This window comes from Pongo abelii, chromosome 2 (genome assembly GCF_028885655.2).
Source record: "Pongo abelii isolate AG06213 chromosome 2, NHGRI_mPonAbe1-v2.0_pri, whole genome shotgun sequence".
Lineage (NCBI taxonomy): Eukaryota > Metazoa > Chordata > Mammalia > Primates > Hominidae > Pongo > Pongo abelii.
This window is the reverse complement of record NC_085928.1, coordinates 155,479,776-155,617,765: the sequence shown is the minus strand read 5'-3', so window position 1 is coordinate 155,617,765 and position 137,990 is coordinate 155,479,776. Positions and strand designations below refer to the sequence as shown.

At 36.3% G+C, this 137,990-nt stretch overlaps 1 long non-coding RNA gene across 1 annotated transcript; it reads left to right on the top strand.

Moving 5' to 3' along the window:
* The first annotated feature begins 24,010 nt into the window (after positions 1-24,010).
* On the top strand, positions 24,011-80,851 carry LOC134761036 (uncharacterized). The gene is made up of 4 exons (XR_010139259.1): positions 24,011-24,166; positions 67,732-67,836; positions 72,468-72,563; positions 80,741-80,851. It is a non-coding gene; the product is annotated as an uncharacterized LOC134761036 (long non-coding RNA).
* The last annotated feature ends 57,139 nt before the right edge of the window (positions 80,852-137,990 follow it).

Below are 137,990 nucleotides of genomic sequence, written 5' to 3'. Positions count from 1 at the left end.
TTCTCATAGCTGTTACCATAAGACTGAAGTCCTATTAGGGATTAAAGGTCAGTTTTTGCTTTATGAAGATTTCCATTAGCCTTTGACACACACAAGATTACATAACAAACCACCTCCAAACACAGTGCTTTAACATGCTGATAATTAATCTTACTGATCTGTGGGTTAGTTAGGTTTAGTTTAGCAGGATTTTCTGCACTACACATCTCTCATCTCCCTCCCAGGGCAAGTGGGCTAACCCCAGCAATGTTTTCCTCATGGCAACCTCAGAGGTAAAAGAGGGCAAATAGAAACATACAAGGCCTCTTAAGGTCTAGGCTTGAAACTGGCACATGATCACTTCTACTTTATTCTTTTGCTAAAACAAGTTATATAGCTGAACCCAAATTGCGTGATGGAGAAATACTCTTGGAACTTTTATTAGGAGAAACTGTAAAGTCATATGGCAGAAAATATTGAACCTGGGAATGTTTTTGGAGGATATAAAGTGTTATTTAAGTACATTAAAATTTGTGATTTCAATTTAAAAATTAATGTGTTGGCCGGGTATGGTGGCTCACGCCTGTAATCCCAACATTTTGGGAGGCCGAGTGGGCGGATCATGAGGTCAAGAGATCAAGACCATTCTGGCCAACATGGTGAAACCCTGTCTCTACTAAAAATACAAAAATTAGCTGGGCATGGCAGTGCACGCCTGTAGTCCCAGCTACTCAGGAAGTTGAGGCAGGAGATTTGCTTGAACCCAGGAGGCAGAGATTGCAGTGAGCCGAGATGGTACCACTGTACTCCAGCCTGGTGACAGAGCAAGACTCCATTCCAAAAAAATAAAAAAATAATAAAGATAAATGTGTTAATGTATTACCAAATTACCATTGTGACATCTACCAGTAAAATGCTTTTTCCTTTATCAATTCATTTCTTTCAAGAAATGCTTGAGGGCCCAGTCAGAAGACTATTTACTTTTCTTCTGACATAAATCTCACATAATCTTGGGCAATTCAATTAAGATTTTTTTCTCAACAAAACTTTTCTCTTTTTTTTGGTGTACAGTTTTAACATAATTTTAACATAAAGGTAGATTTGTGTAACAATCACTATAATCAGAATATAAACAGCCAAATCACACCAAACAATTTTTTTTGTTGCCCCTTTGTAGTTAAAACTTCCCCTTCCTCATAACACCAACTAAACTGATCTTCTATATAGTTTTACCTTTTCTAGGTTGGCATATAAATGGAATCATACAGTATGTAACCTTTTGAAAATGCTTCTTTCACTCAGTATAATACCTTTGGTAATCAACAGTGCTATTGCATGGATAAATTTTTCCTTTTTATTGCAGAGTAGTAATCCATTACATAGATAAATTACAGATTTAACCCATTTACCTACTAAAGGACATTTGAGTTGTTTCCAGTTTTGAGTAACTACAAACAAAACTTTTAGAAACATTCATGTACATGTTTATTGTGACTATAGATTTTCATTACTCTAAAATAGATAGCTAAGAATGATATAGTATCCTATGGTAAGTAGCTTCTGTTTTTAATTCCACTGTTTGTGCCTTTTTGGATTATTCAAATGTTTTAAGAATTCCATTTTATCTATTAGATTTTTGAATATCTTTTTGTACATCTTCCCAGTGGCTACTCTAGAGATTACTCTCTCTCTCTCTCTCTCTCTCTCTATATATATATATATATACTTAACTTTTCACAGTTTACTTAGAATTAATATTCCCCTTCATGTTTTAATTGTAATACGTATTAACTCTGTATATTAAACAATCATCCAAAATGTTATAATTTTTGCTTTTAACAATTATACATCTTTTTAAAACTTGGGCATAAAACAGTCTATAATATTCATGTGGATGTTACCATTTGTGTTGCTCTTCTTTCAAGTTTCCCTCTGGTACCTTTTCCCATCCACCTGAAAAAATTATGCATTTCTTTCATAGTAGATTTGCTGGTGATGAATTCTATTAGTTTTCATTCATCCAAAACCATCTTTATTTCATCTTTGTTTTTTATTGTTGCTATTGTTTTAATTTTTGTGGGTACATAGTAGATGTATATATTTATGAGGTATGTGAGATTTTTTGATACAGACATACAATGCATAATAATCACATCAGGATAAATGGAGTGTCTATCACCTCAAACATTTATCCTTTATTTGTGTTACAAACAATCCAATTATACTCTTAGTTATTTTAAAGTGCACAAATTTGTGTAAAGTCTTGTTGACTATAGTCATGCTGTTGTGCTATAAAACACTGGATCTTATTTATTGTATCTATCTATATTTTTGTTCCCATTGACTAATCTCCCTGAGCCCCCATAAACCTTCCCAGCTTCTGGTAACCATGATTCTACTCCCTATGTCTATGAATTCAATTGTTTTAATGTTTAGCCCCTACAAAATAAATGAGAATATGTGAAGTTTGTTTTTTTGTGTCTGGCTTATTTCAGTTAACATAATCACCTACACTTCCATCTATATCGTGACTAATGACAGGATCTCATTCTTTTTTATGGCTGAATAGTATTTAATTGTGTATATGTACCACAGTTTCTTTATCCATTCATCTGCTGATGGACACTTACGTTACTTCCAAATCTTGGCTATTGTGAATAGTGCTGCAATAAATGTGGAACTGCAGATATTGCTTCAATATACTAATTTCCTTTCTTTCGGGTATATTTCTAGTAGTGAGATGGCTAGATCATATGGTTAGCTTTATTTTTAGTTTTTTGAGGAACCTCCAAACTGTTCTCCATAGTGGTTGTACTAATTTACATTTCTACCAATGGTGTACAAATGTTTCCTTTTCTCCACATACTCACCAGCATTTTGTTATTGCCTGCCTTTTGGATAAAAGCCATTTTAACTGTGGTTAGATGATAGCTCATTGTAGATTTGATTTGCATTTTTCTGATGACCAGTGATGTTGAACACTTTTTCATATTACTTTTTGCTATTTGTATGTCTTCTTTTAAGAAATGTCTATTTAGATCCTTTGCCCATTTTAAAATCAGATTATTAGATTATTTCTATTGATTTGTTTGAGCTCTTTATATATTCTGGTTATTAATCCCTTTTCAGGTATATAGCTGGCAAATATTTTCTCCCATTCTGTGTGCTGTTTCTTCACTTTGTTGGTTGTTCTCTTCACTGTGTAGAAGTGTTTTAACTTTATGTGATCCCATTTGTCCATTTTTGCTTTGGTTACCTGTGTTTGTGAAATATTACTCAAGAAATCTTTGTCCAGGCCAGTGTCCTGGAGAGTTTCCCCAATGTTTCCTTGTAGTAGTTTCATAGTACAAGATCTTAGGTTAAAGTATTTCATTCATTTTGATTTGATTGTCATGTATAGCAAGACATAAGGGTCTATTTTCATTCTTCTGCATATGGATATCCAGTTTTCCCAGTACCATTTATAGAAGATATTGTTCTTCCTCAACTGATGTTCTTGGCACCTTTGTTGGAACTGAGCTCACTGTAGATGTATGTATTTATTTCTGGGTTCTCTATTCTGTTCTATTGGTCTGTGTACCTGTTTACATGCCATGAACTTGCTGTTTTGGTTACTATAGCTCTGTACAATAACTTGAAGACAAGTGATGTGGTTCCTCCAGTTTTATACTTTTTGCTAAGGATAGCTTTGGCTGTTCTGGATCTTTTGTGGTTCCATATAAATTTTAAGATTCTTTTTTTTTTTTCTGTGAAGAATGTTATTGGTATTTTGTCAGGGATTACGTTGAATCTGTAGATTAAGTAGTACAAAAATGTTAACAATATTGATTGTTCCAATCCATGAACATGAAAATACTTTCCGTTTTTGGTGTCCTCTTTAATTTCTTTCAATATTTTATAGTTTTCATTGTAAGGATCATTTACTTCTTTAATTAATTTCTTTATCTTATCTTTAGCTATTGTAAATTGGATTACTTTTTTATTTCTTTTTCAGATTGTTTAATGTTGAGATATAGAAATGCTGCTGATTTTTGTATGTTGATTATGTATCCTGCAACTTTACTGAATTTTGTTTATCAGTTCTAACAGTTTTTGGTAGAGTTTTTAGGTTTTTCCAAAAGTAAGATCATATCATCAACAAACAAGGATAATTTAACTTCCTCCTTTCTAATTTGAGTACCCTTTATTTTTTATCTTCATTTGTAAATGAAGGTTATTTTTACTGAATAATAATTCTAGGCTGACAACTCCTTTCTTTCAATAGAGTAAAATTTTCACTCCACTGTGTTCTTTCTGATGAGAAATGTACAATAATTTGTATAGTTATCCTCCTATATGGAATGTATTATTTTGCTTTGGCTCCTTTAAACATTTTTTCTTTATTTTTGGTTTCCATCAGTTTGATTACAATGTGTATGGGCATGTATTTCTTTCAGTTCATTCTCTTTTGGGTTTGATGAACTTTAATTTGTAGGTTTATGTCTTTACACAAATTTGGGAAGTTTTCCAGCATTATTTCTTCAAAATTTTTTTCCGTACCACAATCTTCCTCTTATCTTTCTGCAATTCTGATGATACAAATGTTAGACTTTTTGATATTGTCCTCAAGTTCCCAAGACTGTTCTTTTTTTCAATATTTTTATTCCATTATTCAAATTAAATACTTTCTATTGATTTATCTACAAAATTGCTTTCCTCTATTGTCTTCCTTCTGCTATTGAACCCATCTACTGATTTTTTTTAAATTAACAGATTTAAAAGAACATTAGTGGTTTTATTTTTCAGTTGTAAAATTTCCATTTGGTTCTCCTTTATAAGTTCATCTCTCTGATGAGACATTTTTTTCTTTCCATTTCTTAAAGAATGTTTGTTGTGACTTATTTGAGCATGCTAAAAAAGCTTTTTAAACTGATAATTATACATCTGTTTCGTATTGGGTTGGTGTCTGTTGGTTTTAATTTCTCTTGGTAATTTGTCAGACTTTTCTAGTTCTTTTATATGTTGAGTAATTTTGGATTGGGTGCTGGACATTTTGAGTGTGAAATTATGAGGGTCTGGATCTACATTAAATCATATGGATAACATTTCATTGTTGTTAGGTTTGTTTTAGTAGAGAATTGATTCAGTTGGGTGCTGGCTGCAATTTCTTACATGTTTTATGTGTACTGTAGTTCAAATATAAGTATATTTTCAAAGCCTTTTCAATGTTGTTCAGCTCTTCTGCATGTGTGCCACCCATGGAGCAGGTCTCAGATGTGTGTGGTAGTCTCCCTCACATTTTTTGTTCTCAAAGCAGGTTAGGCATGCCGTTTAGGATCAGATCCACCATTCAACTCAGAGGTGAGAGCAAGGGTTCATATAAAACTTTTGGGATTCCTTTCTGGAATCCCCTTATCTCCACAGTCTCCCCCAGACTGCCTCACTTCCAGAGTCCTTCCTTCTTGGTTGCCTGGCTAAGTCTCCTCACCCTGCTTTGTACATTATTTGACTCATTCTGCCTCCAGATCCAAGTGGCAGGAAGAAGAGGTGAAAAGGGAGGGTTTTCTTTTCCATAGGTTTTTTTTTTTTTTTTTTGGTTAGAGAGATGAACTCTCCTCTCTCAGAGTTTTTGGTACCTGCCTGGTTGCCATGACTACCACCACAAAGTTGGAGATTCAGGAGTGAGGGTTGCTGTAGGTGAAGTTGAGGAAACAAGAGAAGGTCAGGCAATTCCCCCAACTTTTTCTGCTTCATAGAGACTCTACTTCCCAGGCACAAAACCAAAATAAATAAAATCATAATTTAAAAAAAGTATATCTTGGAGCTCTTCCTGTCTATGCCTGATACATTATCTATTCTGAGATATTATCCTCTAAGGCAAGGAGATATGGGTGGAAAAAGAGGAAAACAAGAAAACTCCCCACTGGATTGCTTGTACTTTGGGTTCTGGATTTCTTGCTCAATCCCCCTGCTATCATTTACTTTTCAGAGTTCTCAAGTAGCTGCTTCATGCGTTCTGTGAAGGGCTCTTGATTCCACTCAGTTGAGACAGAATTCACTTACTTTATCTCCGTTGGATCTGAAACTGTCACTTAAGTTGAAGTTACTTCATCTTCAAAATGAATGCGATTAATACTTGCCCTTTCTAACTCACAACATATTTATGGAAGTAAAATAAAATGGCATATTTGGAAGTATCTCATAAATTGATTGTGTGATAGTGGTAATACATTGACCTTTTAATATATATACACATAGTTTGAATATATTTTTTACATTTCAACTTTATCATTCTTGGCAATTTCCCAAGTAGAAACTGCCATGTTATGTAACTGCCATTATGTTGTCCGAAAAGTTGGGAAACCTGCGATAAACAAAGCTAAACAGATTTACTTACTGCAAGACTTCTTGAAGTCTCTGATAGGTTAATGTACATTTTGAATTCCCAAGATATAATTGAACAGATTTCAGAATTTATCTCTCAGCTGTTTTATTTTCTATTGGTCTCTTAAACAGAAATAAATGCAGAATGATTATTTTGTAAGCATTCTAGAAAATTCTTCATATTTAACATCAATAAGAGTGTTGTAAGCTTTGGCAGAACATTTACTCCCCCTTTAAGTCACCTTTCAAGTCTTGCTCATAGATAGAAATATGGCTAAAGAAAGAAAAGATATTTCGGGGGTAACAGGGTTTTAAAGAAACACACAGATGCAAAGCAAAATATTATATATCTGCATATCTTCCTGATGTTTTATTCAAATAAATCTGTTCTATGGCTTTATTTTTCAAACCATGGCTTATTAGTGTGATAGTAGTTAAGAGATATTCTTAAAATTTGGTACTACAGTAAAAATCCAGGCCACACACTTGTGCTACAGTATATTTCTTATACTAGAGATAAAACTTATGTCTCTAGAAAAGTTTTATCTAAATCCTGATATATTGTACTTCCTGCTTCTTTCAGTTAAAAATAATTTTTAGAATTTAGAAACATAACATAGTAAGTTTCACGAATGTAACCTCACTTTCTTTGTTGGACTTCTAATTATTTCCTGTCTTTAAGAGTTAAAATAGGAAACATTTAAAATGATTTATCTCTTCTAGACATTTGTGTAAAAAAGTTTGTACTAAGAAAAAGTGCAAGTAGAATCTACACTTCATAGACAAGAAAATGAAGACAATATAACTTTAGACAATGAATTTAACATCTTGAAAATTAAGTATTGACATTATCTCATAAATCAGTTTAAAATTTCAAATTCACCAAGTAAGACAAATAATTATGGAAAAGAGTCACTGAATTGTCAACATGTTGATCTATATGTATGCTTTAAAAAGTTGTAAGCAAAGAGAGGAATTTACATTCACAGAAGTCCTGGACTTTGACTAAGAATCAACTTAAAAATAATTATTATGAATTCAATCACATTATAATCCAATTCTAATTTTGACCCTTATTTGCAACTACTTCTTCCTGGAGAAACTTATCAGCACCTGAATGCTTGTGGTCTTATGCCACGCAGACAGTCCTAGGGTTTTCCATTCACACATTTTTGAGAGTACAGACTACCGTTTCTTGCAAATTTACACATTTTGGTTAAATAAAGCATAAAGAGTAGTAGTAATTAAAGCTTAACTACAGTAACATGTCACATTTGGGGTCAAGTCTGGATATATCTAGCATCTGACCAACATCTGTCCTGTGTTATTGAGAGATCAACTGTACTTTCTGAAGAACAACATTTTATGGACAGTATGTTAAGGCATTGCGCAAACACTCCAGTTTTTTTCCCTAAGTTAAACAGTTTACATAGTTCGTTTTTTTTCTTTTATTGTAAACAGGGGTTAAAACATTTATGAAAGGCTGCATTAGAAAAGGCTAATATTCTCCCTATTTGTAAAGAATATTTTTATTTCTAGATAATAAGTTGTGGTGTATTCTTTGTCTCCTCATCAAGTCATCTAAAATGTCAAAGTTTATGGGCAGATGTAGGCCTCTGGCTGCCTATAAGCCATTTAAATTTCTCACCTACTTTCGCTATTGAGGCTGAAAAGTGAAAATATTCGATTTCCAATCTTCCCTGGGCAAGACATCATATCAGCCCTGAATTTAAAGTCTATATTTTTGAAAAATGGAATTTTAAATGATTGTGGAGATGTCCTAGATTATGTGCTATGGAAAAAAAGAGAATATGATGTTTTTAATTCTCAAGATTAAAGCAATCAAGAAAAAGTTGTATTTTTAGATAAAAAACATAACAAAAATTTTTACTATAAAGCCACTTTTATCTGTTTTTAAAATCTAATTCAGTTTTAGTTTGCAACTGTTGTTCAAAGGTAATCATCTGTGATAAGAGATACAAGCTGTTTCAGAAAGTGGCTGCATCAGAAAGCAAGCTGTTAAGAGTTGCAGGTTGTTAAATTCACTCTGCAGGGCAGTAGATAAAAAGTGTTGTTGCACTTCAGCTTTAGTTTATTTCAGAAGCTTCCTAAGGAATCAGATCTGAGGCTATGGTAGCCTAGGCACTAAAAACAACAACAGCAACAACAACAACAACAACAAAAAACAAACAAACAAAAAACAAGAAATCAAACAAAAAAATACACAGCAAAACCTCAGGGAAATCTCCACCTGGGGGAAGTTTACTTTGTTGGCTTTTTATACAGAGGGCCACTGAGTGATCCTAATCTGTTCTGTCATTTTCTGCCAGTTGGGAAGAAAGGGTATGGGAGTTGAGAACTGGAAATACTAATGAAGAAGAATTTCTGATGTTTAGCAGAAGTATGTGATATCTCTTGCATCTTGGGGCTTCTTTGAAGCCTGGTATTGCTGGCTTATATGCCTGGACCTGTCAGAGTTTGATTTTCTCACACAGCTAAAATGTACAAAGTATAAGCTCATTAAAACAACATAATGGCTTAATGAAAATTTGCTGAGGTTTATTAAAATAAATTGCTAACCAAGACAAGATAAAAAGTGAAAAAAAAACTGCATTATTTTCTTTAAAAGTTTGCTAACTGGGATTCGTGTTTTATTTAGTGCATGGTAAAGGTAATTAATTGCATTTAGCAATTTTAATGGCATTTTTTGGCAATAAAAAAGAAATATTTTAATAGAGGAATAACTAATATGCAGTGAAATGCATACATTTTAAACGCAAAATTTGTAGAGTTTGAATATTTGCATACATCCAAATAATCCATAATCTATCAAGATATAAAACATTCTCAGCATCCTAGAAATTCTTCTTAGGTTAATCCTTGTCACTGCCTTTACCTCAAGTAACCACTCATGATTTATTTCTCCATTGCTTGGTTATCTTGCTCTAGAACTTTATATAAGTAAAATCATACAAGATATACTCCTTTGTGCCTGTTTTCTTTCGCAGCATAATATTTTTAAGATTCTTGCATGCTATTACTGTGTATGAGCAGGTTTTTTATTTGTCTGTTTACTAATAACACTATCTCATTGTATAAAACACAATTTATCCATTCATGGTTGATGAACATTTGATTAATTTTAGTTTTTGGCTACTATGAATAAAGTGACTATGAACATTCTTGCGTACTTTTTTGTTAACATCTATTTTTCATTTCTCTTTAGTAAATAACTAGGAATGAATTTTGTGGGTTATAAAGTCAGCACATCTTGAATTTTATAAAACATTTCAAAACCAATTTTCAAACTAACTTTACCAATTTATATTTCAGTAATGTGTGAGATTTCCAGTTGTTCCACATTCTTGCCAACATTTGGTGTTGTCAGTCTTTTTTATTTTTTAATTTTAGCCATGCTAGTGGGTATGTAATGGCATTTCATTGTGACTTTAATTGGCATTTACCAGGAAACAAATGGTATTGAACATCTTTATTGTGTTCTTTAGTCATTTGTATTTCTTCCTCAATGAAGTGCCTGTGTAAGTCTTTTGCCAGTTTTTAAATTAGGTGTTTTTTTCTTATTATTGAGTTGTTGAAATTGCTTATATATACAGTCGTCTCTGAGTATCCATGGACGAGTAGATCCAGGACTTCCCACAGAGACTAAAATCCACAAATGCTCAAGTCCTTCAAATAAAATGGCATAGTATTTGCATATAACCTATGTACATATTCATGTATACTTTAAATCATCTCAGGATTACTTACAATATCTAATAGAGAGTAAATGCTGTGAAATAGTTGTTATACTGTATTTTATAGGGAATAGTGATAAGAAAAAAATCTGTATGTGTTTAGTAAACATACAATTAAAAAATTATTTTGGCTTGTGGTTGGTTGATTCCATGAATGTAGAACCCATGAATAAAGAGGTCTGACTGTAGTGTAAATGTTTTCTTCTACTCTACGGTTTTCCCATTCAATTTCTCAGTAGTACCTTTTAATGAGCAGAAATGTGAACCTTGATGACATCAATTGTATCAATTATTTTAATGCTTAATAGTCAATAGTTAAAAATGTTAATTTTTAATAGTTTAGGATAATTAATTCTAGATCTTGTCTTAGAAATCTTTGCCTACCCAAAGTTTATGAAGACATTCTGTTATGCTTTCTACTAGCAACTCTATAGTTTTATTTTTTTTACATTTAAATCTATAATCTATCCCAAATTTATTTTTCTGTATGGTGTGAGGGATGGGTAGAGGCAAATTTTTTTCCGCATATAATACTGATTTTTTTTTAACTACTGAAGGAATTTCTTGGTTATCTGTAATCTTTGCCTAACATAATACTAATTAGATTACTTAACAGTGGTGGCAGGAGAGTGCACAGTTACCCTAAGGTCACAGTAGCACTTCAGTGTCAGCCAATTGGGGCCTTGCTTGAAGGCTGGTGCAGTGTTGCTTAATATTATATTTTTTAATTATTTTTTAAAGAAGCAGAAATTCAAATACAAGTAAAATTATTTCGTTATTTGCTGACAGTTACTTTTCTTTCTTCAGGCCAAACTGAAGAAACTCAGATTTATATTATGAGGGCAATTTTTAAATTTCTGCTTAGACTATTGACTCAAGACAATTGTCACTATTTCTTTATGGTTACAAAGAAGAAATGATTAGGGCATCCTAAGGTGGACTCTAGAAACAAAGTCTATTAAGTATGTCTTGGATATAAGGTTATAGACACCCACATCTTAGCTGGACACAAAATTTGTTTAACTAAACAGTTATCCAAATGGTTTTCCCAGTGGAAAATAATTGTTTTTGGTTTGTTGTTGTTTTAGAGATAACTTGGCCAGAGTCAACATTTCCTCATATTCCCTATTCGCATTGTTTTGTGTTTAAAAATTTAAATTATAGAGTCATTGGTGGTAATTCAGAAATCATCAGAAATACCCAAGGCCCTGTTCAAACCATGAAACTAGAAATTAATTTGTACATTCATTCAGCAACTGTCAATTATTGAATACCTTCTCTGTGTCAGGCACATGCTAGGCATAGACATTTAACAGTTAAGCAAAACCAAAACAAAAAACAGGATCTGTGATCACACAGATTGATTTTTAAGTTGTGATTAAGAGATGATATAGTTTGGCTCTATGTCCTCACCCAAATCTCATGTCAAATTGTAATTCCCATGTGTTGGAGGAGGGGTCTGATGAAAGGTGATTGAATCTTGGTGGTAGATTTCCCCCTTGCTGTACTTGTGATAGTGAGTGAGTTCTCATGAGATCTGCTTGTTTAAAAGTGTGTTGCATGCCAGACGTGATGGCTCACGCCTGTTATCCCAGCACTTTGGGAGGCCGAGGCTGGTGGATCACCTGAGGTTGGGAGTTGGAGACCAGCCTGACCAACATGGAGAAACCCCATCTCTACTAAAAATACAAAGTTAGCAGGGGATGGTGGGGCATGCCTGTAATCCAGCTACTCGGGAGGCTGACGCAGGAGAATCACTTGAACTCGGGAGGCAGAGGTTGTGGTGAGCTGAGATCGTGCCATTGCACTCCAGCCTGGGCAACAAGTGCGAAACTCCATCTCGAATAAATAAATGAATAAATAAATAAATAAATAAATAAATAAATAAATAAATAAAGTGTGTTGCATTTTCCCCTTTGCTCTTTCTCCTTCCCTGCCATGAGAAGACATGCTTGCTTCCCCTTCTCTTTTCATGTAAGTTTTCTGAGGCCTCCCAGTCATGCTTCTTGCACAGCCTGCAGAACTGTGAGTCAATTAAACCTCTTTTCTTTATAAACTACCCAGTCTCAGACAGTTCTTTTAGCAAGGGGAGTATGAACTATTACAGAAAATTTCTACCAAGAGTGGGGTATAAAGACACCTGTAGATGTAGAAGTGATGTTGGAACTGGATAATGCGGAAATGTTAGAACAGTTCAGAGGGATAAGAAAAAGAGAGGAAGATGAGGAAAAGTTTGGAACTTCCTGGAGACTTGTTGAATGGCTGTGACCGAAATGCTAATAGTGATAAGGACAGTGAAGTCTAGGCTGAGGTGGTCTTAGGTGGAGATGGGGAACTTATTGGGAACTTGAGTAAAGGTCACTTGCTATGCTTTAGCAAAGAGACTGGCAGCATTGTGCTTTAGGGATCTATGGAACTTTGAACTTAAAGAGATGATTTAGGGTATCTGGTAGAAGACATTTCTAAGCAGCAAAGTATTCAAGAGTTGACCTGGTTGATGCTGAAAGAATTCAGTTATGTGTTCTCACAAACAGATAGTTTGAAATTGGAAGTTATGTTTAAAGGGGAAGTAGAGGATAAAACCATGGAAAATTTGCAGCTTGACCATGTGGTAGAAAAGAAAATCCCATTTTCTGGGGCCAGGCCCAAGGCCCTGTTGCTCTGTACAGCCTTGGGACATGGCACCCTGTGTCCCAGCCACTCCAACTCCAGCCATGGCTAATAGGGACCAAGGTACAGCTTGGGTCATGACTTCAGAGGGTGCAAGTCCCAAGCCTTGGCAGCTTCCACATGGTATTGGGCCTGTGGGTGTGCAGAAGGCAAGAGTTGGAGTTTGGGAGCCTTTGCCTAGATTTCATAGGGTGTACAGAAACACTTGCATGTCCAGGTAGAAGTCTGCTGCAAGGGTGGAGACCTCATGAAGAACCTCTACTAGGGCAGTGCAGAGGGGAAATGTGAGGTTGGAGCCTCCATGTAGACTCCCCACTGGGGCAGTGCCTAGCAGAGCTGTGAGAAGAGGGCCACTGTCCTTCAGATTCCTGAATGATGGTTCAACCAACAGCTTGCACTATGTGTCTGGAAAAGCCATAGGCACTGAACACCATCCTGTGAAAGCAGCTGTGGTGGCTGTACCCTGAAGAGCCATAGGGGAAGAGCTGCCCAAGGCTGTTGGAGTCCACCCCTTACATAAGCATGCCCTGGATGTAAGACATAGAGTGAAAGGAGATCATTTTGGAGCTTTAAGATTTAATGAGTTTCCTGCTTGGCTTTGGACTTGTATGGGGCCTGTAGCTCCTTTGTTTTGGCCAATTTCTCCCTTTTGGAATGGGAGTATTTACCCAATGCCTGTACTCCCATTGTATCTTTGAAGTAACTAACTTGTTTTTTATTTTACAGGCTCATAGGCAGAAGAGACTTGCTTTGTCTCAGATGAGACTTTGGACTTGGATTTTGAGTTAATGCTGAAATGAGTTAAGACCTGGGGGACTATTGGGAAGGCATGATTCTGTTTTGAAATGTGAGAAAGACATGAGACTTGGGAGGAGCCATGGTGGAATGATATGGTTTGGTTCTGTGTCCCCGCACAATTCTCATGTCAAATTGTCATTCCCATGTTTTAGAGGAGGGGGTCTCATGGGAGGTGATTGAATCATGGGGGCAGATTTTCCTCTTGTTGTTCTCAAGATACTAAGTGAGTTTTCACAAGATCTTGTGGTTTAAAAGAGTGTAGCCTTTCCCTCTTTGTTCTCTCTCCTGCTTTGCCATTGTAGGACATACTTGCCTCTCCTTCTCCTTCTGCTGTAACTGTTAAGTTTCCTGAGGTTTCCCAGCCATGTCTCCTTTACAATCTGCAGAACTGTAAGTCAATTAAACCTCTTTTCTTTATAAACTACCCAGTCTCAGGTATTTCTTTATAGCCATTTGAGAATGGAGTAATGCAAGAGATTACACCTAGCTCAAATTTCAATTTATATACTCAATTGTTACTCCACATCTCCACTTAGATCTACAATGGGCATCTCAAACCTATCATATCCCCAATTGAATTCTTGATATTCTGCTTCTAAATCTGGCCTTTTGATAATCATCCTTGTCTCATAATACAGTAGTATCCCTTATCCATAGCCTCACTTTCAGTGAGTTCAGATACCTTCAGCAATCTGTGGTCTGAAAATATTAAATGGAAAATGCTAATAATACCACTTCATAAGTTTTAAATTGCACACAGTTCTGAATAGTGTGATAAAATCTCACACCATCCCGCTCTGTCCTAACTGGAATGTGAATCATTTCTTTGTTCAGCATATTCTTGCTGTGCACACCACTTGCCTATTAGTCACTTACTAGCCAGCTTCTTGAGTATCACTGTATCACTGTGCTCTGTTCAAGTAGCCCTTATTTTAATTAATAATGGCCTCAAAGCACAAGAGTAATGATGCTGACAACTTGGATACACTAAAGAGAAATTGTAATGTGCTTCCTTTAAGTAAAAAGGTGAAGTCTCTTGAATTAAGGAAAGCAAAAAAGGAAAAAAAAAAGTTGTATGCTGAGGTTGGTAAGATCTAAGGTAATTGACATGGTTTGGCTGTGTCCCCACCCAAATCTCATCTTGAATTGTAACTCCCACAATTCTCACATGTTGTGGGAGGAACCCGGTGGGAGATGATTGAATTATGGGAGTGGGTCTTTCCTGAGCTGTTCTCATGAAAGTGAATGAGTCTCATGAGATCTGATGGTTTTAAATACAGGAGTTTCCCTGCACAAGCTCTCTCTTTTTCTGCTGCCAACCACGTAAGATGCGACTTGCTCCTCCTTGCTTTCCCCCATGATTGTGTGGCCTCCTCAGCCATGTGGAACTCTAAGTCCATTAAAACTCTTTTTCTTCCCAGTCTTGGGAATGTCTTTATCAGCAGCGTGAGAACAGACTAATACTAATACTGTAAATTGGTACCGGTAGAGTAGAACATTGCTGTAAAGATACCAGAAAATGTGGAAGTGACTTTGGAACTGGGTAACAGGCAGAGGTTGGAAGAGTTTGGAGGGCTCAGAAGAAGACAGAAAAATATAGGAACGTTTGGAACCTCCTAGAGACTTGTTGAATGGCTTTGCCTAAAATGCTGACAGTGATATGGACAATAAAGTCCAGGCTAAAGTGGTCTCAGACAGAAATGAGGAACTTGTTGGAACTGGAACAAAGGTGATTCTCATTATGTTTTAGCAAAGAGACCGGCAGCATTTTGCCCCTACCCTAGAGATTTGTGGAACTTTGAGCTTGAGAAAGATGATTTAGGGTGTCTGGTGGAAGAAGTTTCTAAGCAGCAATGTATTCAAAATATTACTTGGGTGCTGTTAAAGGCATTCAGTTTTAAAAGGGAAACAGCATAAAAATTTGGAAAATTTGTAGCCTCATAGTGCAATAGAAGAGAAAATTCCATTTTCTGAAAAGAAATTCAAGCCAGCGGCAGAAATTTGCAGAAGTAACGAGATGAATGATAATCCCAAAGACAAAGGAGGAAATGTCTCCAGGGTATGTCAGAGGTCTTCACAGCAGCCCCTCCCATCACAGGCCCAGAAGCCTAGGAAGAAAAAGTGGTTTCGTGGGCCAGGCCCAGAGTCCCCATGCTGTGTGCAGCCTAGGAACTTTGTGTACTGCATCCCAGTCGCTCTGGCCATGGCTGAAAGGAGCCAATGTAGAGCTTTTGCCATGGCTTCAGAGGCTGCAAGTCTCAAGCCTTGGCAGCTTCCACATGGTGTTGAACCTCTGGGTGGACAGAGGTCAAGAATTGAGGTTTGGGAACCTCTGCCTAGATTTCAGAGAATATATAGAAATGCCTGAATATAAAGACAGAAGGTTGCTGCAGGGGCAGGGCTCTCCTGGAGAACCTCTGCTAGAGCAATGTGGAAGGAAAATATGTGGTTGGAGCCTCCACATAGAGTCCCTACTGGGGCACTGACTAGTGGAGCTGTGAGAGAAGGGCCACTATCCTCCAGACCCCAGAATGGTAGATCCACTGATAGCTTGCACTATGCGCCTGGAGAAGTCACACACACTCAACTCCAACCTGTGAAAGCAGCTGGGAGGGAGGCCGTATCCTGGAAAGCCACAGGGGCAGAGCTGCCCAAGACCATGAGAACTCACCTCTTGCATCAGCGTGACCTGGACATGAGACATGGAGTCAAAGGAGATCATTTTGGAGCTTTAATATTTGACTGTCCCACTGCATTTTTGGCTTGCATGGGGCCTGTAGCCCCTTTGTTTTGGCCAATTTCTTCCATTTGGAATGGCTCTATTTACCCAGTGCCTGTACCCACATTGTGACTAGGAAGTAAATAACTTGCTTTTGATTTTACAGGCTCATAGGTGGAAGGGACTTGCCTTGTCTCAGATGAGATGCTGGACTGTGAACTTTTGAGTTAATTCTGAAATGAGTTAAGATTTTGGGAGGCTGTTAGGAAGGCATGATTGGTTTTGAAGCATGGGTACACGAGATTTGGGAGGGCCTGTTGTGGAATGATATGGTTTGGCTGTGTTCCCATGCAAATCTCATCTTGAATTGTTACTCCCACAATTCCCATGTGTCATAGGAGGAATCTGGTGGGAGGTGATTGAATTATGGGAGCAGGTCTTTCTTGCACTGTTTTTGTGATAGTGAATGAGTCTCAAGAGATCTGATGGTTTTAAAAATGGGAGTTTCCCTGCGCAAGCTCTCTCTTTGCCTGCCACCATCCATGTAAGATGTGACTTGCTCCTTCTTGCTTTCTGCCATGATTGTGAGGCCTCCCTAGCCCGGTAGAACTGTAAGTCCATAAAACCTCTTTTACTTCCCAGTCTTGGGTATGTCTTTATCAGCAGCCTGAGAACTGACTAATACAGTAATAATAAATTTTCTATACATGAAATTGTGAAATTGAAAAAAGAAAATTGTGCTAGTTTTGCTCTTGCTACTCAAACTGAAAAATTTATGGGCACAGTGCACTATAAGTGCTTAGTTATGATGGAAAAGGCTTTACATTGTGGGTGGAAGTCGTGAGCAAAAAATAAAACATATACTGATTGAAGGCAACCTGTTGTACTTGGGCTCATTCAGCCTATATAAAGACTTCAGCAAGGGATTCTTTGAAATGAGTGACACCAAGCCATTTACTACAAGTAAGAGATAATTATACAGATTCAGGAATAGGTTTGAACCTGAAAATATAAAAATTACTGAAGAGGCTGTATCTGCAGATGAAGAAGCTGCACATTTCCAGCAGAGTTAAAGGAATTGATTAAGGTGAAAGAATGCCATCCAAAGCAAATCTTCAATTGTAATGAAACCTGGCTCTTCTGGAAGAAGATGACCAATAGCACCTACATTCATAAAAGTCCAAAAAAGGCATCAGGTGATAAAACATGGAAGGACAGATTAACTCTGGTACTGTGTGGCAATACTGCAAGGCTTGTGATAAAGCCAGGCATAGTGTACAGAGCAAAGATCCAAAACCAATGCCAAAACCAAAAATTATTTCCCATGTTATGGTAACATAATCAGAACGCATGAATGATAGCTATTTTGTTTATGGAATGGTTCCACCAGTGCTTCATCCTGGAAGTGAAAAATACTTGGAAGATAAAGGATTGGAATTTAAAGTCTTTTTAATAATAGGGAATGCACTGAACCATCCTGAATATTTGCTACAAAAATGGAAATGTTGAGGTTGCATTTTTACCTCCAAATACAACCTAATTGCTTTAGCCCCTTGACCAGGGTATCATCTAGTCTGTCAAGGCCACATAAACCTGCTCAGTATTTGATTGAATTCAATTAGCAATTGATGCAGACTCTAATCTGGACATTATGGAGTGCTGGAAATCACTCACTATTGCTGTCACAATAATATTAATCAAGTTGTAATTGCTGAATTAAAACCAAAAACTGCAAATGTCTGCTGAAAGAACATATGGAGTGAAATTGCGAATGATTTTAAAAGCTTCCTGAAGATTGATGGCGAAGTTAGGAAAATAATTCCTGCAGCAAAGGAGAAGGATTTGCCAACATACTTGCTCAAGTGGAAGAACATTTTGAAGGCCATCAAGAAGTATTAACAAATAAGGAATTGGAAGAACTTGTTGAATCATCTACAGAGGAAGAGGGAGATGAAGAAGAATAAAAAACAGAAGCAGAATCAGCAATGTGGACATTACCAAAATTTGCTGACATGTTTTCAGCTGCAAAGACATTAAAGGACAAAATTATGGAATACAATCCTTGGATCGAATGCAGCATTAAAGTCACTCATATGATTATGACTACCAAAGGATTACAACCTCGGCAGCAACACTTTGATGAGTTAAAAAGAAAGAGACAACAAATTTTTATTATGGTTATAATGTTCTTCCAAAAGATTTTGGCAAAAAACTTCAATTATAGAATCCTCTACCATCATATTGTCTGCTCCAGGCATCCAATCATGGCTCAATGATCCAAGATCACCAGAAGCAGATGATCTTCTTTCTGACTTATTAGAAGCTCGATAGCAGCCTAATGCTCCATCATAGTGCCTGTCATTCACCTCACTTCAGCTTATCACATACACAGGCATTGTATCATCTCACATCATCATCATCATCATCATCATCATCATCATCAGAAGGGTTAGGAAAGCAAAATAAGATATGTTGAGAGAGGGAGATAGCACATTAATACAACTTTCGTTATACTATATTATTATAATTGTTCTCTTTTATTATTAGTTATTGTTATTAATATCTTACTTTACCTAATTTATAAATTAAACTTTATCATACGTATATATGTACAGGAGAAAACATAGTATAGATTCTGGTACTATTCATTTTCAGATATTCACTGGGGGGTCTTGGAATATATCACCTGTGGATAAGGGAGGACTACTATAATGATCACTGTACTTTGCTACTTGCTCAGACAAAAAAAAGGTATGATCCTTGACTACTTTCTTTCTCTCATATGCTATATTCAATTCATCTGCACTTTGCTTTTAAAATATGTTCCAAAAACATCTACTTCCTACAGTATCTAATACTGCACAGTAGTCTCAGGCACTATCATCTCTTGCCAGAACTACTGACTGCTACAGTCTTCTAAATGGTCTCTTTCCCCACCTTATTTCTTACAGTCTTTTATCCACACAGCAGACAGAGTGATCCTTCTAAGTTGTTTCATATCACAGCTCTATTCACATCTCTCCATGGCTTCCATTCCAGGCAGAATTAAACCCCAAGTCTACATCAGAGCGTCCATGTCCCCCATGATTGTGCCACCGTGCCACTCACTTCACCACTTTGCCCTCATTCTATCAGCCTTTCTCTTGCTTGTCCTTTCCATGTCCGGGATTATGCCAAGATCATTTCCATCTTAGTGTGTTTGTGTGTATTCTACTGCCTGGAATCCTGTTCCTCAGAAACTCACATGACTTGTTTTCTCACTTTCATGTCTCAGCTCCCCTGTTGGCTTATCAGAGAAGCCTTCCCTCATTACTCTGAACTAAAGATTTCTTCTTGTCCCAGTCACACTCTATCACATTACCCTCTCCATACTTCATGACACTTACTCTCCAACATGTATTTCTTTCTTAATTCAATAGTGTTTGTTGAAATATAAGCCCATGAGAGTGAAAACTTGTCTGTTTTGTTCACTGCCATACTTCCAGCATCTAAAGCAACACTTGGCATATATAATAGACACTCAATAAATCCTTGTTGAATAAAGAAACATGTAATTGCATTATAGTGCTATAAGTGCCAAGACAGGGAAAATACATTATGCCAGTGAAGCACTTAGGAAATGTCAAAGACAGCTTTCAAGGGAAGTGATATCTAAGCTGAGTTCTGATGAATAAATTAGACAATTAAGGTTGGGAGAAGGGAATAAATGGAGTAAAATGAGGAGGTAGTCCATGGGAAGCCGAAGCTGAAGGCTCAGTAGAAACACTTAAACTGGGAAAACCATGTAGGGCTTAGACTTCACCTTAAGAGCAATGGGGAGTTATTGAAGTGCTTTACCAGATGAGTGTGGTCAGCATTACATTTTTTAAGGAACAGTCTCCCTAAGAAACAAATTCATTGTGTAGCGTTGAAAATGGCAAAGCTATCTCAGTTAAGAAGATATGACAATAATCCAGGAAACATATGGTGTCCTCCAATTTGAGTATGAAGAAAATCTGGTAAATTTTAGGCAAATGAGATTGCTGAATAAAACTGAAATGGCATGATTGATTGAATATAGAGAGAAGATGGAGAGGGAGAGAGATGAGCCAACACTTACTAGGTTTCTGTCTTGGGAAACTGGGTGCATAGTAGTTCTACTACTGTGATAAAAGCATGTTTGTGTTCAGGGGAAGATGATAGCTTATTTGGGTATGGTGAATTTGAGGTGCCTTAGAGGCAGTTAGATGTGTGAGGCTCAAGGTCAGGAGAGAGGTTGTACCTAAAAAGAGATAGATGTAGGAATTGTTAGTGTAAATGTGTTATTTACTACCATGGGCTTAGATAAGACCCCCTAGCTCAGGAAGACTTTTAGAGCCTGAAATGAAATGAAGCTGTCTCCATCTCCATGGGATCAGGGTTAATAACAGAAGCTGAGAAAATGTAGGATGGAGAAACAAGTTTCTCAATGATGGAACAGCTGAGGGGAGGGCCTCATGTGTATGAGTCATCTTAAGAAGTTCTGTGCTCCTACACAGGCTGAGGCTTAGGCTCTCTTACAGGAATGCAAGGCTAAAGGAAAGGACTAGCCGGGCACGATGGCTCATACCTGTAATCCCAGCAATTTGGGAGGCTGAGGCAGGCAGATCACTTGAGGTCAGGAGTTCGAGACCAGCCTAACCAACATGGTGAAACCCCATCTCTACTAAAAATACAAAAATTAGCCAGGCATGGTGGTGAGAACCTGTAATCCCAGCTACTTGGGAGGCTGAGGCAGAAGAATGGCTTGAATCTGGAAGGCAGAAGTTGTGGTGAGCTGAGATTGTGCCACTGCACTACAGCCTGGGCAACAGAGCAGGACTGTTGTCTCAAAAAAAAAAAAAAAAAAGAAAAAGAAAAAGAAAATGAAAAAAAAAAGGACTTCTCTAGAGAGGTATAAGATATTCTGCATTTTGAAATACAGTAATGTATTATTTCTTCTATGGTAATAACACTTCTAGAAGTGAATTTGATTATTGAAAAGCAGAATCTTCAAGAAATAACACTAGTAGAGAAAAATAATTCAACCCCATTTTCTTGTTACTTTGACCTTTCTTTTTACTTCTCAATTTCAGTTATAATTACTACACTTCCTGTTCCCAAAACTTTTGTGTCTTGTCCGCTAATGCTGTCAATAACATTAGACAACTATGAAGATTTGGCTTAAAAATACGAAACATATGAACCATACTTAATTAAATTCTGTTGGTTGAAAGCACATGAAAGAATTTTCCATGTATGCATAGCTCATTATTGCCTTTACCAAAACCTCTTAGCCTTCAGAGGAGACTGCTGATGACAATAATCACATCAGCCCCCGAGAGGAAACTAGGCCTCTGGGCTTCCAGGGATTACCAATTCTTTTCCAGTATTAACAAATATTTTCCAACTCTCTCTTGTATGTAAATAGTAAACATCTTTGGTATTAAAGCGACATAATTTCAATATTTATAGTTTATATTAGTAATGATTCACACAATAATCATGATTGTGTGAGATTTCTCTAGAAATTCATGAAGCCAATTTTAGGGTATAAAATAGACTTATATGGTGTTGGGTGATTATAAGTGAGCTTTGACATTGAAGAAGCTGCAAACTTATTTTACACAACTATTTTCAAATACTGTCTTAAAACTTCTTTTTTTAAATATGATTACATAACTACTTTTCAAATACGTTGCTAAAACTTCCTTTTCCTCTGTATGATTGAAGGTGTTTTGAGGGATCTCTTTACTACAAAATACCTTTTAAGCCATATTTACAGTACAGTCAGGTGTCTCATTGACAGTGATACCTTCTTAGAAATGTCTTGTTGGGTGACTCATTTTTGTGTGGACATCATACATAAACCTAGATGGTATATCCTACTACACACTCAGACTATGTTGTGTGGCCTATTACGTCTAGGCTGCAAACCTGTTCAGCATATTACTGTACTGAATACTATGGGGAAATGTATTACAGTGGTAAGTATTTGCATATCTAAACATAGAAAAGATACAGTAAAAGTATGGTATAAAAGATAAAAAAAGGTACACCTGCATAGGGTACCTTCCATGAATGAAGTTTTTGGTACTAGAAGTTGATTTGGGTGAGCCAGTGAGTGAGTGGTGAGTGAATGTGAAGGCCAAAACATTATTGTACACTGTTGTAGACTTTGTAAACACTGTGCACTTAGGCTACACTAAATTTAAAAGTTTTTTCTTCAATAATAAATTAAACTTAGGTTACTCTAATGTTTTTACTTTATAAACTTTTAATTTTAAAAAATCTTTTGACACTTTTGTAATCACACATAGCTTAAAACTCAAACACATTGTACAGCTGTACAAAAATACTTTTTCTTTATATCCTTAATCTATAAGCTGTTTTTTATTTTTAATTAATTATCTTAAATTTTACTTTTTGAATTTTTATTAAAAACTAAACTAAGACACAAACACACACATTAGTTTAGCCCTACACAGGGTCATAATCATGAATATCACTGTCTTCCACCTCCACATCTTGTCCCACTGGAAGGTCTTCAGGGTCAATAACATGCATGGGTCTGTCCTCTCGTATGATAACAATGACTTCTTCTGGAATATTTCTGAAGGACCTGCCCGAGGCTGTTTTACAGTTAATTTCTTTTACTAAGTAAAAGGAGTACACTCTAAAATAATGATAAAATATAGTATAGTAAATACACACGCCAGTAACAATCATTTATTATCATCATCAAGTATCATGTACTGTACCCATTTGTACGTGTTATACTTTAAATGACTGGCAGTGTAGTAGGTTTGTTTAGATCAGCATCATCACAAATACATGAGTAATGTGTTGCAATATGATATTACCATGGCTACTAAGTCACTAGGCAATAGAAGTTTTTCAGTTCCATTGTAATCTTTTTTTTTTTTTTTTCCAGATTTCAGATGGAGTCTCACTGTGTCTCCCAGGCTGGAGTGCAGTGGCATGATCTTGGCTCACTGCAACTGCCACCTCCTGAGTTCAAGCCATTCTTCTGCCTCAGCCTCCCGAGCAGCTGGGACTACAGGTGTGCCACCACAGCAGGCTAATTTTTGTATTTTTCGTAGAGAGGGGTGTCACCATATTGGCCAGGATGGTCTTGAACTCCTGACGTCGTGATCTGCCCGCCTCGGCCTCCCAAAGTGCTGGGATTACAGGCGCAGCCACCGTGCCCGGCTGCTCCATTGTAATCTTACTGGACCACCATGTATATGCAATCCTTGGTTGACTGAAATGTCCTTAAGGGGTGCATGATTGTGTAATAAAATAATGTGACTCCTTAATAGTGTGAATATCCTTCTTTATTCCTGGCATATGACTTTTTTCTTTCATGTTTAATAAACTTTCTGTCCCTTTTACCTCTTATAATCATTTTATGCAGCATCTTTATGCTACTGCTTATTTAGAAGTTTGCTACTTTCAGGGCATCTTTGATTCTAAATGTTACCTACACAAGTTAAGTCAGAGTACTTTTAAAAAAAAAGATATTTAATATATCTGTATTTTTAGAGCTGCTTTTATATTCAGCGCAGCACCAACACTTTGGAAATGTTTAAATGGAAAGAAAAGACAGATTTCAAAACATTAGGCCCAGGGCGCAGTAAAGATTTTAGCTGTGCTGACTCCAACTCTTAGAAACTCCATGAAACACCAATGTGTTTAACCTTCTTTTCCAACTTGCTTCCCAGATCGAGAAGATTTACTTGATGGACCAGAGCAACATTGGATTTGGATTTTTTTTTTTTTTTTGAGTTTATTGGAGACTTTTCAACCAAGCTGCTAAGGAGAGGGAAGCACACAAGCAAGGCCACTGCCAAACTCTGGAGAAAAGGAAGAAATCAGTGTGTCTGTGAGTACATCAGAATCTTCACAAGCCAGGCAGGCAACTGATCTGGGAATGAGGAAGCCTGCCTCCTAACATGTTCTTGGCTCTACCACTAACTAGCTGTGTGACCTTGGCCAAGCTCCTTTCATTTCCTGAGCCGAGCTTCTCACTTCTAAAATGTATGGAATCAGAGCTCTGGTAGCCCATAGATGTGATTTATTTGATTCACATAGCACTTGCCCTTCCTTCCTTTTTTCCTTCCGTCTTGCTTTGAATCAAATAATCTTGAACATTAAACCAGCCCCTCATGAGAAATTAGATCTGCTGATTCAGTGCCTGGGTACTCACATGGCAAAAGCAACTGAAACTCAGTGGTGCTGTCCCTTTTACATGGGGCAGAAACTCTCTTGATTGCCACAGTACCCACTGGGTCCCCTTCAGCATTCATGTCTCTGACCTTAGTAAGCACTTGGTTTTGTGACCTAAGGGATTTTAAGCTTTGTGATCATTATGATGCCATCCTTTCATCTCAATAAGCCTGTAATTCTCAATGGGCAAACCAATAATTACATCTTATTTACATTACCATTTCAGCAGCCAGGCAAATAAGCTGGAAAACCTTAGAACAAGACCAGACTAAATTAACATAACCAGAAATTATTTCTTCCCCAGATTTTCCTTGTAGGTGGCAGAATTTCTAAACCATCTATCTTTCTACACCCTTCTTTGGAAATGCTGGCTTTCCCTTTTAACTGTCATATCCTCGTAACCAGATGATGTACTTAAAAAAACTGGCCTCCTGCCCTCCTTTAAAACTGATTCTTCTTTTGAACTGCCAACATATGCAACTTTAAAACTCACAATGCCATTGCTTGAAAATTTAACCAACTCCAGCTCACATAAGTCCCAAAATGATCTCCTAATCCTTTGGGAAAAAAATAAAGAGATCAATAGTATTTTCTTTTATCCTCACTCCACTTCCCATGTATTACTGTACATCCTCCCCCAGTTTTCATCTCAATGTACTTGCTCTCCCTCCTTTTCCTTATTTTCCTTCCTTTTGCTCCTATACACCTCCCCTTCTCCATGACTGTGGCCTGTCTGCCTCTACTCAGTCCATTTTGCCTTCTCATCTCCCTTAATGACAGAGGACAGAAAGGAAACAAAAAAACATTTACATGGAACCTGCTTTCAAATAGTTTTTTTATGTTAAGTTCAGTGTCACAGGGATATTTAACTTGTTTTAAATTTGTGTGGGTGTGTGTGTGTGTTTTAACCAAACAATGCACTCTGCAACATTATAGATTTAAGTGAAATTGAAGTTACAAAAAGTGTTGTTGAAGGTAAGAAGTTTTCTGTTAACATTTTTCAAATACACCTATGGAAGGAATCTTGGAGACTATGATGAAAAGATTTTCTTAGTGTTTAGGGCTGATAATCTTATGGGAGCTCCTAGTTTGTTTAATTGCATTTATGCTCACATTCTCTAAATGACTGACATTCCTTTGTTTTTGAACAGTGATTCTTTGAAGCGTTGTAAAAGTCAACCATTTCCTGTTGTCAGATAAATTACTATTTTCTATGTTGCTCTTTATTTTAATGCATAGGACTTATGCATTAGGGAAAGAAGTCTATTTTCTGCAAAGGAAAAGAAGCCTATTTGGGTGTTATGAATAAAAAAGCAAGATGAATGCTGATCTTATTGTTTCTACTTTGATGTTAGCAGAGGTTAATTTTAAGGTGCAGACATTCTTTTCGTTGGAACAAGTGTTGATTTCTGTAGGTGCTGATGGTGGGTGCCCAATGCCATGGCTCAGTGGGAAAGGGTTATGTTTTCATATCTCAAAGGGATAACAAAGTAGATGTGGGTCTCCAGGCAGCATTTAATCTGGAATGATGTAAGGCTGTCTACAGCAATTCTGGTTTGCGATCAGAATCAGGACTTCCATTTTGCTCTCATGCAGATTCTACCCATCAGACCAAACAAATACAAAAACAAAACCGTTTTTACAAGCCTCTCTCCCCCAAGCAGAAGAAGATGTTATTTTTCATTGGCTCGTTTCCTGATAAGTTACAAGTCTAATTATGTTGACTTATAGCTTTACCTTATATATAGAGATAAGTTTAACAAACCTTACTAGGTCTCCCAACTAGTGCAAAGTGACAATTAATTTGTGGTGCGTCAAGAGAAAAAAAATGCTTGCATATTTTTTAAAATTTGGAAAGGCACTATCATGAAGTAGTAAGGGCCTAGGTTCTAGAGCCAGATGCCTTTGATTTGAATATTGGGATCATTTTTGGTTTTAATATGGTTCAGTCCCTTACAAAATGTGTAATCTTGAGTAAGGAACCTGTCCTCTGTGAGTTTCAGCTTTCTAACTTGTAAAATGTGGATAATACTACATTTATATTTCATAGGTTTGCTGTAATGATTAAATGTGCTAATTTCACCTCACTGACAATATAAGATAGATTATGAGACAAAAAATTAACAAAGATATTTAGGATCTGAACTCAGCTCTGGATAAAGCAGACCACCAAAAACAACAGAATATACATTCTTCTCATTAGTACATGGCCCTTACTCTGAAATTGATCACATAATTCGTAGCAAAATACTCCTCAGCAAATGCAAAATGCAAAACAACACAAATTAGAACTCAAGATTAAGAAACTCACTCAAAACCACACAACTACACGAAAACTTAACAACCTATGCTTGAATGAATTCTAGGTAAATAATGAAATTAAGGCAGAAATAAGGAAGATCTTTGAAACTAAGAGACAAAGAGACAATGTGCCAGAATCTCTGGGACACAGCTAAAGCAGTGTTAAGAGAGAAACAGTTAAACTAGAAAGATCTCAAATCAACAACGTAACGTCTCAACTAAAAGAACATCTCAACTAAAAGAACTAGAGAACCAAGAGCAAACAAACCACAAGGCTAGTAGAAGACAAGAAATAACTAAGATTAGAGTGGAACTGAAGGAGAGAGAGATATAAAAAACTGTTCAAAAGATGAATGAACTTAAGGGCTGTTTTATGGAAAAAAATTAATAAAAGAGACCACTAGCCAGACTAACAAAGAAGAAAAGAGAGAAGAATCAAATAGACATAATCAGAAATGATAAGGGGGACATCACTACTGACACCAGAGAAGTAAAAACAACCATCAGAGAATACTATAAACAACTCTATGCACAAAAACTAGAAAATCTAGAAGAAATCAATAAATTCCTGGACACATACACCCTCCCAAGATTGAACCAGGAAGAAACTGAATCCCTGAATAGACCAATAATGAGTTCTGAAATTGAGGCAGTAATAAATAGGCTACCAACTAAAAAAAGCTCAAGACCATGCAAATTTACAGCTGAAATCTACCAGAGGTAGGAAGAAGAGCTGGTACCATTTCCACTAAAACTATTCCAAACAAATACAAAGGAGGGATTCCTCCTTAACTCATTCTATGAGGCCAGCATCATCCTGATACCGGCAGAGATACAACAACAAAGAAAGAAAACTTCAGGCCAATATCCCTGATGAATATTGATGCAAAAATCTTCAATAAAATACTGGCAAACCAAGTCCAGCAGCACATCAAAAAGCTCATTCACTATGGTGAAGTTGGCTTCATCCCTGGGATGCAAGGTTAGCTGAGCACACACAAACCAATAAATGAAATTCATCACATTAACAGAGCTAAAGACAAAAAATACATGATCATCTCAGTATACACAGAAAAGGCACTCGATAAAACTCAACATTCCTTCGTGTTAAAAACTCTCAATAAACTAGGTATTGAAGGAACATACCTTAAAATAATAAGAACCATATATGACAAACCCACAGCAAATATCATACTGAATGGGGAAAATCTGGAAGCATTCCCCTTGAAAACTGGCACAAGACAAAGATGTCCTCTCTCACCACTCCTATTCAACATAATATTGGAAGTTCTGGCCAGAGCAATCAGGGAAGAGAAAGAAATAAAGCATATTCAAATAGGAAGAGAGGAAGCCAAATTATCTGTATTTGCAGATGGCATGATCTTATATCTAGAAAACCCCATCTTCTCGCACCAAAGCTTCTTAAGCTGAGAAGCAAATTCAGCAAAGTCTGAGGATACAAAAATCAGTGTGAAAAATCACTAGCATTCATACATACCAACAATAGGCAAGCAGAGAGCCAAATCATGAATAAACTCTTACTCACAATGGCTACAAATAAAATAAAATTCCTAGGAATACAGATTACATGGGAAGTGAAAGACATCTTCAAGGAGAACTACAAACCACTGCCCCCAAAATTAGAGAGGACTCAAACAAATGGGAAAACATTCCAAACTCATGGTTAGAATCAATATCATGAAAATAGCCATATTGTCCAAAGTAATTTATAGATTCAATGCTATTCCCAATAAACTACTATGGAGATTCTCCATAGAATTAGAAAAAACTATTTTAAAATTGATATGGAACCAAAAGAGAGCCTGTATAGTCAAGATAATCCTGAGCAAAAAGAACAAAGCTGGAGGCATCATGCTACCTAACTTCCAACTATACTGCAAAGCTACAGTAACCAAAACAGCATGGTAATGGTACCAAAACCAACACATGGACCAATGGAACAGAATAGAGAACTCAGAAATAAGACCACACACCTGCAACCACCTATTCTTCCACAAATCTGACAAAAACAAGCAATGAGAAAAGAATTTCCTATTTAATAAATGGTGCTGGGAAAACTGGCTAGTCATATGCAGAAAACTGAAAATTGACCCCTTCTTACACCTTATACAAGAATGAACTCAAGATGGATCAAGACTTAAATGTAAAACCCAATACTATAAAAACCCTAGAAGAAAATCTAGGCAATACCATTCAAAACATAGGCACAGGCAAAGATTTCATGAAGAAAATGCCAAAAGTAATCACAATATAAACAAAAATTGACAAACAAGATCTAATAACTAAAGGGCTTCTGCACAGCAAAAGAAACTGTCATCAGGGTGAACAGACAACCTACAGAATGGGGGAAAAATTTTGCAATCTATCCATCTGACAAAGGTGTAATATCCAGAGTCTACAAGGGACTTAAACAAATTTACAAGAATAAAACAATCAACGCCATTAAAAAGTGAGTAAAGGGCATGAACAGACACTTCTCAAAAGAAGACATTCATGTGGCCATAAACATATGAAAAAAAGCTCCGTATCACTGATCATTAGATAAATGCAAATCAAAACCACAATGAGATACCATCAGTCAGAATGGTGATTGTTAAAAAGTCAAGAAGGCAATGTTGAAAGTGTAAACTAGTTCACCCATTGTGGAAGACAGTGTGGCGATTCCTCAAAGACCTAGAGGCAGAAATATCATTTGACCTAGCAATCTCATTACTGGGTATATACCCAAAGGAATATGAATCATTCCATTATAAAGATACATGTACATGTATGTTCACTGAAGCACTATTCACAATAGCAGAGACATGGAATCAACTCAAATGGCCATCAATGATAGATTGGATAAAGAAAATGTGGTACATTTACACCATGAATATTATGCAGCCATAAAAACAAAAAAACAAAAAACAAGATTACGTCCTTTGCAGGGACATGGATTGAGCTGGAAGCCATTATCCTCAGCAAACAGGTGCAGGAACAGAAAACCAAACACTGCATGTTCTCAGTTATTAGTGGGAGCTGAATGATGAGAATACATGTACATATTGACGGGAGCAACAAACACTGGAGCCTGTCAGGGGCCCTGGGAAGGGAGAGCATCAGGAAGAGTAGCTAATGGATGCTGGCCTTAATACTTAGGTGATGGGTTGATCTGTGCAGCAAACCACCATGGCACACATTTACTTATGCAACAAACCTGCACATCCTACACATGTACCCTGGAACTTAAAAGTTGAACAAAACAAAACAAAACAAAAATAAATGTGTTAATTCATGTGAAGGACTTAGAATGGTGCCTTATGATTCATTAAATCAACTTTCATTATATCAAACCATCTCACAGTTTGGCTTACATTCTCTTTCTATTTTCTTGGATAGTGTCCATTAAGAAGGTTAATACTACCCATAACATTTTTAATTTATCTATGGTATATGCTGCAGGTAACATGCTGCATTCACTTCTGCCCCAGAAGACTTGCCTGTCTCCTTTCTGTGATTGGAACATAATTAAATAATTGAAATACTTTCCCCATCTTCACTTGAAGCTGGTGTTGGAATGGCCTAAACATGCTGTATCTTGAAGAGGATAGATATGACTTAAACAGTATATTTGGGGTCAAGGTGATTGAAACCTGGTAAGCCCAAAGAAAGTCTGGAGTTGCATATCCAAGCATACTAAGAATCCACAGGAGAAAGATTAAGATTTCTGGAAAACATTCCTAAGAACACTTTGACCTGTAATGAAGTTCTTAGAATCACTTCTCCAGCTTCTCCTATAAATGTCTATCTCAACCATTTTTAAGTGCAGATTTCTAAAATGGTGAGTAGAAGGAGCTAAACTGGGAGACAAGTGAAATTATCTTCAATTATGGATGTGGATTTTTATCAGAAAATCTTGGCGAAAGCTTCTGCTCTTGGAAGTTGGTCTTGAGATGTTTAATTTGTTTCCTACAATTATTAAGTTCCTTAAGATTTTCCAAGCTAGATTGGTTTCTTTCTTTTTTACTTTGATGACTCCAGGGATGCCATACTATGAAGAAGTAACCCCACTAATGGTACTATATTTTTAAAAATGAAATTAAGTAATGTATGTGAAAGGGCATGTCAGACTCTAAAATCTACACTGATAATTATGGCTTGTTTTTTAGTCATCCACCCTTTGTAGAGCCGCCACTCTCTTTCAAGATATGCTAAGTGAGGGACTTTGCCTGTGTTAGTTCTCATCCATATGTTCAAACTCGCAAAATAGGAATAATAATACTGTTTTTCAGATGAGGAAACTGAGACTCAGAGAGGTTAAAACAACTTATCCAAGACTTAATTGCAATTTATTTTATAATGATTAAGGGATATTCTTTTTATACACATTGTATGAAAATGACTGCTATTGGATCACTTATTTTTCACCACGTTTGCCAAAACACATTTTCTTAATATGGTCATTTCTAAAAGTACAGTGAAATTCTCAAATAGCTCAAAAATTAATTTCCCAACTCCTTTCCATTTTCTTTCTGCTTAATCTAGCTGGACAAGTAGAATCTTAAGACACACAAGTTATTCCTACTCTGTCCAACTGCTTGGCTATCATTTAACGCAAGCTCTGTCAGGAGCTCCAGCTGGATTCCTTACAGAATTTGGGGCTTATTTCTATCTGGCAGCCTCAACTATAAAACTGACAAACACTTTTATTCTTCTCTTAATGAATGGAAAATTTCCTTTATTTTTAAACTCAACATAACTCCCAGATATCTACCAGGCTTTGTAAATTTTTAACTTAGATAATACACAATGCCCAGTAAGTACCTTGAAATGTTAAGTATCGGCCAGACTTAATGAAATAACTACAGACACATCACTATGTTGCTCATTTTTCTGTAATGATTGTGCCTCACAAGACCAAAGGGTAGTCTGAAGTTGTGAACTGTCTTCAGGGCAGAACTGATCTACGGAAGGAGAAAATCAAATATGATATGGTCATATTAGGGATGCTGGGGACAGTTGTGAGTGCTATTCAGAATTCTGAGACCTAGTTACATCTTTTAAAACCTAATATAATTTTCCTATTTCTTTTATAAACATTGGAAATACCATATGATTGCTTTTAATCCATAGGAGGGCAATGTTGAGCTTCAGGAAAATCCTTCGATTTTTTTTTCAAAAGAACGTATAGAACTGATTAATTTAAAAATTAATGAATTGAAACAAATTAACTAATTTAAATATATTACAAGATGACAGTTATTTAATAATATCCCATGTCACATACTGACTGGCTTCATGTTTGTCATACTGATAGTTAATTTGTAAACTGATGTAAATTATCCTTGTCACTTGAAGCCAAACGACTGCTGTCTCATTTTAGAAGGCTGCATTCCCGTCTGTGCAGCTTTTCTTCATGTTGGATGTTGGATGAGCTTAAATTATTTACAAATAGACTAGTACTCTGATATTTTTATGCATGATTTGCTGATGATAGCTCTGCTTAAAAAGATAAGAATTCCTACAGTTCAGATTTCTCATCTTCTGTGACACCTCTCTTTGGATCAGAATTTGAGGTGGCCCTTAGCCAAATGCCATCATAAAGCTCTTAAAGAGTTAACTAAATGTTATGTTTGAAGTGAGTTATTTATTTATTTATTTTTATTTTTGCCCAGGCTGGAGTGCAATGGTGCAATCTCAGCTCATTGCAACCTCTGCCTCCCAGGTTCAAGCGGTTCTTCTGCCTCAGCCTCTTGAATAGCTGGGATTACAGGCGCACGCCACCACACCCGGCTAATTTTTGTATTTTTAGTAGAGACAGGGTTTCACCATGTTGGTCAGGCTGGTCTCGAACTCCTGACCTTGTGATCCACTTGCTTTGGCCTCCCAAAGTGCTGGAATTACAGGCGTGAGCCACCGTGCCCAGCCTTAAAGCGAGTTATTAACATTAAGAACAAGACAAAACTAAATTTCAGCCAAATTGTAAGATATCAAAGTGGTTCATATGTCAGAATTGTTTCTATAAAAGGAGTCATGGACCAATATAGCACACTGTCATTTTAACCTGTATCTGAAAGAAGTCTATTTTGAATAATTGAAGCAAGTATTATAAATATAATTTAAGTATAATTATGTGTTTTTGTGGGAAAGTAGCAAATTCTGTAGTGTTGTGAAGACATCAGAATTTCCTAGATTGAAAAAGTCATTTGTCCTTCCTCTGAACTTATATATCTCCATTTACCAGAACATAGTGATAAATGTTTGTTTGTTGCTGTGCTAAGGCACATTCTGGCCATAGGAGCATGATGTATCTCATCTCAGGGTTGTTCCTGAGTCTAAAGAAGCAGTTAATGACTGGGTCAATAACAACAATAACTAATGTTTGTTAGATGCTTACTATATGCCAAACACTACAATCTAAATATTGTTATTGGTTTATTTTAAACTTCACAACAATAGCATAAATTCTATTGTTAACATAATTTTCTATATGACGAAATGTGCTTCAGAGTGAGTTTAAGTTTAAATGATGTGTGGCGGGGCATGGTGGCTCATGCCTGTAATCCCAGCACTTTGGGAGGCCGAGGTGGGTGGATCACGAGGTCAGGAGATCAAGACCATCCTGGCTAACACAGTGAAACCCCGTCTCTACTACAAATACAAAAAATTAGATGGGCGTGGTGGTGGGCACCTGTAGTCCCAGCTACTCAGGAGGCTGAGGCAGGAGAATGGTGTGAACCCGGAAGGTGGAGCTTGCAGTGAGCAGAGATCGCCCACTGCACTCCAGCCTGGGCTACAGAGCAAGAGTCCGTCTCAAAAAAAAAAAAAAATAATAATAATAATAATGTGTTTGAGCTCACAAAACTTCCTAAGAGACAGAACCAGGTACACTCCAGGGGACTTGCTTCTCATCACCACTTTTAGGTTAAAAGTTGAGTGCATCAAAGACTAGGATAGCTGGTGCACAATGTTGAATATTTACTCAGTATCTTTTGTTTAATGTGATGCTTCTGGGTGGATGTAGGTGGATGGGAATTGTTTAGAGCACCAATGATGAACATCATTATAGAATTTACTATTTAAATCTACCTGCATGCCTTAACATTTGTGATGCCAAGTTTTTGTTTTTGAAATAAGACAATAGTGTAATAAATGATTTATAATCTCATGAAGGTTGGAAATTATATCTTACAATTCTCTGTATCTTCCATCATATACAATCCAATAGCATAAATATGTGACATATTTGGAAAATAATTGATGACTGAAACATTTATGTACGGCAAAGGGGTGGGTATCTGTAAAGTCAAATGCAGAAACTACTGACATACAATCTTTAGTCCATAGTTTAGGTCTGAGTAATATATATAGGGAATATATTCTGCTTATTTACAACCAAGAAGAATGGCTTGGGTCCGAACTTCTGATGAATCACTCCAACCTTATCAGAAAAAGTGGATGTTAGGTAAATGGTCAGCAGTTTTGTTTTTCTTTCTAGTTACTTTAAAGATCTAACTTTTCATTTGGAACTTTATAATGATAATGATAATTTAAATCCCATGTAATTTTCTAAATGGACATTGTTAGCATATCTGCAGAGAGCTCTATTTGACAAGGTGATTTTAATTTAAAAACTCTTATCTAGAAGCAAGTAGCACTTATATGATTTTTGTAAATTTTAGTCCAACACTGAATGCTCACCTTAGAAAGTATATATATTTAATAACCTTATGACATCTAGAACTCTGCATCAAACAACATTTTTAAAGAAATTTTATGCAGAGGTTAGTATATAGTAAAACAAAGAAGACTTTCACCGGAAAAAGAATATTAGTTGCAACTTAAAAGTGTGTGTGTGTATTTGTGTTTGTGTATTTATGCATGATATTGTAAAGGAAAATAAATGTAGAATCAAACACAAAGTAAGGGATATTGATTTTAAAGAAAGGGGAAATGTAAAGAATGAAAAAATTTCTGAGAGTAATCAGGAAAGAGAAAGGGAAGGAGGACTGGGTGGATTAAAAAAATTTGCACAGTAATTTCCCCATTTTCTTGTCCATTCTTGGTCCATTAATAAAGGATTCTAATTGAATATGTGCAGCAATAGAGCCTATGGATCATTTCAATGACTCTGCAGCTGTGTGAGTACACAGTGGAGTTAATGCCATCAATGAACTGGCCCTGCAATACATTAGGAGCTAGGGGTAGGTTTCATATCCCATCCCATTCCACTCAGCTATTGGCACCCTATTTCCTTGAGTACCTCCCATCTTCAGATTTCTTTCCAGGACATGGAGAAATATGAAAAAAGACCAACATTTGAGAAAAAGAGATAGGCAGAGGAAGAAGATAATCGGATGAAGAAGGAAAGATGGTGGGTCATCATTCAAAAGTTATTAGATTGAAATTTGAATTTGGTACATGAGGATGGCTGTGGAATTGCTTTTCAGCCTTTGGGATAACATCAAGTGGATAATGGCTGTGGATTCAAAAGTATATATAATACTAAGCCTGTAACATAATTTCCATTCATGGCCTCCACACTCTATATGTGTTTATACTAATTAATGCCTTTGAGTGGAGCCATTTTCATCATCCAATTGGTTCCCAGAGGCATAAACTGAAACTAACTTTTCCAGACAGAAATCAGATTTGATGAGATGCAGGACTACTCAGTTTCTCATTCAGATTTGATGAGATGCAGGACTACTCAAAGCTGAAGGGATAAGTCCAACTAAAGGGCTAAGAGTAACAAACATAATTTCATATGTTTACTTTTTACTGATTTTAGTCTTATTTCTTATCACTCAGAATCTCAGTGATTTTCAAATCTGAGCAAAAAAACCACCAATGTCAATATGATCACAAAAAAATTTCACCAGAGTGAAGGCTTCTGTCATGTCTTTATGAAGAAAGCTTCTTTAATTGACACACCTGCACTCTGAGGTCAGGAAAAGTTTCTAGGAGGTTATTCAGAAAGTGAAAGACTTGAATCTTGGCTTAGCTATGTCTCAATTAAGGAATAAGAACATTTTTAAAGTAGCTACAATATTTTTAAAATCAAAATAAAATGTTTATTTTAGAATAGTTTTATAATTACTGAAAACTTTCAAAGAAAGTACAGAGAATTCCCATACACACCACAATCAGTTTCCCTCATTAACATATTGCATTATTACTATAGCACATTGGTCACAACTCATGAACCAGTATTGCTATATTGCTTATTAACTGAACTTTGTTTAAATTGTATTAGCTTTTCTCTAATGGGCTTTTTCTGTTTCCAGATCCTGTATAGAACAGTAGATTATATTTAGCTGTTGTGTCTCCTTAGGCTCCTCTGGGCTATGCCCCCTTTTCAGACTTTCCTTGCTTATTCATGACCTTTACACTTTGGGGGGCTACTGGCCAGGTATTTTGTACAATGTTCCTCAATTCGGTTTTGTCTGATGTTTTCCTCAGGTAAGTGGGTATATTAGTCTATTTTCATGCTGCTGATAAAGACATCCCTGAGACTGGGAAGAAAAAGAGGTTTAATGGACTTACAATTCCACATGGCTGGGGAGGCCTCGCAATCATGACAGAAGGCAAGGAAGAGCAAGTCACATCTTTTGTGGATGGCTGCAGGCAAAGAGAGAGCTTGTGCAGGGAAACTCCTATTTTTAAAACCATCAGATCTCATGAGACTCATTCACTATCATGGGAACAGTGCAGGAAAGACCAGCTCCCATAATTCAATCACCTCCTATTTGGTTCCTCCCATGACACATGGGAATTGTGGGAGTTACAATTCAAGATGAGATTTGGGTGGGGACACAGCCAAACCATATCAGTGGGTTATGGTTTGGGGAGGAAAACCACAGAGATTTTGTGCCACTCTCAACATTATATATTAATGGTACATGTGATCTACATGACTTGTCACTAACGATTTTAAAATTGGTCACCTGAAAACATAGTGTTTCCTCGGCTTCTCCACTGTGAAGTTAACTGTTCCTACCACTTGCCTCTCCTTACTGTGCTATTTGGAAACGAATCACTAAGCCCACACTTAAGGGATGGGAAATTAAGTTTCACCTCCTCAGGTAGAGAGTAGTGTCTAAATAAATGATTTAAAATTTTTCTGTTGAGGAAATCTGTCTTTTATCTCCAATTTATTTATTTTTTCAATAATTTATTTTTATCAGTATAGGCCCATGGATATTTGTTTTATATTTAGAAATATAATGAAGTAATGTTATTTTATTTTATTCTATTTTTTGCTCCAATTATTCCAAATTGGCTATTCAGAGCTCTTTCAATTGGCTCCTGTGTCCTTTTGACACACTACCGTTGTTTTGTCTTCTGCACGTTTTCTTACTTTCTGGCACTACAAGATGATCTGCATCCTGCACCAGCCATGGAATCAGTCATTTCTTCAAAGATAAATTGGAGCATGATGTGGGAGACCATGATCTTGGCACAAGGTATACAATTATTTTAAAATAATTACTTTTTGCTTGTATGTGGCTGATTATTTTCTTTTGGACATTTTTGGAGAAACTTTCATTAAAATTTATAGCTGCTTCAAACTACATACCCACAATCCAGGTGGAAAGGCTCTAATCTTAGTCATTTGGCAGCCAGGAAGATGGAGGCCTCTTTGCAACATCTGTTCCTGTGGTAACAGCAGCCAGGAGTAAATAGCACATTGGCTTTTAAAGCCCTTTTATAGGGAAGTGACACTTTTCCTCCTGGTGGCCACATTTCACTTCAAAGTGAGTGAGGCTGTGCTGTCCTACCAGGTACCAAGGAAGATGAAAAGATACATGTATTTAACCAAAATCATGAATATCTACTGCAATAGTTCTTGTCACAATTTTTCCCAGTGGAAATATAATGAAATTTATATTTATGTTATTTCAAATTATCTGGTATCCACATTAGGGAAGCACAAAGAAGTAGGTTAAATTAATATTCATTATATATTTTATTTAACCCAATTATACCCAAAATATTATCATTTTAACATATAATCAGTGTAAATTATTAGTAAGATTTTTTCATTCTATGTCTTTGAAATTGGGTGTGTATTTTACACTTAAAGTACATCCTCATGTGAACCAGTCACATTTCAATTATTTCATAGATGCACGTGACTAGAGGTTGCCATTCTGAACAGCGCGTGTAAAGACAGTGTCTGCCACATAGTAGGCATTTGACAATATGTGTCAAATGTTAAATAATTGTAAACCATAAATGTTTTTAAAACAGTTGAACTCCTTTATCGTACTAATACTGCTTGGATCATGTTTTGTTTCTTCTCTAATTCTTTCCTTCTGTGTATTTCTCCCACTTCTTTAGATCTAACCTAAATTTCAGAGATATTTGTGAAAATTAGATTTCAAAACTTCCATCAGAAAACCATTACAAGTGTCTTATTTTGTCATATATTTATGTTTGCTGAAGGTGTCTAGTTTTATATCTACATCTAAAATTTCTTGCTGTATTCACTGTACAACATTTTTGTATATTTAGGGACCACAGGGCTTTTCAGCATTATGCCAAATTTAAGCTGAGTTTATGAAGCTTAAACATATGGCCTCCACCCAAATTGATGCTAAAATGTTAGGATTAAATTCAAAGGTAATATCCAGGAGAGTATAAAATGCTCAATTGTAGCTCTAAGGGCAGGAGTTATGTCTACAACTGCTCAATAAAGCTCTGTAATGTAAAATAGCTCTCTATTGCCATGACTTCCACACTTTTATCTAGCATTTCCCAAAATGTGAATAATATGCCTGTTTGGTATACCTGTTTATTTGAGAAAGTTGTATACATCATAAAGAAACACAAACATGCTAAATAACAAATCAAGTTTCTCAAATGCTATGGGCCACAAATAAGAGATACACTTGCCAAAAAAAAAAAAAAAAATTATCCATGCTCATTTACCATGTTCAGCATCATATTGTAACACCAGACTGGCAGTCTAGCAATTTGATAAATAAAAATCTTCTTTATGTGAAAAGCATTTAACTTAATATGATGCTGTCTTTGTTTCTGAGTTGTGATGAAAAAATAAAGGGCCAGTGGTTTGGCAAGTCATTTCTTATTTGTTATACTCTTTAAGTGTTATTTACATAAGAAGGTTTATTTTAATGTGGTGCTGACTTTATTCTGAGTTATGATATTAAACACCTGTAATCAGGGAAAAATAATATTAGTTTCGGACAGCCACAGGAATGTAGATGACACTCCTCCAACTACAGGGAGTGTAATTGCTGAGAGGCCTCGGCTGCTTCTTACTCTTTTGCAGTCACCCCATGCTTCCTACAAGCTGTTCATCCAATGATTGAGCATGGCAGGGATGGATACTGAAGTAGAAAGATTTGTGGGAGTCATAAGACACTTCTGGTAGCCTACTTTGGCTTGAGGGCCCCTGAACTCTTTCCGAAGCTTTTCTTCCACGCAACCTCTCTCATCTTCTTTTTTCCACTTGGAGTTAGATTTATTTGTACTTGGACAGTTCTCCCAGGCTTGTCTGGTCCCTTTTGTCTCACATGGATGTTTCCTTGAATAAAATCCTTATATATATATTTTATCCACTCTCAACACCTGCTTCTTGGAGGACCTGAGCTGATATAAGTGATTTGCAATCCCTTGGCTTTTTAAAATTATTTTTGAATGAGAGAGTTATAATGATCAGAGCAGGGTGTGGAGCAGTGTGAGGAGGGTGCACTGTGGGTGCTGGTGGCTCAGCCTGGTGCAGGGAGCTGGAGACAGAGCAGGGTGAGAAGAGCACTAGGAGAGGAGGGCAGTGGTGTTTGCAATGGTTCGGCATGGCAGAAGAGGGACATTGGGGAAGAGGGACAGTGGTGACAATGGTAGATTCATAGCATTTGGGAGGATTGAAACAAAAAATTAATTTAGGATAATGACAGCTGTAATTCTCACTCTCAGCGGTGGAACTTACAACTATGGAAAGGGAAAGTAGTGTATAAAACTTGAGGCCGAGCGTGGTGGCTCATGCCTGTAATCCCAGCACTTTGGGAGGCCACGGCCGGCGGATCACCTGACATCAGGAGTTTCATCATGGCCAACATGATGAAACCCTGTCTCTACTAAAATTACAAAAATTAGCCGGGCATGGTGGTGGGCGCCCGTAATTCCAGCTACTCAGGAGACTGAGGCAGAAGAATTGCTTGAACCCAGGAGGCGGAGTTTGCAGTGAGCAGAGATTGCACCACTGCACTCCAGCCTGGGCAGAAGAGCAAGACTCCATCTCAAAAAAAAAAAAAAAAAAAAACACAACAAAAAACCCTGTGGTATTGGATTTGAGTTGTATCTAAACTGGCAGTTTTCAATGTGGAAATGTGGTTAAAAATCTGCGTACATTTACAATACATATTCCCCAACACTGTCTGAGAATAACAATTCTTAAATAATAATGAGCATGCCTAACATGCAGATGCTGGTTTCTCTCCAACATTCTTCGTTAAAGGAGCTAGGGCTCCTTGAGGAAATAAATGGCTGCTTCCAGAACTGGAGAAGGGAAAGCAGCTTGGACCATTATTTTGCATCAGAAAGTATGGAGATATCAAAGAATGATAGGGTCATGTTGTAACGCCAAAGGTTCTTGCCTTAGCCACGCCAAAGATTTGATGTGGCGGCAGCCTGCGGTGAGAGAGAGACACGGATCAGACCGAGAGAAAAAAAGCTGTAGGCTTTATTGAGCATAGTGACCGTACAAAGCTTCCACAGAGTGGAAGGGGTCCTGAGCAGGTAGCCAGTGTTAGATTTTTCGATCACCTTTTATTTAAGGTGGGAAATATGTGCGGTGGGAAGATGCTACCAGAGTGAGAAACAAAGACAATTAACACGTCTCAGATCTTGAGGAAAACCGGAATTGTAACTCAAGTTTTATCTACTTTATGACCTTGCAGCGGCATGGCAAAGGAGACAGGATCTCACAGGATTTTACAAATTGTGTTTACAAAGAATTGGAATTGGGAGCATAGATAAGGTCTGCTGGTCACAGAAAAATGGGCTTTTAACAGTCCTTTTAGTTTCAGAGGAGGGGGAAGGGAGAGAGGGAGAGAGGACACAGGGAAGCTTACAGCAAAATTTTTCCTGTTTATAGCTTTCTTGCGGAAGAAAGCACATGCACAAATTCTGATGTTAGGAATATTTTAAGCATTTATCTTCAATACTATTCATCCAGGACCAAAGTAAGTCTTGATGCAGGAAATGAGTGAGTTTCACAGCTTTCTGAGCCCCTACTAGACCCAGGAAGCCTACTGGCACCTCCTCTCAATGTCAAAAGGACACAAAAGCCAGCTTGAAGAGATTCCCACTGACCAAATTTGGGACAATTTCACGAACGATTCATAATAATAAATTTTAACCAATGAAATAAAATAATCCATCTGTCTATACTAGCATAAAGAAAGAAACAAAGAAGAGATAGTGTTCCTTCATATAATGTCAACAAATGTGGAAGTATAATAGAAGCAGGACAATCACAATTGGATAGCAATTGTAACAATAATAAATTCAGCCAAGAAATATCAGGGGATGCTAAAACTGGGTGCAGATTTAAAGAGGAACAAAATATTTACACATCTCTAAGTATTTCCTCACAAAATATTTACTGATAAAGGACAAAAGAACAACCACTGAGTAAAACTTCCTGGCAGGAACCCTCTTGAATAAAATGATCAAAGTTAAGAACTCCAATAATGGGAAAATTCAAAGTCATAGATGTCTTAATAGAATTATGAGAACATAGTATCGTTACTGGGGGTCCTTGCTCACACAGCTTCCAAGATGGTGGCTGGCTGCTTCCAAGATGGTGACAAGCCTCGTGTTCTCTGACCTGGGGTTCTTGGCCTCACGGATTCCAAGGAATGGAATCTTGGGCCATGCGGTGAGTGTTATAGCTCTATTAGAAGCCGTGGGTCACGGAAGAGAACCGTGGAACCCAGTAACTAGTGTTCAGTTCGATTAGGACGAACCCAGGCACTTAGCCGTGCAGGAAAAATGCAAGCCTAATTTAGCCCAATTGGGAGTGGCAGAGGGCGCCTTGCTGGATCAGGGGCACAGCGGACACCCTGCTGGATGCAGAAGAATGGAAGTCAGTGGCGGGTCTGTGACAGCGGCAAAACAGCAGTGGTGGATGGCGAGCGAAAGCTCAGCTCCAGCGGTAACAAACATGGACCAGAAGAGTGCAGTTGCAAGATTTAATAGACTGAAAACAGAGCTCCCATACAAGGGAAGGGGACCCAAAGGAGGTTGCCGGTTGCCAGCTTGAATGCCTGGGTTTATATCCTGGTCCTTGTCCCTCCCGCTGTGTTCTCAGGCAATAGATGATTGGCTATTTCTTTACCTCCTGTTTTTGCCTAATTAACATTTTAGTGAGCTCTCCCATTGGTTGAGTGTGAGCTAAGTTGCAAGCCCCGTGTTTAAAGGTGGATGCGGTCACCTTCCCAGCTAGGCTTAGGGATTCTTAGTCGGCCTAGGAAATCCAGCTAGTCCTGCCTCTCAGTATCTTTTTGTGAAACTGCTCCCCAAGATGTCTAACCTTGCTCTCCTTATGAGTCAACATCAGAAAAATCCCAAACGGAGGTGCATGAAAAAATACATAGAATGGCTTAGATCCCAGTTGTAATTTTCTTCAGATGAAACAGCCTGAAAGAATACTGAAAATAGAAGATAGTTGTAATGGAAATTTACTCAAGAACCTGACTTTCGCATTTGCTATGAAAAAAAGAGCAAGTGCATATGTCAGATTAGATTCAATATGTCGGAGCTGATAGATTTTCCCCATGGTAGTGTTTGCATCTGTCCAGAGATTCTTGTTTCTTCCCCAGTGAAGAAGTTAATATCTGAGATTCTTGCATATTTATAGAAAATATTCAAACTCTATCTGAATAAGCCTTCTGGGTTTAAATTTAAATGATTAAAATTTATTTAGAATTGATTTATGTAACAGAAATATATTTTTCATTATTTTTACTTTTTTTTTTGTGCTATTTTTAATACTAAACACCATAGGTAACAGATTTAGGTTAACACCACAGGTAACAATCAGAAAAGACAGTCTTCAAAGTCTTATGAATAAGCCTCCCTACTACTTGTCATGGGCATGTATTTAAAAAGGGCCAGAAAATAAGAAAAGAGGGACCAGAAGCAGAAACAAGAGAAGAGCAAAGGGAAGCAAGATAAGAGGGAGAAGAACAGGAGGGGAAGAGGCAGAGGAGGAGGAAGAGGAAAAGGAGAAGATGGAGAGAGAGAGGAAGAAGCAAAGAGAGAGGAGGAGAGGGAGGAAAGAGGAAGTGAAGGAGGAGAGAGAAGGAGGGGGTGAAGGAGGAGAGAGAGAAGACATAGGAGGAGAGGGAGGAAAGAGAAGGAGACAGATGGAGAAAATAGATGAGGAGAGGGAGGAGGAGAGGGAGAAGAAATATAAGGAGGCGGGGAGAGAAAGGAAGAGGTGAAGGAACAGAGGGAGAAGAGAGGAGGGGAGAGAGGAGAGAGAGGAGGAGGGAAAGGAGGAGACAGAGGAGACAGGAAGAGGAGTAGAGTGAGGATAGGGAAAGGAGGGAGGTAGAGGGGATGAGGAATAGAGGGAGGAAGAAGAAAGGGAGGAGAGGAAGGAGGAGGAATAAAACACATTTATTCACCATTCTCCATGTGCAAGAATGAAACTGACATTTATTAGCTTCATATCATGTGCCAGGCACTATTCTGGATGCTTTTATTATTGTTTAGCAAGTGAGAAAACGGCTGAAGGTAATTTTATATTTTGTTCAACAGTTAGTTAGATGGTGTATCCAGATGAGAACCCAGACCTGTCCTCTCAAGCTCAAGCTTTGTCTTAAGTGATACTGGTAAATAGTTAAATAGCTATGTAACTGGTGAAATTCAGGATGGAAATGCCCACCAGATGGCAGGATCTAGGTGAGTCAATGCTCTTTTTTCAATATAGTTTTCTTACTTTTAAAATTTGACCAAACTTATCCAAAGTCTTAAAACTCATTGACTTTAAGACATGGCATATAAAAATGTGACTGTCTTGGAATAGCATCAAAGTAACATTGATATTTTTGATAATATTCAGTTTGTTACAGTATACTTGTGTTCCAGTGCTTCTTGAGTAAAGTAAAACATTACCTTAAAAATATGAATGTCATGCGATGTTTATCTTTCTGTGCCTGGCTCATTTCACTTAACATAATGATCTCCATCCATATTGTTGCAAATAACTAGATCTCATTCCTTTTTAGCACATTTTGCAGACTCTATAAATATACACACCATGTACCCACAAAAATTTTTTTAAAAATTAAAATTCCTCTTAAAAATTGAAAAGAGCCCTGAATGTCCTGAAATGGTTAATGAATAGTGTTAGTCAAATACAGTGCTATAAAAATTATATGACTGAAATGTCCTCCAAATTATTTTTCAGTTTAAAAGATCAAGATACTGCTATAGAGTAAAATGCTCAACTATTGACTGAGTGGTTCAGTAAGTTTTGACAAATATATACATATATATACATTCACTCAAGACACAGAAGAATTTCATCAATCAAGCTCCTTCCTGGCCAATTTATACCACCCTTGATGCTAGAACTATTTGTATTAGTGTAAGTGTTAGTTTTGCCCATTCTAAACCTGCATATAAATGGATTATACAGAATGTTTGTTTCATGATTTCTTTCATCCAGCAAAATGTTTTGATAGTCCTCCACATTGTTGGATATAAAAGTAGTTTGTTCCTTTTATATTGTTGGATATAAAAGTAGTTTTCATCTTATAAATATATGGTAGCATGTTTATCTATTTTCCTGTTGATGGATATGTAGCCTGATTTTGGCCATTATGAATAAATCTAGTTGAACATTCTTTAACAGCACTTTTGTGGATATATATTTTCAATTCTCTTGGAACGTACCGACAGTGTCAAAGGGTAGATGTGTATTCAACTTTTTATGCAATTGTCAAACAGCTTTCCAAAGTGATTATGACATTTTATACTCCCATAATCACAGCATATGAGAATTCTCATTGTTTCAAATCCTCTCTGGCATTTGATGTTGTTTGTCTTTTCTATTTTACGCATACTTGTGGCTATACAGTGGTGTGCTTTTGAATACTTTCAAGAGAGCTGAAATATAGGCTGGGAGAGATGCTCTGCTGGTTATTAGCCTGCCACAGATATTTCAGATCTCTTCTCCTTCTCCTTTGGACACATTATAGAAGTGTACTTCTCTGTCTCTACACTTTGATATTAGATGTGGCCATGTGACTTACTTTAGCAATAAAATGTAGGTGCAAATGATGTGTGTCATTTCTGAGAAGAAATGTAAAACCCCCATATGATTCACCACATTTCTTTTCTATGGCCAGTATAAATTTAGAAGCATATATCCATCAGCTTAGATTTGAGCGAATACATCAAGCAAAATCCCCCTTGCCAATCTGTGCTGACAATGTAGTGAGAGAGAAAAATAACCTTTATTATCTCAAGGCTTTGAGATTTTGGTGTCATTTGTTATTGCAGCAGGACCTAACCTAATCTGGAATGTGCAAATTAGTTCTAAATATTGCTTGCCCCATTAGGGTACACTTTAGCTACAAATAAACTCAGTTTAACATATAAACATATCAGAATGGATAGAAAGAAAATAATTTAGGTTTTGTAAGTACTACTCATGTGAAAGACAATCTATTTCGTACTTTACTTAAGTTATTCCTTTGAAGACTTGATGTCCTTGCAATGTAAATTTTTGTCATCAAAATGAGGAATCTGAAAGTTAGAGTGTTGGTTAACTTGTTCAGAGCCATAAAAACCAGTGAGTGTGGATGACTTTGTCTTTTACTTGTACCCCTTTATTGCTCTGTGTTATTTGAAGTCGTGGTGTGTTATCAACAAGTGGAATAATTGCTGACAAGATGGACAAGTCAGAGGGCCTGAAGATGCATTTTGTGAGTGAAGAGATGGCTATAAATATAATGGAATTTCAAAGTACAATAAGAAATCTGTATTCCAATTCACTGTCAGTGTTTAACTCTAAGAAGCTCAGAGACAGAATCTGAAGCAGTGCTACATCATGTGGGAAAAATTTCCACTTACTTTCCAAAAGTCAAATGTGCTTCTCACATTGCTGAATGAGCATAACCTGCATTCATCTTTTCAATAACTTCATTTTTCCCAAGTGATATAAACATTATACCTGTTATATAATGGTAATATACATATACATACATACAGTTCATGAACAGTTTTCCTTAAGGGTATACTTTTAAGCAATATTTTTCATTAAAATATATATGAAAGTAAGGGAGGAGACCACCCCTCATATTGTCTTATGCCCAATTTCTGCCTCCAAAGAAAGAAGGGGTAAAAACTAAAAGGCAGAAATGAAATCCACAAGCAGACAGCCTGGTGCCACACCCTGGGCCTGGTAGTTAAAGATTGACCCCTGAACTAATTGGTTATGTTATCTATAGATTACAGACATTGTATAGAAAAGCACTGTGAAAATCTCTGTCCTGTTCAGTTCTGTTCTAATTACCGGTGAATGCAGCCCCCAGTCACATACCACCTGCTTGCTCAATCGATCACGACCCTCTCACGCAGACCCCCTTAGAGCTGTGAGCCCTTAAAAGTGACAAGAATTGCTCACTTGGGGAGCTCAGTTGTTGGAGACGTGAGTCTTGCTGAAGCTCCTGGCTGAATAAAGCCCTTCCTTCTTTAACTCAGTGTCTGAGGAGTTTTGTCTGAGGCTTGTCCTGCTACAAAAGCAGTGAAGAAGAAGAAGAAGAAGAACAACAACAACAACAACAACAAAAATAGAATATTCCTCTTTAAGTCCAACCCTTGAAATGGAAAGGTGTAACTCTTTCTAGATCTTTTGCAGACCTATTTATACTTGGAACTTTAAGTCTCAATAAGTCTCCAAATATTTAAATCATATACAGTATGTTTTCTGACTACAGTGAAAATGTACTAGAAATAAACAACAGAAAAATACTAGATAATAGCTAAACATTTAGATTAAGCAGTGAACTTCCAGATAACCTGTGGGTCAAAACAAAAATCAAAATGGAAATAAAAAATACTTTTGACTGAATGCTAATACAATATATCAGTTGGGGCAGAAGATGTAGTTGAATCAGTGCTTTGGGGGAAAATTATAGCTATGATGCCTGTATTAGAATATAGGAAAATTTAAAAATAAATTGCCTGGGTTTACATTTCAAGAAGCTATAAAATCAGTAAATTGAACTAAAGGAAATAAGATAATGCAGTAAATAATGAAAGTTAAAGCAAATGTGTATAATATACATAGCTGAAAACTGAGAAAGCTAAAAGTGTGTTCTTTGAAAAGATTTAAAAGTTGATAACACTCTAGAAAGACTCATAATGGAAAAGTGGGAGAAAAACATAAGGTATCTATGTGACATATGAAAAAAGTAATATCATTACAGATCATATAAATATTGAAAATACATTAAGGTCATATTATGATGGTCAGTGCCACTAATCATTAGGAAAATGTAAACGAAAACCATGTTATAACACTTTATACCCACTAATATCTATTAAAAAGAAAAAGGAAAACAACAAGTGCTAGTGAGGATGTGGAGAAATTGAAATCCTCATATATTGCTAGTGGAAACAAAAATGGTGCGGCTGCTTTGAAAAACAGTTTGACAGCTCCTCAAAATGTTAAACATGGGTTTACCATGTGACCCAGAAAAATCCCACTTAGGCATATATCCAAAGAATTCAAAACATAAATTCAAACAAGAACTTCTATGCAATTGTCCATAGTAAAGGTTTTCACAACAGCCAAAAAGTAAAAATAACTCAAAAGTCCATAAACTGATAAATGAATGAACGACATGTGTATTCATTACGATGAAATAAAATAGTTGTGATCCAGAATAAGAAATGAAATATGGGCACATGCTAAAACGTGGTTGAACCCGAAAATATTACACTATGTGAAAAAAGCCAGACACAAAATATCACATAATGTATTATTCCATTCATATGAAATGTCCAGAATAGACAAATCTGTAGAGACAGAAAGTTGATTAGTGGTTGTCACATGCTAGGGGGCAGGGTGAGGAGATAATTGAGTGACTACTGACTGGTATGAAGTTCATTTATTGGCTGGTGGAAACGTTCTAGAATTAATGGTGGTGATGGTTGCACAATATTGTAAATATATTAAAATGCACAGATTTGTACAGTTTAAAATAGTGTACAGTTTAAAATAGTGAATTTTATGGTATATGAATTATATAGCAATAAAAACAGAACTTTAAAAATTTATTTAACTTTTATTTTAAGTTCAGGGATGCACGTGCAGGTATGTTATACGGGTAAACGTGTGTCATGGGGGTTTATTGTACAGATTATTTCATCACCCAAATATTAAGCCTAGTACCCATTAGTTATTTTTCCTGATCCTCTCTCTCCTCCCAGTCTCCACCATCTGATAGACCCCAGTGTCTGTTGTTCCCCTCTGTATGTCCATGTGTTCTCATCATTTACTTCCCACTTATAAGTGAGAACATGCGGGATTTGGTTTTTTGTTGGTGGGATAGTTTGCTAAATGGCCTCCAGCTCCATCCATGTTGCTGCACAGGAAGTGATCTTATTCTTTTTTTATGGCTGAATAGCATTCTATGATGTATATGTACCACATTTTCTTTATCCAGTCTACCATTGATGGGAATTTAGGTTGATTTCATGTCTTTGCTATTGTCAATATTGCTACAATGAATGTGTTTTTATAATAGAATAATTCATATTCCTTTGGGTATATACCCAGTAATGAGATTGCTAGGTCAAATGGTACTTCTGCCTCTAGATCTTTGAGGAATCACCACACTGTCTTCTACAATGATTGAACTAATTTATACTCCCAACAGTGTCAAAGCATTCCTTTTTCTCCTCAACCTCTCCAGTATCTGCTGTTTCTTGACTTTTTAATAATCACCATTCTGATTGGCATGAGATGGTATCTTGTGGTTTTGATTTGCATTTCTCTAATGATCAGTGATTTTGAGCTTTTCTTTATGTGTTTGTTGGCCACATGAATGTCTTTTAGGAAGTGTCTGTTCATGTCCTTTGCCCACTTTTTAATGATTTTTTTTCTTGTAAATTTGTTTAAGTTTCTTATAGACTCTGGATATTAGACCTTTGTCAGATAAATAGATTGCAGAATTGTTCTCCCATTCTGTTGGTTGTCTATTCACTCTGATGATAGTTTCTTTTGCTGTGCCAAAGCTCTTTAATGTAATTAAATTCCATTTGTCAATTTTTGCTTTTGTAGCAATTGCTTTTGATGTCTTTGTCATAAAATCTTTGTCCATTCCTATGTCCAGAATAAGTCCACTCCCCTACAACTATCATGAGAACAGCATGGGGAAAACTGCCACCAAGGGCCAATCACCTGCTACCAGGTCCCTGCCTTAACTGGTGGGGATTACAATTAGAGGTGAGATTTGGGTGGGGACACGGAGCCAAATCATATAAAGTTCCCTGTTGATTACTAAGCTTATTACCTTGCTGATGAAATAATTTGTACACTAAACCCTCATGATATGCAGTTTACCTATATAACAAACCTCCTCATGTACCCCTGAACCTAACATAAAAGTTTAAAAAAAGCCATGTAGATTGACGCTTATGCAAAAGCTCAGGAGAGAGTTATATTCCTTGCAAAGACTATTTTTTTTGGAAAAGTCTAAAGTATTATTTAAATTACAGATTAGCATGTATTAATATTAGTATTAAGTTCTGTAAGAAACACTCTAGCATGTTATTTATCTTAACTTCTAACTTTTGAAATCTTCTATGAATTAATTGTTTTGAATGAACCCAAGGGCCTTGATCAATTCATGTAAGTCTTCATTACAAATGTGTGTTTCAGGGCCTATGAAAAAGTATGGAGTAGGAGGAAATCTTCATAAATCTTCTGATTACCTTCTTCCAAGAGCTACTTCTCAGAGTGATGCAGAAATAGGCAAATTGAAATTTAACAAGTTTTTTTAAAAAAACATTTTTATTTCTAAGCCAGCTAGAATTACTTTTGTGTTTCTCTAAGGTAGAAATCAAGCATACTTTCTCTTTTAACGAAGAGCCAATTGTCCTAATCTCTTTATATAATAGTTTATCCTTTATTGATTAATTTACTTATAATTTTTTTTCTTTTCTTTTTCCGAGATGGAGTCTCGCTCTGTCTTGGCTCACTGCAAGCTCCGCCTCCCGGGTTCACGCCATTCTCCTGCCTCAGCCTTCGGAGTAGCTGGGACTACAGGCACCAGCCACCACCCCCGGCTAATTTTTTTTTTTGTATTTTTAGTAGAGATGGGGTTTCACCGTGTTAGCCAGGATGGCTATGATCTCCTGACCTTGTGATCCGCACCGCCTCGGCCTCCCAAAGTGCTGGGATTACAGGCGTGAGCCACGGCGCCAGGCCATTTTTTTTTTTTTTTTTGTATTTTTAATAGAGATGGGGTTTCACAGTGTTAGCCAGGATGGTCTCAATCTCCTGGACCTCGTGATCCGCCCGCCTCGCCTCCCAAAGTGCTGGGATTACAGGCGTGAGCCACAGCGCCCGGCCAATTTACTTATAATTTTTTATCATGAGTTGGAATAGCATAAATGCATAGGTCCATTCTTTCTATTATTTTCATTGGTCAACATGTTGACCAAAACCATAGTGTTTTAACTATTGCAGTCTTGCAGTACATTTTAGTATTTGATTGGACAGCTTCCCTGATTTTCCATGTTCTTCACTCCAGGCTGCCAAAGGAGATCAATATTGATAAATTGCAGAACCAATTTTTGGAAAAGGGTTTACAAAAGCTAAATTTATCTCCTGAAAATAGTGAGAGATTCATATCTGACCTCGAATAACTTGTTCAACGAAAATATTATGGTCAGCTATGGATTCTCATTCTTATTCTTCTTTAGGCTAAGTTTTGCAATTCTTTCTAACAACTTCTTTTTTATTTCTTATTCATGTTTTTTCCTCTCCCCACTTGAGAAATACTAGTTTCTTCATTAAAATTTTTGATCATTTTTACTGACTATATTTCAATATATATAATATGTCAGTAAAAATGGTTCTATCAAAAATGATTAATTCATGGAAGAAGGGAATAAGTTCATATATTTCATATACTATAAAATTCACCTATTTAAAGCATACAACTCAATGATTTTTGGTATATTTACGGAATTGTGGAACCATAACAAAACTCTAATTTTAGAAAATTTTCATTTTTCCTAAAAGAAGCACTTGTATTCATTATCAGTCATTCCCCAACTCCCTACCAAACTTACCCAATGTTACTAATCTACTTTCTGTCTTTTTTCCTGATTCCTCTATTCTGGGAATTTTATATAAATGGACTAATATACTACATGGCTTTTGTGATGGGCTCCTTTCACTTAATTGAAATTTTCAGCGTTCTTTCACATTGTAGCATGTTTCAGTGCTTCATTCTTTCTGTGGCTGAATATTACTCCATTGTACGAATATACCATAGTTTATTTATCCATGTATCAGTTGATGTTGATGGACATTTGAGTTATTTCCACTTTTAGGCTCTTATGAATAATGCTACTGTGAACATTTGCGTATTTTTTTGTGTGTGAACATATGTTTTCAGTTCTCGGGTAAATACCTAAGGTGGAATTGCTGGATCATGTGATAACTGTGTTTATCTTTCAGAGGAACTGCCAAACTATTTTCCAAAGCAACTGCCTTATTTTTCCAATGTTGTAGGAACCAGCAATGTGTGAGTCCTAATTTCTCAGTGTCGCTAACAAAACTTGTTTATCTTTTTAAAAAATTACAGCCATCCCAGTGAGGGTCAATTGGAATCTCATTGTGGTGTGAATTTGCATTTCCCTAATGACTAATGATGTTGAGTGTATTTCATGTGCTTATTGTCCCTTTGTATATTTCTTTGTAGAAATGTCTGTTCAAATCATTTACTCATTTTAAAATTGGATTAATTTTTTGTTGATGATTTGTTAGTTATTTATATGTTCTCTATACTAAACTCTTGTCAAATATATATACATATATATATTCAGGAAAAAAGAAAGTAGATTACTAGGGTTGGGTAAGTTGGATGGGCAGTTGAGGAATAACTGACAATAAATACAAGTGTTTAAGGAGAAATAAAAATTTTCTAAAAATTAGAGTTTTGTTATGGTTCCACAATTCTGTGAATGTACTAAAAAAATTGCTTGCATGCTTTAAATGGGTGAATTTCATAGTATATGAAATATATGAACTTCTTCCCTTCTTCTGTGAGTTAATTTTTTTTTTTTTTGGGGACAGTCTTACTCTGTCGCCTAGGCTGGAGTGCAGTGGCATGACCTTGGCTCACTGCAACTTCCGCCTCCCGGGTTCAAGCGATTCTCCTGCCTCAGCCTCCTGAGTAGCTGGGACTACAGGTGCATGCCACCATGCTAGGCTAATTTTTGTATTTTTAGTAGAGACGTGGTTTCACCATGTTGGTCAGGTCTCGATCTCCTGACCTCATGATCCACCTGCCTCAGCCTCCCAAAGTGCTGGGATTACAGAATTAATTGTTCTTGATAGAACCATTTTTATTGACATTATTTATATTGACATAGTCAATAAAAAGCATCAAAAATTTTAATGAAGGAATTAATATTTCTCATTTGGGGAGAGGAAAAAACATGAATAACATAAAAAAATATATTTGCAAATGTTTTTCCCATTCTGTGGATTGTTTTTTCAATTTCTCAATAGTGTCCTTTTATGCTTAAAGGTTTTTAGTTTTGAAGAAGTCCAATTTGTCTCTTTTTTTCTTTTGTTTCTGTGTTTTAAGTGTCATATCTAAAATACTATTAGCTAATCCAAGGTCACAAAGATTTACATATCTGTTTTCTTTTAAGATTTTTATAGTTTTAGGATTTTTTTATTCATTAATTCATTTTGGGTTAATTTTTATACAGGGATGAGATTGATATACAGGTTCATTCTTTGGCATGTGAATATCCCATTGTCTCAGTAGTGGTTATTGAAAAGACTGTTCCTTCTACATTGAATTGTCTCAGCACTATTGTTGAAGTCAGCTGCCAGTAAAAATAGGGGTTCATTTCTGGACCCTTATTTCTATTTGATTGATGTTTATGTCTGTCTTTATGCCAGTATCACACTATCTTTATTACAAAAGTCTCATAGTAAGTTTTGAAATGAGGATATGTATGTTCTCTTCGTTCTTTATCAATATTGTTTTGATTTTTTGGAATCTTTTTTTATTTCACATTTTCGTAAGGATCACCTTGTTAATTTTTGCGGAAAAAAAAAAAAAGCAAGCTGGGATTAGTTTTTCCTATCTATTTTTTTCTTATTGTGGGAAAAAACACATTACATAAAATTTACCATGTTAACCATTTTAAGTATATATTTCCATAGTGTTAAGGATATTCACATTGTTATAAAACAAGTCTTCAGAACTTGTCATCTTGAAAATCTGAAATTCTATACCAATTAAACAACTTCCCTTTTCCTCATGCCACCAGCCCTTGATAGCCACTATTATATACCTTGTTTCTATGAATTTGACTACTTTCTATGAATTTCACTACTTTAGATAGATTCATAGTAGTGTGGTTTGACTACTGTAGATTTGGAATTGTGCTATTTTTGTCTTTTTGTGACTGAGTTCATAGACAGATCAAATAAACACAACATTGCAAATCAGATCTTCCAATGTACCACAGTCCTTTAAGAATGAGGCTTTGACAGATTTCCAATTCCATTCTGTCTCCTCTGAGGGCTGCATGACTGCTGGTGTTCATTGTAATTGTGGGCTATTGATTTTTGAGGCAACCATGGATCTGGAGAGTGGGGTGAAAATAGGGCAAGTTAAAATGGCACAAAGCTTGCTCTTTTTATTGAGATTAAACCATATTTCTCACCAAATACTCTCCAGATTACTGCAAGTCTTTGGTTAATTTCCAGATTTCTGACAAAGCTATTTTTTGCCAATTGCTCAAAGCTTTTACAAAGGAGAGAATGTTCAGAGGTCTTACTCCACCAATTTTGCTAACTTTATTTCTCTAAAATAAGTTCTATGATGTAAGTTTTCACTATCCCTAACCCAGGAGTCAATATGGAAAAGCTAAAAGAGGAACCTAGAGCTTTGTCTGTGGCTAAGTCCATTCAAATGTAGGCCCTAGGGAATCCACAATATATTTTGCAGTCTTTTCTTTATCAATGCCTAGACTAGAATTCTTGCAGCTTCTAGCATTTCTGGACTCAGGTATGTCTGCAACAACTAGGCATGTAGACATCTAGAATGGTTCAATGGGGATATTGGTTCACTAGTGGAGTTCATTGAATTTTTTTTTAAACTTTGCATAGATTTTTTTTCCAAATTTGGGCATCAACAAATAGGGATTTTAAGGAGTAAGAGATGCACTGTTATACATTGTGGGTGTATGATGGAGCCCTCCTTTGTCTTTCTCTACTCCTGTCATATACAGCATGCTCAAGTGTAGTAATTGACTTGAAATATTATATATTTTTTAAAATTACAAAAACTAAAAACTTTACACATACATTTACAAAGTTAACAATCTATTTCATTTCTCGTACTTTAATATATGTGTTTAATAGGAATCAAAAGTGTAATTTATCACTTTATGATTTATCTAAAATATTATGTGTATGGTATACACAAGTGTTATTAGAGAGTATTGTTTTCATATCATAACTTCAGGTGTAGCAAAGATTTAGAATGTGTAAAATCATATTCTGAATGATTTGCTTTGAGAAATTGTGCCATAATATTTGATAAATAACATTGCTAATTACTCCTTAAGGACAAACTTTAAACATCTAAAAGCTTTCTGGTTTTTTGTTTTTGACGATTTTCATTTGTTTACAGGCTTACTAAACTCAAATCATCTAATTTAATTTTGAGTAATTTTAACATTCTAAATATTAAAAATGTGGATTATTATCTGGATACTAAAAATTTCCAGAGTCCTTGAAAAGAAACTCTGATGTCTCTTATTTCCAGTGCACTTTTAACTTCAGCTGCTGTTTGGTTGAAACACTAGTGATTTTCTCTAAGATTAAAGTTGACTTTTTCCAGCAGGTTTTTGTAATGGCTGAATTCATTTTCTAGTATCGCATCTAATACATTAATGGAAAGCTTGAACTCAGGGTAACTCTCACAAATGTTACCAGAATATTTCCTAGTTCTGAACATTATGTATAACTCCAGTAACAAGATTCCGAGATTTCTTTAGTCACCTTGAGGTTAATTCAGGACAAGAATCAAGAAAAATAGAGACTCCAAGATTGTGTTGGCCTAGAAAGTGAAAATCGGAGGATAAACATGAAGTTTCTATCATCGCATGCAAAGAAAATACACAGTGTTCACTTAGGCAGCTTTTCCAGACTTTCTCATCTGAACCACAAATTTTCTGGCCTTCAGGTTTATAGTTTGTTACTTCCAGGCAAAGAGCAGCGCATTTATTTTGAAAGGAGAAAATGTGCTTCAGGATGTAGAAAAAAAGATAATTAAAAAGGACTGAATTTCACTATCATTTCAGGTACTTTTCTACTTCTTATTGCAAATTGTTGCCAACCTGTTAATTAGCAAATATAGCTATTTTATAGAGCACCTTCATCAATAGAAACTGTGTTATATTCGGCAAATAAGAGTAAGCTTTGGTCTGTGGATATCACCTTAAATAGACCTTCTAGTGTATTTCTTCTTCAGTAAGGGGCTTGAGTTTTTCATAGCATAAGCTTCTCCAAAATTTGAACACAAATGCACAGCATGTCTCTAAAAGTTTTACTGACTGACATTCATGTCATTTTTTATTGTAAACATACATTCTAAAAGCATGCTAATAAACTAGCTCTCTGGGAGAAACAAATAAACAAACCTGATTTGTTATTTTCATGTTCTAAATTCTCCTTTCATAGCTGAATTCAAGCTCCCAATGCAGTCAGGAAGAAGTATCTGGAACCAGTATAAGTGGGCTACAGAAAATTATTCTGTGTATTCTTACTACCTTTGTTCAGAGCTCAATATTATTACAATCTCTCACTTATGTGGATCGCTGAGAAAACTTTGGACTGATCTGACTTCGCCAACTTGAAGCTAGACTGAATTTCCTTTTTAACCCCTACTTCTGTGGAGGCCTGTGAACTTTTGGGTGCACTCTGATTTCTAGAATGCAGTCAGCCAGGTGCAACTGACTGGCTTGCACAAAGAAAGAGAACTATGTGTGTTCATGTATAATCTTTTGGATAAATATATTTTTATTAATTTTCACCTAATAAATGCACCTTAATACAAACTAGTAAAATTTTAATCAACAAAAATAAAATGTACACATTTTCACATGATACCTCAATTCTCTGTGGCTGAGAGGACCTAGTGTGAACAGACAATGATGGTAAATTCTCAACGTAGCTATACACCCCAGGGTTTGTTCATCAGCAATTTCTTGAATGTTTTTAGTGTTCTTGTCTACATTTGGAAACCTGTTTTAAAATTGCTCACAGATTGTAAAAGCACTAATTGGTAATGCTCCTTTTTTGGTTCATTGACTTCCACATTCTCGGGCAATTGTTGATATCAGTTAAAGCATGAGCCTACCAAAGGTACTACTTTTAAAGAATGTAATTTAAGCAGTGTTTTATTAATTTGGGAGGTTATTTTAAGCTGTGTTTACAACATCAATGACTCCTGGTATTAAGCCAACCTAGATTACACTTTATAGCAATTGCCCAATTTTAAAATAGTAAGCGTATGATTAGACAGCTAGGTGAAAATGGAGGTTTGTTGAGATTGGAATTAAAGAAACATGTTTCAGAATTTTTAGTACTTCCCCTTTGTTATGAATTTTCCATATACAACCATGATTAGGTGTGTACCTGGAATATGAAATAGAATAGTATCCAGGAGGAAGAAAGTGCACTATAAAATTAGAGGCTACATTTCACGTTTAAATACTTCCAGGGATATAAATCAGTTATCTGTAAATAAATGTGTGTGGCCATCTGTGTGTTTGTGTGTGTGCATGTGTGTGTGCGTGTGTTTCTCTGTTAGATTGAAAAGGAATAGAGGTAGAAGCAAAATAAATCAAAAGTCAGAAAAATCCTAATGATTTTTGTTTTGTAATTCTTCTTTAGTGTCTTTAGATGCTCCTACAATACTGGTTAGACGTTTGTCAGGTAATTTTCTGAGTTCACATTAGATATGTAAAGATGGAAGAATCTGGGAAGTGAAGTTTCTAAAACTGAGAATGTTAGTGTATTAAGAAATAGTACCTTTAATATACTAATATAAATACTGAAAGGAGAATAATAAGGGAAATTTTAGTAATTTCTCAAAAATAATTTCTATAGGAAATTAACTAAAAGGTCTCAATTTTCTTTTTCATTTTTTTTTTTTTTTTTTGAGATGGAGTCTCGCTCTGTCGCCCAGGCTGGAGTGCAGTGGTGTGATCTTGGCTCACTGCAACCTCTGCCTCCCGGGTTCAAGCGATTCTCCTGCCTCAGCATCCCGAGTAGCTGGGATTACAGGTGCATGCCACCATACCCAGCTAATTTTTGTATTTTTAAGTAGAGATGAGGTTTTGCCATGTTGGCCAAGCTGGTCTTGAACTCTTAACCTCAAACCATCCTCCTGCCTTGGCCTCCCAAAGTGCTGGGATTACAGGCATGAGCCACCATGCCCGGCCTAGGTCTCAATTTTCAAAGAAATAAGAATCACTAACACTGGAAGTTCAATTTGTAAAACATAGTGTAGAACAATATAAGGAGTATTTTAAGTGATCATTCATTTTGAATCTCTGTTTTTTTTTTTGTTTCAAATAAGGCAATTCTAACTTTTAATTTTTATTCCAGTATTCTTATAATGGAAAAGAAATGTGTAATTTTATGAAGTTGGCCATTTCTCATTTTACGTCTTGTATATTGACTTGGAAAAATACATACCTGACATATTCTTTCTTCAAATGTGTATATGACAAGCTGATTATAGAATACATGTGCTACTCATTCCCTTCTCATTTGTTTCTTCAGTTTCCACTAATTTTTTTTTTGTTTGATCATTCTCTGGTTTGAAAAATGTATGAGTACATTTGAGTTATTATCTTTTCTTCATCTTTCCCTTTCTTTGTCTTTTGTGTGTTTGTTTGTTTGTTTTGGAGCTGGAAACCTATACACTTAGTTTGGCAATAAATCCAGGAATGTCAATGTGATAAAATCAAGCTAATAGCCTCATAAAAGGTCCTGAACCAAACAGGTAAAATAGAAAGAAAACACTGAGAAGCAAATTAACTTAGTGCCATTAATTAATCTACTAAAAGTAGGATCTCCCGTTTATATTTTGAGTCATATAACATGAACAGCAAAAGGCAAGGCACACATTTTCTGACTTGAGGAATATTGTTGCCTTCAAAGATTATTCCTAAAAGGCCATGGTTTTCAAAATTGGATGCACATTAAAATCAACTGAAATGCTTTTAAAAATCCAGACTTCTGGTTTCTGCTTCGGAATGTAGAAAGCTGGAAATGTTATCACACACACCCTTTAGAGCAAAAAGAAATGAACAAACTACAAGTTCATGGCTTTTCTTGAACCTATCAGAGAGCTGAGCTTGTAGGGTGGCTAATAAGGATAAAATATAAAAAGAGTTAGGCATCTGCAGGGATAGACGGACCTGAGCATCTACTTTCTTTGGGTAGATGTTATAAGAAGATACCAGAAAGAATAATTCAGCTAAACAGGTAGCAAATTGGCGCAGCATAAATGTGGGTTGGTAAAATATTATGAAGCCCCTGGAGGTCACAGGGAGAGGAACAATCTTATTCCCTTGCATATTCTTCTCCAGGGATCCCAGCAGGTACCAATAAAGGCTGGCAAGAGTTCTGATAAAGCATCTCTGACAGTGCAAGCCTGGAGGAAGGGAACAACAGTCACTGTGTGATGGTGCAAAATTTCACCTGGACTCCTGCCCCCCGTGTCCCTCATAGAACAAGAGTTTAATCTACTCGGAAGCATTGGTGACAACCCATTGAAGATGGGGGTTGAAGAATAGAAAAAAACATGCTGCCACTGGTAAAGGAGGCAGGAATTCCAACTTGGCCCCAAACCACAGTTGGGAGTGAGGTGGAAGCACTGAGAAGACCACACCCCCAAAACCCAGGGACACGGTGCCGTTCTAAGACATTTTATTTTGTTCTTAATTAGAACAAAACAAAACACTCTCTACATGTCCTGCACAATCAGATTAAGAAGGTCATGTAACGTGTAAGACTGCAATACTGCTGAGAGTGAGACAAGAATTTGAAAACACAGCCACTCTAAGGCATAATATAAAGAGAAGACTTAAAGCTGATGGTGAAGAAGATCTGAGAAAATCCTCTAGGAAACCAGCTCTTACTCTTAAGTTACTGCTGGAGAAATTTAAAGTATATGGTTCTGTGAGAATAGGAAAATAAAAGTGTTCTTTTCCATTTTCACACACCACTCAACATTCTCGATACTTCCAGAACGCTTTTGACTCCAAATGTGTGGAAATTTTTCCCCATAAACCCAGCAATTCTCTGGCAGATACTGCCTTGGTATTAACTCAATTGTGACATGATCTACCTGGATAGTGTCAGATCTCACAGAGCTCAGTCTTGCAAGACTGCACCCACTTTAGATGGCAGTCACAAGTCCCAGGTTGTGACCTGTTCTTCTAACTAACTGGCCATAATTCAGAGACTACTGCATCCCCCTCCTCAGGTTAATTTGCTAGAGTAGCTTATAAAACTTAAGGAAACACGTATGTTTGCCCATTTATTGTAAAGGATTTTACAAAGGATAAAGATGCCCAGCCAGATGGAAGAGATGCAGAGTGTAAGGTATGAGAAAACGGATGTGGAGCTTCCATGTCTTTTCTGGCTGCACCATCCTTCCAGAACCTCCATGTGTTCAGCAACCTAGAAGCTCTCTAAACCCTGTCCTTTTGTTTTTTTTATGGAGCTTTTTTGTGTAGACATGATTGATGGAATCACTGACTATTGATGATTTACTCAACCTTTAGTTCCTCTCCTCTCCCTGGAGATCAGGCGGTGGGGTTGAAAATTACAACTTTGTAATCACAGGGTTCATTCTCACAGCAACCAGTTTCCCCCATCTTGGGGCTATCCAGGAACCCACAAGCCACCAGTCATCACTTTGAAGATTCCAAGTGCTTCAGGAGATGTGTACCAGGAAACAAGAACAAAAATCGAATATATATTTTGTATTATAAATCACAATATCACAGGTTCACTGAGGGTTGTAACCATAGCTACAAACCTTAAACTCAGACTAACCTCTGGCTAGATTAACACAATCCCCACACTAAAGGCCTAACAGAAGGAAAAGAGTGCTCATTTCCAGGTGTAAAACCTATTTACCTGAGCCTGTACAATTGACCCTTGAACATTGACTTCACCGAAACTAAATTACTAATAGCCCACTGCTGTCAGAAAGACTTACTGATAACATAAACTAATACATATATGTTATATTTATTATATAGTGTATTCGTATAATAAAGTATGCTAGAGAAAAGACAATGTTATTAAGAAAATCATAAAGAAGAGAAAATATATTCACTATTCATTAAGTGGTAATGGATCATCATAAAGGTCTTCATCTTTGTTGTCTTCATGTTGAAGAAACTGAGGAGGAAGAGGAAGAGGAGGGATTGATTTTGTTGTCTCGGGTAGCAGAGGTAGAGGAAAATCTGAGTATAAGTGGACCCATGATGTTCAAACCCATGTTGTTCAGGGGTCTACTGTACTTACACTATAACACATAACTGGCCATTTTAAATTAAAAAAGATGCATACTGTCTAATTAAAACAATCAAAAGGATCAGAATCCAGTTTTAAAGAGTTTATTCAGGTAAAAAGCTGGTTATGGCCATCCTGGAAACATGGACTTCAGAGAAATAGGTTAGTGCTCTGAAATTAAAAGTTAAGGTCTTGCTTCTATAGGCAGAAAAAAAGAAATTCTATCCAAGGCTGGTCAATGAGTTACAATTTAATTAATTAGAGTTTGTTTTCTTTTTCTACAGCTTGTTTTCTTTACAGCTTATTTTCATTTCCTTTCCGATTTAAATGAGTGTATTTAACATTCCGTTGTAGGCAATGTGATAATCATGAAGCCTTTATGTAAGAAAGGTAAGGAGAAAGTTATAATGAAGATCTATAATGAAGATCAATAATGAAAAGAGGTCTTCCCTGGCACCTTTTAGGCTCAAAATATTTTAAATTTCCAAGCAGCTTAAATTTAGAGTTACTTACTTTCACAATACAGAATGCAAGAAGAATAAACACACTGCCAAGAAATAAAACAGTCAACTCAGTGATTGTTAGGTATGCCACAGACACTGAAACTATCTGACACAGAATCTAAAATAACAATGTGTAGTATATTAAATTTGGATGACATGCAAGATGAGGTGTGAGCTTTCAGCAGAGAGATGGGAAGTATAGAAATGAAGCAAAATGGAAGCACTAGATATGAGACAGTAACAGAGATAAAGAATGCCTTTGGCTCTTCAGTGGACCTGATGCAAATGAGGAAATAATCTGTTAATTAGACAATAAATCAATATAAATTATTCTAAATCATATAAAAATAAAAATTAGGGGTTGCATGGGCTGATGGTGGGAGAAGGGTTAACCTAAAAAGGTTCTGTGAAGAGAAAGTTTTGTGAATGATGGAACTTCTCTTCATCATGACTCTGGAAGTGGAAACCTGACTCAATGCATTTATAAAGACCCATAGAACAGTGTATAAAAAATAGTGAGTTTTTCTTTTTGTAAAATAAAAAAAAATCAAGGGTAAAAATAATTTTGATACCAGAATTATTCAGTCAGCATCTCTGGAGATGGGATCATGGCATCAACTAGGTGACTCTGACATGGAGATAACAGAGAACAGCTGCCAGAGTTGCCATTTGCATTGGTGAATTTAAGTATTGGTTCCAAAACTTGACTGCACTTTGAAAACACCTGGGATCTTTTAAAAGTACTGATGTCTGTCTTCTGCCCTCAGGCATTTTGAGTTAATTTGTAAGACACGATATGGCTATCAGAAATTTTAAAAACTGTCCTGCTGATTCTATTGTGCAACAAAGTTTGAGAACCATTACTCTAGACCAGCAGTTCCTTGACTTAGCCTGCATCAGCATCATTTGTAGGGCTGTGACAACACAGACCACTGATTCTATTGAATCAGAACCTTCCAGGGATTCTGATTCAATAGACCTGGAGTGGGGTTTGAGAATTTACATTTCTAACAAGTTCCCAGATGATGCCAATACTGCTGGTTCTTTAAAAATTACTGATCTTAGAGCAGTGCTGCTCACTTACAGCTGTACTGATCAGTCGATCTGGAGTAAGGGCTAAGCTTCTGCATTTCTAACAAGTTCTCAGATGATGCTACTCGACTGAAGATTGCACTTTGTCAAGAGTCTCTCAAGTCTTGCGTGGCTTACAGAGCAGCAGCAGCAGTAGCAGCGTATGGTGATATCTGTATACATTTAAAGCTTGAGAAGTCCTTCTCTAGAGGTTAGTGAATATTAAGCATTGTATTCTTGGCAACATCACTTTTCATTGTTCAGTGTGGTAAGACTTTATCTATATCTCAGAGGGTAGACTTGCTCACTTAGGTGCATGACAATCTATTAATTCACAATGAACAATACAAGATTACAGAGGAAAATCGATGTGTCAGGGCCAGCAAATTCCTTTGTAATATGGAAAATTACAGATAGCTGACCTATTGGAAGGCAGCTTGATAAGTGGAAAACACAACAGAAGAGGTCAAATGATTTTATAAAGTGCTTCTCAGAAAAGGAGGCTAAGTCATTCTCATCCACTGAAATATAGCCCTGTCAGAAAAATCATAATGTTACTGTTTCTTGTAAAGATATAACTTTCCAGGAAGGAGTCTGACAGACCTGCCAAGACCTTTCTCTTCCATGTGGTGGGCAGGATTTGGGCTCTCATGGTCTTTGCATCTTGGTGTTATGGCTGTGAATATATATGTTACATGGAAAAGGGAAATCAGATTGCAGATGGAATTAAGGCTGTTAATCAGCTGATCTTGTGATGGGAACATTATCCTGGATTTTCTGGGTGGGCTTAATATAATCATATGATATCTTAAAAGCGGAAAAGGTAGGCAGAATGTAGCTCATACAAGTATGACATGAGAAGGACTTAATCTACTGTTCCTGCATATGAAGATGGAGGAAGGGGTCCATGAGCCAAGGAATGTAGGTGGCTTCTAGAAACTGGGAAGGATTCTTAGCTGATAGCCAGTACAAAAATGGGGACCTCTGTCCTACAACCACAGGTAACTATATTCTAAATTCTGCCAACAACCTGAACGAGAGAAAAAAAAAAAAAAAAAGATTCTCTCTTAGAACCTCCAGAATAGAACAAAGGTGGCCAACATACTAGATTTGGCCTGTTGAGGACCTATCCTGGACATCTAAACTGGAAGATGATAAATTTGTGTTTTAAGCTACAAAGTTTTCCATTTATTTGTTATGGAAACAATAGAAAACTAATATACTCAGATTTTCCACTCCTCTGTTGCTGACCCTGCAGACCATACTTCTATAGGAAACAACCTTGCTATGAAAGATGAGTAAGTTCAATTAGGCTGTAGAAATATTATTCCAGTCTGAGAGTTATTCCTTCTACTTATGGTAGCTGCATATTCGTGCTCCATTTCATTATAGGTTAAATCTAAAATACAATTATTGAGTAGCAATCTTTCCTCTTTCATTTTCCCATTCCCATTGTGTGGTGGGTTATGTACTAATAAAAACTTTGATGATTTAGAATTACACGCACACACACATGTGTGTATATATATACATATACACACACAAACACACACATTTCCAGGTGTGTGTATATATACACACACACACACACATATACACACACACACATATATACATATGTGTATATATATACATGTGTATATATGTGTGTGTGTATATATATATGCGTATGTGTGAATGTGTATATATATATTCAGTTGTCTCTTGGTATCCATGAGGGATTGATTCCAGGAACTCCAGTGGAGGCCAAAATCCATGGATGCTCAAGTTAAGTCCCTCATATAAAATGGTGTAGTATTTCCTTATAACCTATGCACATTTTCCTGTATACTTCAAATCATCTCTAGTTACTTATAATACCTAATACAATGAAAATGCTGTGTAAAATAGTTGTTATACTGTATTGTTTAGGAAAAATGACAAGACAAAAAGTCTGTACATGTTTAGTGCAGATGCAACCATCATTTCTATAAAATATTTTTAATCTGTGGTTGGTTGAATCTATAGATGTGGAACCCACAGATATGAACTGTACTCACATACTCACCTAAAAGGTAAACTTTCTCACACTAAAATAAACAAAAATGTACAATTTTTAAAAAATGTTAACAGGAAATGTAATATAAAAAGTATAAGCAACTTACTCCCTTAATAAATGACCGTAACCTAGATTTCCTTTCTGGATAATATTATCTCAGAGGTATTTTATTTCCCCTAATACAGCAATTAAAAATATTATTTCCTGTTTTATTGTTTGTTTCCTTCACTTCACTCAAATTCATTAGGGTAGAGAACTTATCTTTATTGATCACTATTGCATTATCCATAAGACACATGGCATGTAGTATTTGCTTGATAGACATTAGTTGAATTAATAAATGGATAGAAAATGAGCTTAACATAATTTAACCCAGTCACACAACTAGGACACATGGAGAGTAGAATGGCCCAGCAAGGGTCACCGGTACCTAGTGTAAGAATTAAAGTGGGGCCTGGCGCGGTGGCTCATGCCTGTAATCCCAGCACTTTGGGAGGCCAAGGCAGGCAGATCATGAGGTCAGGAGATCAAGACCATCCTGTCTAACAGTGAAACCCTGACTCTACTAAAAATACAAAAAAATTAGCTGGGCATGGTGGCAGGCACCTGTATTCCCAGCTACTCAGGAGGCTGAGGCAGGAGAAGGGCGTGAACCTGGGAGGCGGTGCTTGCAGTGAGCCGACATCATGCCACTGCACTCCAGCCTGGGTGACAGAGCAAGATTCCTCTCCAAAAAAAAAAAAAAAAAAAAAGAATTAAAGAAGGAGGAAAGAAACACAAAAGGTGGCTTGCCAGTTAAGACAGGTTTATTTTAAAGAAAACAAACCTGAGAGGAGCTTTTGGCCGAGTTAGATTAGATGCACACTTTTTCACAGACTAAGCGTTTTTAAGGATTTAGGGTGGGAGAGTTTATTAGAGGCTTTTGGGTTTTTTTGTTGTGCTTATTTGGGAGGGAGAGTTACGTGTTTGTTCCCATACATTTTCCTGCAGCTGCAGGCATACCCCCCGAGTTTGCTTTTAGCTTTCCTATTTTAGTGCACCTGAAGGGAAAGAATGTGCTTATTAAGGCCCACTGTTTTACTGGGGCCCATTGTATAAAGGTCATGTTTGACAGTTACACAAGAAACTTTTCCCCTACCTTCCTTTGTGCCCAAGCGTTTTATTTGTGTTTTACTGTTTGCTTTTTCTGGCTGCTTATAGTTAAAAAAATTTTTTCTTAAAATGCATAGGGCTAAAAAGAAGCTTTAATAGCGATATTTGTCCAATATAATGGTGCTTCTGCTCTGTCACCTAGTCATGATCTTCGTTCAAAACATTAAATGTTGTGATGGTTAGTTTTATATATCAACTTTACTGTGCCATGGGATGCCTAGATATTTGGCTAAACATTATTCTGGCTGTGTCTTTGAGGGTATTTCTATATGAGATGAACATTTGAATGAGTAGACTGAGTAAAATAGATTGCCCTCCCCAACATGGATGGGTCTCGTTTAATCCATTAAGTCCTGAATAAAACAAAGACTAACTAAGAGATAATTCTCTCCTTTTGCCTGGTACATTGGTCTCCTCCTGCCTTTGGACTTGAACACAAACTGGACCTAGCACCACCTGGTCTCTTAGTTCTCAGGCACTTGGACTCAGAAACTAAACCATTGACTTTCTGGGGATTTTAGCTCGCCAACTACAAATCTTGAGAATTCTCAGCCTGCATAACCATATGAGAAAATTTCTTATAATAAATATTTTTACATATATGAGCAAATTCTTTATAATAAATCTTTATATGTATAGTGATTGGTATACACACACGTGTCTTTTGTTTCTCTGGAGAATCCATACCTTATAATACACACACATACACACATGTATAGATCTATTAGTTCTGTTTGTCTGGAGAAAACAGACTAATACAAATTCTCATCACTTCTTGCTTTATCATGCCTTTCTTGTGGTAATAAAGCTAAACTTCTCTCTCTGTTGATAAAGATTGACCCCTCTCTCTCTTTCTACACACACACACACACACACACACGCACACACACACACACACGCTTCAAGCCTCTCAAGAGGTAGTTCCAATAGGGTGGCAGCTTTCTTTCTAGTACATTGTGTCCCTCTTGGGTATACCCTGTTATAGGCCATTAACAGTCATAGCCAATTATTTGTTGCAAAGAAGGTGACATCACCTATTATAGAGCGTATTGGAGTTTCCTTAAAAGGCTGGTTTAGGTCTGGGTAGCTAAATACATTGACTTGTCTTTAGTAAAAAAAAAAACCCAAATGAAAATAATATTATGATTAAGTAGTTTGTGATAAAGTCAAGCTTCTAGCAGAATAAAGCTAAAAGTAAATGAAAGAGTGCTTATTCTTAGCATTTAAAAATTAATTTTTAATTTATCAAGACATTGGTAAGGTAAAGAAAAAATGAACTGCAAATCTTTCTATATTTGCAAATTCTAGTGCATCTTTACTTTATAAATGAAAAAGGCAAAGAGGGCTATGTTTAATATAGAAACCAACATTCTTTGACTGGCGCAAGGCTTCTATAATTAGACATTTTTAAAGTAAATAGAGCTTCCCTTTTCCTTATTTTGACAGAGAAATTAGTGTGTTTTTCACTGTTTTGTAGTCATAGTGACATGGCTTGAGGGAAATGTCTAAGCCACAGTGCCAAGTTCTCTAAAATAATTGTGTTAAGAATTTTAAGGACAGTAACAGGTGTCTTAGTCCATTTTGTGCTACCTTAACAAAATATCTGAAGCAAATAGCTAAGCTAAGTGATTGGCCTAAAATCAAATAAATGTCTAGTGACTCAGTACTTTCTTGAAAAGCTCCCTAAGGCAATAACGTCATTTTATATAACAGATCCAGCACCAATAATCATATGTTCCAAAGGTGACATAAAAGGTAAACCTGAGGGAATTTTACCCTGTTGACCTATCAGTGAAATGAGAGAGTTTAGAAGATTTCACGTTTGTCTTTTGGGAAGTGTATGTACCACAATTTCTTCAAACACAGGACCTAAAACCAAGTAGGAGGAAAGCTACAGCTGAGTCAACCTGAGTAAGGGATTTCATTCATTCATTCATTCATTCATTCATTCATTCAGCCAGCACCTGTGTCCAACACCCTGCAAGGCATTACAGATTTGGCAGTAAATAAAAATGAAGGCATTGTTCTCAGAGTGCTTGTTCTCCAGGGAACAAAGACAGACAGGCAAACAAAGAAAGAAAGAACAAAAAGTATGCAGTAGATTAGATAGTGGTATCAGAAAGAAAAAGAAAACAAAGTATGAAGATAGAAAGAAACAAATGTCTTGGGGGAACTATTTCAGAAAGAGTAAAGGGAAAGAAAGATAGGAAATAAGAAGAAACAGCTTTTCTGTCTTTTTCCAGCTTTATAACCAGGAATTAGGTCCATAAACACAGCTTCCTTCTTTTTTCATCTTACAGGTCCTCATGATAATACCCCAACTTGACCTTTAACTTCCTTCATTTCGTACAAGATCTCCTGCTCACTAAGATGGCACACAACAGAGATAATTCCTTATTTTCAAGGTTTCAGTGTTTTCTCATAAATATTATAATATGGCATATATATTATTTTATATATTACCTAATATTAATATAATATATAATATTAGTATATAATGATAAATATGTATTATATGTAATACATAAATAATAAACTGTATTTGATATAATAAATATATAATATATAATAAATATATAAAATTTAAACTATTCAATGTAAATAATATACCAAATATATAATGATATTTTATATATTATTAATATATTGGGATTTTAAAAAGGGTTTTCTTTTTTTCTTCAACTTTTATTTTGAATTCAGGGATATATGAGTACGGGTTTCTTACAAAGGTGTCTTGCTACCCAGGTAGTAAGCATAGTACTCGGCAGTTAGTTTCCGTACCCTTTTCTCTCTCCCTATTCTTGCAGTCCCCAGTGTCTATTGTTTTCATAGATACTATTGTTTTATGTCCACAAGTGCCCAATGTTTAGCTCCCACACTTAAGTGAGAACATGTACTATTTGGGTTTTCTGTTTCTGCATTAATTTGCCTAGGATAATGGCCTCCAGCTCCATCTATGTTGCTGCCAGGGACATGATTTCATGCTTTTTTATAGCTGAATAGTATTCCATGGTGTATATGTAGCAATTTTTCTTTCTCCAGTCCACCTTCGCTGGGCACCTAAGTTGATTCCATGTCTTTGCTGTTGTAAATAACGCTGGGATGAACATAAGAATTCATGTGTCTTTTTGGCAGAATGCTTTATTGTTCTTTGGATATATATCCAGTAATGGGATTGCTGGGTCGAGTAGTTGTTCTATTTTTAGTTTTTAAAGAGATCTCCAAACCACTTTCCACAGTGGCTTAACTTACATTCTCACCAACAGTGTATAGCATTTCCTTTTCTCCACAACCTTACCAGCATTTGTTATATTTTGACATTTTAATAACAGCCATTCTGATTGGTGTGAGATGATATCTCATTGTGGTTTTGATTTGCATTTCTGTGATGATTAGTGATGAGCATTTTTTCTTATGTTTGTTAGATGCTTATATGTCTTCTTTTGAGAAATATCTGTTCCTGTTCTTTGCTTACTTTTTAATGGGGTGATTAGGTTTTTGCTTGTTGATTTGTTTAAGTTCCTTAGATTCTGGAAATTAGACCTCTATTGGATGCATAGTTTGCAAATATTTTCTCTCATTCTGTAGGTTGTCTGTTTACTCTATTGATAGTTTCTTTTACTGTGTAGAATATCTTTAGTTTAATCAAGTCCCAACTGCCAAATTTCTTGTTGCATTGCTTTTGAGAACTTAATTATAAATTCTTTGCTAAGGCGGATGTCAGGAAAGGTATTTCCTAACTTTTATTCTAGGAATTTTATAGTTTGACATCTAAAATCTAAGTCTTTAATCCACCTTGAGCTAGTTTTTGCATGTGATGAAAGGTAGAGGTTCTGTTTTATTTTTCTGCGTTTGTATAATCAGTTATCCCAGTATCATTCATTGGATAGGGAGTTATTTCCTGTATTAATCCATTTGCGTTGCTAGAAAGGAGTACTTGAAGCTGGGTAATTTATGAAAAAATGAGGCTTATTTGGCTCATAGTTCTTTAGTCTGTACATGAAGCATAGTGCCTGATTCTGGTGGGGGCCTCAGGAAGCTTACAATCATGGAAGAAGGTGAAGGGAAGCCAGCATGTCACATAGTCGGAGAAGGAAGCAAGAGAGAAGGAGGTTCCATGCTTCTTTTATACAACCAGATCTTGCATGAACTAACAGAGCAGCAACTCATGTATCACCAAGGGAATCACCAAGGGAATGATCCAACACCTCCCACTAGGCCCTACCTTCAACATAGAGGATCACATTTGAACATGTGATTTGGAGGAGACACACATCAAAACCAAATAAGTTCCCCATTGCTTATTTTTGTTGACTTTTTTGAAGATCAGAAGGTTGTAGAGGTATGGAGTTACTTTGAGTTCTGTATTCTGTTCCATTGGTCTATGTGTCTGTTTTCATACCACTGCAATGCTGTTTTGGTTACTGTAGCCTTGTAATATAGTTTGAATTTGGGTAATGTGATACCACCAGCTTTTTTGTTCCTTTTATTTGCTTAGGATTGTTTTGCTATTCAGGCTTTTATTTGGTTCCATATGAACTTTAGAAGAGATTTTTCTAACTGTGAAAAAAATGACATTTGTAGTTTGAAAGGAATAGCATCATATCTATAGACCGGGCCATAAAACCGTTTTAATAATATTGATTCTTTCAATCCATGAGCATGTAATGTTTTTCCATTTGTTTGGGCCACATATGATTTCTTGCAGCAGGGTTTTGTAACTTTCCTTGTAGAGATGTTTTACCTCCTTGGTTAGATCTATCTTAGTTAGATGTATCTAGGTATTATATTTTCATGTGTGGCTATTGTAAATGATATTGTGTTCTTGATTTGGCTGTCAACTTGGACATTATTGGTATATAGAAATGCTACTGAATTATGACTGGGCTCAGTGGCTCATGCCTGTAATCCTAGCACTTTGGGAGGCCAAGGTAGGCAGATCACCTGAGATCAGGAGTTCGAGACCAGCCTGGCCAACAGAGTGAAACCATGTCTTTACTGAAAATACAAAAATTAGCCAGGTGTGGTGGTGCGTGCCTGTAATCCTAGCCACCTGGGAGGCTGAGCCAGGAGAATCGCTGAAACCTGAAAGGCGGAGCCTGCAGTGAGCAGAGATCATGCCACTGCACTCCAGCCTGGGTGACAGAGCAAGATGGAAAAAAAAAAAAAAAGAAATGCTGCTGAATTTTGTACATTGATTTTTGTACCCTAAAACTTTACTGAGGTCATTTATCAGCTCTGGGAGGCCTTTGATGGAGTCTTTAGGGTTTTCTAGATAAAGAATTATGTCATCAGTAAAGAGAGATAAGTTGTTTTCTTATCTTCCTGTTTAGTTGCCTTTTATTTCTTTCCCTTGCCTGATTGCTCTGGATAGAGCTTTTATTACTGTGTTGATTGGGAGTGGTGAGAGTGGGCATCTTTGTCTTGTTCCATATTTTAAGGGGAATATTTCTAGCTTTTACCCATTCAGTAGGATGTTGGCTGTAGATTTGTGGATATGTTCCTTTGATGACTGGTTTGTTGAGGGTTTTTATCATGAAGAGATGTTGAATTTTATTGAAAGCTTTTTCTGCATCTATTAGGATTATCATCAGTTTTTGCCTTTAATTCTGTTTATGAGATGAATCATACTTATTGATTTGCGTTTGTTGAACCAACCTTCATTTCAGGAATGAAGTCTACTTGATCATGATTAATTGACATTTCAATATGCTACTAAATTTGATTTGCTAATATGTTGTTGAGGATTTTGGCATCTATGCTCATCAGAGGTATTGGCCTGAAGTTTTCTGTATAGTGTCTGCCAGGTTTTGATATCAAAATGATACTGGCTTCATAAAATGACTTAGGGAGGAGTCCCTCCTCTTCGATTTATTGCAATAGTTTTACTAGCATTAGTATTAACTCTTCTTTATACATCTGACAGAATTCAGCTGTTAATCCACTTGGTCCAAGGCTTTTTTCTGGTTGTTAGGTTTTTAATTACTGATTCCATTTTGGAACTTATTGGTCTATTCAGGATTTCAATTTCTTCTTAATTCAATATTGGATGGTTCTGTGTTTTCAGGAATTTATATTTTTTCTTTAGATTTTCTATTTTGTGTGCATAGATGAGTTCATCACAGTCTCTGAAGATCTTTTATATTTTTGTCATATCAGTTGTAATGTCACCTTTTCCTTTTCTGATTGAGCTTATTTGAATTTTCTCTTTTTTTCTTTGCTAATCTTGCCAGTGGTCTATTTATCTTATTTATCCTTTCAAAACATCAACTTTTGGTTTTATTGATCTTTATATGGATTTTTGAGTCTCCATTATATTCGGATTTTTTTTTTTTTGAGATGGAGTTTCGCTCCTCTGTCGCCCAGGCTGGAATGCAGTGGCACAATTTCAGTTCACTGCAACTTCCTCCTCCCAGGTTCAAGCAATTCTCCTGCCTCAACCTCCTGAGTAGCTGGGATTACAAGCATGCACCACCACACCTGGTTAATTTTGTTATTTTTTAATTAATTTGTAATTTTGTTATTATAAATCATGCTGCTATGAAGACATATGCGCACGTATGTTTATTGCGGCACTATTCACAATAGCAAAGACTTGGAACCAACCCAAATGTCCAACAATGATAGACTGAATTAAGAAAATGTGGCACATATGCATCATGGAATACTATGCAGCCATAAAAAATGATGAGCTCATGTCCTTTGTAGGGACATGGATGAAGCTGGAAACCATTATTCTCAGCAAACTATCGCAAGGACAAAAAAACCGAACACCACATGTTCTCACTCATAGGTGGGAACTGAACAGTGAGAACACTTGGACACAGGAAGGGGAACATCACACACTGGGCCTGTTGAGGGGTGGGGGGAGGGGGGTGGGATAGCATTAGGAGATATACCTAATGTAAATGACGAGTTAATGGGTGCAGCACACCAATATGGCACATGTATACATATGTAACAAACCTGCACGTTGTGCATGTATACCCTAAAACTTAAAGTATAATAAAAAAAATTTTTTTTTTGTTATTTTTAGTAGAGGCAGAGTTTCACCATGTTAGCCAGGCTCGTCTCAAACTCCTGACCTCAGGTGATCCACAAGCCTCGGTCTCCCGAAGTGCTGGGATTACAGGTATGAGCCCCCATGCCCAGCCAATTATATTAAGTTTTGCTCCAGTATTAGTTATTTATTTTCTTCTCCTAGCTTTGGAGTTTGCTTTTTCTTGTGTCCCTAGTTCCTCTAGGTATGATTCCTTGTAGCTAATCTGAGATCTTTTTAACTTCTTTAGGCATTTAGTGCTATAAACTTTCCTCTTAACACTGCTTTTGCTGCATCCCAGAGATTTTGGTGTGTTGTGTCTTTGTATAATTGATTTCAAATAATTTTTGATTGTTACCTTAATTTCATTGTTTATGCAAAAGTCCTTCAAAAGCAAGTTGCTTAATTTTCATGTAATTGTGTGGATTTGAGAGATCTTCTTGGTATTAATTTACATTTTTATTCCACTGTTGTCTGAGAGTATGCTTGGTATAATTTCAGTGTTTTAAAATTTGCTGAGACTTGCTTTGTGTCTGAGCATGTGGTTGATTGTAGAGTATGTTCCACGGGCAGGTGAGAAGAATGTATATTCTGTGGTTATTTGTTGGGGTGTTCTGTAGACGTCTATTAGGTCTGATTGGTCAAATGTTAATTTTAAGTCCAGAATTTCTTTGTTGGTTTTCTGCCCTGATGGTCTAGCTAAAACTGTTAGTGGTGTGTTAAAGTTCCCTACTCTTATTGTGTGACTGTGTAAGTCTTTTGGTTTTATGATTCTGGGTGCTCTCATGTTGGGTATGTATATTAGGAGAGTTAAGTCTTCTTGTTGAATTGAATCCTTTATCATTACATAATGTCCTTGTTTGTCCTTTTTTACTGTTGTTGATTTAAAGTTCATCTTATCTGATATAAAGATAGTGACTGCTGCTCTTTTTTGTTCTCTGTGTATGTGATAGATATTTCTCCAACACTTAATTTGAGCCTATGGGTGTCATTTCTTGTGAGAGGGGTCCCGTGAATACAGCAGATGGTTATTGTTGTTTTATTTAACTTTCCACTCTGTGCCTATGAAGTGGGTTGTATAGACCATTATATTAAATGTTAATATTAATATGTGGGATTCTGATCATATCCTGATGTTGTTAGCTGGTTGCTTTATAGTCTAGATTGTGTAGTTGCTTTTTAGGGTACGTGGGTTACGTACTTAAGAGTGTTTTTGTAGAAGTAGTTGTTATTCTTTCACTTCCATGTTTATAACTCCCTTAAGGATCTCTTATAGGACCGGTCTGATGGTAATGGATTTCCTTAGCAATTGTTTATCTGGAAAAGATTTTATTCCTGCTTTGCTTATGAGGCTTGGTTTGATGAGACACTCAATTCTTGGTTGAAAATTTTTCTTTTTAGTAATGCTGAAAATAGTCTCCCAGTCTCTTCTGGCTTGGAAGGTTTCTCCTGAGAAGCCCACTCTCAGCCTGAAGTTGTTCCCTTTTTAAGTAATCTGACCCTTTTCTCTAGCAGCCCTAAAGTTTTTTTGTTGTTGTTGTTGTTTTGTTTTTTTTGATCTTGGACAGTCTGGTGACTATATGCCTTACTGATATTCATCTTGCAAATTATCTCACATGTGTACTTTGGATTTCTTGTACCTACATATCCATATCTCTATGAGATTAGCGATTTTTTTTGAATTATTTTCTCAAATATGTTTTCCATGTTGTTTTTCCATTCTTTTTCTCTCTCAGAAAATCCAATAATTTGTAGGTTTGGTTGCTTTACATAATCTAATTTTCTTGAATTTTAATTTTTTTTTGAATTATTTTCTATGTTTAATTGGGTTAGATCAAATGAGCAGTCTTCACACTCTGGAATGCTTTCTTCTGCTTGGTCTACTCTATTTATAAAGCTTTCAATTGTATTTTGAAATTCCTTAAATGAGTTTTTTAATTCCAGTAGTTTTGATTGACTTTAAAAAATGTTTATCTCTTTGTTTATTTCCTGGATTGCTTTGGTAGTTCTTTATATTGATTTTCTTTTTTTTTTAAATTTTATTATTATTATACTTTAAGTTTTAGGGTATGTGTGCACAACGTGCAGGTTTGTTACATATGTATACATGTGCCATGTTGGTGTGCTGCACCCATTAACTCATCATTTAGCATTAGGTATATCTCCTAATGCTATCCATCCCCCCTCCCCCCACCCCACAACAGTCCCCAGAGTGTGATGTTCCCCTTCCTGTGTCCATGTGTTCTCATTGTTCAATTCCCATATATGAGTGAGAACATGCAGTGTTTGGTTTTTTGTCCTTGCAATAGTTTGCTGAGAATAATGGTTTCCAGCTTCATCCATGTCCCTACAAAGGACATGAACTCATCCTTTTTTATGGCTGCATTGTATTCCATGGTGTATACGTGCCACATTTTCTTAATCCAGTCTATCATTGTTGGACATTTGGCTTGGTTCCAAGTCTTTGCTATTGTGAATAGTGCCACAATAAACATACGTGTGCATGTGTCTTTATAGCAGCATGATTTATAGTCCTTTGGGTATATACCCAGTAATGGGATGGCTGGGTCAAATGGTATTTCTAGTTCTAGATCCCTGAGGAATTGCCACACTGACTTCCACAATGGTTGAACTAGTTGACAGTCCCACCAACAGTGTAAAAGTGTTCCTATTTCTCCACATCCTCTCCAGCACCTGTTGTTTCCTGACTTTTTAATGATTGCCATTCTAACTGGTGTGAGATGGTATCTCATTGTGGTTTTGATTTGCATTTCTCTGATGGCCAGTGATGATGAGCATTTTTTCGTGTGTTTTTTGGCTGCATAAATGTCTTCTTTTGAGAAGTGTCTGTTCATATCCTTTGCCCACTTTTTGATGGGGTTGTTTTTTTCTTGTAAATTTGTTTGAGTTCATTGTAGATTCTGGATATTAGCCCTTTGTCAGATGAGTAGGTTGCGAAAATTTTCTCCGATTTTGTAGGTTGCCTGTTCACTCTGATGGTAGTTTCTTTTGCTGTGCAGAAGCTCTTTAGTTTAATTAGATCCCATTTGTCAATTTTGGCTTTTGTTGCCATTGCTTTTGGTGTTTTAGACATGAAGTCCTTGCCCGTGCCTATGTCCTGAATAGTAATGCCTAGCTTTTCTTCTAGGGTTTTTATGGTTTTAGGTCTAACACGTAAGTCTTTAATCCATCTTGAATTAATTTTTGTATAAGGTGTAAGGAAGGGATCCAGTTTCAGCTTTCTACATATGGCTAGCCAGTTATCCCAGCACCATTTATTAAATAGGGAATCCTTTCCCCATTGCTTGTTTTTCTCAGGTTTGTCAAAGATCAGATAGTTGTAGATATGTGGCATTATTTCTGAGGGCTCTGTTCTGTTCCATTGATCTATATCTCTGTTTTGGTACCAGTACTGTGCTGTTTTGGTTACTGTAGCCTTGTAGTATAGTTTGAAGTCAGGTAGCATGATGCCCCCAGGTTTGTTCTTTTGGGTTAGGATTGACTTGGCGATGCGGGCTCTTTTTTGGTTCCATATGAACTTTAAAGTAGTTTTTTTCCAATTCTGTGAAGAAAGTCATTGGTAGCTTGATGGGGATGGCATTGAATCTATAAATTACCTTGGGCAGTATGGCCATTTTCACGATATTGATTCTTCCTACCCATGAGCATGGAATGTTCTTCCATTTCTTTGTGTCCTCTTTTATATCATTGAGCAGTGGTTTGTAGTTCTCCTTGAAGAGGTCCTTCACGTCCCTTGTAAGTTGGATTCCTAAGTATTTTATTCTCTTTGAAGCAATTGTGAATGGGAGTTCACTCATGATTTGGCTCTCTGTTTGTCTGTTATTGGTTTATAAGAATGCTTGTGATTTTTGTACATTGATTTTGTATCCTGAGACTTTGCTGAAGTTGCTTATCAATTTAAGGAGATTTTGGGCTGAGACAATGGGGTTTTCTAGATATAAAATCATGTCATCTGCAAACAGGGACAATTTGACTTCCTCTTTTCCTAATTGAATACCCTTTATTTCCTTCTCCTGCCTAATTGCCCTGGCCAGAACTTCCAACACTATGTTGAATAGGAGTGGTGAGAGAGGGCAACCCTGTCTCATGCCAGTTTTCAAAGGGAATGCTTCCAGTTTTTGCCCATTCAGTATGATATTGGCTGTGGGTTTGTCATAGATAGCTCTTATTATTTTGAGATACATTCTATCAATACCTAATTTATTGAGAGTTTTTAGCATGAAGCGTTGTTGAATTTTGTCAAAGGCCTTTTCTGCATCTATTGAGATAATCATGCGGTTTTTGTCTTTGGTTCTGTTTATATGCTGGATTACATTTATTGACTTGCATATATTGAACCAGCCTTGCATCCCAGGATGAAGCCCACTTGATCATGGTGGATAAGCTTTTTGATGTGCTGCTGGATTCGGTTTGCCAGTATTTTATTGAGGATTTTTGCATCAATGTTCATCAAGGATATTGGTCTAAAATTCTCTTTTTTGGTTGTGTCTCTGCCCGGCTTTGGTATCAGGATGATGCTGGCTTCATAAAATGAGTTAGGGAGGATTCCCTCTTTTTCTATTGATTGGAATAGTTTCAGAAGGAATGGTACCAGTTCCTCCTTAGAATTCGGCTGTGAATCCATCTGGTCCTGGACTCTTTTTGGTTGGTAAGCTATTGATTATTCCCACAATTTCAGATCCTGTTATTAGTCTATTCAGAGATTCAACTTCTTCCTGGTTTAGTCTTGGAAGACTGTATGTGTTGAGGAATTTATCCGTTTCTTCTAGATTTTCTAGTTTATTTGCGTAGAGGTGTTTGTAGTATTCTCTGATGGTAGTTTGTATTTCTGTGGGATCGGTGGTGATATCCCCTTTATCATTTTTTATTGCGTCTATTTGATTCTTCTCTCTTTTTTTCTTTATTAGTCTTGCTAATGGTCTATCAATTTTGTTGATCCTTTCAAAAAACCAGCTCCTGGTTTTCATTAATTTTTTGATGGTTTTTTTGTGTCTCTATTTCCTCCAGTTCTGCTCTGATTTTAGTTATTTCTTGCCTTCTGCTAGCTGTTGAATGTGTTTGCTCTTGCTTCTCTAGTTCTTTTAATTGTGATGTTAGGGTGTCAATTTTAGATCTTTCTTGCTTTCTCTTTTGGGCATTTAGTGCTATAAATTTCCCTCTACACACTGCTTTGAATGTGTCCCAGAGATTCTGGTATGTTGATCTGTCTAATGTTGACAGTGGGGTGTTAAAATCTTCCATTATTATTGTGTGGAAGTCGAAGTCTCTTTGTAGGTCACTCAGGACTTGCTTTATGAATCTGGGTGCTCCTGTATTGGGTGCATATATATTTAGGATAGTTAGCTCTTCCTGTTGAATTGATCCTTTTACCATTATGTAATGGCCTTCTTTGTCTCTTTTGATCTTTGTTGGTTTAAAGTCTGTTTTATCAGAGACCAGGATTGCAACCCCTGCCTTTTTTTGTTTTCCATTTGCTTGGTAGATCTTCCTCCATCCTTTTATTTTGAGCCTATGTGTGACTCTTCACGTGAGATGGGTTTCCTGAATACAGCACACTGATGGGTCTTGACTCTTGATCCAATTTGCCAGTCTGTGACTTTTAATTGGAGCATTTAGTCCATTTACATTTAAAGTTAATATTGTTATGAGTGAATTTGATCCTGTTATTATGATGTTAGCTGGTAATTTTGCTCGTTGGTTGATGCAGTTTCTTCCTAGTCTCGATGGTCTTTACATTTTGGCATGATTTTGCAGCGGCTGGTACCGGTTGTTCCTTTCCATGTTTAGTGCTTCCTTCAGGAGCTCTTTTAGGGCAGGCCTGGTGGTGACAAAATCTCTCAGCATTTGCTTGTCTGTAAAGTATTTTATTTCTCCTTCACTTATGAAGCTTAGTTTGGCTGGATATAAAATTCTGGGTTGAAAATTCTTTTCTTTAAGAATGTTGAATATTGGCTCCCACTCTCTTCTGGCTTGCAGAATTTCTGCCGAGAGACTCGCTGTTAGTCTGATGGGCTTCCCTTTGTGGGTAACCCAACCTTTCTCTCTGGCTGCCCTTAACATTTTTTCCTTCATTTCAACTTTGGTGAATCTGACAATTATGTGTCTTGGAGTTGCTCTTGTCGAGGAGTATCTTTGTGGCGTTCTCTGTGTTTCCTGAATCTGAATGTTGGCCTGACTTGCTAGATTGGGGAAGTTCTCCTGGATAACATCCTGCAGAGTGTTTTCCAACTTGGTTCCATTCTCCCTGTCACTTTCAGGTACACCAATCAGACGCAGATTTGGTCTTTTCACATAGTCCCATATTTCTTGGAGGCTTTGTTCATTTCTTTTTATTCTTTTTTCTCTAAACTTCCCTTCTCACTTCATTTCATTCATTTCATCTTCCATCACTGATACCCATTCTTCCAGTTGATCGCATTGGCTCTTGAGGCTTCTGCGTTCTTCACATAGTTCTCGAGCCTTGGCTTTCAGCTCCATCAGCTCCTTTAAGCACTTCTCTGTATTGGTTATTCTAGTTATACATTCATCTAAATTTTTTTCAAAGTTTTCAACTTTGGTTTGAATTTCCTTCTGTAGCTCGGAGTAGTTTGATCATCTGAAGCCTTCTTCTCTCAACTTGTCAAAGTTATTCTCGGTCCAGCTTTGTTCCGTTGCTGGTAAGGAACTGCTTTCCTTTGGAGGAGGGGAGGCGCTCTGCTTTTTAGAGTTTCCGGTGTTTCTGCTCTGTTTTTTCCTCATCTTTGTGGTTTCATCTACTTTTGGTCTTTGATGATGGTGATGTACAGATGGGTTTTTGGTGTGGATGTCCTTTCTGTTTGTTAGTTTTCCTTCTATCAGACAGGACCCTCAGCTGCAGGTCTGTTGGAGTTTGCTAGAGGTCCACTCCAGACCCTGTTTTCTTGGATATCAGCACCGGTGTCTGCAGAACCGCGGATTTTCGTGATTTGTGAATGCTGCTGTCTGGTCGTTCCTCTGGAAGTTTTGTCTCAGAGGAGTACCTGGCCGTGTGAGGTGTCAGTCTGCCCCTACTGGGGGGTGCCTCCCAGTTAGGCTGCTCGGGGGTCAGTGGTCAGGGACCCACTTGAGGAGGCAGTCTGCCTGTTCTCAGATCTCCAGCTGCATGCTGGGAGAACTACTGCTCTCCTCAAAGCTGTCAGACAGGGACATTTAAGTCTGCAGAGGTTACTGCTGTCTTTTTGTTTGTCTGTGCCCTGCCCCCAGAGGTGGAGCCTACAGAGGCAGGCAGGCCTCCTTGAGCTGTGGTGGGCTTCACCCAGTTGGAGCTTCCTGGCTGCTTTGTTTACCTAAGCGAGCCTGGGCAATGGAGGGTGCCCCTCCCCCAGCCTTACTCCCGCCTTGCAGTTTGATCTCAGACTGCTGTGCTAGCAATCAACGAGACTCCGTGGGTGTAGGACCCTCCGAGCTAGGTGCGGGATATAATCTCCTGGTGTGCCGTTTCCTAAGCCCGTGGGAAAAGCGCAGTATTCGGGTGGGAGTGGCCCGATTTTCCAGGTGCCGTCTGTCACCCCTTTCTGTAACCAGGAAAGGGAACTCTCTGACCCCTTGCACTTCCTGAGTGAGGCAATGCCTTGCCCTGCTTCGGCTGGTGCATGGTGCGCTGCACCCACTGTCCTATGCCCACTGTCTGGCACTCCCTAGTGAGATGAACCCAGTACTTCAGAAGGAAATGCAGAAATCACCCATCTTCTGCCTCAGTCACGCTGGGAGCTATAGACCAGAGCTGTTCCTATTCAGCCATCTTCGCTCCTCCCCCTATATTGATTTTCAACTTTGCCTTGGATCTCGTTGAACTTCCTTGCTATCCGTACTTTGAATTCTGTATCTGTCATTTCTGAGTTTCCATTTTCTTTAGGATCCATGGTTAAAGAGCTAGTATGATTCTCTGGTGGCGTCGTAACATACAGATTGTTTGGTGGTGCCAGAGTTCTTATGCTGGTTCCTTCTCATCTTGAGATGCTGGCATTTTTAAGTTTTGTAATTATTTTAATGTGATAGGAGTTACTTTTTCTTTCCCTTCCCTCCCTCCTGAGGGGATGTGACTATAGTGTACATTGGGTAGGGATTTTTGGCTTTGCTTCTATAGCCCTATACACTTTCATGCAGTTCTATATTGCAGTTCAATCTATAGGCCAGTATATGGTGATTATGGGTAAAAGCCATCTGTGAGACCAGCAGATATATAGGTACCTGATCTTTGTTTACTATGAAGTGCTCTTTTTGGTTTCTAGTGATTGGTGGCACAGTGGACTAATTGGTGCCTGATCTTCCTGTTCTACAGAAGTGAGGAGACACAGCTAGGGAGAGCTGGAGCCCCTACCTTGCTCATGAATACCCCAATGGTGAGTGCAGGCACCAGCCCTGATGAAGGGGTGTGTGTGTGTGTGTGTGTGTGTGTGTGTGTGTGTGTGTGTGTGTCGTGGAGTGGGCAGGGCTGGGCAGAAGTGGAGGTAAACTGCACTGGCCCTTCATTTTAGACAGGCAGGAATGTGATATGTTTCTCTATCTCATCCCTGTTCCAGAGGCGCATGATTTCTAGTTCAGGCACACACTGTAGTCTCTCCCCAGACCACAATGTGATTGAGAGCCATGGGAAATGGTTTTGCGGCTTTCTGTGGGAAAGTTTTCAGGGCAGAACCTCATCACTCAGCCCACTATGGATAGCTTTGTATCTCTCTTGTTCTTGAATGTTGTAGCACTGCTGCTTTATGTAAGCGGGGGGCTCCACCTATGAGCCCGTGTGGGTGGTTGTGATGGCATCAGTTGGGTTGGCCAAGTCTCAGGCCCTGCGAAAAGTGGTCATATTCATATATTGACATAGTACATTAGTAATAGATACTATATTACATATTATATGTTAATAACATACATCATATATTAATAATATAAATAATATATAATCAATATAGAATAATATAAATAATAGAATTTGATATGAATATATAGTTATTTTATCTCTGATAAATGCATTTAAATATGTAAGTGTAATATAAATATATTTAAATAAATATTTTATATGTAAAATATTTATGCATTACATATATGTACATCATATACTTCCAGGCATATGACTTATGTAGAGGTACAGTTTTTTCATTGTAAAAGTGTTCTTCAAATGAGAGGAGAAAACTTCATTAAAAGTTTAAAAGGCAAGTCACTATTTTACGGTGTTTTAATATGTACAGGACACTTTTGAACCCCCAGATTCAGAAATGACTCAAACTGAAGTGTGTTCTCATAGCTCTTTGGAGTTACAAAGATGTACCCCTAGCAATCCCAAGGCGCCACCATGGTAGAGCATGCATGTAGCAGCAATGAGGTTTCTAGATATTTAGACCCAAAAAAGGTGTACAAGGGAACATACAAAGGAAATTAGACAAGCTTGATCATGCTGATTTATCACATTAGTCTCTCTCTTTGTATGTCTAGAAGGTTTCTTTTGTTGCAAAGAATTGGTAGTCTGATAATTATGAAAATATGAGTGTATTAGGGTTCACCAGAGGGACAGAATTTATGAATATGTGTGTGTATGTGTGTGTAAGGAGATTTAGTTTATGGAATTAGCTGATGTAGTTATGGAAGCTGAAAAGACCCAAGATCTTCATTCAGTTAGCTGGAGATTCAGGAGAGCTGATGGTGTAATTACATTTCAAATGCCAACAGGCTTGAGACTCAGAAAAAGCTGGTGTTTCAGTTTTAGTCCAAAAGCAGGCAAGAACTGATGTTCCAGTTCAAGGCAATCAGCCAGGAGGAATTTCTTCTTACCAGAGGGAAAGTCAGCCTTTTTTTCTCTTTAGGCCCCCAGCTGACTGAATGAGGACCTCTCACACTAAGGAAGGCTTTACTCAGTCTACTGATTCAAATGTTAATCTCATCCAGAAACACCATCATCAGACATGCTGATAATAATGCTTGATCAAATATCTGGGTTTGCTGTGGCTCAGTCAAGTTGACACTTAAAATTAACAGTTACAATGAATATTAATATATGGGAAATTTTCCGTTTTTTTTTTTTTTTTTTTGATGGAGTCTTGCTCTGTTGCCCAGGCTGGAGTACAGTGGCATGATCTGGGCTCACTGTAAATTCTGCCTCCCGGGTTCAAGCGATTCTCCTGCCTCAGCCTCCTGAATAGCTGGGATTACAGGCGTGTGCCACCATGCCTGACTAATTTTTGCATTTTTAGTAGAGACGGGGTTTCACATGTTGGTCAGGCTGATCTCGAACTCCTGACCTCGTGATCTGCCTGCCTCGGCCTCCCAAAGTGCTGGGATTACAGGCGTGAGCCACTGCGCCCAGCTGGGAAAATTTACTTCTAAAAATATTTCTTAATTCTCTAATTCTTTAGATTAAGCAGAACCATGGAAATAATTGGTTTACAGACCATTCTTGGTACATTGATAGTAATGTGTTTTCTAACTTGTGGCTACCTGAGTTTGGAGAAACCATGTAACAGTATTCAGTTCAACAATAATGTAATGCTCCATAAGGGCAAGACAAAGTTTCAGGGATTGATTCCATATGATAACATTGCCTATAGGCTAGCATTAAAGAAATAGAATTTTCAGTCAAGATGATTCTCCTTCTCCTCTGTTTCTTATGTTATGACAAATTCCTTGTTTCTTATTCAGCAATAAAAACTTTCTCTGTGAGGCCTGTAGAATCTGAGAACATAACCAGCTGAACAGGAGCCTGGAGCTAACCACAAACAATCTTCCAATACCTTTCACGGTAATGGAATTGCTGATGTTTCCCTGGAGCAAATTTTGCAGATGCAAGATTGTTTCAATGGTGTGATCGACAGTATCTGAGTAATAATAACCAGAACAGAATAATACTTCACAATGCAGTAGTAGCCTTCATCTGGTTCTGAGTTTTCTAATGCCTGGTACAGGCAAGAGGAAAACAGGTGTAGCTTCAATTTAATACATAACAGCTTGTGGACTAAGACTTCTCATACTTTTCATTGCAAATGCATAGAATGTTTCATGATGGTTGTCTTTAATTTAACAGGTCAAAGATTGTAGTGTCAGTGTCAGAAGTGGTAATAGAAATATGTTGGGTGGATGGATATTTTCTACATAGTACAAAGAATTCATAGGAAGGCAATGGAAAACGCAGTGAATTATCTACGTATGTGTATATCTGCACATGTTTGTGCAAAATGTAGTTCTTGGCTTCAGGATCAATACTGTCTTGTGAAAATGCCTGCAGGGACAGGTACTTATCTGAGGACTCTAAAATCATCATGAAAATAGGGTAATCAAACAGCAGCTATAGTAGGCTATTGGTGGCAGGATGCACAAAAGAACTACAATGCAGTTGACCCAAAGTACCTCTTCAATTGGTCTGCCAAATCTATAGGCCGCAGGAAAACAATGCACAAAGCACAAGGCTTGTGATTATCTCAAGGACGACGAGGCTCCATCTGAGATACCAGGATAAGAATTTCTTGAAATGATAGCTGTGGCTTCAAACCAAAAAATGAAAATCTTCCCATATTCCCTATGTGGAAGGGATCACTGCCATAGAAGTTTTTCCTATCCCACTGTGTAGAGATATGCCAGTGATGTCAATATTATCTAAGAATAAAACCATGTTTTCTGGGATATGCACCTTACACAATTTTGTATATTTTATTTTTTTAAAAAGAGAACATAAAATATACAACTCTTGAAAATTAAAAAAAAGGTACTCAGTGAACATATTTTAAAACTCTCTCACATTTCAGAGGAGCCTGTAAAATTGAAGGGTTCAGAAATTTAAGCTTCATTAGCTTTGTGGTGATTATATTTCTGGTACTACTACCTTCATAAATGACTTACTGCTTTCTAGAATCTTAAGGCAGATGAACTACCTAGGTAAAACTAATCTTCATTTTTATAAGGAATGAATATGATAAGACTTATTTTTAAATTATTTAGAATAGAAAGGGCATTGGTTGCTAGTTTCCTATGGTTCTTCAAGAAAGGGAGGAGGTATTTTGAATTTTAGTACAAGATATACAGTGGTGACATTGAAGTAATAACAAATAAATTTTAGTAATGTTCATGTAGCTGTTATGTGTTTGCAATGATAGCAAGGAAAACATATACTGCTACTACATGCAGAGTGTGGTTCAAAGTCTTTATATGTATTAATTTATTATTCATATTAATTTATTTTAACTTCCACAAGCTATTGGTTCCACACTTCTAAATCCTCTGTATGAAGAAGAAATGGGTGCACAGAGAACTTGGTAAGTTGCCCCTGGTCACATGGCTCTGAAGTGATAGAACCTAGACTGAACCCAGGTAGTCAGCGTCAGGCTCTGTGCTTTTAACTACTTCCCTCTGTTGGCCTTTCTCCCTTTGTGCTGTATTGGTCTGGTGCCTAGTGGAATGCCAGCATTACCTATGATTGTTTGATGAACACCAGAAGGCCAGCACTTTCCTATGTGCAATGATGGTCTGCTGTGTATCAAAAGGCCAGTGTTCTCTCTGTGCAATAAAATTTGCCAGCACTATTCAAAGATCAGACATTGAGGATTGGTATAGAAGCTTATGAACTAGCTCAGTTAAACAAGATGAACTAACTAATAAATATGTGCCCTTATTTCTTTGTCAAACAAGGCCTTGGAAGTTCTATTTCTCATGTCCATTGCAGGTCTTGTGTTCTGACAAAAAGTATATATTCTATTGATGCTGTAGTTTTGAAAGAGCAACTTGGCATAAGTGGCCATATTCTAAAGGTATATAAGGCAATGATGTTTCCTAATAGAGTAAGATGTGCCACTTGAATAGATGTATTACTATTATGATTTATTAAGAGCATACTATTCTCATGTAATATTCTAAGTAAACTTAGAAGTAGTAAAAACTACTAATTCATTTAACCCTACAGTGATCTTACGAGGTAAATACTATTCTCAGCCCTTTGGATAAATAAAGCTATGGCATAGAGAAATTAAATAACTTTTTTTCATTAAAAAGTTAAAAATGGAGAAGCCAGAACTCAGACCCAACCTGTCTGGCTGTAGAAGCTGCTTTCTTATCATCTATGCTATGGTGTTGAAGTGTTTATTCAAATGAGTGGTATGTTGAGAGTAGAAAGGAAGTCGAACATGGTTAGGGATGCTGGAAAAGAGCGTTGAATGCTGCTGAAAGCTAAGGGTGTTTAGTACTGCTATAAAGAGGAAAGCCACACAGGAGAGCACTGGAGGTTCTGCAAGGGAAACAATGTACTAAGTGTTCAGTGAACAACTCCAGAAGAGGGGGCTGAATAGGAATAGCAAAGAAATAATAATAATTCTCACAATAATGATAATATTTAATAACTATTTATAACTTATTATATACCAAGTATGTTTATAAATGCTTTATGTCTATTAACTGAGTTTATTTTTCCCAAAGACACTATAAGACGGATATTATTAAATAATCCTTATTTTACCAGTAAGGAAACTGATGCAAAGGGAGGTGAAACAATTTGCTCAAGTCAGACTACTTGGGTAGAATTTTTTAGCATTAAAATAACATATTTACTACATAATAATTGCTGTGGGTAAGGGCCGGAAACAAAGATATGAGAGCAAAGACATAAAATTATAGTAAGACAAGATAGACAAATGCATAATTGGAGGATATTTATTACAAGCCTGCTTTTTAATGAAGGAGTCAGAATTAGTCTAGCCAAGAAGAAGATGGGGGAAGGGTCTTTCATGAAGAGAAGGCGGCATGAGCAAAGGAAGACAGGCAAGAGAGAATTGCCTTGTAGAGGATCAGCAAGTGACTTGATGTGCATTAGGTGAAGTGAGCTGCTTCAGGAAAGTAGGATAGAAGTACATGTAGGGTTTATCTTGAGGAAAACTTGTGAGCCAATTGTAGTAACAAATGGTTTTAAAAGGATTTGGGGAGCTGTTTATTGTTTTTAATCATGGAAAGACAGTATTCAAAGTGACAATAATGATGCCTAAATGAAGGAGGTCTTGAGGATGAAAATGGGGTAGGAGAGGAGATCGAAAGATCTTAGGAGGATAGAGTTAGATGGACTTTGCTATGAACTGAATGTGGGGATAAAATAAGGAAAGGGATAAAATATGAGTTGAGTTCCTGATTGGGTGATGATGCTGGTGGCAAATGGGAGTGGGGTGAGGAAAGCAGATGAGGACTTCTTTGTGGATGTGTAGAGATCAGAAGTGTTTGGGGGGCACCTAAATAGAAACATCTACAAGGCAGCTGGCTCTTGAGGTATGGAGATCAGAAGACTGGTGTAAAGGTCATCGTTCTACAGCGGCAACATGAGAGCTGTCACAGAATCTACACAGACTGAGAAGAGGACAGAGGATGGAGCAAAGAGGGTCCCAGTGATGAGGAGATAACTAGGGGAAGAACTCAAAAAACCAAACAAGGGAGTAATAATCTCAGGAACCAGAAAGTGGTGTGAAAGTCAAAACATCCACTGATTCAATAAGTAATTTTGTATGAAGGCTGACATGTTATTTATGTGAATTGTTAGATAGCTATATAAATTGTACATAGGTATTTTGAGAGAAATGAATGAAAAGTAATGCATTTAATTAAACAATATGATTTGGGGTGACAGTTCAGTACAACAATTGTTAATGTTCCATATCCTATTTCTTCAAGGTAATATAAAATAACTTTTGATATATTTAATTTGCAAAGATAAGTAAATATATAACAAAGTACAAATTAAACAAAACAGTTACTTTGGTCTTAAGTTTCCATTTATATATTAGACAAGCTAACTTTGCCAAATATTAAATGTATATGTGTGTGTTTAATAGGAACAGTGTTTATGAACAAGCTCACTAAAGCAGTTCATTTTCAATGTAAAACAAATATGAAATAATGCTCTCAGTTACGCTGAGTGTGAATACTTACATGTCTGTGGTTTGCGGAGACAGTTAAAATCATATAATGCATCTATTGGATGTTTTCTGTTGGGTCTGTTTATACTGATTTGCTAGTTTCTTGGGCAAGTATAAGGAGACACATTAGTCTGAATATTCTATCCTTCATAAAGCCATTTAGGCTATTTATAAGACCTATTTCTTAGTGGGAAAAAGCAGATTATTCTCTTCAGTATTATTCCAGTAAAACTGACCTATTTAAAATTTTCCCAGTAAGTCCTTTTCCCTCCTGCTGTAAGGTTTCTTTGCTAAATTGGACTGGATTTGTTTGTGGAAGCAATAATGTTAGCATTCAGCTTAATAGTCATAAATGATTTTATTGAGTTTGAATAGGAACGCTATTAAATTTAAAATATGCTTGAAAACATTCCTGTTGTATTTGAATGAATCTGCACATTCTCTACATACTTATATTTCTATGCTCTTCAGTGTAATTTTTAAATGCTTCTGGAATTAGGAAGTTAGATCTTGCTCTTAGGGAAAGGTTGACTGAAAAGGTATTGTGTTTGTTTCAAATCCTGGTGAATGGCATGGGATTATAAGTCAGTGTGCATTTTAGTGTCTGAACTGTATCATCAGGAAACAGCTTACCTCAACACATAGTATAGATAGGCTAGAGATATTGAAGTATTAAGAAATGTATTTATTTTACCCATAATGACAGTTCTGGAGAGTCCAAGGCAAAGGTAGCAAAATTATTTGAAAAGAAGTAGTACCAACTATGTTAGAATGGTAATTCTTTTACATAATTTTAGTTTGATAGCTATACAAGAAGAAATCTAAAATCAAATCAGACAGAGGTAGACATTACCTGGTCTTTGGCTGCCTCACATTCATTTGGTCTTTTAAACAGCACTCTCACTTTCCCCCATGAGTTGACCTCTTCATCATCACTGATTATTGGGACGAAACTAGGGTTTCATTTTCCCTGGCCACAGCATGTACAAATGGCACTGGCTATATCATTTTTTTATTCTGTTCTAAGATTTGAATCAAGATCCAAGAAACAAAGAACCTGAAGTAGTTTGATATCCTTTTTTGATATTCTAAAGCTTATCATGTTATCCTTTTTTGATATTGTAAAGTTTTTCGGTTCCCATTTAGTTCAGGGATTTCTTTGAGCTTGGGAGGGTGAAGATCATACCCCTTCTTCCCATTTTGGGGGGCCACAGAACTCTCTCCAGCCTTTGGAGCTTCTATTGATAACTGGAATTGACTGGAATCAGCCAATGAAATACTGTGGGGAATATTATTCGTATCTAGATCAATTATTTTACTAGATTTCACCAAATATGGATTTTAAGGATATTGGCTAGCCCTACAGAGCCAGCACAGCCTGATGGTAGGGGGGTCATACTGACAGAGTAGCCCTGAAACCTTGCTATTGACCAGAACATAGAATAAATCCTTAGTCAAATATTTGTGCACCTATTATATGGTGCTGAAAGATATATAATAAACAAAACAGGATTCCCATCTTTTAGTAACTTTATCTAAATTTTAACTATGATATTCACAAACGAGCATATTTGAAAGCCACAAGGTAGTTTATGAATGAGCATCTAAAGAACAGTTGTTACTACTGTACAGATTAAATCCCACCATACATTTGCACACATTTATCAGCTGGTTAACTTTAGATGTCTTACAAAAGTTTCATACCCTTTATTTTAAACTTGAAACAATATTTTAGTTTATAAATGACAAAACTAGTGAGTACAGAATCTATTGAGGTTATTTTTTTCATATCTTAAATTTCTGGAATTCTGACAATGAAGAAAGAAAATAATTTTGGATCATAGTAGCAGCAAGCCTGCTGAGAAAATGGAAATCATAAAAAATAATCTTACTGAAAATAGTAGCTAACAATCATAGGACATTGACACTTATAGCATTGTTCTTATACAGTACTTGAAGTACATCATAGCACAATAATAAAAGTGCAGATTCTTGATTCAGAAAAGCCTGGGTATGAATTCTAGTGTGCTTATTAACTTAGTAACTGAATTATCTTTTAAAACATCTAAATTTGCTGGACCTCAGTGTGCAGAATTATAGTATCTACCTCAGGAGATTGTTCTCAGGATTGAACAACATTAATAGAACCTCAGAGACCACATTTATTCAATGTGTGCTTTCTTTCAAGTACTGTATAAGTACTAGCTTATGCTACTCCTCTGCAACAACCATACAACAATATGGTAAGAAGTCCCATGGCTAGGTGCGGTGGCTCACGCCTGTAATCCCCGCACTTTGGGAGGCTAAGGCAGGCAGATCACGAGGTCAAGAGTTTGAGACCAGCCTGGCCAACATGGTGAAACCTCATCTCTACTAAAAATACAAAAAATTAGCTGGGTGGGTGGCGGACACCTGTAATCTCAGCTGCTTAGGAGGCTGAGGCAGGAGAATTGCTTGAACCTGGGAGGCGGAGGTTGCAGTGAGCCAAGATCGCGCCACTGCACTCCAGCTCTGGTGACAGTGCGAGACTCTGTCTCAAAAAAAAAAAAAAAAAAAAAAGAAGTCCCATCAGGTCCAAAAGCCAATGCTATAAGGATAGTGTAGCAGAATGGAAAAGCTGGTAAAAGCATTGAATTGATGGACCACAGGACCAAAGGATTAACTGTATATCTTGAAGCTTTTGATGTATGACATGATTAATGATTTTATTGCTTCAGCCAGTTAGTGAAATTTGAATTACTTGTATGAAAATTTGTTCTGTCTCACAGAACTAGACTCTGAGCTTCTAGTCTCAGAGGAGGACTGAAACTACTCTTGTTCTATCATTATGCTCGGTATGGTGCCTGACACATGGTTGATGCTCATTAAATATTTGTTGCATGAAAGGTTCACAAATGAGTGATTGCTTCATATTTTTAAATGTAATTCATATAAATTTGTTAATATTAGTGCATATGTGAACAATTTATATGCCCAAGTCCCCCTGTTATTTTCCTTCCTACTTAAGAAAACATTTTAAACATTGATTCCAAAATAAACAAAACAAAGTAACCTCTTCAAACAAAGTCAATCTATTATCTTTTCTTCCTTAAATTCTTCATACTTATTTTTTGAAAGAACCTAATAAATTATTAATATTTCTAGTTGATGACAATGATAATTATTTGGGTAGGTCAATAGATAAGAGGATTTGAGCATATGAAATTTCTGACTAAAAAGCAATTTTCAAAAACAGTAAGTAGAAATCCTGCTCTATCTGGTTCCATCTCAGTTAAGTGTAGAATTTATAAGAATATATTTGATATTATTTAATTAATTACCAAGACCAGTGAATGTAAGGCCACTGACATATACTCAGGGAATATATTAGATGGAAAAGTGTCATTCTGGGATCTGGGATATCATTTGATTAACCCAGTCGACCCACAGGGCTCTACTCACCATATTCTTAGTCTGTTGGGTTCTATGCAGAATTATGGTCCTGAATTCTCCTTGTTCACCAAATTTAATTTCACTCTTTTTTTTTCTTAGAGCTTCATTATCTTCATGAATGTTCCTGACTTATCCCGCCTACTTATTTCTCTCCTCTAACTTCTACCAACCCTGCAGTGATAAAGGACTCCTTGTTTTAGTTACTTGACATTCAGAACAAGTTCTGTATTTATGGATTCTTTACTTTAGAACACACTTGGAAAAGCTATAAGAGAGGTATTATAAGTGACTTAGGAAAGCATTAGCTTTCACACTATTTAATCATGTTCTCATTCTTGCTCATCTCAGTCCCCAGTTATCTAAAAATTAAAATGTTGGCCTGGTAGTTCTTTCCTAGATTGGCTTGTTGTATAAATTAAAACTCTTAAACAAAATTATCTCAGATTAATAGCCTATTCTAAAAATTTAATATTGATAAAAATATAGACAGAATATAGTAAAACATAAAAATGTGAAAAATATTGTGTGCAAAATGAGAGTCTTCATTCTTTAACCTAATTAAAGTTGAATTGTGGTAGACTAGCAAATTGTGGGTTTTTGAGTCAGTGCTTCTAGATTAAGTTGAAAGCGATGCAATTACTTGATGAGGAATTTCTTAAGTAACTCTACTTTAAATATTTGCCTCAACTGTCCTACTGTTAATTTACAGTTGGCCAGTGTGTTAGTCAGGGTTCTCTAGAGGGACAGAACTAATAGGGTATATGTATATATGAAAGGGAGTTTATTAAGGAGAATTGACTACAGGATCACAAGGTAAAGTCCCATGACAGGCTGTCTGCAAGCTGAGGAGCAAGGAAGCCAGGAGTGGCTCAGTCTAAGTCCCAAAACCTCAGAAGTAGGGAAGCCCAGAGTGCAGCCTTCAGTCTGTGGCCCAAGGCCTGAGAGCCCCTGGAAAACCACTGATGTAGATCGAGGAGTCCAAAAGCCAAAGAACCTGGAGTCTGATGTTCAAGGGCAGGAAGCATCCAGCACAGGGAAAAGATGAAAGCCAGAAGACTCAGCAAATCAGCTCACTCCATCTTCTTCTGCCTGCAGCGGATTGAATAGTGCCCACCCAAATTGAGGGTGGGTCTGCCTCTTCCAGTCCTCTGACTCAAATGTTAATCTCCTCTGGCAACACCCTCACAGACACACCCAGAAACAGTACTTTGCATCCTTCAATACAATCAAGTTGACACAATATTAACCATCACAGCTAGTCAAGTATTTTCAAGACTCCAATATTAGTTGAACACTTCATGGGATAAAATGTAGGATTTTAAGGTGAATGCCTTTATATGTTTGCTATTTTCTTTCTCATAAGACATGGTGCAGAATAATCAAATGTATCTAATGGTTTTAGAAAAAAAAATTTTAATTTGTATTAATAGCAATTTTGAACTGTATGTAGTTAGTACCATTTAACATTTGTTTATGGCTAAAATAACATGTATAATTTATTGCCTTAAATCTTAATATGAGAGAAGGTCTAAAAATTAGCCTTTTGAGCAGTTAGCCTCATTTATCAGTGACAATGCATAAGATACTTTAATAATTAGGATGTCTTGGAAGAATGTTGCTGGGAAAATAGGTTTGTTTCCTTTCAACTGTGACTTTAAACACAATCCCTGGAAAATCTGTAAAATGTTTTCCTCTCTCACCAGCATGGTTTTCTGGAGTGAGGCAAGGAGGAAATATTTCTAAGTATAATTTTATTTTATCTGTATGAGTTAAGGAAAAGTTATATTGAGAGCTTTAAATGTTATGAAAAGATAAACTTTATGCGACATACCTCATAAAAATGGATAAAATTTGTGATATCAAAAATGAAATGTACATAAATCTTGGGTTTTCTTTTCTTGACATTTTCTTGGATATAAACGTATAAGAAGTTAGAGCCTGGAATTCATAAGCAAACATTCTGCTCTCCAGAATTACACTGTTCTTCTAAACTGGTAAAAGTCATATCTCCAACATCTCCAAACATTTTCAGGCTTTTTTTTTTTTTGCCAAATTAATTACATTTTATTTATATCCTCAGTACTTTTCAATCAATTGTTGCTACTGGAAACTCTTTAATGTATTAAAACATGTCTCAGCTGTGGAAAATAATGATTAATTGCTTTGACATCTTGGAATGAAAAATGGGAAAATGTCCCCATTCCAAGGAATGTCTTACACAATTTTCACTGAATTTTTCCTTCATTACAGTTTAACAAATGACCAAAAGGCCGTTTTGTTTATTTTTGGCTAAAGGTTTAGCAGCTTGAGCAATGGTAATGAGAGTACACAATTCCATTATCTACTGACATCTATCAATGTAAAACTATTATCTTAATCTTCAAGGGACATTTTACTTTCTGGCAATGAATTATCAGTAAACAAAGTTTTGCTGATTAAAAGGTTTTTGCTGTTCTGTTTCTTTTCCTGTGTGTCATTTGCTACTTGCAGAAACACAGTGATTTAAAAACTACTATTGAATTCAAATAAACTTTTAGGTTTTTCCAAAAACTAAAATTTAAGTAATAGAGGCTTCCTTATAACCAAAGAGATGTTCACCTATTCCACGCAATAAAACTTAGATACTGCCCTCGAAGGAGAACTCACATTTTCTTACTAAATATCTTATTTACTCTAGCTTATTTATAATTCTAAAAATCATGGTTATCTGGTTGTTCTTAATTAAATCTGTAGGATTATGATCTGGCATACCATTAATAAAATAAAATAATTGTCAATGACCTGGCAACAAGAGAAATGATAAAACAAAAGCAATTAAGATACATATATGTAAAGAGTAACATATAATTAAAAACATATGCATGTGTATTTATGTGTATACATATGCACTTAAATACAGTATACTCTATCTATCTATCCATCGATCTGTCGATACATATACACAAATTTGGTGATACTAAATATCCAGAAAATTAGATATGCAAACTTTAAAGACCTGGAGGACTTCACTATACAATGTATAATTCATTATAAATTATTTTAATAAAAATTATTAGATGTCATTTTGGTATTTAGTTATATGGGCCTACTGAAAGACTCTAATAGCTGTAATGGACATTTATTACTTATTCCATTGGGAAATTCTATTGACATTTGAAATTTTTTTTAATGATTTATCAAAGTGTTATGGGCAAAACAATTTTTTTCTTCATTCGCATTATTTCCATCCAATGTTGCTGCCATGATTGTTTTCGTCATTATCATTACCATCTATGTATATATGTATGCAAGTGTGTTTGTGTGTGTTTATAGATGTAAATGAAGTAGAGATTCCATAGATTACAAATCTCCAGACTTCTTCATCCCATTGTACCACATATGTTCCTTATACACACACATGCACACACACATACACACACTTTAGTGACTAGGAAACTTATGGCATAAGCAAAATATTTGTCAAAGACAATATCTGGTTAGAGGCTCACTTTATATTGGAATTTGCATAAGTCAAGGAAATACTATACCAATGAGATCATGTAGTCATGTTTTATTTTTAAAGAAAATATTACAGAAAAGTTATAACTTGTTAGAAAACAAAAGACAATGTGAAAATTATAATGAAGAAAGTATAAGATTCTGATCTATAAATTACTACTTAGATACAGTTATATTAATTTCAATCATTTCCTACAATGCAGCAGATAAGAGTAAGAAGATAGCAGGGCACAAAGGCAAAAACTTCCATTTTTGACAATAGAAGCATAGCTGTTCAGGATAAAAACTCTCCTTGTATAACACACACCAAGAAGTTTTGGGGCAATACAAAAAATAAGTTCACGTGTGTGTGTGTGTATGTATATCACAAATATGTCACAATTTAAAAAATAGTATTAATCAGTAGCTGAGCTGGTGAGTTTCAAATATCAGGGGACATAGAGATGGGCTATTGATAGTCTCCCAGGAAGAGGACAGTGTAAAAAGTCCTAGGAACTGAGCAGAGTGGAAACTCAGATTGGAAACACTCCCACAATTCTGAAATATCATACCTTTAGTGAGTGAATCTGATAAAAAAGCAGAGCAAGAGACTATGAAGATACATACCTCTGATCATGAGTCCTTGGTGGAACAGGGTTGAAGGCAGAGGAGACGTGTACTTGGAGATTTCTTAGCCATAATAAGACAGCATTTATTTGGATTTTGGCTCTTAATTTATATGACCTCAGCTACCTCCAATAGAAAATTTAAAGTGAATCTAGGATGATAGTAACCCTGGGCACCTGGCAGAATCAAATGCCTCAAAGTTATAGGGGAGGAAACTGAGACAAAGGAATTAAATTCACTTAACCAAGATCACAGGTGAAAAGGCTAAACTTATGTGACACTAATAAGATAACCACCAAATACACACAGCAAGTATTAACAAAACTATAAGAGAAGCTGACCAATTCACTTTATGTTTAATAACTCTTATGTATTATTCCCATTGTTAGATCATCCTATAACCAACCATTAAAAATATATTTTTCTATATAATATATGTTAAGTTTATAATATAATATAATATAAATATTATCAAAAGTACAAATCATTGAGCAAAACATTAAGGTAAATTCAACCTAGAAAACAAACATTTATCAAAATTGTTCAGGTTCTAGGTCTTAACATAAGTTTCAACAAAGTTCAAAGAACCAATGTACAATTTTTTTATCAGCAGGTATTACTATTTTTGTTATTGGTGGGAAGATTAAATGAAACACTTAATGTAGATACAGAGTAGATATGTAGTGTCAACTTTTTCTCCTTTTATTGGTAATATTTTCTTTAAGTCTTTATCTGGAAACACAATTTGTAGGTTATTTAAACATTAAAAACTCAATGCACTTTAAATTTGGCAACAGAGAATATAGGCATTTGTATATGTTTACACATTTATCAGTTGTTTCCAAGACTAGAACATGAAAGTACAAGAGCTTTTTACCTCTATTGTGTCAGTGCCTGGCATGCACAGGTACACCAAATCAATAAAGCATTTGTGCAAGAAAAAACAGTGCCTACTTCCCAGTATAGTTACGCCATTCTTAGGTTTCCCTCTAGTGAGCTCTGGTTCCCTCCATATTTTTGGGAGTTCTTGGGCTGAGAGCTGAAAATTCTTCAATACATTGGTACATTATCTCAAAACTCACTTTAGAGTTGAGTCTATTTTCTTTAGCTTTAAATTTTCAGGAAAGCTGAAATAGGCTTTGGGTATACAAGAATACAAAGTGGTGTCATTGGCATGTGAGCACAAAACATAATCTGCCACAGTTTCCATCTGGAAATTATTTCTTCTCTTTGTATAAAGTAGTGTGGCTAATAGGGCAGAGGAAAGAAGACTTCTGTAATCAAAGGAAAATGGAAAGAATCTCGAGGCATTTATAGAAAATAAATGAGACCTTAGTAAAAAAGAGAAAAGGAGGAGATAAGAAAAATGCAGAACTATTGGCACAAGATCTCCTGAAAGTTAAACTCATCTTATGTTGCCCTGCCTTGACAAGAGTGCAAGTTAAAATGTGTATATGTATTCAGAAAACAGATTATGTATTGTCTTTATTTTTTATTTTTATTTTTTTGTCAGAGTCTCTGTCACCAGGCTGGAATGCAGTGGCGGGATCTCGGCTCACTGCAACCTCTGCATCCCGGGTTCAATGATTTTCCTGCCTCAGCCTCCCGAGTAGCTGGGACTACACGCATATGTATTGTTTTAAAATTTAGTTCCAGGTACCAGCAATCTCATGTGGGGTGGGGATATGGAGTCTCCCAATTGTCATTTGTTTGCACAGACAGAGGAAGCTTTAGGAGTTAGGATCAACAAAAGCTGATTACTAAGAAGATGTAAGAGTAGGAGAAAGAGGGAGATATGTAATGAACACAGGTGTCTGGCAGTAAAAAAAATTCAATATCTGAGATGTGAGAAAGAGCCCCAGATAATGGAGGGAATGATGTGTTAATATGGGGAAATATCTTTCCCACTAAATACTGAGTTCTGTGTCAGCAGGAACCATCCTCTGCTTTATTCACTGAACATTGCTTGAAATATTTTAGGCATTTAATAAATATTTATTGAATAGATACATGGATAGTTATTGGTTCCTGTCAGACAGCTGGATTGTAAGATGTTAGGTCTCAGATATCAATCAAATTTATTAAGACTCCTCAAAATTAATTTTTTGTATTAAAAACTGTTCATTTCACATATGATCCTCTTCAGGAACTCTAGAATAAATCTCTCCCAAGCCAAAGACTTCTCTACTTCTTCTAATTGGAGAAAATGACTGGGAAGGCAGACTTTCCTGTATGGAGGAAAGTTAAGGAGATCTTGTCCACTTTGTAGCCTGGATCCATTTTGTTGGACGTGACTACTCTATGGAGCTGTAGTTGCCTAGTCATTAAAATTAATTAATGGGAGAAAACATTGGTGAGGGGTTGGAAAACGATTCAATCAATTGAATTTGGGCCTCCTAAGGGCTGTTAGTACCTCTCTAGGAATTTCACACTCTTTGCCCTCTCATTGATATGTATTTTTATTTTTGTGCTATCGTGATATCAAACCATATTTTACTCTTTGTAGGAAGGAATACAGATTTCATAATTTGTATGCTACAAAGAAAGTTGTATCTTCACCTATTTTTGCCAGCAGAGAAAGATAAAGCCCTTCAAGAGAAAATAAATAAGTAATATACTTTCCAAATTATGGGAAAATGATCTGTATACATTCCTTCCCTAAGGAAACAAATAAGATGACTTCATTTATATCCTACCTTGCACCAGAAGGATTAAGGCAGCTTTGTAATGACTTTAAAAGGATTTTTAAAAACCGTGCCTTTAGTATTAGCTGTTGGAAACGATTTTTGTCAGTATTATCAATGTTCCTTAGTTGCAGCCAGTTGACAGAATCTGCAGTGATAGGTAAACTAAAGGAGCTTTTGATAATGGAAACCTGGAATTCGAAGTTACCAAGGTGAGAGGAGGTATAATTGAGTTGGGGTCTAAATGACAGTGTTTTGAATATGAAACTCAAATTGCCCATTTTACATTATTTGGATAATGCTATTCATGGCTTTGTAAGGTATCTGGTAATTTACACCTGAACTAAAAGAAGTAAGAGAGAAATAGCAAATAGATTTAACAAATTCTCTGAGTCATACAGTTGAAATGGGGACATATAAATGGAATGAAATATTCACGATATGTCTATGACTGTGAAAATAATTTTGTCTGGCACATCTGTCCAAACCTATTCATTCTGATAATATTTTTAAAAGATAAATTACGTATGTGCCTTCTGGAAATTACTGAAAGCAAAATTTTGAAGCTAATTAATTAAGGTTCAAGTTGTGACATTTGGCTTGGAAACCTTATTTTCTCCTAGTGGCTTAATGCATAGATTAAAAGATTGTCTATTCTTTATGTTTCAATAATTCAATATATTTATAGAACACAAGTGTTAATACCATGAGAATTATAATGAATTATTCTAAAGCTTACCACACAATAAGAGATATTTACACAAATATTTACAAAATATTTTTTTTAAAGTCTGTAATGAGAAAGCTATGGCCAATAAAAGCTGGAGAGAGTGAGATTAAATGTCCTGCAGAAGGTTAATATTTCCTAAACCCTAAGTATAACTGGATATGCAATATGTGGAGATGATAGCAGTTGGGTGGCAAAAGAAGGGAATAGGAAAGAAGAAAGCACTGGAAAAGGACATGTATCTTTTAGAAGTGACAAACTGATATGATTTAGAGGAAGTCTTCAAATAAGAGAGTAGGAGGAAATTTGCTTTTGTTTTGTTTTACTTTTATTTTTTTCTAAGGCAGAGTCTTGCTCTGTTGCCCAGGCTGGAGTGCAGTGGTGCGATCTTGGCTCACTGCAACCTCTGCCTCTGAGGTTCAAGTGATTCTCCTGCCTCAGCCTCCTGAGTAGCTGGGATTACAGGCTTATGCCACCACACCTGGCTAATTTTTTTTTTTTCTTTGTATTTTTAGTAGAGATGGAGATTCACCATGTTGGCCAGGCTGGTCTCAAACTCCTGACATCAGGTGATCCACCCACTTTGGCCTCCCAAATTGCTAGGATTACAGGTGTGAGCCACTGTGTCTGGCCAATAATCTGTATTTTTAGAAATATGTTGTGTGGTGGCAAAGTTTATTCAATTAAAACAGTAGCTGGGAAAGATAAATCTAGCTGCGGTATTTAGAAAGTTGAGAAGAGGCAGAATGAGTAATGAGGATGCTGTGGCAGTGATGACAATGAAATAGAAAATGTCTGACAACCTATTGGAGTGGTAGTTTAATCAGAATAGGGAGCAATATATGAAAGGGGAATTGTGAATGATGTAAAGAGAGTTGATAGCACTTGGTGACAAAATAGATATCTTTGAAGAAACAGGTTTCTCCGAGACTTGATCTTGTATCTTTTGTCACCTTGCTTATTGTCTTCAAGGGCTTTTTATAAATAATGTAGAAAATTAAGCATGATCTCCTTGATATAATAATGATTATTTAAAGGTATAGGTTCAAAGTAATCACAAATACAATGTCAACAGTAACAACAGTAACACTTTAAATCTTTATTCAATCAAATTTCTCTTTGTTGACAAAGCTTCATCTCATACTTATGAAAAACAATTATGGCAAAATTATTTTTTTCTCATAAAGACAAATACTTCTGGAAGTTTATATTTAGAAAGGAAAGATTCACTTAGACACATATCTATTATATCCAGAGAACATCTGCTCCACTTTAGAAAATTAAAGATGGCAAAATCAAAGAACTTGAATATTTCGTTTCCCGAGAAACCAAGCGTCTGACAAGGGATGACTTTTGATTCTCAAAATGAATAATTTCACAGAATGTTGACTTTGAATTTAAAAAATTGCTTAGAATAGCAGGGAGATGAAACACTGACATGAAACAAATGATTTTGCAATGGTCTGGGTGAATTACAAGCACATCCCTATAGATTTTAGCTTTATTGAAAAAACTTCTCCATTTTTAACATACTGAAAATAATTGTATTAAGATGTGTGTCTATGCAGTTCATCTAAATCAGTTCTTTTTTGACAGGATAATTGAGAACTAAGTTAAACATCACTTACAGCTCTGTGCCAATAAATAAGTTAAATATATAAATATCTTTCTGACAAAAATTGAGAGAAAAGGAGTGAAGTCAGATAATACTGAATTTAGATAAAAAGGACCATAATTACTTTGTTAAAATACATATTGGCCTTAGAAATAAAGCTAGCCATTTTATTTGACTTTATTCTATAATTTTGTTAGATTCCCATTTTTTTATATTCCAAAACATGGACTACTGATGCCATGAAGAATAATAATTTTATTATGAAAATTTGAAAACATATCAAGCATTGTATTTATACCAGAAAAACAACATGTCTTATGTATATTTTCCAAACTTTGTCTCAAATAGAGATAAGAAAGGACTTCTATATAATGGCTGAATTTAGAGGCTTAAACCCTCAGATTTGGCCTTTAGGCCTCTCTCTTGCCTTATTTGAGCTCTGCTTCTCAGTCTTCACTGGCCTACTGTAGAAGGCTTTCTTTATATGGTTGGAAATACGGTTGCAAAGAGTTCCAGTTTACATTGTCCTTATAGCTTCTAATTCAAGTTTAAGAGAGCACTTTTCCTCACTACGGCTCTAGCTTGAAAAAAAAGAAAAGAAAAGACAAAAGAAAAGGCCTAGAGAAGGGTCTGGTTTATTTCTTTAATCATGGAATATATACTGGGGTTGGTAATTAGGGATGGGAGGAATGAAGTCACTTGGTTTTTCCAATGGAAAGTGGAAAGTTTAGCTCCCCAAAGGGGAGGATGCTGCCCAAGCAATATAGGCCACTGAGCTCACAATTATTTCTGGTGGGAAAAAGGGCTCCTAATTTATGAATAATTTGGGAACCAATGTTTATAGGAAAATGCTCAAACTTCTCAATATGATATCAATATGACCCCAATTAAAGTTTCCAGTCTTTTCCCCTCTTTTTTCCTTTTTCATATGTTTCTTCTCACCTCTCGCCAGTCTAATGATTTGGCCACTCTACCTGGTTTTTGCTGCCTTCTGGATTTTTTGCTTGTTAATTCTATGTTCCTGCAATACCTTTTAAAAAAACAGACATTTAATACATCTGCTATGATTTGAATGTGTCCCCCATAAGCTCAAGTGTTGGAAACGTAATTGCCAATGTAACATGATTAAGAGGTTGGGTCTTTAAGAGGTGATAGGTTCATGAGAGTGGAACCCTCATAAATGGTTTAATGCCTTTATTATGGGAGTTCATTTTTTTGCAAGACAGGGATGTTATAATAGTGAGCTTAGCTTGCTTTTGTGGTCTCTTTAATTCTTTTGCTTTTCTGCCATGTTATGATACAGAACAAAAACCCTTTCAAGAAGCCTTTGTCATACCTTTGGACTTTTCAGACTTCAGAACTGTCAGCCAAATGAACTTTTCTTTATAAATTACCTGGTCTGTGGTGTTCTGTTACAGCAGCAGAAATCAGACTAAGACACCACCTTCACTGTATTAGTGAAATATTCTTTTACTTCCCCAAGTAAAACCTTTCTGCTGTTCTGTGGAGGACGTTGTATGTGGTTATCTCAAGGATAAGTGGGAGTAGACAAAGCAGGCACCTCGCTTTCATGCTATGAGGGAGTTCAAAGTCAAGGCTGTACTTAGAAAAAAAAGCAATCTCACATTTCTTCATTCTGAAGCAGTATAAAGTAAATCTACATCCTTGTGACTATTTACCCATGTCTCTGCGGGAGGCAGGATTGTGCAGCATGTAAGAACATGAGCTTTAAGTTTGCATTTTAGTTGTGCTACTCACTAGCTGATCGATCTAGTGCATTAATCTCTCCAAGCCATACTTTTTTCATCTAGGTAAGGGGATATAAATACTAGTACCTACTTCAGTGGATTATTGTGATAGACAAGGATTATTAGAGCTAATCGTTTCATCATATCATTCAAGTCACCTGTATTCTTACTGATTTTTATGCCTGCTGGCTTTATGAGAAAATAAAAGCGTTCTATTAAAATCTCCTAGTCTTTTAGCTCTGCAAATTTTTGTTTCATGAAGGATTATCTTATTAGGTTTACACAAGGTTAAAATGTTATATGTTTTGTTTTCTTGTCAGTCTGACTTTAAGATTTTTCATTGTTATTAGTTTTTATTAGTCTTAATATAATGTTGTATTTCTCATACTTGTGGTTTGTAATGCTTATTAAATTTTTGGCTCAATAATGGTCATGTTAGGTCTATACCTTAATTTATCTCTATAGTTTTTGTTTATGATATTTTAAAATTGAGAGAAAAAATGTAGCAATAAACATATAATATATCCAGATAATGATGTTCTCAAAAATTTTAAAATAAAAATATTCATACATGTCTAAAATACATGACAAGCTTGAGAAGTTTGAGATGGTACTAAAAACTTTATAAAAAATTTTAGAATTTCAAAACTGAAAAATACAATAACTAAGATTAAGGATGGGTAAATATCAAGTTAGAAACTATCATGTGAAATACTGAGACATCAAAGAAAGGCAAATACAGAAGAAGACTAAAGAAACATAAGGAATGAAGTAAACAGAACTAACAGACATATTATCCAACTCCCAGAAGTAGAGAATGAAGCTCACTTGTTTGATTTTCAACTTCTCTCTAAGGCTGTGAGGAAATCCAGCATCCCAGATGTAATTAGTAGAGTCATGTAGATTTAATTTTAAGTGGTCTTCAGTTCTTCCCAGGATCAGCTGAGTTCTTACTTTTTACTGCTTATTCCTAGGGGTAGACCTTTTGTGTCTTAACCCAAAGACTATGCATTTTACTACAGCTTTCTCCCACTTTCGCTTGCCCTCAAATCCAGTTCCCATGTTCCCAGCCTTGTGACCTGTTTAAAGGTCTAAGACATCATCCTTATGTTAAACCTTGTAGACTATTCGAAGAATTGTGGCTTTTGTTCTAAATGACATGGAAATATGCTGTATATTTTTGAGTCGAGGAATTACTCTATCTAAGTAGCTTCAAGATGATTTTGGCTGCTGCATTGCTCTGCTTTTCAAACACCTCTGCTAGAAATGCCAGGTGCTGTGATGTGAGAATTTGCCCTGAAATCTGAGTTCATTGATCAAGGTTACCTTTCTTTCTTGATCTTAACTCTTTAATTATTTCTCATATTATCTCTTTGATGAACTCAAACATATTTTTAAATATATTTTTAAACATATGTTCTGGTTATTCTCAGGCATGTTATCTCTAATTTTCACCCCATATTCTGCAAGCAGAACCATTTCTGACTGATTTTTTATTTAGTTGGAACAATTTCTCCAAAACAATCTTGAAAGGGATATATGGGTACTATACACATTTCTGGAATATAGAGAAACTCTGCTAAAAATGACAGACTCTTCTTACTCTGGCCTGGCTTCCTATGGTCATTTTTGTTTTTCCTCTTTAGCTTGTTTCTCCTACCTTAGACCATGTATGTTTCCTCTTCTTTTTTATGGATCTGGTAAAAGTAAAGATAAAATGTCAGCTATATTTTTATTACTTAAGAGTTATTTAAATGCTTTTAACTTAGATTATGTCTAATTAACAAAATTTTTCTATTAACTAGAGACAAGATATCCTAAATATCTGAAATTTGCACCTAACTAGGGAAGGAAATTAGAGGCTAGTGTTCTAACACTGAAGGGGGCATAAGAATATGCCACAGTCCTTTCCCTTAATCACTCTATCTAGCTTGTTGAATGGGCAGTTTCACAGTGCATGTAGAATAGTTTTGAAGCTCAAACAGCTCCTGGCTACTTACTGATTTCTCTATTTGTATTTCTGGCTGGACTTGACACACAGAAAAGGTCTTGAGTTGACTGTTGCCTTGGGGAAAAAGTGGGAGTCAAATGTGCGGAGGAGTTCTGTTTTAATCCTAAAAATTTATTTCCTGTTTAATCAAAATTTCTCAAGAAATGATTCACACTTAGAGCGAATTGTTTCATAAGTCCAATATTTTTGGAAGTTCGACTTTAACTGTGAAGGTTAAAATATGGAAAGAAAATTTACTCTGAAGATGAATACATTGAAATACATCAGAAAAATACTAAAAAACTCAAGGCATGTCTGAGTTGGCATTTTATTTTTGCCTACATTTATATTTATGTCTGTGGTATAACTATCTACAGAAGATATATTGTTGATGGTTGAGAGAGTGTCAGCAGTTTTCAGTGAAGCCAAACTTTTTCTACATGCAGAGTTGTCAGGAAAGTAAACTTTCTATCTACGGAAGACTAAATTTAAGCAAGCATGGATGGATTGTACTTTTCAGTTACCTACAATAGATAAATAATATGCTTATGTTTGTTAATATATATACCAAAATAAATGTTTCTTTCCAGTACATTCTAGTTGTTTATCATTTGTTCAAATCTTTGTGTAAGATATCTGATTCCATTAATACTTTTTTCCTATGCAAAGCGTAACTATACATTTTACTGTGATTTGTTAACTAATGGCTATTAAAAAATAGACATTTTTCTGAGAGTCACTGGCTTTGGGCCATGCCACTAATATCCACATTTTACTGCTGTGTGGTCCACAACTGCATCCTTGTAGGATCTTCACTCAAGGACTGATTAATTATTCCTGTGAGTCTCTACCATGTCTAAAGTGTGATCAAGTAGGGTCCTCCTTATTCTTTCACTCTGACCTCCTTTTCTGCTTCCCAGAAACTATTTTTGGTGGGAGATATGACTCATCCTTGTCGTGAGAGCGTCTTTTCCTTGTAAGAATTCTCCCCCCCCCCTTTTTTTTTGTAGGTTTCAGCTTTTTGGAAACTCCTAAAGCACAAAAGCTTTGAAGTCATATATAGAAGTGCATTTTCTTATATAATCACTTTGTTCAAACCAAGTTATGTTCCTCACAGAAACTGAAAGGAAAACACTCTTCTTAATTATGTGGTTGACTTGGTCAAGAGCAGCTCTGTTTGCTCCTTAATCTTTGTCTTTTAAAATCCCAAATGATACCACTTTTTCAGCTTTTTTAAAAAAGACTGTTATCTCTCAACTGCTCAAAACTAAGTGCATGGGATTGGACTAGGGAGCACTCTCTTTTCACTATCTTGTTCCTGGCATCCCCAACTTATTGCCTTATTTGGCATGGGCAAAGCAGAAACCAAAGCAAATGTTAAAAATGAAACAAAATGAATGAACAAAACACTAACTTTATTCATCAGCAATGACATAAGATTTCATGACACCTTTACTCAGTCATTCAAAATTCTTGTGGTACAAAGAATATCCATTTTTGGATGAACTTCCTTATTTGAGGTTTTTCATTTTCTATTTCTAGTTCTTCTAGAACAAATCGCTATTCTTTTTTTGATCCATATATACATACATATTATGTGTATGTGTGAATGTATACATACACATATGTAGATGCATACATGCATGTGTGATATATGTGTGCATATGCATATATGTATATGATTCAAAAATGTATATATTTAAATATACAAAAATATGTGTACGTATACATAATAACTGTATGTACTTACATATACATATCTATGTATGCATATGATGTATATGTATATATACATAATATGTATCTGTATAGTCATACATGTATATATACAGATTTTTTACATACATAATATGTATCTTTACAGGTATGTATCTGAAACTATACATACAAGTAAAGATATATATGTTAAAATTTAGATTTTTTTGAGTCCTAAGGGGAGCTAAATTTACTTTAAAAAGTTTCCAGAGCCCACTTCAATTCATACCTTTGTATACTTTTATGAAGCTTCTGGCATTGGGTACTGTGGAAGGCAATGAGAAAAACTTTATTTAGTAAATACCTTTCAACTATGCCTGATGAAGGGATAGTGTCCTTAAAGATGCAATTACCTTTTAATTTAGCTCACCTTTCTCACTCAGAGGTTTTGCAAGTAAATAAATATATTTGGTTTTCCAAAGCAAGGATCGAAATTTCCTCCTTCCCTTCCCTCCCTCCCTCCCTCCCTTCCTTCCTTCCTTCCTTCTTTTCTTCCTTCCTTTCTTCCTTCCTTCCTTTATTCCCCACTCCCTCTCTTTCCTTTTCTTCCCTCCTTCTTTCCCTTTTTTCCTTCCTTTTGCCATTTTTTCCATTCTTCTCCTTCTTTCTTTTTGGTCCTAATTAAATTAAGCCAGAGAGTTAAGTGATATAAATATGTTTGGCTCAGTCTTAATATTGGACCAAATTATCTAGAGATTCAGTGGCATTTATATTCTTGTCTTACTATTTGTTTGCATCTCCTTTGTAATCTCGTTGCTTTTAACAAGTTATGCTTTTTTGGGGACCAAATTAGGTTGTTCTTACCTACTTTCGTAGGTTAGTGTTAGACAAAATAGCAAGTTTTCAGCAGCATAGTGGAAGATAATTTATTAAAATTTTTCATGTTAAATGCTCACATGAAATCTGTTTAGGTGGTCATATTTTTTTTTTCAAAATTCCTTTGACAATAATTTTTCAATTTATATTTATCATTTAAAGTCTTTTAAAGGCTGAGCTTAGAGTGAATTCTATGTATTTGGTTTATAGAATGGATAGGAGAAATATTTGATGTAAAATACTAGTTTTCCAGTATTTACAAGAATTTTAATCAATTCTTGTAAAGCCATTGCATCGGCTTTCATGCTCTGAACCACAGATTTCATGCTTCTGTTTTGTGTGCAAAAAATGACATTACTTCCCAAACACATATTTATTCAAGATGTTTGTCTGTTTGGTTTCTTTTATATTCTAATCATGTTTGCTACACTTAAAAACTATATTTTTAACAGTAAACCACATGTTTCTACCACAAATTTATGGCTGACCACTTTCCCTGGACTCATGGCTCAGGCCTCATGTTTAGTGGTGGTTTTCTGAAGTCATTTATTTTGCTTTCCAATGCTGTCTGTTAAACGAATTCTCTATTCCATGGTTTTCCTATTCCACCCCTCATTCCCTCTCAGGAAAGTGCCACACTGAGGAAGTGCTTTCCTTTTTCAGTGGTAAATCACTGGAGTAATACTCACTTTGTAACTTAGGGTGTTCTCTTTCCATAGTTACCGATTTTGTTTTTTGACACAATCCTACATGTTCATTTTATTAGTGAGTTAATAAGAACTCTTTTGGTTGCAAGAGTCAGAAAACATTCTGAAAACTGACATAAAGCCCAAAAGAGAATTTATTGGTTGATATAACTCAACATCTCTGTGGCAAAATTGTATTCAGGCTCAGATGTATCAAGGTGCTCAAAAATCTGTTACCTGAAAGCTATTTTTCCCATGTCTCAGTTATGCTCTGTTCTGTGTTGTCCTCATTCTCAAGCAGGTTGTGTTGCTGACTCAGGAATCTGTCAGTTTTCCTCTTCATAGCTGAGAAAACCTAGCAGAATGAGATTCTCTATTAATTTCACTGTACTCTTTCAAACCGGCCTTGTCTGCCTCCAGAGTTCATCGCAGGCCAAGGAGTTGCAATGCATTAATTGGTACTGATGCCCATACCAGGAGCCTGGAAGATTAAATGAACCCCACATTTACTTTGGACCAGTGGTCTAAGAGTCCAGGAATAGTAGTTTTCCTAGGAAAATTTGGCTATTGATATTAGAAAAAGAGGGAATGAATATATAATCCTCAAGGAAGTGTTCATTGTGGATATTTTTCTACTAAAATTTTCAATGTATTCATTTCTTCAGGATAAAATTTGACTTCTGAAATGAGGTATTCAATATCCTGATTATTTTACTTTCTGAAACATTGATCCAATTACACTAGTCTAATAATTAGTCTCCTTATAAGGGGGATAATAAAATAAAATAAAATAAAAACTAGATAACTGTTTTTATTATGCCACCAGTCTCATTTCTACTATGTTCATCTCTTTGTAAAAGTGTTATAAATACTCCAATCCATCCCTCAGTAACCTTCTAAAATCTAACCATTTTAAAACACTGTTATTGACAATTCTAGTCCATGGTGTTTTATTTTGTCTTTGAATTCCAAATGATTTTATTGTTTATAGTGTTGTCAAATATTGTTTATTTTTTATTTGTTTATTTTTTTGTGTGCATATCTGTAGGAGTCACAAACTGCAACTTGTTAGTTGTATTTTGGATATTATTCATTGGAAAATAACTCATAAGGGCAAAAAAATCTACTATACATTTAGTAAAGAGTTTAAATTAGATTGAATATTATTAACTTTAAGAGTTAATAAGTTATACAGATTTAATCAGCTCTTATGAAGCCATTTCATACTCTTTCATCGATGCTTTGAAAAGCATTTTTACGTATACGTGCAATACTTTTTTTTGAGGGGTTATGAATGTAGATTATGTCATTTCTATACATTAGTTTATGTCAATTATTTTCATCTTCCTTGATACATCTACTACCATAATACTAATTCTATATTTTATGTTTATATCTTGTAACTTTTAATACATGACAAGTTTTTAAATTTTTATTAACTCCTTGACTCTTTCATATAACCTGATAAAAAATACTTGATTAATTAGAACTTTCATTTTCTGCTTTGACATCTTCATTCTTAACTATATTTGTAATGAACACATCTTGAATTTATGATTTTTACTGAATTATTACTTGTATAAATCAACACTGATATTCTAAAGGTTGAAAATTGGGATAAAGTAAAATGAGGTTATTGTTAATATATCTGCTTATGCATTTTACTCTGATAAAAGGTATGGTTTTGGACTGAATTGTGTCCTCCCCAAGATAGAAGCTCTGGCCCCCAATACGACTATAATTGGAGCTAGGGCTTTTCAAGTGGTAATTAAAGTTAAATTTGGTATTTCCTAATGGTGGAGCATTATTCCAATAAGACTTTTGTCCTTAAAAGAAGAGGACGAGACATCACGAGTGTGCAAGGGCAGAGTAATGCCATGTGAAATCATAGCAAGAAAGTTGTCATCTGCAAACCAAGGAGAGAGGACACGGGAGAAACCAAACCCTCTGACAACTTGAGCCTGGACTTCCATCTTCCAGAATGTGAGAAAATACATTTCTATTGTTTAAGCCACCCAGTCTGTGGTAATATTTCATGGCAGCCTTAGCGGATTAGCAGGTAAAAACAATATTATTATATAGTATTTATCAGATTTGGTTAAAAAATTCTGTTAGTTTAGACCTATTTTTATATTTCAGTAAGTTTTTCTTTAGTTGAACCTGAAGGTGTAGTGTATTTTAAGTATGGCCTTACTGTGGTCATTTATCACTTAATCTGAATTCCAAAATAAAAGTTTCATAAACTCAACCATCATTTTATATTTCCAGAGTTTGAACCTTGCAAATGGTAATGAAGTAGCTTTTAAAGCTAGTTTTAGCTTTCTAAGAATAAATTTGGAAACGGAAATAGTGTTGTAGATCTTGGTGACTATATATATTATCTCATTGGGTAGAATTACATTAGGAAAATCTACACATTGAAATAGGTATATCCTCAGTGAATTGTGATAAAACAATAAACATTCTTCTTAAGAAGAGGGGAGGAAGAAAGAGTTTTGGGGCTCAATAAGGTTGGTCTCTTTCTTTCTCTCTGTTTTTTTCTGTCTCTGCAGTACAATATTTCTAAGTTGGTGTAAGTCCCTTACTATTCATCAGCACACTAATGTGATTATTTTTAGAACAGACAGATGCTTGGATCTTCTAGGACTTTCAGAAGCGCTTATTTTGCATTGAAGGGATTATAAATCTACTGCATGTGGTTAAAGACACAAGTGGACCGATATATAGATTTGTGATTTGGACACTCACGGCAATATCTAAGTTTGGCCCGTAAGCTGCCAAAAGAACTATACAATTTAGTCATGTAAATTTAAAAATGACAAGTTGATGAAAAGTGTCACTTAGGTTACGTGGTGACATAAAGAGCAAGAGAATAATTGGTTAGCTGATTTTTTTCCTTTTTCCATTTTGTCTATAATTTTTGAACTATTACATTTTTAATTGAGTGATTGTGATTTGAGCTTAGATTTGAAAGAAATGTTCAAGGAGGACTGCAAAGTTATGGAGACATTAAAAATTTTAAGCATATTCATAACAGTTTGAAATGAATAAAAAAGCAATATTAATAACAAACAAAACAAACACTTCTTTATAAAAATAAGAGCTGTGTCTTCTGTGCCACGTACTACATTAAATTATTGTGTTAGTCCATTCACACATTGCTGTAAATAACTACTAGAGACTGGGGAATTTATAAAGAAAAGAGGTTTAATTGACTGACAGCTCTGCAGGCTGTACAGGAGGCGTGGCTGGGGACACCTCAGGAAACATACAATCATGATGGACAGTGAAGGGGAAGCAAGCATATCTTCACATGGTGACAGGAGAGAGACAGCTAATGGGGAAGTGCCACACACTTTTAAACAACCAGATCTTGTGAGGACTCACTATCACAACAAGGGGAAAGTCTGCCCCCATGATCCAATCTCCTCCCACCAGATTCCTCCCCCAACATTGGGGATTAAAATTCAACATGAGATTTGGGTGGGGACACAGAGTCAAACCATATCAATGATTAATATATGCTTGTCACATTTAATCCTTCAAACAACCCTATGAGGTAGGCATTATTTTATAGATGAGTAAACTAAGTTACATATGGTTACTCAATGGAGGATACACAATTAACAAGGGATTTGAACCAAGACTATTCAGTTGTAAGATATAAAGTCTTTTATCTGTGAAAACTACACAAACTTTCTGTGTGCTGAGGTGAACACATATTAGGTAATTTATTCAGTAATAGGGTTAAAACATTTGCAGATGGTACTACAATTTTTATAAAAATATAACATTTTAATAATATTTACTTTTCTAGATAAGTTTATTAAGTTACACTGTCATTTCTCAATGATTGATAAAATCATGGACAGCTGGGGTAAAGAATCTGGTATTTATTTTAAGCCCTCATTTTTTGTTAATGAAAATAAATAAAATACCAATTGCATAACCTTTTGAATTTTACATAAGGATTTAATTCTTTTCAATTTACTAAAGCCTTGCTATAATTCTTCTTTGGTAAGGCATTTGTTAATACTTTTTTTTTTGCAGATGAGACAAAGGATACAGGATTTTAAATGAACTAAAAAGTCTAGATGTTAATCTAGTTTAGTTCTAGATGAACTAAAAAGTCTGTTCATCTTCAAACCAACAAGAGTGCTAGAGGACTTTTGACTCAGTACCTTCATATAAAACCACAAAATAACTTTAGCCACAGTCAATGTTCATAGCGTGGTTCATGGAACAAAGGAAATACTTTTCTGGCAATTAGACATCATCTGCAGAGAGGGTTGGGGTATTTATCCAAGGCTGGGTAAAAAATGCCATCTTTTTCCTGAAGGACTACCTATATCTACATATCTATCTATCTATATCTATGTGACTGTATGTATATATCATCTATATAATCCATATATCTATATGTCTATATCATCTACATCATCCATATCTATATCTATATAAATATATGTCTATATGTTTATATGTATGGATCTTTCAATGAGATCATATTTGTGCAGGCATTTGACCTTCCAAATATTTTACTGGTGAGCCCATTGGAAGTAAATTACTTTTTAGTTTCATTTAGTTAATTTTAGTAGTATTTTGTGGAAGAGGATCTAAGATGGATTCTTCCCTTTCCCATCCTTCTTGGCTCAAACAAATTGAAAAATTGACCCAAAAAGTCAAATGGGGCAAACTGTAATACAGGTTTATCACTGGTAACATTAGATTGTAGAGAGTGGGGTGGACCTGAAGTCAAAACAGGGCCTTCTCTTTTAGGACCACAAGCCCATAGTGTGGGGTGGACCCACCTCTTCACTGAGTATCAGACGGGAAGGTGAGACAGAGAAGAGGCCTTGATGGGCCGCAGAAGGGAGGTGCATTTTTTCTGCCTCTGGTGTGGTGACTACAAGAGCAAGTTCCACTATGCTTGGGTTCTGGGAAGCCACAAGTAAGAGAGAGGCTATGTACAATCAGCATTGCTTCCATAGAACTCATTGGTAACATGAGCCAATTATTACTCACTTTCTTGGGGAGGAGCAATTAATAGGATAAAGAAAAATGTGTACACTTCTTCAGAATCTAGAATTATTGGCAGCAGTTTCCTTTTTGGAGACCACAATGGGAATGTAGTAAGATGATTTGAGTCCTCCACTATCTCTAATGTTATGTGCTATGTTCTTTTAACCTATTTTCACATAGAATATGAATAAAAAATCCTCTGTTCTTCTATTTTCTCATCAAATTATGCTCAGCCACACTTTCCAAAGCAGCTCACTAGAGACCGTATAGATGACCCACAACAGCATAAATATCACAGACAATACAATAGTAGCAACATAAAAATCAGTTTGAAACCATTCCCTTTATTAAATATGTGTGTATAAATTTAAAAGACAGTTTTATATTACAGTCAAAATATTAAAATCCTTTACAGCACTCCTGCTTAAATATTCTTATACAATAAGATTATTCTCAACAGTATAAGACTGAGATATTGAGGCTGTTTCTCTCTGTGTCTGTTCATGACAGACAAGAGAGCACAGCCCCAATAGAGGCGTCTACTCTACAAGCATGAATGACACTTTCAGGAAATAGTTAATTGTAACAGGTTTGCCAACAAGTAAGTCCTGAGTCCTGCCAATCCTTTTATAGCCTGTTACTCCCTGAACAGGAAAGGTTTACATTTTGAATCAAGCACTTCTGATACATTTGTACTTACCAAGGAAGTTGCTTCCTTTACCACCATTAGGAAGTTTTATAATTCTTTTTTCTATTTAGGTGAGAAACCAATCTATATTGAATCACATAAGAACTGTAAAAATGTATGTGTCCATGTCAGGGGTGGGATACAGGCATCAGCTACCATGAAGTAGCCCAAGATAAAATCCACTAAGAAAATAGAAGACAACCATTAAATAATACAGTTTCTGATCCTAAGCTGAGAAAGATGACCTATGTTTCCATTCCATTTCATTTTTTATATTTCTGCCTCTATATTCTGGGAATCTTGATGATATCACCCCTAGAGTCTGGTAAGAAGATGAATGGATTCCACAAACTACTGTTGGCATGATGATGCTGTTGCATTGCTACTGAGGTCCCTAAAAGGAAACTTTTGCCAATAATTCTACAATCTGAGGAAGGAGTGACCAGTTTTATCTTCATCCTAATACTTGTTCCTCTCTAAGGGAGTGAATAATGATTGGCTTATGTTACCAGTGAGTTCTACAGAAACAATGCTGATAGTACATAGCCTTTTATCTTACTTATGGCTTCCCAGAACTCAAGCATAGTGGAACTTGCTCTTGTAGTCACCATGCCAGGAACAGACAAAATGCACCTCCTTTCTGCAGCCCATCAAGGCCTCTTCTCTGTCTTGTCTTCCCTTCTGATACTCAGTGAAGGGGTATGTCCACCCCACTCTATGGGCTTGTGGTCCTAAAAGAGAAGGCCCTGTTTTGACTTCAGGTCCACCCCACTCTCTACAATCCAATGTTACCAGCGATAAATCCAATATTATGATTTGCCCCATTTGACTTTTGGAGTCAATTTTTCAATTTTACAACCAAGAAGAATTGGAAAGTAAGGACTCTATCTTAGGCCCTCTCAAAATGCTGTTAAAATAACCAAAGAAAACTGAAAGTAATATAATTCCAGTGGGCTCACCTCTAAAATATCTGGAAGATCGAGTGCCTACACCATTGTGATCTGCGTTGAAATATCCATCCATCTATGGAAAGAGAGAAAGAGAGTGCGAGCCTTCAAAGCAGTTCAAAGCAGGCAGATATATATATATATATATATAATTATATATATCATAGATTATATATATAATTATATATATTATATATAGAGAGATGGATATATATATGGAGAGATATGTATGGATATATATACATCTGGATATGTATTTGGATTGTATATATGAATATCTATGGGTATACACACACGCACACCATACAAACATATACATATATCATATACATGTAAACAATGTGGATTTACATATATATATATGTTGTCTGTATATTAAGCCAGCGTATAAATTAAGCTTATTAGTTATTTTAATATAAGATTTTTTTTGTCAGTAACTACTGATGGGTGAATATCAATAGCCATTTAAAGTTGTTTTCCTATGTCCTTTTTTTTTATATTTTCTTTATTTCATTTCTTCCTTCTGCATATTGCATGTGTATACTTTAAAATACGCATCTTTCCTATTGCATAATTGTGTTTTATAAAAATGATTGTTTTGATAATTAATGACCGTATTAAATTGCATAGCATCTATTCATAAAAACTACATTATAATAATTGTAGTTTACACATGTTATAATCTGATTTGAAATTTCTGGGAATAATGAATAAAAACATTAAGTTGACAATCCTATCATGCTGTGCTAGGTTATCTCCATGTTCTTCATATTCAAAACAGGATCTGCATATGTGATATAGTAACTAGAATGTTTCCTGTGGATCATGAGAGAAGTTTGCATCTCCAACTCATTTACAAGTATTAAAATGTCCTTTTATGTAATATTCTTTGTGCTCCTGAAAGCTATATCTACTTTCACACAGAGTCTCATTACTGAAAAACCCAGGGAAGAAAAATTTATGTTGAAAATATCAGAATGAAAGGAGTTCATTTTGGGAAAATTTTTGAGGATTACTGAAAATGTAGGACAATTAATCAAATAGTCTAATATGGGCACTGAAGATGAAATATACAGTATTATAGTAAATCTCTTGTGGATTTATGCTAGTCATATTAAAGTAAGCTAATCAGATATTTGGAAAGTAATGTACTATCCATTGATTTTCTTTGCTAGGGGAATGGCATTTTACCATTCATATTCCCCAAACCTTGAAAGTGAATTGCTATCAATTTTGTTCAACTGATATACATTTTTTTGTTCCTTTTAAGGATGCAAATTAAAGCTAAATATTGATTACTTGGGGCAACCCTTAAGCCTTAATTGGAGACATCTTTGTTGTTCCCCAGAACAGCTTAAAGGCAATGATCTAACAGATAAATGCAAATCATAGATAAAAGATTATATGAGCCCTGACTGAATGTTCTCAAAAGTCAAACTCCAAGTGCATGTGTGAAGCTGTATATAGCTGAAAAATATATACATTTTTCAAACTGTTTGATATTTCATACTCCATATTGCTGAAGCTGAGGTCAGCAATATGGAGTATGGAATATAGAACAAATTTGAAAATGGAAAATAAAGAGGGTTAAGAATTATTCAGTGAATAAAGTAAATAAAGTTTCAGTCCTTTTAAATGTTAGATTCATATGTTTGTTGGCTGCATGAATATAATCTTTTGAGAAGTGTCTGTTCATGTCCTTTGCTCACTTTTTAATGGGGTTGTTGGTTTTATTCTTGTAAATTTGTTTAAGTTCCTTGTTGACTGTGGATATTAGACCTTTGTCATATGGACAGATTGAAAAATTTCCTCCCATTTTGTAGGATGTCTGTTCACACTGATGATAGTTTTTTTTTTTTTTTTTTTTTTTTTTTTTTTTTTTTTTTTGCCATGCAGGAGCCCTTAGTTTAATTACATACCATTTGCTAATTTTTGCTTATGTTGCAATTACTTTTGGTGTTTTCGTCATGAAATCTCTGCTCATGCCTATATCCTGAATTGTATTTCATAGATTTTCTTTAAGGGTTTTTATAGTTTTGGGTTTCACATTTAAGGCTTTAATCCATCATGAGTTCATTTTTTAATAAGGTGTAAGGAAGTGGTCCAGTTTCAGTTTTCTGCATATGGCTACCCAGTTCTGTAAGCATCGTTTATTAAATAGGAAATCTTTTCCCCATTGCTTGTTTTTGTCAAATTTATCGAAGATCAAATGGTTGTAGTTGTGCAGTCTTATTTATGAGTTCTCTATTCTGATCCATTGGTCCATATGTCTGTTTTTGTGTCAGTACCGTGCTGTTTTGGTTACACTAGCTTTGGAATATAGTTTGAAATAGGTAGTGTGATGCCTTCAGCTATTTTATTTTGGCTTGGGATTATCTTGACTATACAGGCTCTTTTTTGGTTCCCCATGAATTTAAAAATATATTTTTCTAATTCTGTGATGAATGTCAATAGTAGTTTAATGGAAATAGCCTTTAATCCATTACTTTAGGCAGTATGGATATTTTCACGACATTGATTCTTCCTACCTATGAGCATGGAGTGATTTTCCATTTGTTTGTGTTCTTTCTGATTTCCCTGAGCAGGGGTTTGCAGTTCTCCTTGAAGAGGTCTTTCACTTTCCTTGTTAGCTGTATTCCTAGGTATTTTATTCTCTTTGTAGCAATTGTGAATGGGAGTTCATTCATGATTTGGCTCTCTGCATGCCTGTTGTTGGCATATAAGAATGCCAGCATTTTTTGCACATTGATTTTGTATCCTGAGACTTCGCTGAAGTTGCTTATTAGCTTAAGAAACTTTTGGGCTGAGACAATGGGGTTTTCTAGATATAGGATTATATCATCTGCAGACAAAGATAATTTGATTTCCTCTCTTCCTATTTGAATATCTTTATTTCTTTCATTAGAGAAGTGCAAATCACAACCACATTGAGATACCATCTCAAACCAATCAGAATGAGGATTATTATAAAGTCAATAAACAATAGATGCTGGTGAGGTTAAGGAGATGAAGGAACACTTCTACACTGTTGGTGGGAGTGTAAATTAGTTCAACTACTGTGGAAGACAGTGTGGCGATTCCTCAAAGATCTAGAAGCAGAAATACCATTTGATCCAGCAATCCCATCACTGGGTATATGCCCAAAGGAATATAAATTATTCTATCATAAAAATATATGCATGCACATTTTTGTTGCAGTACTATTCACAACAGCAAAGACATGGAATCAACCCAAGTGCCTATCAACAGTAGACTGGATAAAGAAAATGTGGTATGCACACACACATGGAATACTATGCAGCCATAAAAGGAACAAGATCATGTCCTTTGCAGGGACATGGGTGGAGCTGGAAGCTGTTATCCTCAGCGAAGTAACGCGGGAACAGAAAACCAAACATCTCATGTTCTCACCTATAAGTGGGAGCTGAACAATGAGAATATATGGTCACATGGGGGAACAACACACACTGGGGCCTGTCAGGCAGGGAAGTGAGAGCATCAGGAACAGCTAATGGGTCCTGGGCTTGATGCCCGAGTGGTAAGTTGATCTCTGCAGCAAACCACCATGGCACATGTTTACCTATGTAACAAACCAGCACATCATGCACGTGTACCCAGGAACTTAAAACAAAAGTTAATGAAAACAAAAAGTTAGCTTCTTGCCCTGACTTGCTCGGGTAGGCTAAGAGAGCAAGGCCAGGTAAGACTCACATAGCTGCATAGGTAGAGAGGAGTAGCTTCACTATAATTAATCCTGGGAGATGATATTTTCCCCTATCTCCATTTCAGTAGAATTGGCCCTAATAAATGATGCTTCCCTTCCTTTTTCTTCCTCTGGTAAAAAGAAATAGTTTCTCTATCTTAGCACTCGTCAACTGCTGCTCAATTCCTAGTTTCCAATGGGAAGGAGAACAGATACAGTGTAACTGTCATCTTTTAATCATAGGTTAGCTCTCCCGAAATCACCATGTTCATCAGGATGATAGGCAACAAAATGTGGAATGTGCCTATGATATAATTGTAATTCTGTGCAGTGGTTATAAGACGTGAAATAGATCTACATGTTACAGAATAAATAGATTTCCAAAGCATAGATTGAGGAAAACAAGCAGAATAATTATTTTATATAAATTATAAACTGAAAGCTACATTAAGTATCCGAGACATACATACGGGTAAACTAATTTATGCCAGATAGCTTTGAGGACATACATTAAATACATCAAGGTGGGTTTCATGAGGGAAGAGGAATAGCACTTGAGATGGGGGATGAAGGGAAAATGATGAAAGATAAAAAGCTATGCAGAGATAGGTAATAATAAAATGCCATGTTAAGAGAAGTAAAAATAAAATCACTCTGTTGCAGCTGCTGTCCATGTAAGTGAAGGAAGGAAGGAAGGAACAAAATTAAAATCAATTAGTGAAAGTCTGAGATCCCTGTGTTTTTCCCTCTATAGTTTAACTAATCAGTGAATTTATTGAAGTGAAATCACTTTTCATTGGCAAACTTTCATATTTACCTGGTATGACTATCAAGGAGAATTAAGAAAACACCTTGTATTTGCAATAACTTTAGAATCATTTTGGGGGCTTCTTCCTTAAGTTATTCATGGGAGGGCAATGAGACAGTGACCTGGTTTTCATGTGGTGAAGCCAGTGACACAGAAGATAACTTGCCTTATGCTGCTTACACTGTTAGGGACCAAAGCGTGTCACAGCATCCTTCATTCCACACTTCCTGGTTTGCATATGGAGAGAAACACAACGTCAAGAAGTAAGAAAACACAGATCTTGCATCTCTGGAGAGAGCCTTCTGAAGATTTTAGACCGTGGACAATAAGGTGACATTGTTTTATTAGCCTCTGTTAATTAAAGACTACTTATCTATTTATCCTACAACGAACAAAGGATTTTGGTTGGCAGAACTGATAACCTTAAATAATGTAATTGCAAGTTCTAAAAACCAAGGAGATATGAGCCATGGATGTGAGAAATCCTGTGGAGCTGTGGAGAGCAGCTGAACCAGAAACAGGGAATTTGATGCTTTTTTCTTTCAGTTCCTTCATTGGTACGTTGAATGTAATAATACCTTCAAATAAAGAGTTTGAAATAATAAAGTCCTATTTGCTAAGATCAAGCTTCCATGGAGAAACATGCCCTCTTAGTAGGAAACTGTTAGAATCTCAGCTCATACTGGGATTGGAGAAACCATACATTTTTAATTTCTGAATACATCGTGTGAGAAAGCAATTGACAAATTGATATCTACCAGGTAAAAAACTACATTAAAAAGAATAGTTTCACAAAATCATACAATGGTTATATTTATATAATTATGACTTAAAAGAGTTTCTGATGAAGCTGTGAAAACCTCATTTATCATACTATAAAATAGCTGTTTGTATGACCAAGACCAGAAATAGTAATATCACAGTTGTACATCTTTATACAACTTGTACCATATCATTTTAACCTCACTATAATTATTTGAAGAATAGAGGCTTGCTATTATTCTATTGAGATTTTGAGAAACTGAGGTTCTAAGTGGTTCCTTTAAGTAGATCACACAACTTGAAATGTTTGAAGACCACTGAGGTACTGAAATTTTCTTCCGAGTTCTCACATGGACCTAAATAATAATAGGCTTGGTAGTAATAGCTCAGCTCTGTCCTGGTATAATACTTCATAATATCCATCATTATCATGAAATGTAAAAGTATTGAGTCTTATTTAAGCAGTACAAATCATAGATAGGATATGTTTTAGTACAAGGTGGCCAGTGTCTGATATCTAACAACAGAAATTTTGGCTGTGAGTATTGGAGTAATATTTTAAGACTTCTATCATAATACCAAATGTGTACTTCCAAAGAATGGGCACAAATGTAGGTTTCATAAAATTAGAAGCATTGATCTTGCATATATAACAATGGAGATACGTTTCATATATACAATAAATGAAATGGTAGTCTCTTGTCTAAATGTGTAAAATAGTCAGTCTACTCAGTGTGTGGGGGAATTCGGAAATCATTATATGACGTGTTGAAGGTTACCAGGACATGTTACTGCACTGAGGCCCCATTTAATGCTTGATGTATTTCACAAGTATGTACAATTTACTCCTGGGTACTGTATTTATAATATGTGACAAATTTTTTCAATGCCAATTGGTTGATTTCCCAGGGAGCTTTATTAACACTTTACTTTGAAAAACTTCTGGCTGGGCCCACACTGAGAAGATATCAGTCTGCCTTTGCCACAGCTCTGAGCAGGCTACCTTGGTTTTGACCTTCTGTACAAAGACTGCCTCATCAGATATCCCTCAGCAATTAGGTCCATCTGAACTAACACATTTTATTGTTAAATGGCCTTATTGATATCATGCCTCACTGACTCTGGACTTGCCTGGTTCATCCATTCACTTCTGTTTAGGAATGTGCAGACAGCCTCTAGAGTTTGACCAGCCTTCTGAATATCCCTATCTATTTCTTTGTTGAAATTTTGATGATTTCTCTCAATTTCCAAAATGAAACCAACCAATCGTTTCTGTATGTGAGACTCAATTTACATTCTCTTTTAAATTTTTTCTGCACCTCAGAGAAAAAATGGAATAGCATGTGTTGAAAGGAATAGTGAAAGGAAGCAAATAAATGGCGTAAGCAAAATACACTGTAGCCCAGAGATAAGAAGACAAAGTATAGAGAACTCTTTGTCACTCAAAAAAAGTCTATAGCTGAGATCTATAGGGAAAAAGAAAGGCAGAAGAAAAAAGGGAGTATAGTTGTCAAATATGTGTTAGTGTCATATATTGAAAAAACATATAATGCCAAATTGAAAAACCTGTTAGATTATGATATAAATGCTATGTGTCAGCTGAGAGCTGTGGCCATGTTGAATGTGCACTGCAGAAAGCTGAAGCCTCACCACTGTATCCCCAGCAAGGTCTCTCTTACATGCAAGCTGGAAGGAGGCTTGCTAATGTCAGTCTCTGAATTCTGATGCGGGCGAGAGGCAGCCCATAGTGATATAGGTGGAAACAGACTTTAGCTCCATATGCTACAGCAGACTTTGAACTTGTCTTAATTACTACTGCATCTACTGAGGAGTAGAACAGAATTTCTCTAGTGCTGCACTGAGACAGAAAAATGGATAGATAGTAATGATTACAAGTCAGAAGAATTGATTCAGGCCAAGTATTAAGTGCATATTCAATGGCAAAAGTAAAAAGCCTGCAGCAAGTTTTCCAGCAATGAAAAGAGGGTAATAAAATGCCTCATTCTGATGAGAAAAAATGACCTTTCAAATCTGGGGCAGGTATATGAGACATAATTTGATTCTTATTTCATCAGTGGATGTCTATGTGACAGAGGAAAATGCATTCTCTTGTTTTCCCCTGTTACATACAAAATAACAATAGAAATACCTAAAATTCATTGGGTTTTTACTATGTAACAGGCATTATTCTAAGTCTTCTTTATATGTAACTTAATTCTGACATAATTCTAAGGTCTACAAGTTAGGTACTAATGTTGACCCCATTCTACACATGATAAAACTGAAGCACAAATAATTTAATTTGCTCAAATGTAATGATAGAGCCAGGATTCAAACCTAGACATGCCAGCATCAAATCCCCAATCCTTAACCATCACACTATAGAGAATTGTACATTTACATACTATTGAAATATTCTAATTCATGAAGTAAAAATTAATGAACTTAGAAAAAAATGCTAGTGGCAAACAAACATTTAGATTAAGTCTTTCTAGGAGTATTTCAGTTTTGAGAATGGTTAGAAGGGTATTTGGAATAAATTTTTAATACAAGTATTTTTTCATTTATCAAAATAGGAGAACATGAGAACCACAGATACTTTGTGGCAATTTTATGTAAAGGACAAAATTCGAAGTTGTGAAATTTTTTTTGAGCAGAATATGTGACAGATGTTCTCAATCTTGGCTGCACATTGGAATCACCTGGGGAATTTTTTAAACTTACGAGTGCCTGGATTCTACCCCCAAGATCTTACTAAATTGGTTCTGGGTATGGCCTGGTCTCAGGATTTAGAAAAGTTGTCCAGATGCTTTTAATTTGCACATAGGGTTGGCATCACTGGAAAAATTCAGGGATTGAGGGTAGCTTTATGGTGAAGCCTACACACCCAGGATGAAGTCACATTGACCTGAGTTTGATTTCACAGGCCCACACATATGAACTGTGTGATTTTTAGAAATTCATGTTTCTTTCCTCAGATTCAAGTTTCCTCATCTGCACATCGAGGATAATAATATTCCTCTGGTTTTATAGATATGCACAATAATCCAATAATCTCTTAGCAATGCATACATGTTCCTTAGCATAGTGGTTGGCATATTGTGACCACCTCAATAAATTTTAGTTTTTTTTTTTTTTTTAGAATAAAGGCAGATCATGGGTTAATTTATTTTCATCAAATTATGAGACATGTATATAGAAAATGAGTAAACTATAGCTATTTTTCACTGAATGTAATGCCTTAATTTATAACCTCTAAGAATGCTAAATGATATATATCATCTATGTATTGCAATCTAATTAACTGGATGGCTTTTTTAGAGAAGAATTTACTCTCAGTTGCTTGGCACTAGCACACATTCCTAGGCACAGTAGAGAGTAAAAAGACTTGCAAATGTGAAGAAGAAAGATTTACAGAATCTTTCTTCTATTCCTACCCTCCTATCCCTCAAAGCTTTATAATCCCTGATGGCCCAGTATTCCTGAATCTCTCTACCTTGCCTCAGACTTGCTTACTAAAATGTCCAGTAGAAAATCCAAGACTGTCTTACTGACCATCCTGGAGCAAACGTTTAATTTGGTGGCAGGTTAGTCATATTGAACATTGTTCTAGGAGGCACAGAACCATGAGTCATCCCATCATTCTGTGAGGTCTTGTACTGATTCCTAACTTAGATCCAACAACCGTTTTTCTAATTTTGCTGAATTCCCTATTTCCTGGTTCATAACCATGGCCACGTAAAGGTTTCAGGTTCTTGCTTGCCACAAACTACTGTTCCCAAGTAATGGCAGATGAGCAAGTATGTGACATCATCCAACTATAGGTGCTTATGAGCAAATACCTTGGCTACAAAAACCTCTTTGCTGGGACAGAAATATTTAGAAATATCTCTTTCACTGTATATGAGTGTTTTCACTGTATATGAGTTTAAAAAAATCTGATAAAAATGCCTCGTTTTTTCCTTCTTTCCTTTTAGGTACTATAAGCATGATTGTAGTACAGATGATGTTTTAGAATTGAAAATAGAGTAACCATTTTACATTCTAAAGTATATTCATTTACTTTAAAAATCATAATTGTTAATTTCTTCATAAGTATATATATTTTAATTTAGTTACTGTATGCAGGCTACATTCCATGCATTTTACATATATTAGTTAATTTAATCATCATAAAATCTTGTGACATTGATGCTATTGCTATCTCTAGTTTACAGGTAGAGAAATTGAGAGTACCCAACTAGAAACTGATTAAGACAAGATCTAAATGTGGGCTATCTAGCTCCAGAAAATGAGCTCTTTAATATTATACCTTATTAATAGCAGCAATGATTTAGAAACATAATAATACCCTTTCTAACAGCATGTAACAAATTCACTTTTTTTTTCTGGAATTTAAACACTGTCAAACACTAATACTATTGCTACTGGATTCACTTTTTTATTTTTTATTTATTATTATTTATTTTATTTTATTTTATTATTATTATACTTTAAGTTTTAGGGTACATGTGCACAGTGTGCAGGTTAGTTACATAACTATACATGTGCCATGCTGGTGTGCTGCACCCATTAACTCGTCATTTAGCATTAGGTATATCTCCTAATGCTATCTCTCCCCTCTCCCACCACCCCACAACAGTCCCCAGAGTGTGATTTTCCTCTTCCTGTGTCCATGTGTTCTCATTGTTCAATTCCCACCTATGAGTGAGAACATGCAGTGTTTGGTATTTTGTTCTTGTGATAGTTTACTGAGAATGATGATTTCCAATTTCATCCATGTCCCTACAAAGGACATGAACTCATCATTTTTTATGGCTGCATAGTATTCCATGGTGTATATGTGCCACATTTTCTTAATCTAGTCTATCATTGTTGGACATTTAGGTTGGTTCCAAGTCTTTGCTACTGTGAATAATGCCGCAATAAACATACGTGTGCATGTGTCTTTATAGCAGCATGATTTATAGTCCTTTGGGTATATACCCAGTAATGGGATGGCTGGGTCAAATGGTATTTCTAGTTCTAGATCCTTGAGGAATCGCCACACTGACTTCCACAGTGGTTGAACTAGTTTACAGTCCCACCAACAGTGTAAAAGTGTTTCTATTACCCCACATCCTCTCCAGCACCTGTTGTTTCCTGACTTTTTAATGATTGCCATTCTAACTGGTATGAGATGGTATCTCATTGTGGTTTTGATTTGCATTTCTCTGATAGCCAGTGATAGTGAGCATTTTTTCATGTGTTTTTTGGCTGCATAAATGTCTTCTTTTGAGAAGTGTCTGTTCATGTCCTTCTCCCACTTTTTGATGGGGTTGTTTGATTTTTTCTTGTAAATTTGTTTGAGTTCATTGTAGATTCTGGATATTAGCCCTTTGTCAGATGAGTAGGTTGCGAAAATTTTCTCCGATTTTGTAGGTTGCCTGTTCACTCTGATGGTAGTTTCTTTTGCTGTGCAGAAGCTCTTTAGTTTAATTAGATCCCATTTGTCAATTTTGGCTTTTGTTGCCATTGCTTTTGGTGTTTTAGACATGAAGTCCTTGCCCATGACTATGTCCTGAATGGTAATGCCTAGGTTTTCTTCTAGGGTTTTTATGGTTTTAGGTCTAATGTTTAAGTCTTTAATCTATCGTGAATTAATTTTTGTATAAGGTGTAAGGAAGGGATCCAGTTTCAGCTTTCTCCATATGGCTAGCCAGTTATCCCAGCACCATTTATTAAATAGGGAATCCTTTCCTGATTGCTTGTTTTTCTCAGATTTGTCAAAGATCAGATAGTTGTAGATATGCAGCATTATTTCTGAGGGCTCTGTTCTGTTCCATTGATGTATATCTCTGTTTTGGTACCAGTACCATGCTGTTTTGGTTACTGTAGCCTTGTAGTACAGTTTGAAGTCAGGTAGCGTGATGCTTCCGGCTTTGTTCTTTTGTCTTAGGATTGACTTGGTGATGCGGGCTCTTTTTTGGTTCCATATGAACTTTAAAGTAGTTTTTTTCCAATTCTGTGAAGAAAGTCATTGGTAGCTTGATGGGGATGGCATTGAATCTATAAATTACCTTGGGCAGTATGGCTATTTTCACAATATTGATTCTTCCTACTCATGAGCATGGAATGTTCTTCCATTTCTTTGTATCCTCTTTTATTTCACTGAGAAGTGGTTTGTAGTTCTCCTTGAAGAGGTCCTTCACATCCCTTGTAAGTTGGATTCCTAGGTATTTTATTCTTTTTGAAGCAATTGTGAATGGGAGTTCACTCATGATTTGGCTCTCTGTTTGTCTGTTATTGGTGTATAAGAATGCTTGTGATTTTTGTACATTGATTTTGTATCCTGAGACTTTGCTGAAGTTGCTTATCAGCTTAAGGAGATTTTGGGCTGAGACAATGGGGTTTTCTAGATACACAATCATGTCATCTGCAAACAGGGACAATTTGACTTCCTCTTTTCCTAATTGAATACCCTTTATTTCCTTCTCCTGCCTAATTGCCCTGGCCAGAACTTCCAACACTATGTTGAATAGGAGTGGTGAGAGAGGGCATCCCTGTCTTGTGCCAGTTTTGAAAGGGAATGCTTCCAGTTTTTGCCCATTCAGTATGATATTGGCTGTGGGTTTGTCATAGATAGCTCCTATTATTTTGAGATACATCCCATCAATACCTAATTTATTGAGAGTTTTTAGCATGAAGGTTGTTGAATTTTGTCAAAGGCCTTTTCTGCCTCTTTTGAGATAATCATGTGGTTTTTGTATTTGGTTCTGTTTATATGCTGGATTACATTTACTGATTTGCGTATATTGAACCAGCCTTGCATCCCAGGGATGAAGCCCACTTGATCATGGTGGATAAGCTTTTTGATGTGCTGCTGGATTCGGTTTGCCAGTATTTTATTGAGGATTTTTGCATCAATGTTCATCAGGGATATTGGTCTAAAATTCTCTTTTTCGGTTGTGTCTCTGCCCGGCTTTGGTATCAGGATGATGCTGGCCTCATAAAGTGAGTTAGGGAGGATTCCCTCTTTTTCTATTGATTGGAATAGTTTCAGAAGGAATGGTACCAGTTCCTCCTTGTACCTCTGGTAGAATTCGGCTGTGAATCCATCTGGTCCTGGACTCTTTTTGGTTGGTAAGCTATTGATTATTGCCACAATTTCAGCTCCTGTTATTGGTCTATTCAGAGATTCAAGTTCTTCCTGGTTTAGTCTTGGGAGGGTGTATGTGTCGAGGAATTTATCCATTTCTTCTAGATTTTCTAGTTTATTTGCATAGAGGTGTTTGTAGTATTCTCTGATGGTAGTTTGTATTTCTGTGGGATCGGTGGTGATATCCCCTTTATCATTTTTTATTGCATCTGTTTGATTCTTCTCCTTTTTTTCTTTACTATTCTTGCTAGTGGTCTATCAATTTTGTTGATCCTTTCAAAAAGCCAGCTCCTGGATTCATTAATTTTTTGAAGGGATTTTTGTGTCTCCTTTTCCTTCTGTTCTGCTCTGATTTTAGTTATTTCTTGCCTTCTGCTAGCTTTTGAATGTGTTTGCTCTTGCTTTTCTAGTTCTTTTAATTGTGATGTTAGGGTGTCAATTTTGGATCTTTCCTGCTTTCTCTTGTGGGCATTTAGTGCTATAAATTTCCCTCTACACACTGCTTTGAATATGTCCCAGAGATTCTGGTATGTTGTGTCTTTGTTCTCGTTGGTTTCAAAGAACCTCTTCATTTCTGCCTTCTTTTCGTTATGTACCCAGTAGTCATTCAGGAGAAGGTTGTTTGGTTTCCATGTAGTTGAGCAGTTTTGAGTGAGTTTCCTAATCGTGAATTCTAGTTTGATTGCACTGTGGTCTGAGAGACAGTTTGTGATAATCTCTGATCTTTTACATTTGCTGAGGAGAGCTTTACTTCCAACTATGTGGTCAATTTTGGAATAGGTGTGGTGTGGTGCTGAAAAAAATGTATATTCTGTTGATTTGGGGTGGAGAGTTCTATAGATGTCTATTAGGTCTTCTTGGTGCAGAGCTGAGTTCGATTCCTGGGTATCCTTGTTAACTTTCTGTCTCGTTGATCTGTCTAATGTTGACAGTGGGGTGTTAAAGTCTCCCATTATTATTGTGTGGGAGTCTAAGTCTCTTTGTAGGTCACTCAGGACTTGCTTTATGAATCTAGGTTCTCCTGTATTGGGTGCATATATATTTAGGATAGTTAGCTCTTCTTGTTGAATCGATCCCTTTACCATTATGTAATGGCTTTCTTTGTCTCTTTTGATATTTTTTGGTTTAAAGTCTGTTTTATCGGAGACTAGGATTGCCACCCCTGCCTTTTTTTGTTTTCCATTTGCTTGGTAGATCTTCCTTCATCCTTTTATTTTGAGCCTATATGTGTCTCTGCAAGTGAGATGGGTTTCCTGAATACAGCACACTGATGGGTCTTGACGCTTGATCCAATTTGCCACTCTGTGTCTTTTAATTGGAGCATTTAGTCCATTTACATTTAAAGTTAATATTGTTATGTGTGAATTTGATCCTGTCATTATGATGTTAGCTGGTTACTTTGCTCGTTAGTTGATGCAGTCTCTTCCTAGTCTCGATGGTCTTTACATTTTGGCATGATTTTGCAGCGGCTGGTACTGGTTGTACCTTTCCATGTTTAGCGCTTCCTTCAGGAGCTCTTTTAGGGCAGGCCTGGTGGTGACAAAATCTCTCAGCATTTGCTTGTCTGTAAAGTATTTTATTTCTCCTTCACTTATGAAGCCTAGTTTGGCTGGATATGAAATTCTAGTTTGAAAATTCTTTTCTTTAAGAAAGTTGAATATTGGCCCCTACTCTCTTCTGGCTTGTCGAGTTTCTGCTGAGAGATCTGCTGTTAGTGTGATGGGCTTCCCTTTGTGGGTAACCCGACCTTTCTCTCTGGCTGCCCTTAACATTTTTTCCTTCATTTCAATTTTGGTGAATCTGACAATTATGTGTCTTGGAGTTGCTCTTGTCGAGGAGTATCTTTGTGGCATTCTCTGTATTTCCTGAATCTGAATGTTGGCCTGCCTTGCTAGATTGGGGAAGTTCTCCTGGATAATATCCTGCAAAGTGTTTTCCAACTTGGTTGCATTCTCCTCGTCACTTTCAGATACACCAATCAGACGTAGATTTGGTCTTTTCACATAGTCCCATATTTCTTGGAGGCTTTATTCGTTTCTTTTTATTCTTTTTTCTCTAAACTTCCCTTCTCACTTCATTTCATTCATTTCATCTTCCATCACTGATACCCTTTCTTCCAGTTGATCGCATCAGCTCCTGAGGCTTCTGCATTCTTCACGTAGTTCTTGGCTTTCAGCTCCATCAGCTCCTTTAAGCACTTCTCTGTATTGGTTATTCTAGTTATACGTTCGTCTAAATTTTTTTCAAAGTTTTCAACTTCTTTGCCTTTGGTTTGAATTTCCTTCTGTAGCTCGGAGTAGTTTGATCGTCTGAAGCCTTCTTCTCTCTACTCGTCAAAGTCATTCTCCATCCAGCTTTGTTCCGTTGCTGGTGAGGAACTGCATTCCTTTGGAGGAGAGGCACTCTGCTTTTTAGAGTTTCTGGTTTTCTGCTCTGTTTTTTCCCCATCTTTGTGGTTTTTATCTACTTTTGGTCTTTGATGATGGTGATGTACAGATGGGTTTTTGGTGTGGATGTCCTTTCTGTTTGTTAGTTTTCCTTCTAACAGACAGGACCCTCAGCTGCAGGTCTGTTGGAGTTTGCTAGAGGTCCACTCCAGACCCTGTTTGCCTGGGTACCAGCAGCGGTGGCTGCAGAACAGTGGATTTTCGTGAACCACGGATGCTGTTGTGTGATTGTTCCTCTGGAAATTTTGTCTCAGAGGAGTACCCGGAGATGTGAGGTGTCAGTCTGCCCCTACTGGGGGGTGCCTCCCAATTAGGCTGCTCAGGGGTCAGTGGTCAGGGACCCACTTGAGGAGGGAGTCTGCCCGTTCTCAGATCTCCAGCTGCGTGCTGGGAGAACCACTGCTCTCTTCAAAGCTGTCAGACAGGGACATTTAAGTCTGCAGAGGTTACTGCTGTCTTTTTGTTTGAGCCCTGCCCCCAGGGATGGAGCCTACAGAGGCAGGCAGGCCTGCTTGAGCTGTGGTGGGTTCCACCCAGTTCGAGCTTCCCAGCTGCTTTGTTTCCCTAAGCGAGCCTGGGCAATGGCGGGCACCCCTCCCCCAGCCTCGCTGCTGCCTTGCAGTTTGATCTCAGACCGCTGTGCTAGCAATCAACGAGACTTCATGGGCATAGGGCCCTGCAAGCCAGGTGCGGGATATAATCTCCTGGTGTGCTGTTTTTCAAGCCCTTCGGAAAAGTGCAGTATTAGGGTGGGAATGACCCAATTTTCTAGGTGCCGTCTGTCACCCCTTTCTTTGACTAGGAATGGGAACTCCCTGACCCCTTGAGCTTCCCGAGTGAGGCAGTGCCTCACCCTGCTTTGGCTCGCGCACGGTGTGCTGCACCCACTGTCCTGCACCCACTGTCTGGCACTCCCTAATGAGATGAACCCGGTACTCAGATGGAAATGCAGAAATCACCTGTCTTCTGCGTCACTCACGCTGGGAGCTGTAGACCAGAGCTGTTCCTATTCAGCCATCTTCTGGATTCACTTTTTTAAAAATTTAATTTTGTTGAGAGGTATCCCACCAGAAGGACCCTGATTATTATCATGCTATCAATAATTAAGGTTTTTTTTAAGTTTTCAAAACAGTCAATCTGAAGTCATGTTCCTCTAATACAGCATATCTCTTTGGATCTCAATTTTTCTTCTGAGATACTTTTTCCTTGAAAAGACCCTTCCACTTAGAGGATTTTCTCTATAGTAAATCTCCATCTATATTTCCTGCTTCTTAAGCAGCTACTCAACATTTTAAATTTTTCTTTTCTTTCTTTTTTTTTTTGTTTTTTTGAGATGGAGTTTCACTCTTGTTTACCAGGTTGGAGTGTGATGGTATGATCTTGGCTCACCACAACCTCCGCCTCCTGAATTCAAGTGATTCTCCTACCTCAGCCTCCCGAGTAGGTGGGATTACAGGACTGCACCACCACGCCTGGCTAATTTTTTGTATTTTTGGTAGCGACAGGATTTCTCCATGTTAGTCAGGCTGGTCTTGAACTCCCGACCTCAGGTGATCCGCCTGCCTTGGCCACCCAAAGTGCTGGGATTACAGGTGTGAGCCACCGCACCCAGACATGATAGATTTTTCTAATTGCCCTTTTAAAAAACAGAAGTCCTAAACTTTTATTAATTTGTTTTGCAATAAAATACATAAGTTGGAACCGGTGAGAAATACATTTATGGAAAGTGTTTATGCTCCTACTAAATTTCACAAAGAAACATCCTAATTAGAATAACTCTTCCCATCTCTGAACCCTCTTTGTTAAGTGTAGATAATCAGTTTCTAGTTGGGCACTCTCATTTTCTCTACCTGTAAACTAGAGATAGCAATAGCATCAATCTCACAAGATTTTATGATGATTAAATTAACTAATATATGTAAAATGCTTGGAATGTAGCCTGCATACAGTAACTAAATTAAAATATATATACTTATGAAGAAACTAACAATTATGATTTTTAAAGTAAATGAATGTACTTTAGAATGTAAAATAGTTTCTCTATTTTCAATTCTAAAACATCATCTGTACTACAATCATGCTTATAGTACCTAAAAGGAGAGAAGGAAAAAACAAGGCATTATACTATTCAGGCATCACACTTAAACTACACATAAACATGAAAGAAATCATGTTAATCTCAATAACCCAGAATTTCTCCTTACTTCCAACAGCATATGCAAATTCCACATAGCTTTCTCAGGTGTTTCTGTGGGCTGACAGCAGTGCATTGTGGAGATTCACATACCTGTCATCATCTGCAATACCAGATGGCATCCATCAACTTCTTCCCTTTAGTTCTACCTCTCTGTGATGCTGCTAGATGTGAGCACCAACGTGGGTGGTGGGAAATCTCATAGTGAGGACATTACAAGAGCATCAATGTGCACACCCAGGGAACTGCACAGGGATGCAGCCAAAGCTGCCTGTCTTTGAAGGGCTGAAGGTGTGCTGCATTCTGTGCAGACAAAGAGAAATTATCCTCTCTTCAACTCTGCATTGTCCTATGTCACCTCAGTTCATTAACAGCAATATTTCTTTCCAAGGTCTCTTAGAAATCATAATAGCTCTTCTGGCCTTAAGCTATTTTTTCATAAAGAGCTGAAACCTAGTCCAAACGATTGGGCAGGAAACAGATACCTTGCAACAACCTGTTTCTGTCCATTAGTTCTTTCTACCCCTCCCCTTTATATAAACAAATGTTAAAGCTCCTGTCTCAGCCTTCCACTAAATCCTTCCCGTGTCCCTGCCCATGTGTGCCAGTTATGTAACTCCACTCAGCAGAAACATTTATTCCAGGATTTACTTCTACTTACTTTTCCATGGCTGAGAGCATGTCAGTTCCCCCAAATCATGACTCATTTCTATTGGGGAATAATTGGAAAAAGAGAGTACTGGAAATAGAATAGAGAAATAAAACAGATGACAGAGTAGGAATAAAGGATTTTGCAATAAAGCTTGGAATCTATGAAAGTCAAACAGTGAGTTAGATCTGCACCCCTCAGATTATCAGAAAAGATGCACTCTGTACATTCTGTGGAAAGACAGACTCAGAACAAACCCTTTGTCTAAAGTCATCCTTGACTGAACTAAGATTCTATAACCCCCAACAACTCTTGGGAAGAGTTGTTGAAAAGTTTCTATTTACCATAGCTGAGTATATAAGATAAAGTTACTCCAAAATTTTCTATATGAAGCAAATTATTACTTATTTCTGTGACTATGAGAAAATTAAAGAGGGAATCAATAACTCTAAATTGTATATCAAATAGCCATTAACATTTGGATAGAAGCTTCAGATCCTGGAAAATAAAAACATTTCTAAACATGCATATTTTCTGCAGCCAACACACACACACACACACACATTTTGCTGAAGGCTTTGGTGAAAGAAAATCTAAAGCTATCACCTAGTGAATATAGGGATAATAAATAGAAATTAATTTTAATATCTTGAAATACATAAAGTAACTTTTATATCTTATATATTTTAGTAATCATAAAATCACTTTTACATATGACTTTGATCTCCCAAATTCTATTTCCCTCAGAGGATCTGATCCTTCTTGATGAATGAGTCAGGGTCTGCTTTTTTGCCTTTGCTGCTGATCTTTCTAAGGTGAATGACCAACTATGAGGTTTCATAGGATTTTAGATAATTCATCCTTTAATAATTATATTAAACTCATTATTTTTTATGAGTTTAGTAAAAATTCTATTATCTTAAGGGAGTACTTTATTCTCTTAACAGGGCCTATGCTTGCTTTTGAAAAATCTGGAATATTGATCTTCACTACATTTGTACATATCACTGGAGAACAGTGTGTGAAGATCATAGATCACAGGATCAATTGAAAACCTCCACATTTGTTGGTTAAACGGTGTGACATTTGGGAATCAAAAAGAATCCAGTTGGATTTTTTTCTACTCATTCTTGATGACAGAAGGAGAGGGGCAGAGGGAGCAGCATTTCAGCTTGAGCAGTGCTAAAGAGAATCGGGCATGTTAACAGGTACGGCGCAAATTTACCAAGTGGTTGGAAGGATCAAAGGTTAAAGGATGGTTAAGTAATTGTATATTTTATAAGGTTAAAGGTGAGCATAAACCCCCTTGGAGATCACAAGAGAATTCAGGTACCAGTCTGGAGACAGCTGGAAGGCATTTTTTCAAAGAGTTTCGTTAGGTAATGTGTGAAGAGAGATTGGACTCATTATTATTAATAGACAGAAGGAACGGAACTAGTCTGAGGAAGGTCTTCACAATGAAACTAAAGCTGTAGATCCTGCATGTTCTTTCACCATGTTTGCATGGCAGGCGGCCATCCACAGCTGTTTGAATGAAGTATGTTACTACTAAAGGAGTGAATGTATTTATTTGGAGCCACTAAGGATTTAAAACTGTGTTTAAATGTCAGTCAATTTCTCCCTTCTCTGTCCCCAGGCAATTCCCTTCAGTGAAACTAAGAATCCCATAGGCCTTCCCCTAAGATGGTAAAGATTTGTATATACACAAATCAAAATCTGGAAGGGATCTTAAAAAATTTATATTCCAACTCACTCAGAGAAAATACTATCCTAGAAAAGTTGTTTCTTATACATTGTTACAGTTAAAGAGAGTACGGATGAAAATTATAGTTTCTTACTTCATTTGCAGGATAACGTACTCTACCCCTCGTCTGAGAAGTGATGAAGAGGTGGAATGGAAAAAAAGCCTGAACAAAAACATTTTTGTATCCTCTATGTTATTTAAATTTTTTTCTTCTTGTTAAAATCCCTGTGAGACATGTGTTTTCTCACTTTGTCATTAAACCCACATTGAAAATTGAGAAACAAATCTTGTTCCATAAAAAAAAGTAGTAAATGAACATAATAGAAGTAAGTTTGTTGATTTTCCAAGTAACTGACCAGGGCTTCCACAGGCTCACATATTAGAAGTTTCGGTTTTTAAAATGGTTTTCTATGTCTAACTATTTTGTAGATGCTTTTACCTAGTATTATTTCCAGAAACACATATTGTAGATACGTAGGCAGTTTCCAGAAAAAGTTACTATTTGGGAAACTGGAAGTCACGGGTGGTCCTCTGACCACTTACATGAACTGATGCATGTGATTGTATGGTACTGAAAGACACAGGGTATTGTGTAATTCCGTACTACTGCATATGCTATTTTTAGACCCGCCTATTACTCTGAGGTTCTCTATAATAATGACACATCTATGCTTCATCAAGATGTCATTAAAAAGATGAAAGAAGACTTAGAAAGTAAAACGAATGTGGTAAACATGGAAAAATACATAAAAATGGAGTAAGAAGGATGTCTCAGAATTCTATGATTAAACTCATCTGGAAACATTGACTTTTTCTTTTACTCTTTTATTTAACCTTTTATTCTACAAATAGCTAGCTTTAAGTAGCTTATGATTATGTGCACATGTATTTAAACTATTGAAAATTCAGTGCTGATTAATGTTGAATGTTATTGAAAGGTCACTCTATCAGTCAGTGTCCAAGTGTGAAATAGAATTCCATTCAGATGGTTCCACTGAAGACTTTAATGTAAAGACTGCTTGCAGAGGTAAGGGCAGGGACAACCAAGCCAACGAGTAAGGTGGAGGCAACCAAAGATCATTGTGGATCAATGGAAAACTGTTATTACTCCTAGGCCTGAAGGGACAAAAGGAGAAAATAATGCACTGAAGACCTGGTAAGAAGTAGAACCATGGATAAAGGACTGCCTCTTAGGGGCCGCAATCATAGCGGCATGGAGGCAATGCCAGAAAACATTGACCTTGTGTGCTGGGGGTGGGGAGGTCAAAAAATATAGTTATGGGAAAAAAAAATTACCCTAATACCCCAACCTTTCTCCTCCCCTCCATAATCTCCTGCCCATGCCTTCCTTTGGCCAAATCCACTGAAAACTAAACAACAAGAAATCTGGGTGATACATTCTATAAGGGCCCACCACCTGTGGACCAGCAAGACAGAAAAAAGATGGAAGATGAAACTGAAAAGATAAAGAATTTCTGCTGCAATATCAGAGGTTAAGAATCACATAGCTCTTTCCACTGATCCAAGCCAGTAGAGCAACGATGAGTGAAAGCTTACTTCATGCAAAAGAAGTGGAGTGCATGATGATGCTACAGATACAGCCATTCCAGTGTGAAAAATTTAATCTTAACATAGTATGCCAATCTGCGTATGCACTACTTGCTTCTGGTGTTCTCTTTACTACTTGAGAGTAGATGGGAAAGGTTGATGTGTAGGAAACCCTGTTAATAGCATAAAACTCGAAGGTATGTTCATGGGGAGAAATCAAGATTCAGGTATAATATCATTTTCCTGAGAGTCAAGATGTCCTGTTGTGCCACTGGCTGGATTGTGTGACTTGGCTACTTTTCTGAAAATCAGTTAACATGCTATAAAATAAAAAGGCTTGACTCTAAAAGTCTCTGGTTTTAAAATGTTATGAGTTTATTTCTGAATGGAAAGGAAAGCAAAATGGTTTCCGACTTTCACACACCATTCAAATGATACTGTAGACACCAAATGTCAGGGATTTTTCCCCACACATCCAGCAATTATCCAGCAGATTCCAGGTGAGTATCCTCTAATTCACTTCCATTTTGGATACCATCAGATCCCACTGGCTAAAAGCTCAGTCTCACAAGACTACCCCTTACTTCACATGCCAGTCGCAAATTCTAGGTTGTGACTTGTGGTTCTTACGGACCAGCAATAAATTGGGGGTTCACATAATTACTTTTTCAGGCTTGATTAATTTGCTAGAGCAGCTCATAGAATTCAGGGAAACACTTAATGTTTACCCCTTTATTAGAAAGGATATTACAAGGGATACAGATGGACAGCCAGATGGAAGAGATGCAATAAAGGAGATACTGGGGAGGGGCATGGAGTTTCCATGACCTTTCTGCGCACGCTGCCCTCTCCATGTGTTATCCAACCTGGAAGCCATCTGAATTCTGTCCTTTTGGTGGAAGCTTTATTACCTAGGCATGATTGATTATGTCATTGGCCATTGGTGATCAGCTCAACCTGTATCCCCTCTCTTCTTCCCGGAGGTTGGAGGGTGGGGCTGAAAGTGCTAATCCTCTTCTCAGACTTTGGTCTTTCTGGTGACCAGCCTCAGCCTGAAGACATCCAGGGACCCCCCATTTGCCAGTCATTTCATAAGCATACAAAACTCTTACCGCTTGGGAGACTCCAAGGGTTTAGGAGCTATGTGCCAGGAACGAGGGGCAGAGTCCAGATAAGTGTATTTCTCATTATATTAGAGTTATCACAGAGTTTTTCTATCACAGAGTTTTTTCTGTCACTGGTAAAGTGATACCAGCTTATCTTTGTTTTATTTATCCCAGACTTTGGTGTCACACTAGATTCTTCCTTCACCTTTCCTAGTGTGTATAACCAAATTCTGAATTGTTTTCCTCTGACATTATACTCAAGTTTGCTCTTTCTCCTCCACGCTGTTTTGACTCGGGCCTGATGACTTCACAGCTGGAGCACTGGCGGCAACCTCCTTAGGGCCTGAGTAATTCATCCTTTTTATGCTGAATTGTTACAAAGAAAGAATTATTACTAGTGAACCCTTCTGAGAGTAGAATGGATTGTTCACAAAGTAAACACATAAAAGTAAACTAAAATACCCCTATTTTGGTTTAAGTCCAACAGATGTTTACCAAGTGTGTACTATTGTATTAGACATTACATGTTGGGGATGAAACAGTGAAAGTTACTGACCCTGTCCTGGGAAAGTCCACAGTTTAGATTTTAGCTGTTGAAAATATATGAGGGTTTGGGGGGGAGGGGTTAATGCTTCTTTAACAGAATGTTAATTTTGTTGAAATTTATATACATACAGACACACACACACACACACACACACAAGATATAACCATGATTCAAACAAAACATAAAATGAACATGTTGCAAGTTTTACTTAATTTGTTAATTAATTAGGTGTTGTGGGCTGAATCGTGCCCTCAAAAAGATACGTTGAAGTCCTAATCTGTATACCTGTGAAAATAACTTTATTTGGAAATAGGGTCTTTGTAGATATATCAAATTAAGATAAGGTCATACTGGATTAGGCTGGGGCCTAAATCAAATGACTAGTGTCCTTATAAGAAGACTATATGAAGGCAGGGACACAGACACAGGAGAGAAGGCCGTGTGACAACAGAGGCTAAGGTTGGATTGATGTAGCTGCAAGCTCTGGAAGGCCAAATATTGCCAGCAACCACCCAGAAGCTAGGAAGAGGCAAGGAAGAATTCTTCCCTAGAACTTTCATGGAGAGTGTGGCCCTGCTGACACCAAATTTCAAAATTTTAGCTTCCAGAATTTTAAGATAATAAATTTCTTTTGTTTTAACTCACGAAGCTTGTGACACTTTGTTTTAGCAGCCCTGGGAAATTAATACATGAGGGCACTAGTAAAACACCTGTAACCAGTTTTAAGGAAAACACAAAGAGCAGAAAATCATATTTGGGCAATCAGGAATGCCAAAATTAATTTTTTAAAGTGATGTAAATGTACCTTCTTGAAGGAGAATTGTTTTATTTCCTCCAGACAAAATTCATTTGCATCTCCAAGGACAAGAATTGTTTACAATGCAGTTAGGATTCTACAATATACAGAGTCAAAAAATAATCCAAAAATGAAAAGGTGCAGATATCTATAGATTGGGACAACCTGTGGTAGACACCATAGGATGCCCAGTAATCTCTCTCCACTCTTCTCTCTCTCTCTTTTTTGCCTTTTCAATGTCTTTTTATAATTTAATCAAAATCAGAAAATTGATCAATGATAAATTACCCGTAAGTTACTCATTTGAAATAAATTCCTGTGTTGAAATATGTTTTACTTTTTATTTTCAGTCCATTGTTATTGTAACAATTTTCTTACCAAAACCTCTCTTTCCCCAGATGTGCACTGACACCCTATACCCTACCACATCCTATTTATGTTTCTTGTTTATCAATCTTCTTTACATTTATTTGTGTTCTATCTTCTAACATTGTCTTTTGCTTATCCTCAATAGTTTTTCAGTATTGTAAGATAGGATAGCTCTCAAAGAAAACTCATTCATTTTATGCTTGGTGTATGAGTTCTCAGAAGTTGCTTCTTCTCCTCTGGCCTCTCCCCTCCCTCATCCATCTATGTAGACATTAGTCAATGTTCAAAGTCACTTTCTAGTGCCCTCTTTTTGATCTGACTTCTGAATGCTCCAGCTACTCTCAGGTCGCCCTTTACTAAACTCCCATTGAATATCATTCATCTACAGCATTGCGATCTTGATTGTTTTCTTATTTCATATGTATTTAACTCTTTCACCATACGAGAGCCACACACTGGCAGGGGCAGATGTGTGTGTTTGCTGGCACAATAATTGTAAAATTTGATTTTCTTTATGAAGAACACATTTTTCTTTTCATTTTTTTTCACTGTATCCTGTCACTATACATTGGGCATTTATACCCTT